This window comes from Populus trichocarpa, chromosome 18, assembly GCF_000002775.5.
Source record: "Populus trichocarpa isolate Nisqually-1 chromosome 18, P.trichocarpa_v4.1, whole genome shotgun sequence".
Lineage (NCBI taxonomy): Eukaryota > Viridiplantae > Streptophyta > Magnoliopsida > Malpighiales > Salicaceae > Populus > Populus trichocarpa.
Window position 1 is genome coordinate 6,022,705 of NC_037302.2, and position 144,179 is coordinate 6,166,883.

The 144,179-nt window shown below is 34.1% G+C and overlaps 5 protein-coding genes and 1 long non-coding RNA gene across 11 annotated transcripts; 3 read left to right on the top strand and 3 right to left on the bottom strand.

Moving 5' to 3' along the window:
• Positions 1 to 21,901: 21,901 nt before the first annotated feature.
• LOC7467937 (uncharacterized) lies at positions 21,902 to 51,509 on the top strand. The gene is made up of 4 exons (XM_052449082.1): positions 21,902 to 21,975; positions 25,148 to 25,253; positions 50,666 to 50,811; positions 51,023 to 51,509. The coding sequence occupies exons 1-4, from the start codon at positions 21,902 to 21,904 to the stop codon at positions 51,297 to 51,299; spliced, it is 603 nt and encodes a 200-aa protein (XP_052305042.1). The 3' UTR covers positions 51,300 to 51,509.
• A 303-nt stretch (positions 51,510 to 51,812) lies between these two features.
• LOC7467936 (probable protein phosphatase 2C 72) lies at positions 51,813 to 53,563 on the bottom strand. Its single transcript, XM_002324114.4, has 5 exons — positions 53,252 to 53,563; positions 52,851 to 53,165; positions 52,610 to 52,727; positions 52,275 to 52,498; positions 51,813 to 52,166 (listed from the first exon to the last, which is right to left on the bottom strand). The coding sequence occupies exons 1-5, from the start codon at positions 53,423 to 53,425 to the stop codon at positions 51,969 to 51,971; spliced, it is 1,029 nt and encodes a 342-aa protein (XP_002324150.3). The 5' UTR covers positions 53,426 to 53,563; the 3' UTR covers positions 51,813 to 51,968.
• A 19,088-nt stretch (positions 53,564 to 72,651) lies between these two features.
• LOC7463722 ((S)-coclaurine N-methyltransferase) lies at positions 72,652 to 77,165 on the top strand. 2 transcript variants are annotated; one of them, XM_024589858.2, is made up of 8 exons: positions 72,652 to 72,966; positions 73,656 to 73,764; positions 74,625 to 74,849; positions 75,739 to 75,838; positions 75,917 to 76,027; positions 76,160 to 76,243; positions 76,395 to 76,533; positions 76,675 to 76,824. In XM_024589858.2, exons 1-7 carry the CDS (start codon positions 72,780 to 72,782, stop codon positions 76,506 to 76,508), a joined length of 930 nt encoding a protein of 309 aa, XP_024445626.2. In that variant the 5' UTR covers positions 72,652 to 72,779; the 3' UTR covers positions 76,509 to 76,533; positions 76,675 to 76,824. The 2 variants fall into 2 exon arrangements, with proteins under 2 accessions (XP_024445626.2, XP_002324742.2); XM_002324706.4 differs by having other exon boundaries at positions 72,654 to 72,966; positions 76,475 to 76,533; positions 76,675 to 77,165.
• Positions 77,166 to 87,431: 10,266 nt separating this feature from the next.
• Positions 87,432 to 91,817, top strand: LOC7463721 (protein phosphatase 2C 50). 3 transcript variants are annotated; one of them, XM_024590123.2, is made up of 5 exons: positions 87,432 to 87,705; positions 87,805 to 89,084; positions 89,216 to 89,533; positions 89,649 to 89,754; positions 91,123 to 91,817. In XM_024590123.2, exons 2-5 carry the CDS (start codon positions 88,197 to 88,199, stop codon positions 91,455 to 91,457), a joined length of 1,647 nt encoding a protein of 548 aa, XP_024445891.2. In that variant the 5' UTR covers positions 87,432 to 87,705; positions 87,805 to 88,196; the 3' UTR covers positions 91,458 to 91,817. The 3 variants fall into 3 exon arrangements, with proteins under 3 accessions (XP_024445891.2, XP_024445892.2, XP_024445893.2); XM_024590124.2 differs by lacking the exon at positions 91,123 to 91,817 and adding an exon at positions 90,112 to 91,106 and having other exon boundaries at positions 87,432 to 89,084; XM_024590125.2 differs by lacking the exon at positions 91,123 to 91,817 and adding an exon at positions 90,235 to 91,106 and having other exon boundaries at positions 87,432 to 89,084.
• On the bottom strand, positions 89,770 to 90,239 carry LOC127904702 (uncharacterized). Its single transcript, XR_008058031.1, has 2 exons — positions 90,088 to 90,239; positions 89,770 to 90,041 (listed from the first exon to the last, which is right to left on the bottom strand). It is a non-coding gene; the product is annotated as an uncharacterized LOC127904702 (long non-coding RNA).
• A 32,337-nt stretch (positions 91,818 to 124,154) lies between the features above and the next one.
• LOC18107592 (protein ALP1-like) lies at positions 124,155 to 127,687 on the bottom strand. Of its 3 annotated transcripts, none has more exons than XM_024590705.2 (2): positions 126,036 to 127,687; positions 124,155 to 125,114 (listed from the first exon to the last, which is right to left on the bottom strand). In XM_024590705.2, exon 1 carries the CDS (start codon positions 127,571 to 127,573, stop codon positions 126,044 to 126,046), a length of 1,530 nt encoding a protein of 509 aa, XP_024446473.1. In that variant the 5' UTR covers positions 127,574 to 127,687; the 3' UTR covers positions 124,155 to 125,114; positions 126,036 to 126,043. The 3 variants fall into 3 exon arrangements, with proteins under 3 accessions (XP_024446473.1, XP_024446471.1, XP_024446472.1); XM_024590703.2 differs by having other exon boundaries at positions 124,155 to 125,197; XM_024590704.2 differs by lacking the exon at positions 124,155 to 125,114 and adding an exon at positions 125,228 to 125,677.
• Between the last annotated feature and the right edge of the window lie 16,492 nt (positions 127,688 to 144,179).

The following is a 144,179-nucleotide window of genomic DNA, read 5'->3' on the forward strand; positions in this document are numbered from 1 at the left end:
AAAAATCATGTGTATGTACAGGTAGTTGTGATTGTGGCTCACATCTTCCCTTGGTTTTACGTCCAAGAACGGCTTAAACGCCCTCTATGGGTCGGGGATAGGCTTCCCATCCAGTTTTCTTAAAAACTGGCAAACAGGGTCTTTTTTAGTCAGATTCCCAAGACTAAGTCGAGCATGTTCTTTATGGAATTGTGGCCATAAATCATGAATTGCACGATGCACATCTCCACTAGGGTGCGTCTCAAGAGTCAATAGAAGATTATCTAAAGACCCCTTACTCAGGCCATCCTTAATGAATTGTATTTTATCTTCACGGTTTACAGATACCATTCCTAAAGACCGACATGTCGCATTACAAGTCCATCTGGCACATCGGTGACAGACTTGCAGTCGTTTTGCACGACGTTTCTTTGCAAAAGTGCTCTTACCTGTTCCAGGCATGTATGAAATGAAAGAATTGGAGGACTCACCTGATAATCGGACCTTTGCTTCAATTAGCCAACGAATATCTTCAGGAATTCCATGGTTCATTAACAACCTCAATCTTTCACACCTAGCACGGTAAATTTTTGTAATCGCATTCTGAGGCAGAGCGGGAAAATACTTTTTCAATTTTTCAAAAGTGGTGTCCATTTTCAACTAAGAATTGGGGGAGAGATTCAAAGAAAGCAGAAAGAGAAAAGAATTGCACAAATATATACACAGATATCAGTTATCATGGGAAACTGAAAGAACCGACTTAAGAGTCACGGAGTACCGTTATCCGCCATTTGACCGGGGTGAGAGACTAGCAATACAAAAGTCACACAAAAACAATATGAGAAAAAGAATCAATCTTTATATACAGGATCACCCAATTCAATAGAGTCATTTTCAACTGAAAAATTGTCAAAATAAACTTTCAAACGATGGCCATTTACCTTGAAAACATTACCATTCTTTGGATTTTCGATATCACAGGCCCCATATGGATACACATGTTTCACAATAAAAGGACCGCTCCATCTTGATCTTAGTTTTCCAGGAAATAAATGGAGTCGAGAATTATAAAGCAAGACTTTTTGACCAACATTGAATGTTTTTCTCATTATTTTCTTGTCATGAAACTCTTTGATTCTTGCTTTATGAATTCTTGAATTGTCATATGCATCATTTCTTATTTCCTCAAGCTCATTTATTTGCAATTTTCGCAGCTGACTAGCATCATCAATGTTTGAATTGAAAGCTTTAATAGCCCAATAAGCTTTATGTTCAATTTCCACAGGCAAGTGACAAGGTTTTCCATATACTAGTCTATAAGGTGACATACCTAATGATGTTTTATATGCAGTTCGATAAGCCCAAAGTGCATCATTAAGTCTTAAAGACCAGTCTTTCCGATTAGGGTTCACCGTTTTCTCTAAGATCTGTTTGATCTCCCTATTAGCAAGTTCTACCTGTCCACTCGTCTGAGGGTGATAAGGGGTGGCAACTTTGTGTGTGATTCCATATTTCTTCATTAAAGACTCAAATGGCTTGTTGCAGAAATGTGTTCCACCATCGCTTATCATGGCTCGAGGGATTCCAAATCGACTTAAAATGTTTTCTTTCAAAAACTTTATCACTGTTTTGTGATCATTGGTTCGACTTGGAATTGCCTCTATCCATTTGGAAACATAATCTACTGCGACCAATATATACAAGAAACCAAATGATGGAGGAAATGGACCCATAAAATCTATACCCCAACATTCAAAGATCTCAATGACAAGAATAGGATTTAAAGGCATCATGTGACGTTTTGAAATAGATCCCAACTTTTGACAATTTTCACAAGTCTTGCAGAATGCATGTGAGTCTTTGAACATGGTGGGCCAGTAAAATCCACTTTGTAAGATTTTTGCAGTTGTTTTTCTTGATGAGAAATGACCCCCACATGCCTCAGAATGACAAAATTTAATGACACTACTTACCTCATTGTTAGGAATGCATCTTCGAAATATTTGATCAGGACAATATTTGAATAAATAAGGGTCATCCCAATAAAAGTTCTTCACTTCGTTCAAGAACTTTCTTTTGTCTTGGGTACTCCAATGAGCTGGCAATTGTTCTGAAACAAGAAAATTAACAATATTAGCAAACCAAGGCATTGTAGAGACAGAAAATAAAGATTCATAAGGAAAGTAGTCATCGATTGGTGTGATGTCAGATCTCGAATCGGTTGTCAATCTTGACAAATGATCTGCGATAACATTTTCGGTGCCTTTCTTGTCTTTGATTGTGATATCAAATTCTTGAAGTAACAAAATCCACCGCACCAATCTAGCCTTAGAATCTTTCTTAGAGAGAAGATATTTCAATGCTGCATGATCACTAAAAACAACAACAGGTGAGCCAACAAGATAAGATCTGAACTTGTCACATGCAAATACTACTGCAAGTAATTCTTTTTCAGTGGTAGTGTAATTCTTTTGAGCACTATTTAAAGTTTTACTTGCATAGTAAATCACATAAGGTTTCTTATCTTTTCTTTGTCCCAAGACAGCACCCACGGCATAATCACTAGCGTCACACATTATTTCAAAAGGTAGTGACCAATCAGGAGGTTGAATGACAGGAGCAGAAGTAAGCAAGCTTTTAAGTTTAACAAAGGCTTTTTCACATTGTTCGGTCCATTCAAAAACATTTTCCTTTGTTAGAAGGTTACACAATGGTTTAGATATTACACTAAAATCTTTGATGAACCTTCTGTAAAAACCAGCATGTCCTAAGAATGATCTAACATCTTTAACAGATTTTGGTGTTGGTAAGTTGGCAATTAACTCGATTTTAGACTTGTCAACCTCAATTCCTTTCGATGAAACAATGTGACCAAGTACAATGCCGTTTGTTACCATAAAGTGACATTTTTCCCAATTCAGTATAAGATTCTTCTCTTCACACCTGTTCAAAACCTTTTCCAAGTTAGTTAAACAATCATCAAATGAATCACCAAAAACAGAAAAATCATCCATAAAAATCTCAAGAAAACGTTCAACCATATCACTGAATATGCTAAGCATGCATCTTTGAAACGTGGCTGGTGCATTACATAACCCAAAAGGCATTCTTCGATATGCAAAAGTACCAACTGGACATGTGAAAGTAGTCTTCTCTTGATCTTCCAATGCAATTTCAATTTGATTGTAACCTGAATAGCCATCTAGGAAACAATAAAATTCATGACCTGCAACTCTTTCTAGGATTTGATCCATGAAAGGTAAAGGGAAATGATCTTTTCTAGTCATTGAATTCAGTTTCCTATAGTCAATGCACATGCGCCAACCAGTAATAGTCCTAGTTGGAATTAACTCATTTTTCTCATTTGTTATCACAGTGACTCCAGACTTTTTGGGTACAACTTGGGTAGGACTTACCCATTTGCTGTCAGAAATAGGATAAATGATTCCATTATCTAGAAGCTTAATGACTTCATTTTTTCACTACTTCTTTCATATTCGGATTAAGTCTTCGTTGCATTTCTCTAGATGGTTTAGCATTTTCCTCCAAATAAATCCTGTGTGTGCAAATCAAAGGACTAATTCCTTTTATGTCAGCTATGGTCCATCCTAATGCATTTTTGTGCATTTTCAGAGTCTGTAATAACTTACCTTCTTGATGTGCATTAAGTTTGGAAGAGATTATTACCGGAAAAGTTTCATTTTCTCCCAAAAATGAGTATTTGAGATTGAATGGTAATGGCTTCAAATCAGGTTTTGGTGGTTGAACACTTGAAGGTATGGACTCAATTGATTGTGGTGGCAATTCTTCAATTTGTGGTCTCCAATTACATGCCTTTGCTTCTTCCTGAAAATAAACCATTTGCAACTCGTCAGGTTCATCAATCTCAGTTTCACTAGAAGTGGTTTGAAATTGATCATGAACTAATTTTTCAATAAAGTCCACTTCCTGTAAATCATTATCATCTCCAGGTTGCTTGCAAATGTTGAAAATATTCATCTCCAATGTCATGTTTCCAAATGATAGCTTCATCAGTCCATTCCTACAATTAATCAATGCATTAGAAGTTGCAAGAAATGGACGTCCTAAAATAACAGGAATTGAATTACATGCTTCAACAGGTTGTGTATCCAAGACAATAAAATCTACAGGGTAAATGAATTTATCAACTTGTACTAACACATCCTCAATTATCCCTCTAGGCACTTTTACAGATCTATCAGCAAGTAAAAGAGTTACAGAAGTTTGTTTTAACTCACCTAGATTGAGACTTTGAAAAACCGAATATGGAAGTAAATTCACACTAGCTCCAAGATCAAGTAAAGCTCTTTCAATTTTATGTTCTCCAATAAAGCAAGAAATTGTAGGACAACCAGGGTCTTTATATTTCAAAGCATTATTGTTCTGAAGAATAGCACTTACTTGTTCGGCTAAAAATGCTTTCTTTTTCACATTCAGTTTTCTCTTCACAGTACATAGATCTTTCAAAAATTTAGCATAGGAAGGTACCTGTTTAATAGCATCCAACAAAGGTATATTGATCCTTACCTGTTTGAAAGTTTCAAGGATTTCAGAATTGTGATTGACTTTCCTTTGTTTGCTCATGGCATGAGGAAATGGAAGTGCTGGCGGAGAATCAGTCTTTTCTTTACAATGTTTAGATTCAACCCCTTCCTTACCCTCAGAGATTGACTCATCATCTTTCTCACAAGGTTCAAGAGTGGGTTTTTCAATAACCTTACCACTGCGAAGAGTGATGACTGATTTGACTTGATCCATGTGTTGGTTTCCGGAACTACTTGCATTTGCATTGTATTGCCCCTTTGGATTTTGCTGTGGTTGAGATGGAAATTTACCTTTCTCTTGAAAACTGAGAGCAGATGTGAATTTTGCAAGAGCATCTTTAAAATTTATCATGCTTTGAGCAAGTTGAGTGTTGATTGTCTCTTGCTTTTCAATGAATGCATGCAATGTTTCCTCAAGATTTCTTCTAGGAGGTGGAGCATAAGGAGGTGCATATCCATGAGAATTTTGGAAATTATGGTGTGCTTGAAATGGTGGCTGTGAAGTTTGTGCATTGTTGTTATCACTCTTCCAACTGAAATTCGGGTGATTTCTCCAACCAGGGTTGTATGTTTGCGAGTATGGGTTATGATTGGGCCTTTGGAAACTGTTTAAAGCATGGGCTTGTTCATGGAGGCATTCCTTGAAAGAAGGCAAAGTTGGACAATCATTGGTTGCATGTTCATTTGTTTCACAGATTTGACACACAATGTCTTGAATAGATTTTAATTGACCACTCTTTTTCAATTCTAGTGCCTCGACTTTTCTAGCTAAAGATGTAAACTTGGCTTGGAGGTCATGATCTTCCCTAAGGTTATATATACCTCCACTAGATGTATGAGGTTGGGTTTTACTTGGTGCCTCATAAATGCCTGTAGTGCCCCAATTTTGCGCATTTTCAGCTAGCAAGTCTAGGTACTCCATTGCTTCATTAGGGTCTTTATCTTTAAAAGTTCCATTGCACATCAATTCAACTATTTGCCTATCTTTAGGTGCTAATCCTTCATAAAATTGTGAAACCAATCTCCATGTTTCAAAACCATGATGAGGGCAAGTATTAAGCAAGTCTCGATACCTATCCCAACATTGGTAAAATGTTTCACCTGGTTTTTGAGTGAAAGTGGTGATTTGTCTTTTGAAAGAGTTGGTTCTGTGAGATGGAAAAAACTTCTTTAAAAATTGTTGTTGCATTTCATCCCAAGCACGTATGGATCCTGACCTAAGATTTTGTAGTCATGTTTTAGCTTTATCTTTTAATGAAAAAGGAAAAAGCTTTAATCTAATGGTATTCATGCTACAATTTAAGTCATTATAGGTGTTACAAACTTCTTCAAATTCTCTCAAATGCAAGTATGGATTTTCTAGATCTAAGCCATGAAAAGAAGGTAAAAGTTGAATAATGCCTGACTTAAAATTAAAATGGGATGCATCAGGAGGGAAAACTATGCATGAGGGTGCACTTGTTCTTGCGGGATTCATGTGGTCTCTAAGTGTCCTAACACGGTTATTCTCATTATTCTCATTATGAAGTGAATGGTTATCTTCTTCGGCCATATTTTCTGAAAATGATGAGGATACCCTAAAAAGTCTACCACTTAATGTACGTGACCAAACACTCATGCACGTGTAGAAAGAGAATAAAAGGAAGAAGAAAACAAAACAAAAAGAAACAAAACAAAAGAAACAAAGTTAGATACAAGAAAAGTGAAAAGAGAAAACAAAATAAATACTATAATTTGTACAAGAATTTACCTCCCCGGCAACGGCGCCAAAAACTTGACACGACCAAAAGATTGATGTCTTCTCCCAAGTGCAGGAGTGTCGAAGTAATAAATAACTCGGCAAGACCGGGGTCGAACCACAGAGAGGTTAATTGTATAAATTATAATTAATAAAACAACAACAACAACAACAACAACAACAACAATAATAGTAACAATAATAGTAATAGTAATAATAATAATACTCAATACGTGGCGTTGTTATACCTGAGAATGATCTAAAAGATTGGGTCACAGGTTTCCAGCCTATATACTGAGTTTATGAAAAGATCAAAGAGATATATTATATAATATAAACAGATTTCTGATGCGAATGAACAAGGCAAGACCAACAATGTCAGGATCCTTGATCAAACACAGAGCATACTTAACGTACATAAAATATAACAAGAATGTAAATAATAATAATAATAATAATAATATTAGTAGTAGTAGTAGTAGTAGTACTAATAATAATAAAGAAGAAGAGGAAGAAATTGATGAGAACTTTGAGATGGAAGATTAATGTAAAGATTAAACGATGATAAAAACAAATGTCAAGGTTAGAGGATCCACCAATGGTATTTCAAACAAGTATAGTATAAACTCTTATTACTCAATTTGGAAACCACACACGAAGGAGGTTCCAATCGGATGATTTGTCATTAATAGCTCATTATAAATTATTAACATGATCATATTAATTATCTTATTTACATAACACCAAACTTTTAAATATTGTCCGGAATTCATGATGTTAACTGATGTTAACAACAAATCAAGTTCCTTTCATAGCCCAGGTGTAGGTAATACCATACGGTTGGGCTATGAGAGTGCCAAGCATTTGTTGTACCAAGTGTTATACTACATAAATCTAGATTAACCATTTAACAAGCAAGGTATTAAGAATTAGTAAGATAAAAAGATAAGACATGTTAATATTAAACATTAAGATCCATGTTGAGTTTACACTATACTTGTTTTTACACCATTAGTGTAACCTTTTCACCTTGACATAATAAACTTAGCTAAACATAATGAAGAAGAGAAACATAAATAAACAAAACAAGAACATAAATAAGATACAAGTTAACTAAGAAAATGAAAGGAAATGAAAAGCATAAACAAGAAATTAATGAAAGTAAAACTTAAGAATTACAAAAAAATTATAAAGAGAGAAATAAAGAGCATGAACTTGATCTGAACAACCCCTAAATACATGGCAAATGCCTCCTTTTATAGGCCAAAATTCGGAATTATTGATTTGATGACTAATTGTTGAGTGGGTGGCCAACTTTTGACTTTGTGAAAATCCTTATCTTCTTGTCTGAATAAAACGAAAATTGTAGGAAATTGACTCAGCTTTCCAGGAAAAAAAATGGAGGTGATTTGGACTTCTATAACTCCAGATATGGGCTAAACACTGAACAGTGTTCGGGCTGCAGGACAGATTCGGACTTCTCCGTTGTTGCTTTAATTTGGACTTGAAAACGGCCTTCTTAGATCTTGATGAAAACATGAAAGTTGTAGGCCTATGTCTTACCAAATCTGTGTAAAAATTTGAGATCATTTGGACATCTAGAACTCGAGATATGACCCAATTACCGAACAGTGTTCCAGTTTGGACTGCACCAACATCTCTTTTCTAAGTTTGACCCTCTCTTTGTCCTTTCAATTTCCATATTTGAACTCATCAATCAATCCTTTGATTTATGTGATAGACCTGCATTTAAGATGAACATTTACCATATATTAAAGCATTTTATAGTATTAGACTTGTTATTATCAAACATGCTTTAGTTAAGGAGTTATTGATACTTTAAGTGCAAAATGATGATATAAAACCTTGATAAATATGCACTTTTAAGTACTAATCACACCCCCCAACCAGCTTATTACTAGTCCCTAGTAATCAAAGCGTTAAAATAGAAAAACAATTTGCAAATTTCATAAAGAAAGGCATTCATCATTCAACTTCCATTAATCTATCCAGATAAACAAACTCTCATTAAATTCATATATCTGCTCAATACCTCTTAAACAAGATATTACTAAACCTTTCTTTTGTGCTCAAAATATCAACATATAGTTATGGGGCTTTACTTGGAAGAAAAACAAATTTTTGCTCCAATGTTTAAGGTTAACTTCCTTGGGTTAGGATTATTATCTTTTTTTTTTTATATACACATATATCTTAAAACACAATGCATCTTTAACCCATGTAACGAGTTTTCAGCTAATGACTCCCAGACCAGTTGGTTTTAGGGCATTAGGTGTTGAGACACCCCTACGAGCTTAGTAACTCGGGTTGCAGATACTGATATGTAGATAGTGCAATGTTTGATTCCCTTAAGCTTTTCTCCTCAACCCATGTAACAAGCGTTGGGCCAATAGCTCCCAAGTCAGTTGACTTTAGGGTATTAAGTGTTAAAACACCCCTTCGGGCTTAATTGTTTAGGTTAGGGAGGCTACGAAACCAAACTTATCTACCTTTTTATTATCATTATTATTATTTTTTTGTTTTTTTGTATTTTTTGTTTTTTTGTAAATTATATACTATCCATTTCCCTTAGTTGTTACCTTTAACAAAAGAACATAAATAATGTAATAATCCAATGTGCAACCCACAATCATATGTTAAAGTGTGTGTGTGAAAATGAAGATTTAAAAATACTTGTTAAATGAGGATATGAGCAGAATCAAGTGCTAACAATACGGGAGTTTGTAAACCTGAATATTTCAAGAAGTATTATGATAGACCTTGTTAAGAATGTTTACTAAGATGCGTCTCAAGAGTCACTTTAACAAAAGAACTCCTTTTACTCTGCCATCCTAGTAACAACAGTTTGGCAAGTAGTTTATGAAATAGAAAACACATTTTTTTTTTTAATATATCAACTACTACCCTTTCCTCCCCATCCAAAATGAGACATTGTCCTCAATGTTGTAAGGTAGAAAGATAGAGTATAGAAGACATCACCTGAAATAGTGAACACTGACAAACCTGAAACACACTTTAAACAAATAAAAAAAAACAAAACACAATAATAAAACCAAAAGACGCAAATATTTACAAACGCAGGCTCAAATCCAATCTAATCTTTTTACGGCTCTCCTTAGTTGACCAATTTATGCGACTTATGGAAGGATTAACTACAGGAATGAAAGATTGTAGTTGGTCAATCAATTGTTCAGCAGTAGCAGCAGAGATTATGATTTGTCGTGCTGAAGATGTTAGAAATTCCTGTTCCACAGTATGATCAAGAAAAGACAACAACTTATCATAAAAACCATTAACATTTAACAAACCTATGGGTTTATGGTGAATGTGTAGTTGGGCCCAAGAGGAAATATGAAAGATCTCTTCCAATGTGCCCAGACCACCTGGTAAGGCAATGAAGGCATCAGCATGGTTAAACATTGCATTCAGTCGATCAGACATTGTGGGGACCTGTAATTCCTCTCCAATTGTTTTTCCAATGATGTCCCCTTGTGCTAAAGCTTTGGGGACTACCCCCAAAACTTGACTACCTCCTAAAAATGCAGCTATTGACACTCCCCCCATTAACCCAAGGCTGCCTCCTCCATACACTAAATGAATCTTTCGCTCAGCTAGTACCTGACCAAGATGATTTGCTGATTCTAAAAACTCTTTTTCTTTCCCAGGACTGGATCCACCGAAAACACAAATATTGTTTATGTGATTACTTGAGGAACCTGCCATTTCTACACACTTCTATATTTGATGAATGTATGGGTTGAGTAGAAATGAAGGGAAGGAAAAGAAGAATTTATAGATGAGAAATTGAAAATGCAATCATACCACCTATATGTAGGCCAGCCGTAGTCTCACTCTCTTTCTCTCTCTCTCTTTATTTATTTATTTTGAAAAATCATGTGTATGTACAGGTAGTTGTGATTGTGGCTCACATCTTCCCTTGGTTTTACGTCCAAGAACGGCTTAAACGCCCTCTATGGGTCGGGGATAGGCTTCCCATCCAGTTTTCTTAAAAACTGGCAAACAGGGTCTTTTTTAGTCAGATTCCCAAGACTAAGTCGAGCATGTTCTTTATGGAATTGTGGCCATAAATCATGAATTGCACGATGCACATCTCCACTAGGGTGCGTCTCAAGAGTCAATAGAAGATTATCTAAAGACCCCTTACTCAGGCCATCCTTAATGAATTGTATTTTATCTTCACGGTTTACAGATACCATTCCTAAAGACCGACATGTCGCATTACAAGTCCATCTGGCACATCGGTGACAGACTTGCAGTCGTTTTGCACGACGTTTCTTTGCAAAAGTGCTCTTACCTGTTCCAGGCATGTATGAAATGAAAGAATTGGAGGACTCACCTGATAATCGGACCTTTGCTTCAATTAGCCAACGAATATCTTCAGGAATTCCATGGTTCATTAACAACCTCAATCTTTCACACCTAGCACGGTAAATTTTTGTAATCGCATTCTGAGGCAGAGCGGGAAAATACTTTTTCAATTTTTCAAAAGTGGTGTCCATTTTCAACTAAGAATTGGGGGAGAGATTCAAAGAAAGCAGAAAGAGAAAAGAATTGCACAAATATATACACAGATATCAGTTATCATGGGAAACTGAAAGAACCGACTTAAGAGTCACGGAGTACCGTTATCCGCCATTTGACCGGGGTGAGAGACTAGCAATACAAAAGTCACACAAAAACAATATGAGAAAAAGAATCAATCTTTATATACAGGATCACCCAATTCAATAGAGTCATTTTCAACTGAAAAATTGTCAAAATAAACTTTCAAACGATGGCCATTTACCTTGAAAACATTACCATTCTTTGGATTTTCGATATCACAGGCCCCATATGGATACACATGTTTCACAATAAAAGGACCGCTCCATCTTGATCTTAGTTTTCCAGGAAATAAATGGAGTCGAGAATTATAAAGCAAGACTTTTTGACCAACATTGAATGTTTTTCTCATTATTTTCTTGTCATGAAACTCTTTGATTCTTGCTTTATGAATTCTTGAATTGTCATATGCATCATTTCTTATTTCCTCAAGCTCATTTATTTGCAATTTTCGCAGCTGACTAGCATCATCAATGTTTGAATTGAAAGCTTTAATAGCCCAATAAGCTTTATGTTCAATTTCCACAGGCAAGTGACAAGGTTTTCCATATACTAGTCTATAAGGTGACATACCTAATGATGTTTTATATGCAGTTCGATAAGCCCAAAGTGCATCATTAAGTCTTAAAGACCAGTCTTTCCGATTAGGGTTCACCGTTTTCTCTAAGATCTGTTTGATCTCCCTATTAGCAAGTTCTACCTGTCCACTCGTCTGAGGGTGATAAGGGGTGGCAACTTTGTGTGTGATTCCATATTTCTTCATTAAAGACTCAAATGGCTTGTTGCAGAAATGTGTTCCACCATCGCTTATCATGGCTCGAGGGATTCCAAATCGACTTAAAATGTTTTCTTTCAAAAACTTTATCACTGTTTTGTGATCATTGGTTCGACTTGGAATTGCCTCTATCCATTTGGAAACATAATCTACTGCGACCAATATATACAAGAAACCAAATGATGGAGGAAATGGACCCATAAAATCTATACCCCAACATTCAAAGATCTCAATGACAAGAATAGGATTTAAAGGCATCATGTGACGTTTTGAAATAGATCCCAACTTTTGACAATTTTCACAAGTCTTGCAGAATGCATGTGAGTCTTTGAACATGGTGGGCCAGTAAAATCCACTTTGTAAGATTTTTGCAGTTGTTTTTCTTGATGAGAAATGACCCCCACATGCCTCAGAATGACAAAATTTAATGACACTACTTACCTCATTGTTAGGAATGCATCTTCGAAATATTTGATCAGGACAATATTTGAATAAATAAGGGTCATCCCAATAAAAGTTCTTCACTTCGTTCAAGAACTTTCTTTTGTCTTGGGTACTCCAATGAGCTGGCAATTGTTCTGAAACAAGAAAATTAACAATATTAGCAAACCAAGGCATTGTAGAGACAGAAAATAAAGATTCATAAGGAAAGTAGTCATCGATTGGTGTGATGTCAGATCTCGAATCGGTTGTCAATCTTGACAAATGATCTGCGATAACATTTTCGGTGCCTTTCTTGTCTTTGATTGTGATATCAAATTCTTGAAGTAACAAAATCCACCGCACCAATCTAGCCTTAGAATCTTTCTTAGAGAGAAGATATTTCAATGCTGCATGATCACTAAAAACAACAACAGGTGAGCCAACAAGATAAGATCTGAACTTGTCACATGCAAATACTACTGCAAGTAATTCTTTTTCAGTGGTAGTGTAATTCTTTTGAGCACTATTTAAAGTTTTACTTGCATAGTAAATCACATAAGGTTTCTTATCTTTTCTTTGTCCCAAGACAGCACCCACGGCATAATCACTAGCGTCACACATTATTTCAAAAGGTAGTGACCAATCAGGAGGTTGAATGACAGGAGCAGAAGTAAGCAAGCTTTTAAGTTTAACAAAGGCTTTTTCACATTGTTCGGTCCATTCAAAAACATTTTCCTTTGTTAGAAGGTTACACAATGGTTTAGATATTACACTAAAATCTTTGATGAACCTTCTGTAAAAACCAGCATGTCCTAAGAATGATCTAACATCTTTAACAGATTTTGGTGTTGGTAAGTTGGCAATTAACTCGATTTTAGACTTGTCAACCTCAATTCCTTTCGATGAAACAATGTGACCAAGTACAATGCCGTTTGTTACCATAAAGTGACATTTTTCCCAATTCAGTATAAGATTCTTCTCTTCACACCTGTTCAAAACCTTTTCCAAGTTAGTTAAACAATCATCAAATGAATCACCAAAAACAGAAAAATCATCCATAAAAATCTCAAGAAAACGTTCAACCATATCACTGAATATGCTAAGCATGCATCTTTGAAACGTGGCTGGTGCATTACATAACCCAAAAGGCATTCTTCGATATGCAAAAGTACCAACTGGACATGTGAAAGTAGTCTTCTCTTGATCTTCCAATGCAATTTCAATTTGATTGTAACCTGAATAGCCATCTAGGAAACAATAAAATTCATGACCTGCAACTCTTTCTAGGATTTGATCCATGAAAGGTAAAGGGAAATGATCTTTTCTAGTCATTGAATTCAGTTTCCTATAGTCAATGCACATGCGCCAACCAGTAATAGTCCTAGTTGGAATTAACTCATTTTTCTCATTTGTTATCACAGTGACTCCAGACTTTTTGGGTACAACTTGGGTAGGACTTACCCATTTGCTGTCAGAAATAGGATAAATGATTCCATTATCTAGAAGCTTAATGACTTCATTTTTTCACTACTTCTTTCATATTCGGATTAAGTCTTCGTTGCATTTCTCTAGATGGTTTAGCATTTTCCTCCAAATAAATCCTGTGTGTGCAAATCAAAGGACTAATTCCTTTTATGTCAGCTATGGTCCATCCTAATGCATTTTTGTGCATTTTCAGAGTCTGTAATAACTTACCTTCTTGATGTGCATTAAGTTTGGAAGAGATTATTACCGGAAAAGTTTCATTTTCTCCCAAAAATGAGTATTTGAGATTGAATGGTAATGGCTTCAAATCAGGTTTTGGTGGTTGAACACTTGAAGGTATGGACTCAATTGATTGTGGTGGCAATTCTTCAATTTGTGGTCTCCAATTACATGCCTTTGCTTCTTCCTGAAAATAAACCATTTGCAACTCGTCAGGTTCATCAATCTCAGTTTCACTAGAAGTGGTTTGAAATTGATCATGAACTAATTTTTCAATAAAGTCCACTTCCTGTAAATCATTATCATCTCCAGGTTGCTTGCAAATGTTGAAAATATTCATCTCCAATGTCATGTTTCCAAATGATAGCTTCATCAGTCCATTCCTACAATTAATCAATGCATTAGAAGTTGCAAGAAATGGACGTCCTAAAATAACAGGAATTGAATTACATGCTTCAACAGGTTGTGTATCCAAGACAATAAAATCTACAGGGTAAATGAATTTATCAACTTGTACTAACACATCCTCAATTATCCCTCTAGGCACTTTTACAGATCTATCAGCAAGTAAAAGAGTTACAGAAGTTTGTTTTAACTCACCTAGATTGAGACTTTGAAAAACCGAATATGGAAGTAAATTCACACTAGCTCCAAGATCAAGTAAAGCTCTTTCAATTTTATGTTCTCCAATAAAGCAAGAAATTGTAGGACAACCAGGGTCTTTATATTTCAAAGCATTATTGTTCTGAAGAATAGCACTTACTTGTTCGGCTAAAAATGCTTTCTTTTTCACATTCAGTTTTCTCTTCACAGTACATAGATCTTTCAAAAATTTAGCATAGGAAGGTACCTGTTTAATAGCATCCAACAAAGGTATATTGATCCTTACCTGTTTGAAAGTTTCAAGGATTTCAGAATTGTGATTGACTTTCCTTTGTTTGCTCATGGCATGAGGAAATGGAAGTGCTGGCGGAGAATCAGTCTTTTCTTTACAATGTTTAGATTCAACCCCTTCCTTACCCTCAGAGATTGACTCATCATCTTTCTCACAAGGTTCAAGAGTGGGTTTTTCAATAACCTTACCACTGCGAAGAGTGATGACTGATTTGACTTGATCCATGTGTTGGTTTCCGGAACTACTTGCATTTGCATTGTATTGCCCCTTTGGATTTTGCTGTGGTTGAGATGGAAATTTACCTTTCTCTTGAAAACTGAGAGCAGATGTGAATTTTGCAAGAGCATCTTTAAAATTTATCATGCTTTGAGCAAGTTGAGTGTTGATTGTCTCTTGCTTTTCAATGAATGCATGCAATGTTTCCTCAAGATTTCTTCTAGGAGGTGGAGCATAAGGAGGTGCATATCCATGAGAATTTTGGAAATTATGGTGTGCTTGAAATGGTGGCTGTGAAGTTTGTGCATTGTTGTTATCACTCTTCCAACTGAAATTCGGGTGATTTCTCCAACCAGGGTTGTATGTTTGCGAGTATGGGTTATGATTGGGCCTTTGGAAACTGTTTAAAGCATGGGCTTGTTCATGGAGGCATTCCTTGAAAGAAGGCAAAGTTGGACAATCATTGGTTGCATGTTCATTTGTTTCACAGATTTGACACACAATGTCTTGAATAGATTTTAATTGACCACTCTTTTTCAATTCTAGTGCCTCGACTTTTCTAGCTAAAGATGTAAACTTGGCTTGGAGGTCATGATCTTCCCTAAGGTTATATATACCTCCACTAGATGTATGAGGTTGGGTTTTACTTGGTGCCTCATAAATGCCTGTAGTGCCCCAATTTTGCGCATTTTCAGCTAGCAAGTCTAGGTACTCCATTGCTTCATTAGGGTCTTTATCTTTAAAAGTTCCATTGCACATCAATTCAACTATTTGCCTATCTTTAGGTGCTAATCCTTCATAAAATTGTGAAACCAATCTCCATGTTTCAAAACCATGATGAGGGCAAGTATTAAGCAAGTCTCGATACCTATCCCAACATTGGTAAAATGTTTCACCTGGTTTTTGAGTGAAAGTGGTGATTTGTCTTTTGAAAGAGTTGGTTCTGTGAGATGGAAAAAACTTCTTTAAAAATTGTTGTTGCATTTCATCCCAAGCACGTATGGATCCTGACCTAAGATTTTGTAGTCATGTTTTAGCTTTATCTTTTAATGAAAAAGGAAAAAGCTTTAATCTAATGGTATTCATGCTACAATTTAAGTCATTATAGGTGTTACAAACTTCTTCAAATTCTCTCAAATGCAAGTATGGATTTTCTAGATCTAAGCCATGAAAAGAAGGTAAAAGTTGAATAATGCCTGACTTAAAATTAAAATGGGATGCATCAGGAGGGAAAACTATGCATGAGGGTGCACTTGTTCTTGCGGGATTCATGTGGTCTCTAAGTGTCCTAACACGGTTATTCTCATTATTCTCATTATGAAGTGAATGGTTATCTTCTTCGGCCATATTTTCTGAAAATGATGAGGATACCCTAAAAAGTCTACCACTTAATGTACGTGACCAAACACTCATGCACGTGTAGAAAGAGAATAAAAGGAAGAAGAAAACAAAACAAAAAGAAACAAAACAAAAGAAACAAAGTTAGATACAAGAAAAGTGAAAAGAGAAAACAAAATAAATACTATAATTTGTACAAGAATTTACCTCCCCGGCAACGGCGCCAAAAACTTGACACGACCAAAAGATTGATGTCTTCTCCCAAGTGCAGGAGTGTCGAAGTAATAAATAACTCGGCAAGACCGGGGTCGAACCACAGAGAGGTTAATTGTATAAATTATAATTAATAAAACAACAACAACAACAACAACAACAACAACAATAATAGTAACAATAATAGTAATAGTAATAATAATAATACTCAATACGTGGCGTTGTTATACCTGAGAATGATCTAAAAGATCGGGTCACAGGTTTCCAGCCTATATACTGAGTTTATGAAAAGATCAAAGAGATATATTATATAATATAAACAGATTTCTGATGCGAATGAACAAGGCAAGACCAACAATGTCAGGATCCTTGATCAAACACAGAGCATACTTAACGTACATAAAATATAACAAGAATGTAAATAATAATAATAATAATAATAATATTAGTAGTAGTAGTAGTAGTAGTACTAATAATAATAAAGAAGAAGAGGAAGAAATTGATGAGAACTTTGAGATGGAAGATTAATGTAAAGATTAAACGATGATAAAAACAAATGTCAAGGTTAGAGGATCCACCAATGGTATTTCAAACAAGTATAGTATAAACTCTTATTACTCAATTTGGAAACCACACACGAAGGAGGTTCCAATCGGATGATTTGTCATTAATAGCTCATTATAAATTATTAACATGATCATATTAATTATCTTATTTACATAACACCAAACTTTTAAATATTGTCCGGAATTCATGATGTTAACTGATGTTAACAACAAATCAAGTTCCTTTCATAGCCCAGGTGTAGGTAATACCATACGGTTGGGCTATGAGAGTGCCAAGCATTTGTTGTACCAAGTGTTATACTACATAAATCTAGATTAACCATTTAACAAGCAAGGTATTAAGAATTAGTAAGATAAAAAGATAAGACATGTTAATATTAAACATTAAGATCCATGTTGAGTTTACACTATACTTGTTTTTACACCATTAGTGTAACCTTTTCACCTTGACATAATAAACTTAGCTAAACATAATGAAGAAGAGAAACATAAATAAACAAAACAAGAACATAAATAAGATACAAGTTAACTAAGAAAATGAAAGGAAATGAAAAGCATAAACAAGAAATTAATGAAAGTAAAACTTAAGAATTACAAAAAAATTATAAAGAGAGAAATAAAGAGCATGAACTTGATCTGAACAACCCCTAAATACATGGCAAATGCCTCCTTTTATAGGCCAAAATTCGGAATTATTGATTTGATGACTAATTGTTGAGTGGGTGGCCAACTTTTGACTTTGTGAAAATCCTTATCTTCTTGTCTGAATAAAACGAAAATGCTAGCATCAGAACTGGGTCCACTTGAAAACATGAAAGTTGTAGGAAATTGACTCAGCTTTCCAGGAAAAAAAATGGAGGTGATTTGGACTTCTATAACTCCAGATATGGGCTAAACACTGAACAGTGTTCGGGCTGCAGGACAGATTCGGACTTCTCCGTTGTTGCTTTAATTTGGACTTGAAAACGGCCTTCTTAGATCTTGATGAAAACATGAAAGTTGTAGGCCTATGTCTTACCAAATCTGTGTAAAAATTTGAGATCATTTGGACATCTAGAACTCGAGATATGACCCAATTACCGAACAGTGTTCCAGTTTGGACTGCACCAACATCTCTTTTCTAAGTTTGACCCTCTTTTTGTCCTTTCAATTTCCATATTTGAACTCATCAATCAATCCTTTGATTTATGTGATAGACCTGCATTTAAGATGAACATTTACCATATATTAAAGCATTTTATAGTATTAGACTTGTTATTATCAAACATGCTTTAGTTAAGGAGTTATTGATACTTTAAGTGCAAAATGATGATATAAAACCTTGATAAATATGCACTTTTAAGTACTAATCACTAGACCCATTTCAGTCCAACCTAAAAAAAAGAAATAAATTGTTGGGCCTTTAATCGACCCAACCTAGCCGGACTAGGTTTGGGCCTCGGGCCCAACCAGCCCATTCCCTAAACTAAGGGTGTGTTTGCCTAGCACAATCTAATTCCTTTCCCTTAGTTTTTAATTTGTCTTTATTTTAATGTTTAGTCAAACAAGTCTAATAAAAAGCCAAAAAATTCTAAAAAATTTCAAGGACCATTTTGAAATCATTTGTGTTCGTCGCATATTTTTCCAATAATTTTGCCTAATATCAAGCCATAGACTTACATTGTAAGATACGGACCTGGTATTAAAATATTTGATTTTTTCTCTAAAATTTCAAAACAAATCCAAAAAAATTCAAAAAACATTCCCTCATTTCAAAACATAAAAAAATATTATGTTTTCATGCACGCGAGCAAATCCTAAAGGTTTTTTCATGCATATTTTTTTAAAAGGATAAAATCACATTTTTAATTTTTTTAAATACCAAAATTCAAGAAAAATAGTTGTTTTATATCTTTGCATGTATTTTTGGATTTAACAACAAGCTTATTAAATCTATGAGAACTTGGACTATATTTCAAAAACACCAAAAAATCAATTTATTTATTTTAATATCAAGGATTGTGAACTTATATGTAAGATACATTCCCAGTATTGAAAGAAACAAATGCAAAAATATGTTTAGACTCTATAACAGTTAGACTTGACCCATAAAGTCATGGTCCGCTCTATTAGGGTGAACCAACTTTTAACCAATTGATAGATTAATGGTTAGAAAAACACAACAATGCCTTAGTAATCAGACAAATAAACACCTTACCTTAGGTGAGGTGTACTAAGGAAGATATTGTCTTCCATATATACAATCATTCTCTTTATCCAGACTCTGAAGATTAGTTAGGGTTCATAGTGACTAAAATACTAGGTGGCAACTCTAAACACTTTAAACTGATAAAGTACAAGAACTCTTTGTTCTTTTCACCCACACTCGAGGATCTCGATTTGGAAGGATGATTGCCATGCCATCGCATACATGCAACAATATGGTAGATCTAAGTTGAGTAACTAGTGGATTCTAGGCTATTTCAAATAGAGATTCCAATAAAAAAAAACTTAATGGTTAGGGTTAGAGAGCTTAGAAAAGGGGTTAAAAGACCTTAAGAAAGATTAGGAGATCCTTGGGGTGATTAAGTAACCTTAGGATCGATTTAGGAGAAAACACATTGTAAAAGTAACATTTTATAAGAAAAGGTGTTGTAAGGGTGACATCACTAATCTCTTAAACATAATTAACCCTTTATCTGAGTCTCTTCAACCAATGCATATTTTAGGATCCCTATTTTCCTTTATTTACTAGGTGGTGACTCCTAATTCTTCATGATATAGATTTCCCCCTCAATTTCAAGGAGTTTTGGCTGACATCACGGTGTGACAGAATAATGACTCCACCGAGTACTTTAGGGTTGAGCCCAATTATTAGTGTTTATTCTCTTAATTTCTATTCTTCTGATTGCTATATTATCTGCATGTGAATTTTACTTTCTTATAAATATTTTATTTCTTTTATTTATTAAGCATTATTTATTTATGACATTTAATTGTTGCATTCACATGTATGTTATTTTTGTGAATTATTCACACACTTTACGAAAAATCTAACAAAAGCTCTGGACCTAATCTTGTCTCTTTTTTTTTTTTATGATTAGATAAGGAGATTCGATGACGAGTGTGACTTATGTCTACTGATGCTCATTCGAACTCCCGTTCAAATTGGAGCTCGCCTTATATATCGGGTATTGTTGAGCTTCTTCTATGCTTATAGTACATTAGGTTAAGAGGTCGGGTTACTTTACTGGTAATTTGGACAATTTAGGAGCCTAAAAAGTCTTTAGGTTTAGACAAGCTGAGCCAAAAACCTTTATGGGCTAGATCTTATCTTTTAGGATGAACCCTTCATAGGACACACACAATAACATGCCAAGTCATATATCTTCATCTCATAATGTGATTTTATTAGATCTTTAAGGATCCTTATAGGAAGTGTGAGATGTCAGATACATTACTATTAAGGATATAAGGACTAGTTCAGAAAATGCCAATATAATGAGGTAGAAACTCCTTTTCCCCAAATTAGTCAAAGTTCTTGTAGGTATGGAATCCTCAATGAGAACTTTTCAAAAAAAAAAAAAAATCAACCTAATCCGTCCTTATAACTTTAATAAATAACTTGCAAGCATCTTGCATCAATATGCACATTTTATTCATTTAGTGTACATTTTATTCATTTAGTATACACTTTAGTGAAGGGAGAAATATAGGTCCCTCCACTCCAAAACCAAACTACTCCTCAGGTTCTGCAATGCCTTTGGAGATTCAAAAAGGGAGATGGGAGATAAAGAAAGGATTTAACTAGGATAGAATCACGATGACTTTTTAAAATGGTACATATCTCAACTAACTGATATGCTAGAACAAACTATTTGCCCTAAAAGGATTGAGGAGAAGCCCCTCTTATATAGAAATTAATACTGTGAAACCTGCTATGAATATGTGCTCTTTTCCCTCTACACACCCTTATTAAAAAGGAATTTCATATGCTTATTAGGTTAATCAAGGTCTGCTAATATTTGCTTCTGACACCCTAGGATCATTAAAAGCTCATACAGTCATGCCTCAAAATCCATCATAAACTAATAAAAGTCAAATGCCCCAAACACCTTCACCCTCATTTTAGTCGGGATATCACGCTTTCTAAAGCTAGTAAAATCTAAGCCATAAAAGAAAATACCATGAACAATCATCTCTCTTCCCAGTTCCCATCACCAATATTTATCAACATCTTGTAAATGCTCGTCTAATAGCACCTTTACTACTTGAACCCATTAAGCCACCTTTCCCTTAATGGTATAACAAGAATGCTACATGCGAGTACCATGTAGGAGTTGTAAGACATACCATCGATCATTGTCAAAGTTTCAAGAGGCAGATTGATAAGCTAATTTATTATGGGTGGTTATCGTTTCAAGAGAAAAATAATGTATTCATCATAACCATAAAAGAACATCAATCCATTAAAGGTGAGGACTAATCTAATCCACTTTTAACTTAAACAATATGTTGAAAGCTAGATGTTGGCAGTTCTAGAAGATTTAGAGTCGTCAAGTTTGTCAAGTATACATGATTTCAATGTCAAGAAACCCACCTTAAAGTATACCACAGTAAAATGACTAAAGTTATTTGTTATAAGTAACTTTTGATCTATTATTTTCACGAGAGCCTGAAAGGACCTGCTTTTAACTAACAAATGGATTAAATGGCTTTAAAATGGAGAAGTGAGAATATTTAGCCAATATGTTTTTGAAATAATTTAGACTGAACTTAAAGGTAACCCTAACCAAGTCTAACCTTCAAAGAATAAGGATACAAAGTAATGAGTTAATCAAGGATTATGATATGAGGTTGCGTGAAATGGCAACACAAGTTTATCCTTTTTTGCTTGAAAATGAGCTCACTGCCATCTTCATTGACACTTTAGATGCCCCGTACTTTGACTATTTGATCAGTAATTTATCAACCTATTTTATGGATATGGTGACAGCAATAGAAAGATGGAGCAATAATTGGAATCGAGAAGGATTAGGAGTTTGAAAGAAAGGTTTGATGTTATATCAGCTTACAGGTTGGAAGATAGCTCTTGCACGAAAAGTATGAATCAAGATCATTCTATCTCTTGGTGTCCCATCTAGTTTCCTCAAACCACTAATCAAACTCGAATCGATGAACAGTTATACGAAAACTCATAATAGAACAAGAAAACCTTACCACCCATTCCTTTTTACCCTTGAAGGAGATCTTCAAAAGGTTGATAAATATCAGGAAGATCGCTTTTATTCCCCAAAAACCCTTCCAACCACCATACCCCAAGTGGTATCATCCTAACATAAAAATGAGTATCATGGCAGTGACACGGGACACATCATTAAAAATTATCATGCTTTTGAGAGTGAACTTCTTTAGCTTATTGAGGCTGGGTGGATTGTATTTGAAAATCAGAACATCTTTAATAACAACTGAGTAATTAAATCGATTATGAGAGTGTCGAAGGAAAAAGAAAAGTGGATGTTATAGTCAATATGCTTTGTCCTTTGAATTTTATAAATAAGGTTTTAAGAACACATTTTCCGCACTTTGTTTTTCACATGTTTTGGGAATTTCATTACTAGTTCATGAACCAATTAAAGAGTTAAAAGTCATAGTTAGGCTAATTTTATTGTTTTAAAACTTAACCCGATAAGTTGATTCGTGACTCTGTCAAAAACCCAGGTTGACCAACAACCGGGTTAGCCCAAGGAAAACTCTATCAAAATTCATTTTTTTCTTCAAAATAATACATTTTTATTTTTTATAAAATAAAAAATAAATTAAATCAGCTTAACCCATTTAACTCGTGACCAAGAACTTTTCCTTGGTCCATCTTTGAAATGGTTTAAAAACTATTCCTAATTTCATGTGCCCTTTCCAGCAACCAACGGGGCTGATTCGAGGACAGTAACTGTGCACAGAAATATCTCTCAACCGAATTAGTTGATAGGCGACATAACACGCGGACTTAAGTGATGGAGGCTGGTATGGAATCTATTAGTAGGAGACAAAATTGAATATTACAAATGCAAGTGATGTTGATGCAAAAGGAATACCTTCTTCGCACTACACTCCTTTCCATCCTTACTGTCACCTGCTTTCCTGTTTTAATGGACATCCATCTCTACAATGATGTCTTTTATTATGGAAGTTGTTTAACTTTATTTTAGGATTTCTTTTTTTGTTTGGCTCCTTGGAATTTTGATTAGACTACAAAACATCCAAGGAGGATGGAAGCCTTGTTCCATGCTTTTGAACTTTGAATCAGATTATGTATGATCAATTTTTCATGACGTCCAGTTAAGCAATTACAGAAAAGCATGGGATACATTAACATCATTAAAATGGTAGTATAGATTAAATTACCAATTGTTGTAGAGGTTGACATAAAGAGATAATATGAGAGCTGATGCATGTGAATAGCCTACATTATCTTAAACTCTCATGTAGTTTTCCTTTTTCTGTTTGTCCCACTTATAAACATCATTCCCTTATTTTTAGTTGTTGCTTTTAGAGACAAGTAATACTTGTCGTATCATCTCTAAGATTCAACGCTATAAGTTTGATTTTCAAATTGTTGGTCGCAAGGCACCATTGTCCATTTATAAAAAACAAAGGGGGGTCGTGATCAAAGCTTTTTTCTTGCTTCTTTCGTCATGGCTATGTCTCTTATAAATTATTGCAGTTGTGATACATAATTTTTTGATAATGGACATACGATTTAAAATGAAGGAATCCAATTCCACTTTTTAGAGGAGAGACATGTGAATCGATTTGAAGATTCTGATTCATTGAGGTTGATATTTCATTTTATTTTATTTTATTTCTTTCCAGAACAGGCGGTTGAGTTATCATATCACAAGTTTGTCCTATTGGTTGTAACTTATAAGAGTTTTCTCCTCTCGTACAAGCAAAGCAACATGTTAGAACATGCATCATTTTTTTCCTAAAATTTAGTTCTAGTAAAATAGTAGAAAAACTGTTGAACAGTAGTAGCAACAGACTTGAAAGCATCATGAAAATCTACTCCAGTGCTATTCACTGACCAAGGCTCAAAAGACCCAACCTGCTTAAGCAGGCACATATAACAAGTTCCAAGACCACATAATGTCATGACTTGGGTCAATCTCTTCCAGTCCTTACACCTAGCCCATTATTTTTAGACATGCAATGATGAAGCCATCAAAATTTAAAAAGTCTGAGATAACCAAAGCATATAAATATAAGTCCCCTTTCAGTTTCAGCATGACTTGTCCTATCACAGCTCTTCACTCCAACCTCCCCCCCATAAAACGCAGTAGCACTCCTCAGCTCGAACTGCGGTACAACATCTCTATCACCTGCCAAAAATTATTCAAAGGGTTAGTTTTTCTTTTGAAAAATAATTTTTTTGGTAATTTCATATTGCTTCTTATTATACGTTGTTTGTTTACCTGGTTCATTCAGTCGTTAGCATACTATTTTGAAGAAAGAATCTGATTCCTTGATCAATAGCTTATTAGCATTTTCTAATTAAGTCGTCTTGTTATGTTATAGTGTCTTTAAACACTTTACGTCTCGGATTATCCTAGTGGTAAAGGGTTTAAGTGCTATTTGTGATTAGCTGTGGTGATTAAAATATGGTATTGCAAGCATATAATCGTAGGTTATTAGGTAAACCAAAAGTCCCTTCAGTTCAGTTGGGCTCATTAAAAGTACGAGAGACTTGCTTTGCCTTGTCTTGTTTCTGTTGTGTTACTACTTTTGGTGGTCAAGAAAGAATTTGCTCCAAGTTGTTAATTTCTAGAGTTACCTGCCAAAGATAAGAGATGGATGTTAATTCATTGTTCGTTGGATGCTTCATTGGGCATGAAAGATTGCATGTTGGATCAGGATAATGTAGTTGACATGTGAGATGATCATGGTGTTGTTGTCCTCGAAATTAATTATGGCTATTATTGCGAAAACCAGCGATGATATCACAGTTTTAACATCTTTAGCCAGCAACCACAACCGTTGTGAATTGGAAACACTAGGAATTCTTACACGTTACAATTTGATATATTTCAACTGAAATGTTGTTTTGCTTTGCAGATTCATGTTAGATACATGTAGACGATTGAAAGAGAAGAAATCCTACATGTTATATACCACTGTAGGTTGTTTTGGGGTTTCTGCATTGAGTGATCTTGTGAAAGAGGTAATGTCCTTTTATTCACCTAAAAAAGATTGTTTGATTTGTATAATCAGTAAGATTGATCTCTTTTGCTCATGAAATTAATTTGTGAGCTAAATGACAATTTTTGGTTTCCTGATGATGCTTTCATGGCTAACAGAACTGTGCAGTAGATGCCATTACTGTGTATGTTGGTCTGAGTTTATATGTTTTAAGATGTCCAGTAGCCCATACCTTTGAATTTTATGTATCATGATGTTACATTTCATACTTCACCAATGAGCCGTCTTCTTTCAGCTTAGCAAATCACTTTCTGTTCAGAGTTTTTTACCTTCCCCTCACTCTTTGTCTAGGAAGTCTGTATCTTTACTTCTCTCTATACATCATATGGTGCTTTCCGATGACAATCTATCCTACCACTTATGTATGCTTCCTTTATGTTCTACATAGGGTTAATATCTTGAAACAAACCACCATTCATTTTGGTAATGGGCAACTGGGCAAGCAAGATGTACTTTCTAGGAGACAAGAAAGGTATGGATGAGGATGTACATGATTCTGGATTGGCCTAAGCCGTCAATGCTTGTCCAATCTATTTAAAGCCTTCCGTAATATCTGATGTTGTTTATTGTTTCCATACCCTTGCAAATTTTCTTTGTTGAAGCCATTTTGCCGTTTTAAATACGGTGCTCTGAGATGAGATATACCTTGGCCGAACCACTTCATCATTTTATCTATATGTAGGTTGAGATATATATTCCTTTTTTTTTTAAATTTTATTGACTTGGTATGCATTTTGAGATTGTCAATAAAATTTCAACCTCCCAAATGTTCTCTGAAAAATTAGAAAAACATTTTTCCCACTCTGGCAACGCCTTTTTCCTGCTCTCTAAACTGAGTTCCACATGTTCTTTATGTGAAGTTTTTAACAGAAACATAAGCATATTAAGTTGATTTATAGTTCTTTGATGAGTTTTTGCAACTTTGCGGTCTTAACTTATAGCGTCGTTGTTATTCTCAAGAGTATTGGTTGTTTAAGGTAATTATATGAATCTCATGATCATATGATCATGCAACTCATAATAACAAGATTGACAACGAATTATGAAAAGCTAAAATAGGTTTAATAAGAGTGTGATACAATGAAAATCTATCCCAAGGTATTAGCATTGATAAAAATCTCCACCCTATGAATACCAATTTTCAAATGAGAAGTATAAAGAAGACATCACGAAATCAATTAATTTTTTATAAGTCAATTTAGTTTGTTAGAGAACCAAAGAATACGAGAATCTCTATCACATAAACAAAATCAATTTGGCAGCAATAATATTATCAAGTCTTAATATTGTTTCCTTACAAAGAGTATTTATACTCTTGAAAATAAAATAAAAACTTAATGGTAATGGGTCAAACATGCACCAAATATAAATAAAACCTAAACTAATTAAAATAATATGTAAAAATAATAAAATAAATAAAACAAAAGTCAATTATTTTTCACCCTTTGCCGTATATGATAGTAAAAGATACTCAAGAGAAATAATTGTTAAAAAATCCTTACTGAACAAAAGTCTGATGTCTTGTAAAATAAGAATTAATTTCTAACCAATTAATTCTTCTTATTTGATATGAAATCCTTGTAAAAAAAAGTAACTCAAAGGCCACCACATAAGTTCCCAATAACATTAAGAACTCCCTGTAGTAAAATAAATCTATAACTCTTAAAAAAATAATGTTTTTTCTGTTTTCACACTTTACTAGTAGATTATAAGCCTAACTTTAAACATGTTGTTCTCTCTTATCCGGATGAATTAGTGTTCCTGCTATATATCGTTGGAAAGGTATGTCTAGTTTCCAACCAAATTGGAATCATATTCAAACTCTTTCTGTAGCTTCAGATATGACCCTGAAAGTAAACAAAAATCCAGATTAGAAAATTTGAACATTTTTAACCCAAACTTCTTGACTTAGCCTATTGAAATTCTCTTCGATCCACTACGTTTTAGGCCTTACAATAGACTCAATGGACACTCCTAATGGATCTTTTGATGTTGTAGCCAGGATCACATCATCCCTCATCTTTTAAAAAAAATTCGACCTTGAATCATTACCTACATCAAACAAAGAAAGATAATTTTTTTTGAATATAACGATAACATTATACTCACCTTGATCCACTTTGTGGGCATTGACTCCTTTAAGGAATCTGAATGAACCATCTCCTCTAAACATCAACTTTGATTTTCTGTCCAGTAAACCTCTCTTTGTGCATATGCATCCAAACTCAATCTCTTAGTTCAAAGACAATCTTTTTTTCATCTTTTGTTTGCTTTTAATGCATATTTCTCATTTTTTTTCTCAACATGTTGTCGTATCTTCTTAAACAATGCTTTCATTACATGTGCTTTTCTATTGCCATAAAGTCTAACCCTTTTATCAATAAATAAAGAAAACAAATCTAGTAGAGTTACACCATAAAATATTTTAAATGGTGAATATTTGTTTTTAGTTTAATAGATTAGCACTTAACTTTCTTTTGTAACATATTAAACAAAAAGCATAAATGCTCAATATACTTATCTAGATTCTTACTATGAATATTATCAAAGTAATTATCAATAAAACTACTTATAAATGCACGCAATATGTAATTCATCAATTTTATTAAATTACTATATGCAATATAGTAAGACTAAATAACATGACTAACTAATCAAACAATTCATATTTAGTATTAAAGTTATTTTTCCCTCCATCCCCTTCTTTTATCTTTATTGATAATAATCAATTTTCAAGTCAATCATACTAAACACATAAGATCCATATAACTCATTGAGAATATCATCAAGTCTAGGGATAGTATGTCTATACTTTACCAAACTATTGTTAATTGCACCTATTGCACCCGACATCGCTACGACTTTAAAACTTTAAGGAAAAGAATAGATATCTAGCATCTTGTTCTTATAGGGGGAAAGATTTAGTTTAAGTAGTTGTCACCTAGTATTATGGTCACCAGGAACCCTAACTAGTCAACATAGATTCTATGGTACGAGACTAATTATACAAAAGGAAAGATACTATCACCCCTTAAACATCCTACCCGAGGTAGGTTGCATCGCTGATTTTGTCTTAAATTGCTAAAGATTTGTTGTCTTATGCTACTGATGGTCTGCTTATAATATTCCTGACTCTGACGTCAGTGAATATTCAACTACAAATATTTTTAACTCTAGCGTTGGTAAATATTACGTGAAGAAAAGGTATGATATTCCTGACTTTGATGTTAATGAATATTGAGGTTCAAAATAATTTCCAATTCTAGTGTCTAATATTCCTAACTCTGACGTTAGTGAATAACAAAAGTATTCTCAATTCTGGCATTAGTGAATACGAATATTCCTGACTTTGACGTCAGTACATAAAATAAGTAAAATTTGAATTGAAAGCAAAACCTATTTTTGTATATATTTTTTTTTACAATGAGGGAGCCCTTTTTTTCATTTCAGAGAAAAAACATGTATACATTTTATACTGAATTTGTGTCTTATAGTATAAGTTTGTGGTCCAATATTAAGCAAAATTACTGAAAAAACATGCGAGGGACCCACAAATAAATTCAAAATGTCCCTGAATATTTTTAGGAATTTTTCTGAAAATTTTTTAAAGGCATGTGTGGCTAGATATCAAAATAAAAACAAGTTAAAAACTAAAAGAAAGGCATATAGGTATGTTTTCCCAAACACAACCTTAGCTTAGGGAGTTGGCTAGTTGGGCCTAATGCCTAAGACTAGCTCAGTTTGGTTGAGTTGGGCCGACTAAAGTTCCAATAATTTCTTTATTTTTTTTAGATGGGCTAGACCTAGGCCAGCTGTGTAGGCTGGGCTGAAGGTCCAGCCCAATTTACCCCACTGCTGGCAAATGCCACTAGTAGCAAGATGAGAATTAATTCATGTTTTGCATGTAATAAAAAAAAGAAAGTAAGAGGTAAGGAGCAGGGGGCTTGCCTGGCTAGGGAGTGACACTACTGATGGCGTTCTTAGTGGCTTGAGGTGGAGGTTGGTATGGCTGAGAAGGAGATCCCAGCTGCTCACGGTGCTACTGTTGTTGATCACAATGACTACTGCTCAAGTTGTTGAAATCAGTGTTGCCGCTGCTGAGAAGAGAGGGTTACTGCTGGAAGTGCAGGGTGGCTGGTGCTTTTGGTGAGAAGGAAAAGAGGTGTGACCTGTGGCCGAGATGGAGGAAATCCCTTTACTGTTGCTGGCTTGAGCTTGCTCATGGTTGCTAGAGTTGGTGCAGGAGACTGGTGAGTTAGCTTGTGTGCTAGTTCTCACGGATAAAATGGCGGGAGCTACTAGACGAGGCTGCTGGTTTGAGCTGTTGTAACGAAGGAGTAGAGAGATGGAGCAATGTCGGTTGAGATTTGAAGGAGCTGGACACGGTGGAGAAGAACTTCTCATGACTGGGCTAGGGGCATGCAATTGTTGTGGGAGGGCTGCTTAAATGGAGACCATAGTGATGCTACTAGAGCTAAAGATGATGTTGCTGCTATGGCTGATGGATGCTCACAGTGGTTAAGGAGTTGTGACTATCGGTGATGGTTGTGCTCGTGGTGAGTGACTGGGCAGCCTTGATGGTGTTCATGTTGGATGGCAGCTATGGTGCTGGTCAGAGGGATGAGAAGAGGGGCTGTTTTTTTGAGTTTCTTGAACGAGAGAAGATGATGAAGGCTAGTATTTTTTTTCTGCCGGCTTCCTCTTGTAAAGATGTGGGGTAAGTTTTATTTATTTATTTTTTTTTTTTTTATGTTCTTTGAAAGAGTGTATGAGGTGAGAGAAAAGCATGGAAAAATTGTTTTAGCCTTCTGTTTTTGGCTCCCTCTATTATTTATTGCTTAGGGTTCTATTTATTATACAGAAGTTTTAAAGTCTCAAACAAACACAAACTTTTTTTTTAATTTAAATTTGTTTAAAATTAAAATAAAATCAAAAGAACTAAAAATATTCTGATGATCTTTTTCAAAATGAAGATCAAGGGAAAAAAGAGAGGCAAAAACACACTATAGTTCTTGGTTTTTCACAAGTTGACAAATTACACCTTTAACTGAAATCAATCTCTGATATTTTAATATTTTAATTTTATCCTCTCTGAAAATTAAATTAAAAGCAAATAGGTCAACTCAAACTCTTGTAAAATTTCTATGTGATGACCATTTGCCACCCAATGGTCTTGGAATTCAAGATGCCACATATTGGGCTTGCCATAATGTGATTATACAGGGTACAATCTAGTAGGTAGGTTCTAGTCGTTAAGTGCATCAACGGGTAGGTTACTATCTAGTCTTAAAGGATCTCTCACATGCTCAATGATTGTTCTTTAAAAGGTCGATACACTACTAAAAAATGGGACTATTACCATCAGGTTTTAGCAACGAATAATTCAGTTGCTAAATTCAGTAACAGATTTGCAACGAATTATATATATATTATTTTTTTAATATTAGCAACAGGCTTAACAAAGGGAAATCCGTTGCTAAAGGCATCATAAAATTTGCAACGGACTATCTGTTGTTGATTGAAAAAATAAATATTTAAATCTTAACCTAAAACTAAAATTATACAGACCGTTGATTAGCTATTTAGCTTTGACAATCTCAACCGTTAATTAGCAATTCTAAACTTGCAATCTCTCCCCTTTAGAAATGTAAACACAACAAAGAAACAAACAACCCACTAGAAAAATAATTAACTTGCACTCTCTCTTCATCGATCTGATTTTCCTTTGTCTCTAACTTTTCTCTTCATCTTCTTCTCATTCCTAACTTGCACTTTCTCTTCATCGATCTGATTTTCCAACATCCCTAACTTTTATCTTCATCTTAACAGATTCAATCTTTCTTTGTAAACCACCAAAAACACAAACCCATGGCAACATCCCACTAGACCCATCATTATCACCATTGAACCTGATTTACCCCCTGTCTTTGTATATGAGTTGAGTTTTGCACTCTTTTCTTCAATAATTCAGGTAATTAATTTTATGATTTATTTTTTTCTCTGTTGCAATTTAACTTACACTAAAAAGTTTTTACCTAACTTTCTCAATCTCATATGTTCTTCTGTCGTGTAGATTTCATCTCGCTTGCCTAGAACTCAAGAACACAGACAACAAATTTTTTTTTATCGATACTTTGAATAATGGTTTTAGGCTATTCATTCGATAAAATAAGAGTTTATGAAATGTTTTTACCATGATCTATAACCTAATTATGCATGTTTAATTGAAAATTTATGAAAACCCTCAATTTAATTTGTGGGGTTACGGTTCATAAATTGTTTAATTATGAGTGAAAATATGATAATGTTAGTTTTTGGCATATTAAATTAGTTTTTTGGTGGATTTGTAATAACAGCTCCTCAACTTGTTTACTGGGGCGACGTTAACAATTAAAAGTAAAAAACAATGAATTATTATTACTTTATTATTATTATTATTATTATTAAATGCATAGTATATCAATATTTCTTTGGAAATAAAAAACATAAACCACATGAGTAGTTCTACTTTTAAGTTAGAGGTTTTAAGAGATAATAATTAGAGTAAATTATAATTTAGTCTATGTATTTTTTTATGATTTTATAAGTTAGTCATTATGTTTTTGAAAACCATAAGTTAGTTTCTTGTTATAAATTAAATGTTAGTTATTTTGAAATTTCTAAATGCATTTTTAATCTTTTTCAAGATTGAAATTTTTTTATTAGATCTTAGGAAAAAAATAAATTGTTATGAGAAGACAAGTGGCAAAAAAATATAAAAAATATAAGAATTTAATATTGAGTTTTTTTCAAACCAAAGAGACTAATCATTATTTCACTAAGAACATAAGGATAAAATAATAATTTACTCTAATAATTAAAAATGAAAAGGATAAATAACAATATTTTTAAATGCTTAAGCACCCAACAACTTAAACCTTATCTAGAACCAAATCACATATTAAATTTAATTCAAAGCAAATTTGGATTCAATTAATAACCTACTACAATTCTTATATTTGAAATAAATTATTAAATCATGTAATTGAATTCAATTTTAATGCTTAAAATATATGTGAAAATGAATTGAATTAGAAGTCTTAACTATTTTACTTTTAATTTAGAAATATTTTTTGTTATAAAAATTATTTTTAATTTATAGTCATTCAATCAATTATAATCCACATTTATTAAAACAAAAACTCTATTTTCCATGTATAATTGGCTTAGCAAAACCCAAAAAAGAGAGAGAGAGAGAAATAAAAAGAAAGATCAATAAAATACCAAAAAAATGAAAGAAAGAAAAAAGAAAAGGAAAAAAATAATAATATATTTTATAAGAAATAAAGATATCTCGATGAAAATTGATGCTAAGCATACAAAGATACAGTATTTCCAAGGGTTTCTGGAATAAAAGAAAGAAACACATGAAAAGAAATAAAGTTTGTGTTAATATAAATATTTTTAGTATATTGTTTTTAATATTAATTTCAAGATAGATTACTGTGGTAAATCAAAGTTAAATATTAAAGTTTGTTTATGTGGTACATATTTTATTTTAAAGGATCGTTTAAATACTAGTAGTTAAGGAAGTATGCTTATTTCTAAAATGCTTACTAGTGTTATCATGTTAATTAGATTAATATGGATGATCAATCGTGGATGTATCATCGTCTTATGGATGGTCGTCTTCATCCTGAATACATTATGGGTGTTAGAAGATTTATCAATTTTGCGTTTTCAATTGATCAAAATATATCTGGGAGAAAAATTAGATGTCCTTGTGTGAGGTGCAAAAATCAAAAGTTTTTAAAGGAAAATGATATTTGTAAGCACCTATTGACAAAATGTTTTTTACCTTGTTATGAAAATTGGACTGTACATGGAGAGTCTTATATCACATAACCGATATTGGCTAGACCTACATCGGTTGGAATTAGTCATGTTGTGAATGATGTTTGTCTAGAAAATTCATATAGGAATTTGGTTATGGATGCAATGGGGGTTGGTGATGCATACTCTAATGATAATGTGTTTAGTCCTGTGGCAGCAGAGGAACTTCCAAATCCGAAGGCAACTAATTTTTATAAACATTTGAAAGTTGCGGAGGGCCTTCGTAGGATGAGTGTACTAAGCAATTCAAATTATCTGCTTGTGTACAATTACTTAATATGAAGTCAACTTTAAATTTGACTTAGACTATCTTCAACAAACTTATTGATTTTACAAAAAGTTGCATGCCTAATGATGAAAATTTAGTATCAAATTTTTATGATGCCAAAAAATTTATGCAGCCACTTGGACTTGGTTATGAGAAATATGATGTGTGTCCTAATTATTGTATGTTGTACTATGAGGCAGATGCTTATGAAAATAAATTGTGATTTTTGTGGAAGTTCACGAAACAAACCTAGAAATCCGACTAGTAAAGGTTCCAATAAGGTAGAGAAGCAACTCCAATACTTTCCCTTGACACTAAGGCTTTAGAGACTATTCATGTCTCCATATCATGCCAAAGATATGACATGGCATCGTTTTCATAAGTCAGATAATGGGGTTATGGTGCACCCATCTGATGGGAAGGCATAGAAGGAGTTTAATCATGTCCACCTAAGCTTTGTGTTAGATCCGAGAAATATTCCGTTAGGGTTATGCATTGATGGGGTTTGTTCATTTGACATGTCTTCAAATACATACTCTTGTTGGCCAATAATTGTGACTGTTTATAATTTACCTCCGTGGAAGTGCACGACTAGACCATTCATGTTTTTGACAATGGTGATTCCTGGGCCAAAGAATCCAGGAAAAAAACTTGATGTTTTCCTAAGACCTTTGATTGACGAGTTAAATAATTTGTGGTCTGTTGGTGTTGAAACATATGATGTATATAGAAAGGAAAATTTTCAATTAAGGGCAGTTTTGATGTGGACCATTAATGACTTTCCAGCATATGGCATGTTATCGAGTTGGAGTACTCATGACAATCTGTCTTGTCCTTATTGTATGGAGCATAACAAGGCCTTTAGATTAAAAAATGGAGGGAAAACTACATTTTTTTATTGTCATCGACGATTCCTACCCTTAAACCACCCATATAGATGTCAATCAGATAAGTTTTTGAAAGGAGTAATTGAAAGGCTCCCTCCTTTACCTCGTCCATCTGGTTTGGAAATGTTAAACGAAGTGTCCAAGTTTACTGAGGGACATAATGGAAGTTCCTCACATAATGATAAAATTCCTGGCTTTGGTGTTAAACACAATTGGGAGAAGAAGAGCATTTTCTGGGAGCTTCCATATTGGCATACAAATTTGATTCGTCATAATCTTGATGTCATGCATATTGAGAAAAATTTCTTTGACAATATTTTTTATACAGTAATGGATTGTCCTAATAGAAGCAAGGATAATTTAAAGGCTAGGTTGGATATTTAGCTGTATTGTAAGAAGCTAAATTTACATTTGCAACAAGATACGAGTGGTCGGGTTTACAAACCTAAAGGCACTTATTATCTACACAAGAAACAACAACAACAAGTTTTGTCATGGATGAAGGAATTGTCATTTCCTAATGGTTATGCTTCAAACATTTCACGATGTGTGAAAGAGGCACAATGTAAGGTTTTGGGGATGAAGAGTCATGATTGTCATGTCTTCATTCAAAGACTTCTTCCAACTGTTTTCCGACCTTACTTACTTAGGCCACTATGGGAGGCATTAACTGAATTGTCCATATTTGTTCGAGATATTTGTACTACAAATTTAAATGTCCAACACATGGAGTTAATGTATATGAATATAATTGAAATAATTTACTAACTTCAAAGGATTTTTCCTCCATCATTCTTTGACTCCATGGAACACTTGACGATACATCTACCTTATAAGGTAAAAGTTGGTGGACTTGTTCAATATCGATGGATGTATCAATTTGAATGGTATGTTTTCATACTATGTTAATTTTATTCCCTTTTTATTTTAAAAAATAAACTAACTAGCATAAATGATATAGGTATATGTTTTATTTGAAGAAGAAAGTGACCAATAAAGCTAAAGTTGAGAGTTCCATATGTGAAGCATACTTGATTGATGAAATTACCAATTTTGCATTTCATTATTTTGGTGATGACGTGCAAAAAATTTGGAATCAAGTTCCACGAAATGATGATGGTGGCCTTAAAAGTCTCGATGGACATCTCTCTATTTTTTCCTATCCAGGAAAAAAATTATCCAAAAGATTTTATAGAAGACAATTGTCACATGCTGAAATGCAAATTTGCGCATAACTATGTGATATTCAATTGTTAAGAATTGAAGCCTTATTTAGAGTAAGTATGAAATATTATTTTGTACTTAATTTATAATAATTTATTATTAACTCTAACATTTTAAAATTTTAGGCAATGTCGTCAAGAGTTAAAGTCACAACAACCACATGTGCGTGATGTTGAAATTGAAAAATTATACGAAGAGATCTTTCCAAATTGGTTAAAAAATAATGTAAGTATTTTCATAAAATTAATTTATATTTTATCTCAATTAGTTTCTTTAAAAAAATTACTAATCTTTTTTAAAACAATATTTCTTATGGAGTTAATTATTATGCTAGGTGGAATACTAATCTAACGGAATTGAAAATCAACTCTTTGGACTTGCTATAGGCTCTTCAACTTCAGTGAAATGTTATAATGGGTATTATGTGAATGGTTTTAAATTTCATACTCAAAGTTATGCTCGTTTTAAAAAGATGATGAATAGTGGAGTTTGTATGAAAGGAAATTGTTATGATGATAATGAACGTGATTATTATGGAATGCTTAAAGAGGTTGTTCGACTAAAATATTTAGGGAGTAAGTGTAAGTTATTTATGTTTAAATATAATTGGTATGATACAAAACGAGGGATTAGAGTGCATCATTCGAATGGTTTGGTTGAAATCAAGCATACATCTCAACTACATGAAAATGAAGATTTTATGTTAGCGCAACAATGTCAACAAGTCTACTATACATATCCACCTGATAATAAATCCTCTAAATGATGGACGATTATTAAGACAACTACTAGAAGTCGCTATAATGTTGACATGAGTGAATTTATTGAAGATGCCAACATATTGAGATCATTTGACGTTGATCAATCGGATGAGATTTCTCAACCATGTCGTGTTCTTCCTACTCAAACACTTGATGATCCAAATATACTTCTTGAATCATCTTATTATGAAGAAATCAGTCAACATGTATTGCTTCAACTTGACGCAAATTTGGGAAAAGAAGATGAAAGGGTTGCGAAAGAAGAAGAAGCTGATGATGATGATGATGATGATGATGATGATGATGATGATGATGATGATGATGATGATGGTTGTGGTGGTGGTGATGGTGGTGACGACGACGAGATGGTTTTGTGTGATGATGACGACATGGTTAAGAGTGATGATAATAATGAGTAGCACGAGTTAATTATATTTTGTAGTATATGTAATGAATTATCTTTATTAGATGTATGGATGATTTCATATTATTTCCTCATATTACTTGACAAGTTTAGGCTTTCAATGTTATTTTTTTGTTATTTGATTCAAGTGTGTGTTATGGATCAGATTACATATATTATTTTCATTCAATTTGATTTGAATTTTGTGCTGCAGGACAAGTGATTTGTTTCAGAAACATCATCTGGTCATCTGTTTTATAAAGGAGTTCGTTAACAGTGAGCAAAGTCAATTGCAAGTGTCAGGTTCTTGACTCAAAAGACTTGTTTTTTATTATTATATTTTTTCTTTTGTTGAGAAATGAACTTGTTCTCAGTTTGGTTTGTGTCTACTTTCCTGCTTTATACGATGGTTGTAATGTAGCTCTCTTTCTTGTTTCTAGTTTGAATAAGATAGTTACCAGGATAGGAAAAGAGGGTTTGCAGCCAATATTGTTGCCACTGTTTCTTTCTGTTTGTATGTATGGGTTCTGGGTTGCAATTATAATGTGGATGCTGATTAATACCAGTGTTTCTGTTCGGTAAATTCTTGGTTGTATTTTTCATTTGAGAGCTTCTTTTGATATTTACAGATTTCTGTCACTTGCATTTTGATATTTTTTTTAACAAATACTATTTCCATGACATTAGTTTTATAACTCCCCAGTATTTTTAAGCTGATGCACTAGGATCTGCCTTCGATTTCTTATATTTATTTAACATTCCAAATACTAACATTTTGATTTCTTAAATTTATTTTACATGCCAAACTCCCCAGTATTGTTTCGTTGCTGATATATGAGCAACGAAAAATCCGTTGCTGATATATTAGCAACGGAAATATATGCAACGGGTTATTCGTTGCTGATTTGTGAGCATCGGATTCTCCATTGTTGATTGTATGCAACGGAATATCCGTTGCTGAAAAATCAGCAACGACAGATCTGCATTCGATATTTTCCGTTGCTGATTTTTTTGCTAAAAAAATTTAGCAACGAATTTTAGTTTTATTTGCAATGGATTAGTTAGTTGTTAATTACTACATTTTTTAGTAGTGATATAAGGCTTACAAAGAGTATGAAGATAAAGGTCCTGGATAATATCAGATCGGCATACCAATCACTTTCAAGTAAACAATTAAGCGAGAGTTGGATGATTTTACAAGTCTTAATTAGGCTTAATATCAAAAGAAAGCATGTTTGGCTAAATATTAAAATAAAAACAAGTTAAAAACTAAAAGAAAGACATATAGATGTGTTTGCCCAAACACAACCTCAGCCTTGGGGGGTTGGCTGGTTAGGCCCAAGACTAACCAGATCAGTTGAGTTGGGCTGACTAAAGCCCAACAGTTTCTTTATTTTTTTTACGCCACTGCTGACAAATGCCAGTAGTAGCAAGACGTGAATTAATTCACGTCTTGCATGTAATAAAATAAATAAAGTAGAAGGTAAAGAGCAGGGGGCTTGCCTGGCCAGGGAGTAACACTACTGATGGCATTCTTGGTGGCTCAAGGTGGAGGTTAGCATGGCTAAGAAGGAGATCCTAACTGCTCACGGTGCTGCTGCTGTTGATCACAGTGCTTGATGCTCAAGTTGCTGAAATCAGTGTTGCTGCTGTTGAGAAGCGAAGGTTGCTGCTAGAAGTGCAGAGGTGTAGCTGGTGCAGGCGGCTGGTGCTTTCAGTGAGGAGGAAAAGAGGTGTGACCTATGACAGAGATGGAGGAAACCTCTCTACTACTGTTGGCTTGAGCTTGCTAACAATTGTTGGAGCTGGTGCAAAGAGACTTGGTGAGTTGGCTTGTGTGCTGGTTCTCACGGCTAAAATGGGGGGAGCTACTGGATGAGGCTGCTGTCAAGAGGGAGAAGAGAGATGAAGCAGTGTCGGTTGAGATGTGGAGGAGCTGGTCACGGTGGAGAAGAACTTCTCACAATTGGACTGAGGGCGTGCAATTGTCATGGGTGCCGCTGCTTCAATTGAGACCATAGTGATGCTACTAGAGCTTAAGATGACACTGCTGGTGCATGATGACGATGTTTGAGGAGCTGGGACTATCAGTGATGGCTACGCCCATGGTGAGTGACTGGGAAGCCTTGTTATATGGCAGCTATGGTGTTGGTCAGAGGGATGAGAAAACAGGGGCTGTTTTTTAGAGTTGCTTGAACGGAAAGAGATGATGAAGGCTAGTATCTGTTTTTTTCTCTTTTGTGAGTGGCGGCTCCCTCTTGTGAAGATTGTGGCTAGTTTTTTTTTTTTCATTTAGAAGAGTGTATGAAATTATTTTAGGCTTGTTTTTCTTTTAATCAAAAAACATTATCAAACTCTGATTGTCCTAAAATTTTAACTAAAGATATAAAAAAAATATCTGAAAACTTTTGATAAAATTTTAGCTTAATTCAAGTCGGATAGAAAATTATGTTTGTTGGCGTAAAGCTACATATGAGAACAAATTAAGCTCAAATCTAAATTTGATTGTCCTATATCATCCTTAAAATCTTATAACAAAGATATAGAAACATAATAAAAGAATGAAAATTGTTAGTGTTAAAATATATTTTTTATATATAAGTAAAATCATAAGCATATCAGAAAAAATAAGCATTCTTGATCTTGCTCTATTTTGTATAGAAACTCAAATGTTTACCTATATTTTTTAGACTCTTTTCTTTTCTCATCCTTGTTTTCTTTTCTCCACTCTTGGCTCAATTGACTTTTTTTCACCCTTAGCCAAATCTTATTCTTTTCTCTTCTCTTTTATTTTTTCTTTCAAACTTACTTTATTTTCACTCTTTAAACTCATGACCTCAAATGGTTTATTGGTCTCCTTAGTTTTGCTTTCTCGTTTCAGCTTTAATTGGTCTTGTTTAAGCCTTCAAAACTTTTTTTTTACCAATTTTTACCTTCAACAACATTGCATGAAAATAGTAGTTGATAATAATTTCATATATGCATTTTGTACTAACAACTTCCGTACATATTTTTGCATGGTAACCATGATCTTACATTGTTGTATTACCATTTCATCTTAACTTTTCTTTTTAAATTTCATTTGGTCTTCATAAACTTGTTTAGGTGACAATGATTCAAGTGTGTGTGTCCTTCCATCATTATCAAGAGAATACCTATTTTTAAATCCATCATGCTTGACCTTCCTATCAAATTGTCAAGGTATCCCTAACAAGATGTGACTTGTATGCATTGAAACCACATCTCACAGAACCTCATCAATATACTTTTCAATTGAAAACGTAACCAAGACTTGTTTATTCACTTTCACCTCACCACAATCATTTAACAATTACAACCTGTTAGATCTATTATGCTTAATCATATACAAGTTCAATTTACTAACAAGGATAATAATAGCTATATTAGCCCAACTTTCATTATCTATAATCAAATTACACTCTTTATTTTGTACATGGCAACACGTATGAAAGATGTTCTCTTTCTAGCTGAAAGTTCCACCCTGGTCAAATCTAACATTCTTTTGGCTTTAATTATGCCATTTGTGTTTCATCCATAAAATCAATAAATTTAGTTTTAACATTTTCTACGGCCCTTCAGATAATGTTTTTTCTCCAATCAGCCCCCATTTCCAATCCATCCATCCCACTATTTTATTGTATCATCGAAGCCATCTCATCTTTCATATCTTTCATCACCCTAGTCAGCAACTCAAGTTGTTGGGCGAAGCTTGCATCTAAAAGGTGTTATCCGTTTTCGGTGTCGTGGAGTCGTTATTTTCAAACATCATTGAATTTGTAAAAATTGATTACTAGCAAGAAAAATATATCCTCGCAACTCTCGTGTTTCACACAATTTAAGGCTTTTCATTCAATTATTTTCACTACACCTTTTACCTCTCGGCTCACATTCTTACGGTTCTTTCAGAATTGAAAATCAACGAACTAAAGTCAATGGCTGTCATAATGCAATCCAAATATATAAAAAGTGAAACAAGAATCAATAAGATACTGAAAACAAACAAAATAAAACTAAGATTATGATCTCATAAGTAGCAAAAAGAATTCGTACGAAATATGAACGATACAAAAACTCTACATAAAACAGAAGCAAAAATGAATGAAAACACATATTTGAATCTTAAATAACCCAAACATAACATAAATAAACTGCATAGGTCAACACAAACAATTGTAAACATGTTTTTTTGTAACTTGATGCAAAATTGACTCGTTACACAATTTTAATCACCAGAATAAAAACTCAAACCAAACGATATTGGAACAACCTCAAATTTCATATGAAGTACCATTGTACCCTAATGCTAATGGGTCAGACATGAACCTAATTTAAATAAATTCCAAGCTAATTAAAATAAGGTTTATAAATAAAAAAATAAAAAAATAGACAAAAATTATTTTTCACCATTTGCCGTATATGATAGTGAAAAATACTCAAGAGAAACAATTGTTGAAAAATCCATGCTGAACAAAAAGTCTAATGCTTTGTAAAATAAGAATTAGTTTTTGATTAATTAATTCACTACCAGAAAATTAGTGAAAACCAACAGAATTACAAAAAGAATTATTTTGTCGGTAATTTTTACCGATGGATATAATTCCATCTCTAATTTTGTCGGTCTATACCGACAAAACTTTGCCGTCGGTGATATATACCGACGGACTACATACCGTCGGCAACTCGGTCGGTGTATACCGACAGAATAATTCCATCGGTATATACCGACCGAGTTGCCGACGGACTATGTAGAATTTTGAAAACAAGAAATAGTGTGATGATGTTGAATTTTTTCAGACGATTTTATCGACAGAATAACCGAAGGATTCAAACCGGGATCTCCGTACAGTGAAACCAGGATCTTCGTACAGTGACGTGGCCCCTTCACCGTCAAATGTACCGACGGGTATACTGACGACAGTAGTCCGTCGGTGATTCCATCGATAAAAGGCAATATATACACACACTCTGCCGATTCTCTCCTCCTCTATTTCTCATTTTTCTTCCCCATCCCAACTCTCCCCTCCCAAACTGCAACCAACCACCCATCCCAACTCTCCCCCTCTTCTCAACACAAGCACTCAAGTTTCTTCACAACATCCGTTAATCCGATTACTTTATTGTGGATTTTTTTCATTTTTTGTAAGTAAATTTATCATTTTTAGTTTTAACATTTAAATGTCAATTTTATTGTTTTTTATTGCTTTTGTTAGTATATGTATTTTGTTAACGTATATACTTGTTTTATTGTTATTTGTCAAAGAAACTTATAGTATGAATGTATAATTTTGTTGTTGTTATAGTTTGTTTTAGATTTTGTAAATTTTTAAAACTTTGTTTGAATTACATCGAATTAGATTTGTTGTGATGAAATAAATAATAGCTTGTTTAACGGGTCCGTTTTAATTTTTATCAATTCTATTGCGGAGTTGTGATTTTCCGTAAATTTATACATGTATAAATTTGTATGGACGTTGATAATTGATGATTGATAATGAATATTTAACATAAGTGTTTTTTTAGTTTGTTGGATAATGTCGGGATAAACCAATATTTTTGCAAATTTATTTACATAATATATTTATTAATACATGTTGTCATCATAATTTTATAAAGGTTCGATAGAAGTCATGGATGTATCGAGACTCACCTCAAGGATTGCGAAGGATGAATTATTGTAATGGGGTTCAGGGTTTTATTAATTTTGCAACATCTATTCCAAAGAATTTTACTGATGGCGGTATTAGGTGTCCATGCAGGAAGTGTAAAAATAGAAAGTTTATGCATCAAGATGTTGTAACGATGCATCTTCTAACCAAAGGGTTCATGGAGGATTACCTGTGTTGGTATGCATACGGAGAACTATTTGTTCCTAATGAGAGCATGGTAGAAAGGGGGCTGGGTCAACTTTTAGTGCTAGCAATGTCCATGAAGTTGTAAATGACAACAGTAATCCTTACAGGAATATGGTTATGGATGCAATGAGAATGAATCAAGGTAATGTCAGTCAATGTCCAATCATAGAAGAAGAACCTAATGAAGATGCAACAAGGTTTTTTTATCAGTTGAAAGATTCTGACGAACCATTATGAGATGGGTGCACGAACCACAGTAAATTATCGGTCGTAGCACAGGTGTTCACCATCAAGTCAGATCACGGGTTGAGTGAGGTCAATTATGACAAAATTATGGAATGGACGAGAAGCATTTTACCTGAAGGGAATAAGCTTAAAGAGAACTTTTATGCTGCTAAGTCCATGATGAAACCCCTTGGTTTAGGATACCAGAAAATTGACATGTGCCCTAACTTCTGCATGATTTACTACCTTGAAAATGCTGAGCTAACCGAGTGCATGACATGTGGGCATTCCCGTTACAAACCCAGAACTGGCAGGGGAAAGACTCTCGTGGCATATAAAAAACTTAGATACATCCCAATCACACCTAGACGGTAGAGGTTATTCATGTCACCAAGAACTGTTAAGCACATGACATGACACCAATCACATAATACGGTTGATGGAGTGATGGTGCATCCTTTTAACGGCGAAGCATAGAAACACTTTAACAGTGTGCATCCTCACTTTTCAGTTGAATCAAGGAACGTGCATCTTGGGTTGTGTACAGACAGATTCAACTCATTTGGGTCATTTGCTGCTCTTTATTCTTGTTGGTCGGTCATGCTGACGGTTTATAACTTGCCACTAGGGATATGTATGAGGCCGGAGTTCATGTTTTTATCTATGGTCATACCAGGTCCGAGCAGTTTGGGCCGGAATATAGATGTTTGTCTTCGACCATTGATTGATGAGTTGACATCGTTGTGGTCCTCCAGAGCTTTGACTTATGATATATCGAGAAAATAAAATTTTGTTATGAGAGCGGCTTTGATGTGGATTATCAATGATTTCCCAGCTTATGGAATGGTTTCTGGTTGGAGCACGCATGAAAAACTAGCATGTCCATACTGTATGGAAAACAACAAGGCATTCACGCTAACAAACGGAGGTAAAGCTTTTTTTTTTTTCTGTCACCCTCGTTTCTTACCACCTAATCACAGGTACAGAAAAAACAAAAATGATTTCTTTGTTGGTAGAGTTGAAAAGGATGTTGCACCCCCGCGTCTTTCTGGTGTAGAATTGCATGATGTTGTATCAGAGTACGGTGACATTGTGTTTGGTCTCCAATCAGGCAAGCAGAAGTTTCCTAGTTTTGGTTTGACCCATAATTGGGTAAAGCGATGTATCTTTTGGAAGCTTCCTTATTGGAAGACCAATCTCCTCCGCCATAACCTTGATGTCATACATATTGAAAAGAACGTGTTTGAGAACATTTTCAACACCGTCATGGATGTGAAGAGAAAGACAAAGGACAACATCAAGGCTAGATTGGATTTAGCGTTGTTCTGTAACCGTAAAAATATGGAGTTGATTTATGATGGGTCACAGGTCGCAAAACCAAGAGCAAGCTTCGTGTTAGAGAAAAACACACAACTACTGGTCTACAAATGGCTTAAGAGTCTGTGTTTTCCCGATGGACATGCCTCGAACATATCAAGGCTGGTTAATATAGAGGAATGCATATTATATGAAATGAAGAGTCATGACTATCACGTGTTTATGCAAACACTCATTCCATTAGCTTTTCGTGATTTGTTGCTAAAGGGGATATCAGATGCACTCACGGAGATCAGTCATTTTTTTAGAGATATATGCTCTGGCAAGTTGAATGTTGATCACATTGAAAGGCTTGAAATGAATATCGTCGAGACAATATGCAAACTTGAGATGATATTCCCTCCATCATTTTTTGACTCAATGGAGCATCTACTCGTACATTTACTGTATGAGGTAAAAGTTAGGGGACTGATCCAGTATAGATGGATGTATCCATTCGAGAGGTTAGATATTACAGTTGCAATGTAATTCATAATTAAAAGTTTTTTCATTGTTTTTTTAATTGATAATTTTTGTTTAATTCTATATATGCAGGTACTTGTTCAATCTTAAAAAAAGGTTAAGAACAAGGTGCATGTTAAGGCTTTAATATATGAGGCCTATATTGTTGAGGAGATCTCAACATTTATCTCGTACTATTTCGAACCTCATTTTAGAACGAGAATTAACCGTGTTTCACGGCATGATGATGAAGGTGAAGTGCCTTCAAGTGGGAACTTGTCAATATTCTCCAATCCTGGACGACCCACACCTAAAAATGTCGTAAGGGGAAAATATTTGACTGAAATAAAGTTCAGACAAGCACACAATTATGTTCTATTTAACTGTGATGAGCTAAGACCTTTTATTAAGTAAGTAGATGTACTACTTAAACTTTGTCAAGAGTATTGTACTATTTATATATTGTGATATCATAAACTCATATAATTTGGAACAACCTTGTAAGCAACATCGACAATATTTACTGTTTAATAACTCACAGCTGACCGAATCTCAAATCTTTCAATTACAAGATGAACGATTTGCCACGTGGTTTAGAACACATGTAAGTTCTATCACAAACTCATTATCTCTTGCAAGGTAACTGTACGTCAATATTACAGAATGTCCGTTAAATGATTATTGTTGTATTTGATATACAAGGTTTATCAAATGGGAAGTAGTGTTGCTATTTCATTGTCTTTACTAAGCCTGGGCCCTGAAAGAAAAGTCAAGTGCTATAACGGGTATTTTGTCAATGGATATATGTTTCATACTGAAGAATACGGGCATGGAAGAAAGACATACAACAACGGTGTTTGTATTAAGGGATCGACTTCTAGTGAGTTTGAAGTTGACTACTGTGGAAAATTAGAAGAGGTCGTCGAATTGCAATATCATAGCGAGCAGAAAGACTCTTTTTATTCAAATGCTATTGGTATGACACAACTGATAGAGGAATCAGAGTAGATCCTCACTATGGTCTCGTTGAAATCAACTCAAAAGCTAGACTCTGCAACATAAATGATGTCTTTGTTTTCGCAAAGCAATGCCAACAACTTTATTACACATACACCCCTTCCTTTAGAAAGGACCGATCAAGAGTTGATTGGTTATCCGTTTTAAAAACAAAACTCAGGGGTCGTGTCGAGGTTGTTCAGGATGAGAACAAAGACACAAGTGTGATAGATGAAGTCTTTCAAGCTAGTGAGTTGGTTGAACCATACCGAGTTACTCCTTCGATTGACTTAGAAGAAAATTTAAATTTTCGTGTTTTCGATGATAGATTGTTGATGTTGACACAAAAGAGTTGAATGTTGTTTTGAGCTCTAGTGGACTAGAGAATGTTGATGAAGAAGATGATAACCACATTGAAAAGTGTGATGAAGCTGATAACAATTCAATTGAGGACGAAGATGAAAATTCTGACTAAATATGATTAGAACATGAAAGTGTAAAGCCTTTTTGGATGTAATATTATGGGTGATATTTTGGAACATGAAATATTTCTTTTATAATTATTTGTTGTTGTTATTGTGTTGTGCGGTAAGTTTGCAATTTAAGCGTTTGTGTAGGAGGAAAAAAGGCAATACAAACAAAACATATGAAAGTATGACACAAATACCGACGTCCATACCGACGACTAAACGTTCGTCGGTATTTTACCGATGGAATCACCGACGGACATTTGCAATTCCAATGTGCGCATGCTTTGACACCTAGATACCGACGGACTTGCCAACGGACATCGAAAATTCTGGAGGGATTTCTAAATTTTTTGGTGTGAAATTCAAAATATATCGACCGAATTTAATGCCAGTGCCAAAAAAAATATTATTTTAAGTTCCGTCGGTAAATCCGTCGGTAAAATTGCAGTATAAAACCGACCCCCCCTCCGTGGTTCATCTTTTCTCAGCTCCTCTCATTCGTCTTCTCTTATCCTCTGCTTCCTCAAACAGTTTTGTTATTGTTTTGATTGTAGATTTCAACATATTAAAATGTACTATTCTCCTTTCTTTATCTTTGTATTTGTTTACTTTTGTTTTAGTTATGATTATTTTTGTTGTGTTTTTTGTTTGTGTATTGTTTGTAGATAAAATCTTTAAATCAACACACTATTAAGATAAACATTTTTCATTGCTAAAGTCTTTAGTTTTTTCTTTTTATTTGTTCAATTTATTTTATTGTTTGTATTGCCATAATAATTGGAAATTTTGTTAAATTTGAATTGTTATTGTTGAATTTACCTTTAAAATGTTAATTGAAATATATAATTAAATTTAATTATTTTATCTTAATTTTATTATATTATTGCTTGTTATGTTTTTTATTATTTCGATTAATTTTAATTGTTATTTATGAATTCGTATAGATGTTAGTTGAAAATATATAGATGTTGAATTTCTATAGATGTTAGGTTGTATAAATTTGTGTAAATTTGTGTAGATGTGTAGAATGAAAATTTAATTATTTTATTGTTTGTATTGTAATAATTATTTGAAAATTTTGTTGAATTTTAATTGTTATGGTTGAATTTACCATGGAAATGGTAATTGGAAATGAAGAATTAAATTTAATTATTTTAACTCAATTTTATTCTATTATTGCTTGTTATGTTTTTTTTATTATTTCCATTAATTTTAATTGTCATTTATGTATTTCTATAGATGTTAGTTGAAAATATATAGATGTTAAATTTCTATAGATGTTAGGTTGTATATAAGATTTTCCAATGGAGTCAATTGGTTTGTGGTTATTGTAAATATTTGCAGGTTTGAAAACTGTGGGTAGTCTCCAGTATATGGGAGGTGTTGCCGAGTTCTTTTTTAAATAATCAAATTTAATTATGTAATTATTCGTATAAATTTATGTAGATGCGTAGAATGAAATCCACAGCACGTCGTCAGCAGATGGTTGCAGCTAGTTCTTCTAGCAGCGATGATGGTGCTGATCACGAAGAGGCATCTACGCCAACTTGTGATGCTGCCTCTTCTAGCGCAGTTTCACAGCACAGAGGCGGTGTGCCTTTACAGTGGGGTCAATTTACCTGCAAGTACCAGGCACAATGGAAGGATAACCTTCCAATGTCAGTTTGTTTAGGTTTTAGTTTTTTTTTTATACTTATAACATAATTTATGAACAACTAATTAATATTTTATTAATTTTATTTAATTTCAGGTTCACAAACATTGAGGCTGCCCGGAAAATAACATCGGCGTTTAAATCGTCGATGGAGATTTCATTGTTTTAATGGAGTCAGTTTCCAAACATCTTGAGTGGAGACCTAATATCGATGCATGGTTTCGATGATTTCAGGTAGGTGTTAACTTCTAATTTCCAGCTTATTTTTAATAAATTATTTTTATAATTTTATATCTTGTACTATTTCTATTTTAAATGAATTATTTATACACAACACAAATTTGAGTGGGATAGCGCGAACAACAATGTTGTGAGGAGGGTATGGGAGAATCACGCGACAACTAGGTAACATCGAAAATAATATAATTTTTTGTTTTATAATTTTATGTTCTAAATTCTAATTTGTTACTATGGAAGTAGGTTGCGTGATTTTTGGTATGACACAAAAAAAAAAGCAAAAAGATATGCGAGAGATAACAGTCTAGAAGGCTGGAATGAGGTGGTGGTTTGGCGGGAGTTCAAACCGCCATTCATCTCGGGGGATATATGGATGCAATATATTGAGCACGTGATGTCTGATCGGTTCGCACGATGCTCACAGTCCGGTGCCGACAACCGGAACCGGCAAATTCATGGTTTGGTGACCATACACACTGGCGGCTCCGTTCCATTTAGTGCACATGCGAAGCGGATGGTAAGATTAATTTAAATGAAATATATCGTTAATTAATTTTTTGTTGCTTATAAATATATTTAACTTGCAACCTTTTTTTTCCTTACAGGCTACGTCTCTTAGACGTGAGCCGAGCCCAATGGAGCTGTTTGTAGAGACACATGTGCGGAGTCAAGACCGTCAAAAGGTGGTGCAATAGTTTGTGGACAACCGTGCTCAACACTTCGTAGTATGTTCGTTCAATAATTTTATTTCGTAAGTTATTATTTTCTTGAATTGAATATGATGATTTAAAAAAAAATTCAGGAGACCTATAATAGCCGGTTGAGGGAGAGATATAGGGACGATCCTTCGACCCATCCGGATTTTGATCCGGATTTGTGGATGGAGGTAGGATCGTCTGGTGGACCCGATAAAAATCGGGTCTACGGGTTCTCCAACACTACGGCTGAAAACTTGCGGATGGCCCGTAGTGTTTCAACCGTTGGGAGCTCTTCATCAGTATCGAGCACTCAGTCTGAGGAGTTCATGGCCTTGAAACAACAATATGAACGACTCTCGATGAATTATGATCAGTTCCGTCAAATGGTCATGCACATTAGATCAAGGATGAGTGATGATACATGTGCAGCCCCCTTTTGGTCGTACGGTCCTGGGAACAACTAACCTCCTCCTCCTCCTCCTTTTCATGCAGCTCCGCCGTTATTCTAATTTAATATTGTTTTGAAACACAATAAATTTGTAATGAATATTTAGATGAATATTATTTAACATTATTTTTATATTTTTAACGTTTAATACAATTTTATTTGGTTAATTAGTTTTTTTTTACTATTAATCAATATAATATTTGAAAAAAAAATATTTATTCTAAATAATTTTTTTAAAATATTTTTAAATAAATGTCGACGAACTTCCAGACGGAATTTGTCTGTCGGTATTAGACAGAGAGTTGAAAAAAATTTACGGTCCATGCCACAATCACCGACGGCCAGTCCGTTGGTGATTTACCGTTGACATTGCCAACAACCTATATTCGTCGGTATTTTATAGAGAATTCTGAAATATTTACGGCCCATGCCACCATCACCAACGGACTGGTCGTCGATGATTTACCGTTGGAAATACAGACGGAATACGTCCGTCGGTAAAGTTCTAGCGCGAGAATTTTTTTTTGCGCGCTTTCCCCGTCTGTAAGACCGTCAATGTTTGTTTTTTTTTTTTTTTGCCGACAGACTTACCGACGGAAATGGGAATTACCGACGATCAATATTCCAACAAACATATTCTATCGGAACAAATTTTACCGACGAATTATGTGTCTTACACCGACGGAATTATTCTGTCGATAAAACTGCTTAATGGTGTAGTGATTCTTCTTGTTTGATATGAAATTCTTGTAAAATAAACAACCCAAAGGCTGCCACATAAGTTTCCAAAGCATTAATGACTTCTTGTAGTGAATGAAATCCATAATTTTTAAGAAAATAATGTCTTTTTCATTTTCGTATTTTACTGACAAATTCTAAGTTCAACTTTAAACATGTTGTTCTCTCTTGTCTGGATGAATTAGCGAGCCTACCATATATTGTCGGAAAGGTAAAAATGTCTAGTTTCTAACCAAATTAAAATCGCATCCAAACTCCTCCTTTAGTTTCAAATATGATCTGAAAAGTAAACAAAAGTTTAAAGAGACACATTTAAACATTTTTAACCCAAACTTTTTAACTTAGATCATTGAACTCCTCGTAGATCTATTTAAACATTTTTAACCCAAACTTCTTAACTTAGATCATTGAACTCCTTCATAGATCCACTTTCTTTTAGGTCGTAGAATAGACCAATGAATACTCCTAATGTATCCTTTGATATTGTAGCCAAAACTGCTTTAGGTAGTTACTATGCTGGTGACCAGCTGTTTGGTTGTTGGCAAACAATAATTCCTTAATTTACTTATTTTGATAGTTATTTTTTTTTCTGCTAGTTTCTTGCTTTGCATTCTTGATGGTAATTTACAACACCATTTCTGTTCTTGTGCTACCTTTTATGTTGTATATTGAAAGCATATTTTTTGCTTTACTGCCACTCCTTTTTCTCTTCCCAATCCTTTTTGCAAGTGTTTGCTATGTTTCTGTTTGTTCCATTTAGATCTTTTTTTTTGGGATATGCATGCTATAATGGAAGTTTCAGGTGGATGCAATCCAGTCTTGTGGAGGACAGATGACAGCTGATGGAAGACGTTTTCGAACAGGTGGTGGGATATTATTGAATACCATGAAAACAAGAGAACCGGTGGCCTATATAGAGATAATGAAAAGAGCAAAGGAATTTGAGCGGTGAGTGTGTGAATGCATCTGATTAATGAACTATTGTTTTGTTCCAGCAAGTAAGCAAAATTTGGGATCATGCCTTAGTGTGAACACAACCATGTATAAATTACATCCTTTGTCACTGTATCTGAGCCACTTCAATGCATGTTACTGATCTTTGTATCATACTGTGCCTCCGCTTGTGTTACATTCCATCTTCTTTTTGAATGCTAACAATCTGCATATCTGATCCTCTCTTGCAGAAGCAATTCAGGAAACAAAATGTTTGGCGAGAACCGGAGCAAAACAATGAGGGTTCCTCTCAAAGGTCTGACTTCGCTTTCATTGATGAGGCGCCAGCCAGTGTACCTGATGGTTCTCAAAATGAGCTTGCATCTCAATATCAGCACGAACAGTCTAGTGCTGATGAGAAACGCAAATCTGTGCATGAGTGGATCAGGGTACCTGTTTCATACGACGACTTGCTTGGAGATGATCTGAAAAATGAAGCATGATTTCTGAACGCAGGGACCAACCTTGGCAGCAATTTTGCACTCGGCTGTGTGGGGATACAAAAATACCCTTTACGACTTTGACAGGATCGTTTTCTAGTTTTTGAAAGGAAAGTTTGCATAGGCTGTCCGTTTTTAACTTGCAACTGTGTACTTCTTGAACATAGAATGTCCTCTCTTCTTCCTCAATTTAAAAAGAACTATTTAATCTTATTGTTATGGATGCATTTCCTTTTGCCTTTCATTCTTTAAATAGTAAAGGTACCAACTTATGTCTGAAATCTAAATGAGCATGCCTCGGATGAAAAAACAGATTATATACGGTCTTGAACCCATTATGAGACTATACGGACGGAGAAATTCTGGTTCACATAATAAAGCGTTAGGATGAGATTGGTCGGCATGCGATTTTCGAGTTTTTTGGGGATTACTTCAACTTAAATCGTTGGATGCTTTAATACTCGGTTCTCAAAGTGTTCACTGTTGTTTTGTTGATTATTGTAAAATCTCTCTGCATTTTCAACGATTCTTGTGCCCACTGCATACTATATACTCGGTTCTCAAGGTTTCTCAATGAGAAATCTGAAAATAGCTGACAGTATTACAACATTATGAACATAAGCTGCACTAAAAAGGAAAGAGGGGCAGTGCTCAACTATTACAAGACATTGGCTAAAAGATGAAGTCAGACTGCTGTTTTCTCTTTTCTAGGAAGAGGCAAACCACCGTGCAGTCATCCACTTTCGAAGAAGTAAACTTCCTTTTCCATGCAGCTGTAGCAGCCTCCACCACTGACTTTGCTGCAGCCAGTTCACTATCTGCTGTCGAAATTATGGATACCACTTCTTTGTTGCTAAGCACATCCCACACCTAAGAATCAGGAGGCAAGACGCAAATCAGTACTTATTACTTCACCTTTGAAAAAAAAAAAAAAAACAAAGATTCCACCAACATCTTTGTGTTGAGTCAGTTGCTTACCCCGTCTGATGCAAGGACAACGAACTGGTCCTTGGAAGTTACTCTGTGATAAGAGATGTCTGGTAATGAAATTATGCCATGATTTTTTAGTATAAAGTCTCCAAAAGCTCGAGACATGGCTAAGCCTGGAGAATCTTCATGAGGTAGCCAGACTCGATGGATGTGTGGCTCTTCCTTTAGTGCAAGTACTCTGCCATTACATTTCCTTATTCTTTCTGCTTCGCCTGGATTATAAGAGGATCCAATTTAAAAAATGAGCGAGAGGATAAGTTTGCATAGGATCATGAAAAATTGTTGTAATTCTGCCTTTTACTTGAGAAGAAAGGATGCCTTACCTGGCACTCCAGGCTTCAAATCTGTAGTTAATTGAACAGGCATGATTCCATTCTGATCATTGATTCTGCCCAACACTGCTCTTGAGTCTCCGAGATTTGCTATAATAAGATCATCACCCTGTTTTCATTTTTCCAAATAAAAAACATAAGAATGAGAAAATAAATAAATAAACACCATTCCTTTACACGTGACCAAAATAGGGATTTGTTTGCTCAAACCAAAACCAGCATGCTTTCTTACCTGCCTTAAAACAACCACTGCAGTGGCTCCACTGCAAGAGCAGTCTAGACTTCCTTGAAGCTTGATCTCCTTGTCCATCTCCTTGAAGGCACTAATACAAGCCTCTTTCCATTTATGGAAACCCTCACTTGGTGCTAAACCATCATCTGCTTTCTCATTGTTGTGATCTCTAACAGTCTTCATCTTTGCTGAAGCATTCTTTTGATTTAGCAAGAGCGATGGCAACGTATTTCTCACGATCTTGCTCACTATGTGACCATTCTTTCCATGCCCATCAAAAACTCCACAGAAAGCTCCATGTTCCATTCCATAGCCCTTTAAATAGAAAAGGTTTCAATCAGCAACGGAAGTTCTAAAAACAAAAGGTGAAATCTAGTGAAGGATAAGTAGCATCAACCAACCTGGTGAAGAACAGCAGCGTCTTGATTTACTCCTTTGCTACCTTCTTTAGAGTAAAGAGAACCAAGCTTCTCAATTCCGTGAGAAACAATAGTTTCTTGGACATGCATGACATTTTCAAGGCCATCATCTGCCTGGTGTATCTCTGAAGATGCAGAGGATATGCAGATTCCCATTTTTCAACTTGTACAGGTTTTCTAATTTCTCTACCAACTTATTGCAAGTCCAATGACCTATGAATATAATGAAATAGTTTCCTTAATCATGAAATTAAGGACCCCAAGAATGGGCATGTTAGCTGAATAATAATTATTATTTATAAAGCTTAGAGTGGCTCCCAGCGAGCTGAAAGCACAAGCTGCTTCAATAATTCACTGTTTTTTTAATTGTTGGGTGTTATTTTAGACTACCCCAAGATTCACTTAAAGGGGCATGCATGTGAGGTGTATCTTGTGAGCTTAGTATCTTAACACCCACTATTTCCTGTATGAAACTATTCTTTAATGTGTAACCAAATGGTGATTCTGAAAAAAGAAAGAAAAAAAAGAGAGATGAAATATCCATCCCAATGGAACTTCAAATCATGTTTTAGTAAACAACTAGTTAATTTATTGTCCACACTAGTGCTGCGGTTCTCTATGTATATAGAACCAACTGAGTGTAAAGAAATAATATCTAAATTATCGGAAATTTTTTAGCTTCATGAAAAAAATCATGGTATAACAATTAAAACTTGAAAAATTTTGATCCCATTATTTATTTAGCCTGAGTTTTAAATTGAATTGTGTTGGAATTATTACAACATGACCTTATTTACTAGGTAGGTTTAAAGAAAAAAAATCAACTTAATACTGAATGATAAAATTAAATAAAAATTTCATATTAAATAATAGAATTAAAAAAATAATTTGATAAAAAAGAGGTCCAAAAACCCAAAGAAATTAAGAACAAAAACTTATATTAAAGGCTAGAATTGAAAAAGAAAAGGATAAAAAAAAGGGGCCAAAAAACTTTGATTATATGATAAAAAAATAATTAATTTTTTATTAACCTAATATTTTATCTTTAAAAACTCATATTAAAGGATAAAATTGAAAAAAAAAACAAAAAATAAAAAAAAATAGAAGAACCCAAAGAAAATAAAAAATCATATTAAATGATGAAACTAGAAAAAAAACAAAAGATCATAAAAAAAGAGCCAAAAAAATTTTATTATATGATAAAAAAACACTGAATACTGAAAGATAAAATTAAATAAAATCTCATATTAAAATATTGAATCGGAAAAAAAAAACTAAAAGATAAAATTAAAAAGAGACTAAAAAACTCAAATAACCAATAAAAAATCATGTAATTGTAAAAAAAAGCTGAAGCATGTCTATTTTTATTTTATTTTTTTGAAAAAAAAATACAAAAATGGCAGATTGTTTGTTATCAATGGAATTTAAACAATCTTGCTTTCAATATGGATCGAATCTATGACTTCATCTTAATTAAACCATGTATATTAATAACTAAACTAGGACACATATTTATTAACCAAGCAATTAAGATAATATATTAACATGTTTCACTTGTTTATGGAATGAAAATAATTTTACTCTATATATGTACACATCAAACATGCAACCTTATCTTAAGTCACGCATATATATTTACCATTGAGCTATAATTAATATACATGTGGTAACAAAACAATTAAAATTATATATTAATTTGTAAACCTCACTTCATTTTTTGTTTATATATATATATATATCTTCAAATCATTTCGGAAAGTTAGGATAAGATTAAATAAATTTACCATGTGAATTTTTAATCTGGGGGGTGGCAAAATATGTCTGGAATGTGGAGTTATTAGAAAAAAATGGCAATATATTAGAATAAAGACTAAAAAAGAATAAAAAACAACATCATCACAAGAAAGTTGGAATCCATCCATGCTCTTAACTGGTGCCGTCCTTGAGCTCATCTTAGCACGTTGTCCATCCAAATTCCAAGGGGCAAAAAGAAAAAAAAAAAAAGAAAAAGAGAAAAAAGAGGTTGAGTTATGATCCCTGGCCAAAGCAAGAGTTGAAAAAACAGATAGTTGAGTTGATGCCCTTTTTTAAAAGGAGAGGATAGCTTGGATCCATGCCGCTTGGAATTAGTTACAAACAAATCATATGATAGTTAGACAAATTCATCAAACGATGCAAACCATAGTATTAAAATACGATCCAAACCCGGCTGATTTAAGGCTGTAACTGGACCGGGTTGAAGAAAACACAGAGAAAGAAAAAACTCTGTGTGACCCGACGGGTTGACCCTGCAACCTGATTGACCTGGCAAGATCCGGTCAAAAACTCAATTGCAACCCATTGATTTTTGTTTTTTTACTAAAATGATATTATTTTAAATTTTTTAATAAAAATATTAACCTGAAAAATCCAATAACTAAATTAAAAACTAAAATCCAGACCTTCAACCGAACCAGGAATAAAAACTATGATGCAAACAGTCTAAATCATAGGTTTTTTTTAGAGGAATTGTGTTTTTTAATACCTAGAAACAAGCGTCATGCCGGCTAATCAAACAATCATGACCGTACAAGCTGTGGTCTTCCATAAAAAAATAAATTGGTGGTGTTAACCGTTACGATAATCCACGTTGGCAGGTATAATTTTAGTTTAATTGTGGGTTCTACTCCCAATAATGTGGGTTTTTTTTTTTCTTTTTCTTTTTCAATGTCGTGCCGTTGGCCAACCAATATTTAACTCTACCGTCATTGGAAGCTTGAAAAATATCATATGCTTTTAGAACCTTGATCAAAGAAAAGGTTTGTGGAGGAAATTCCTAGATTATGAAATCCTAACATGATTAATAAGATTGTATTTTTTATAGTAATATTAATAATTATGAATGAATTTAAGTTCTAGACTTTTTAAAATTTATTTATGAATATTTGATAAAAATAAAATATAAATATTTTCTTATTTTTTCATTGTTATTTTTTATATAATTTTATTAAATTAATTATTATTTTGTTTTTTATACATTTTTTAAAAAATTATCAAGTCATGATTTTTTTTTATTAAAACTTGTTTTTTTTTCAAATTAAAGTATGTTTTTATTTAAAAACCAATGATATAAAAATATATTTGTTGGAACAAACAAATTACATGAATAAAGAAAGGGGTTTTTTATTAAAGAAATATATTTTTTTCTCCTTAATTTAATTTATTGAAAGTTTTTTTATTAATATTTATTTTAATTAACTTTATTTTTTATTTTTAAAACCATGTTGCTAATAAAAAAGACATGTTATTTTAAAATAAAAAAATACATGGGTAAAAATGAGATTTTTTACAAAAAAAAATATTTTTTCTATAGAATTTAAATAATTATATATTTTACTCTTTATGCTACTAATATATTTTGAGATAGCAACAAATGTTTTTTTAAGAAACCCTAGATGCAAACTACTAAGCTCTAGATATGAAATAATAAAAAACTAAATCAAAGACAACAAAACCAAAGGAAGCCAAAACTAAGAAGAAGAAAATAAAGAATATAACCTGATTTTTAGAGCCTAACTCTGATACCAACTAATGCAAACATCTTGATCACATGGTCAAGCAACCCCCAACAAAGTAGATAACAACCCAAAAAGTTGAAAATCCAGTTTGATAGAATCTTGACCTAAAGGTAACCTTATACCTAAGAACCAAAGGTATTGGAAAAAGATTTGGCCCAGAGATAATCTTGTATATAAAAACTCTAAGTATGCAAATGATGTCACAAAACCAGTTAATTTTCGATAAGTCAGTGTACGATATTTGTCCCTATAAAGAAATGTTGTTTTTCCACAAACAAACAAACAAAAAAACTCACGTTTATTCTTAAACTTGCTGCCAAATTTGCAGAAAAAAAAACATAATATAGTCTCCTCTAACTAACCCTAATGGACCCCTTTTAGGTTGCAAGCTAATGGGCCTAAACTAGTAATCAACTAACACAAGTCCAATAATGAAATAAACTCTTAAACAATGTCTAATGGGCCACAACAAAACCAAATTAAAAAAATAATTATTCAATATTAAATAAATAAAACAAGATAATAAAAACAAAGACTTCATACCAAAATTCCTCCATATAACCTTAATCTCCAATTTTCGCACATTCTTGGCAGATTTTGAGTCCTGACTTCAAACATGTTGTTCTCTCTTGTCTAGATGAATTACCAGGCCTATCATATATGGTTGAGAATATTAAGATGTCTAGTTTCTAGCCCAACTTGAATCACAACAGCATTCAACTTGTAGCTCCAAATATGTCTCAAACAGTACACAAAGGTCTATTCTGGCATATTTGACAAGATTTGTTAGTAACTTTGACCCTTTGGAATAATATTTTTCCAAACTCCATTAGACTTGAAAATTTTTCAAAATATAGTTTCATGTGTTTAGTATTTTCTTGTAGAATTTCAACTCGTTCTGATGTACACTTTGAGATATATGAGTAATCTCGCAAAACTTGTCAGTAGATATTTTAAAGCCAAATTTGGACTTGACTTTGTTTGTATCAGTTCAGGTGTGATGAACTGTGTTACACATCTACTGTTGGATAGGGCATGATCTTGGTGGAATACAGTGCGATCGAAGAGACCTGTAGGAACATAGACATGGACTGAATTTAGAATACAGTTTGAAAATTATTTTTACTCATCATATCATTGTGGAGTGAAAAAGTAGGAGTTTCTGGCCTTGATTCAAAAAGGCTTATCGGTGCTTGATTATGAGAGGAGGTTTCATTCTCTCCATGTTTGCTTCACATTATGTACCTACTAAGCAACACATGATTGAAAGCTTGCGAGATGGATCATAATAGGAATTAAGGCAAGGGCTAATTACTTTTAAGTTTGATACAACTAGAGAACTTGTTAAGGCGGAAGAGGCCTTAGAGGAATGTATGAGAGAGGGCCAGCAGGGTCAGTTTAGGTTTTGAAAATGAAAGGATGTAGATTACCCTTTGGGTATACCCTTTTTTTCGAAGAAGGGCAAGGGATAGTTTAGTAAGTCTAAAAAAGAGGGAGGAGTGACAATTGAATCTACTTAGAGTCCCGATGTAGGGTCAATTGGATGGCAATCAAACCCTAATGGTAGTTCTATTAGAGGAGCTGAGGAGCGAAAGATGATTATCTATCTATAGTGTGTCTAATATGGATAGAAACATTCGGGGGACTGTTTTGCATCACCAAAACGGTGCTATATTTTTAGAGGAGAGCAAGGATGGTGGGACTGCTCATATTTAGGCTGAGGGTGCTACTATTATAGGAGTTAGGGATATTTTCAAAGAAACCACCCTTGGAGTACTAAGTTTATTTAGAGTCAGTAACAATTAATGATTGTTGTCATAACTTAATTTTTACCCTTTTTTCTTACTTTTTTTTAAATCCAAAAATAGAAAAAAAACAACAGAAAACACAAAAACTATATTTTTGATGTATTTGCATCGTTTTTATCCTTTTCAACATCTTTTCAAAATAATTAAAAATTTACTTTCAACGCGTTTAGTTTTTCACGCGCTCATTTCAAAATCATTGATTTATTTTTCTCATCGAGTCAATATTAACGTTGTCTTTTTCAAAAAAATCAAAAACAAAAAAAACTTTAGACAGGGGGACCAAAAGTGCAAAAAAAGAAAATAAAGGACTAAATTGATTTTGGATTGCTTGGTCACCAAGTTTGCTTGAGGACCAAACAATTAGGAGGAAAAAGAAAAAATATTTTGCTATAAATAATGTGGGAATCTCACACACAAAGGAGAAATGAGAGCATTAGCCCAAAAGAAGAAGAAGAAGAAGCATTATACCTCACATTCTCTCTTACACACTAGCAAACCCTAGACCCATCTTTATAACAACCAATCGTCACTCACAAAAGAGATTTTTTAGACAAATTGCTAAAATATTGTGAAGTTTGGGACAAAATTGCTTATTATTGTGCATAATGTTTGAACTGTTTGGACATTATTAATTTGGTTTGATGTGTGTTTTTGATCTTGAAATGAGTTGATAATTTGTGTTGATTGTGGGTTTTATTTTTAAGGTTGGTTGCTATTTGAACATTAAATGTTTGATTTGGGGATTGTGTTCAAATTTATGTTGATTTGAGTTTTGATTTTGATTCATGTGTTGTAGTTCAATTTTTAGATTTTTCCTAAAATGATCGTTTTCTTTTAAAATCTGAAAAATAAAATAAAAAAGACTAGCAACTTGGCAAGAGTAGACTGAGAATGGTTTCAAATGTATGGAGGAACCAAGCTAGAGTTTTAGACAAAATTGGGATCCCAATTGTACCCCATTATACCAAAAACTAAAAATACAATGCAGATTCAAGGTCATATTAAATGATTATTGGACGACTTTGCATAAAAATTAAGTCTGAAGACTTAGTTAGATTTTTAATAGGTCAATTTGATTTAATCATAGGCCTAATTAAAGGTGTAATTAAGTTTAAGAATTAATTTGAACCAAAGTAAAAGATTTAATTAGGTGCAAGAACTTAATTAAATTTTTAAGAAGTCAATTTGATTTAATCATAGGCCTAATTAAAGGTTTAATTAAGTTTAAGAATTAATTTGGGTCAAATTAAAAGATTTAATTGGGTGCAAGAACTTAATTATATTTTTAATAGGTTAAACTAATTTTATTAGGGACTTAATTGGTGAAAATTAAGTTTGAAAGCTATTTGAGCTTAATTGAGAAGATTGAATTACTAATTTTATTAGGGATTTAATTGGTGAAAATTAAGTTTGAAAGCTTGATTTGAGCTTAATTGAGAAGATTGAATTTTAAATGACCAAATTTAAATTTTCCAAACACAATTGGGTGAAATCAGGAACAAATTTGAAAGAAATCAAAGTTCAGGGGTCTATTAAGGGTCAAATTGAAGAAATTCAAAACCAATGACCTTTTTGCAAAAGGTACACTAATTCAGGGGCCAAATTCAGTTGAAAACAAGGGTGAAATTGAAGAAATTAGAAGTTTGAAAGTCAATTGAGGATAAAATTGGAAATATCCAAGACTAAGGACCAAGATAAAAAAATGCGCTGAAATCAGGGGTTGCTTTTGAAACTTGACGAGGGTGAAATTGAATTGATTCTTAGAATCAAAATTGAACTAAGGACCTAATTGAATAAATCAAAAGGTTGAGGGCTGAAATTGAAAGAGGAGTTTTAAACCTAATTTAAACCTAAAGAGCTAAAACAATGTCATTTCATTTAAATGTAATGGCACGTTTTGTATAAAACACTAAAAAAAAAAGAGAAACGATGTCATTTTGAAGGACATTGTTCATTGTCTTGTACCTAAAACAAGTAGAGACAATTTGCTTAGAAAGGGGTTATAGGCGCCATTTTTCCTCTCCAGTGTAATCCCAATTACCACAAAAGCTTCCTCTCGCTGATCTTTTTATGAAGGAGGATCCCACCAACCTTATTTCAGTCCTGCCCCTTCTTTGATATGTCTGCAAAGCTAGTCCAAAAACCTTTGCATAACCAACCTTCCCAACAGTTCTTTGGGTTCTAGTTTTTTGCATCAAGGGCTAAGAAGGTTTGAGAGGGATGAATGGCTATGATGCATCTCCACATGATGTCCCTCACCCCCTATAAATACCAACTCTATGGTAGCTATGAAAAAAAAAAAGTGAAGAAAAACACCCCCTCTGCCCTATTGGAACATTGTCCAGCAACCAACAAACCCCTCTTCTCTGGATAGCACCATCACGATTCACCACTCTCAAGAACCTTTGTTGTGAGATGCCAGTAACAGCACCACCACTAGCACCCTTCTCATGACCAAGTAAGCTTCCTCTTCTTCTCTTGATTCTTTACTTGCATGTTATACATGCTAGTAACGTGAAGATTAATTCACATTATTGGCATGTAAAGAGAAAACCACCACTGGGTCGGCCTAGTGGTGGAAAAAGATGGGTTGGACCAAGCTCAACCCGTATAAAAAATAGGCTTATTTGGCCCAATAAAACAAGTTGGGTTGGGCTTAAGCTGAACCCGTACTCGTGGGCTTGGACATTAAGCCCAATAGGCCCAGCCCATGTGGTTGGGCCAAACCCAATCTAGACATAAAAGCATGTTTGGCATGACTTATTTTTTCTTAAGAAATAAGACCTTGTTCGGTCCTTAAAGCCTTTTTTTGCCAAACATGACCTTAAAGGCATTTTTAATGCCTTTGACTTTAGGCTAAGGGTGTGTTTGACAAACATGCCCTAAGCCTTTTCCCTTTAGCTTTAATTTGTCTTTATTTGCGTGTCTAGCCAAATTGGTCTTTAAAATTTTTTAAAATAATTTGAAAAATTCAGGGACCATTTTGAAATGGGTCCCTTGCATGTTTTTCAATAGTTCTTGCTTAATATCAAACAGACTTACACTGTAAGATACAAAACTGATATTAAAAATACTTAATTTTCAAAAATTCAAAAACAAAATTTCCTTTATTTATGAAAAACTTAAAAATATTTTTTTTAGAACTTCATTTAATATCGGACTATAGAATTACACTGTAAGATACAGATACGGTATTAAACAAACTCGGTTTTCTCTGAAATTTCAAAACAAAATCCAAAATAAATTTTTTTCTCATTTCAAAAACACAAAAAAATATGTTGTTTCCATGCATGTTGGCAAATCCTAAAGGTTTTTCATGCATATCTTCTAAAAAGATAAAATCATATTTTCATCATGTTTTAAAAATACAAAATGGATATCGTAACCAGTTTATGATTATTAATTAGGGTTTGACTAAAATATCAAAAATCTCAAAACAATTAATTTGTTTAATTAATATTTGGAGGTATAATTTGTTTAATTTTACCCTTAGGAATTAATGATACAAAAATAAAAATAAACGCGATGCTAGAATTTAGGTTTTTGAACGATTAGGATTTAACCTGATAAGGTAGAGACTTCCTCACGAAGGGAGATATGCCTTGAATCATAGATGATACCAATAAATAGAAACACAACTTGGGATAACAATTAATCAACAATGTAGCTTATCTTAGGTAGGATGTACTGGGGTTGATGTGTCTTCCCCTTGCACAACTAGTTCTCTTACCTAGACTCTCGTAGACCATAGGTTTCTTAGTGACCATGATACTAGGTAGCGACTCCCTCTAATCATAACTTTATGATTAAACCCAAAACAACCTTCGATTTCAAGAGGTAGCTCCATCATTCGACGACTTGCATGTTGCAACATCAAGGATTATGTTTGAATTTCATGTTTGCTTGCTATTGAGTTAAGTTTGATTGATAAATGATTTGTTTTTTTAATTGGTATCTTGTTCGATTTAAAACACATTATTGAGTTTTGCCAAACGTGGCTTTAGTTAAATTTTTAAATGTACAGAAGATCATTTTGCAATTAATTTTGAGATCCCCACTTTTTTTTACCCTCAAAATTTAATAATTGAAATTGAGACCTATATGCGAGGTGTTTTTTTATATTAAATAAATCGACTCTCTTCCACAAGAAAACAATAAAATCTTTCTTATAAAAACATAAAAAATAATAAAAAATACAATTTTATTTCAAATTGCATATAGCCAAAATTATATTTGCATAATTTAGCATACTAAAAATCATAAAAAAAATTATCTTTATATTTTGCATGTATATTGGATTAATAACTAGTTTATTAAAGCCATGAGAACTTGGTCTACATTTCAAAAAATACTAAAAATCTATTTTGTTTCTTTTACTATACAGGACTATGAACTTATATGTAAGATGTACTTTCGATATTAAATAAAAAAACACTATCTTTTATTTTTCACGTTTTGACTTTTGATTGATTAGGTTTTAACCTGATAAGATATGGACCTCCTTATCGAGGACTTTTCTTAAACTTTAGACATACCAACGATCAGAAAACATAACGATTAGACCTAGCTTTTTCAAGGCCAAAATTGATGGACTTTGTTTTTTACTAGGTTTGAGTATTTATAATTGCATTCTATTTATTAACAAGGCACAATCCACATAGGATAACATAAATCAACATTCTCATAAAATAGATTCTCAATACACATGCCCAAAATATTATATTTTCATACTCATAGGTTTACATTACATCATATTGACATACTCATAAATTCACATTTCTGTTCTAGTCGCATTATCATCACGAGTTCATACAAGAGTGCCGAACAACAAGTTACATAACTAGTACTTTCATTATCCTGACCTTATGTAATTTCACAACATGACATCCTTATAAGATGAATACCGCATACGTATATTCATACACATCATATCAACATGATCTCACATTCACATATGTGTTCCATTTCAATTTTTTTTCATTACAATCTCTACAAAAGGGGTCGGATGACTAATTGAGCGATTAACATGTCTATTCATACATAACTCATATCACCCATAACATACGAATATATAGTTCTTTTCAAGATGTGTGTGCCGCGAAATAGATTTCCTTATGCACCATGTTGGTATGATGTCCCTGTTATAGCACAAGATAATTTCAAGCATTATAGGTAATTTAAAAACATAATAAAGTAACATTAATGTTACATTTCATTCATGGACCAAAAGAGCATAATTCTTTCATTTCTCATTACTTATGTAAATACCACCATTAATAATTCGTCAATTACAGAGGCTAATTACAATACTCAAACCCGGTCATTCATCTCGAATACCGTTAACCGAACTAACATTATTCCCTCCTTAAAGCACAATAATCGTAGTTCTCTCATATAGTTGGTATGTACAAAACATAGTATACATGAATGCATCAATTCTTGAAACTAACTCATAACTCTCAAATCCTACTATCCACTTAGGACACTATTAGTCGAACATAATCATTTATTCATCATGGTCATCCACTTAGGATGCCATTAGCCGAAACTAATCATTTATTCATCGCGGTTATCCACTTAGGATGCCATTAGCCGAAGCTAATCATTAACCAATCAAATGTTCTAGAGGCGGTTTATGAAATCACTATAACATGATAATATCCTTTGAAATGCTCATTCAAATGATTCATAACAATCTGACATTCACTATAACATAATAGTAGACCCTTCGTAATACTCGTACAGACGTTCTGTAATAGTTTAACATTCAATAAACACAATAATAGATCATTTGTAATACACAAGCAAACATTCTATAACAGTTTAGCATTCAACATAACACAATAGTAGACCCTTCATATTACTTATCCAACCATTCATGACAGTTAATGTTCAATACAATACAACAATAGATCCCTCTTAATACTCACATAACCATTCATGACAATTAACATTCAAGTATATAACAACGGTAGATCTTTCATAATACTCACACAACCATTCGTGACAATTAACACTCAGTATAATCCAACAGTAGATCCTTCGTAATACTCATACAACCATTCGTCACAATTACATTCAATATAATACAACGGTAGATCTTTCATAATACTCACACAACCGTTCGTGACAATTAACATTCAATATAATACAACGGTAGATCTTTCGTAATACTCACACAACCATTCGTGACAATTACATTCAATATAATTCAACAGTAGATCCTTCGTAATACTTATACAACCATTCGTCAAAATTACATTCAATATAATAAAACGGTAAATCCTTTGTAATACTCATACAACTATTCATCATAATTACATTCAATAAAATACAACAGTAGATCCTTCATAATACTCATACAACCATTCGTCACAATTACATTCAATATAATACAACGATAAATCCTTCGTAATACTTATACAACCATTCATCACAATTACATTCAATAAAACACAATAGTAGATCCTTCATAATACTCATACAACCATTCGTCAGCAGCCCAAATTCATAACAACCCAATCAACATCTTATAGTCGGTTTAATATTCATCACAACACAATAATAGACCCACATCAAACAGGTCATTTCAAAACATTAACATTGTCATCATCGTTTCAACATTCATCAAGAACTCGATCGACATTTCATAATTGTTTCGACAATCATCAAGAATTCAATCAAACACTTCATTGTCATTTCATCATTCAACAAGGATTTAATAATATATCATCATATGTAAATCATTTCAAAACATAAACATCATATGAGAAAAAGGTGGAAACCACCTACCTGTTCCACCTGTGGGTTGTCCTTGTCCTGACGAAGATCCAATCTTGGCCGCACCTCCTAAGACATCAATGGCTAAAAATCAGTACATTCGTATTTAATAATCACCCAACTCGTCACCATGCACATTTTAAATATATACAAGTTCATATTCCAGTGTTCTGTATATCATGATCACACAGTGCACCCATTTTAACCATTGGTGTAATTCTGATATGTAAAACTGCTGCAAAACTTGTCAACAAAAACTGGTGACGCAAATTCATCAGTGGCAGATTTGCTGAATGCAGAATCATCAACGACTAAATCGCTGGTGTCACCCTAATTTGATAGCAAAACTGATTCGCTGCAGACAACACGATTTCGGCAGCAAAAACTTATTCACTGCAATTCGGCAGCAGAAACTGAGTCGCTGCAATTCGGCAGCAAAAACCAATTTGTTGTGGACAATGCAATTTGACAGCGAAAACAGATTAGTTGCTGACATCCTAATTTGGCAGCGAACTATCTCACTATAATTCGGAAGCAAAAACTGATTCACTGCGAACAACACTAATTCGCTGCAGACAACATAATTTTTAGTAGCGAATATTAATTCGTTGTAGTCACAATTTTATCAGTGAATGCTGATTCGCTGTAGACAACACAATCTCAGCAGCGACTGCTGTTTCACTGCAGACAACGCAATTTCGGTAGTGACTGCTGTTTCACTGCAGACAACATAAATTTTCGAAAGCGAACACTTGGTCGCTGCAAACAACATAAATTTTGGTAGCGAATGTTGACTCGCTGTAGACCACACAATTTCAACAGGCTTTCGCTGTAGACAACACAATTTTAGAAGTGAATGTTGATTTGCTGTCAATAACACAATTTCAGCAGCGAATACTAATTCACTACAAACTACACAATTTCAGCAATGAATGCTGATTCGCTGCAGACAACACCATTTTGGTAGTGAATGTTGATTCGCTGCAGGCAACACCATTCGGTAGTGAAACCTGATTCGTTGTAGACACCACCATTCGGCAGCAAAAACTAATTTGCTGTAGACAACATAATTCAGCAGCGAAATTGATTCGCTGTCGACAACACAATTTGATAGCGAAAACTAATTCACTGCCAACACCACAATTCGTTCTTTGGATCTAGCAGAATCATACAATTTTAGCATGAACACATTTGGAAATTCAATTCCAGCACATACTTTGTCATTAGATGTCTGTTTCAACTGTAACATGCTTTCAAGGTTACAAACACACTTTTTTTTGCACTTAACATCGACCAGCACATTTTCATACAAGTTCTTCAACCACATATGCAGAATTCATGACATTAACACATTTATAATTCTGTTTCGGTTTCACTTAATTAAGCAATTTTAACAATATCATCATCTTTGCATTTCATCCCTTTAATCTATGTTCTGTCCAGCCCTCATCATGGCCGACCTCCTCTCTAAGTTTTTTGCATTCAAAATTATACATTTCCTCTGTTAAATGTTCTGGAATTAGGTTCCCTATTCAGCCCCATTTTGCGTCTCTCATTCTTGTCTAGTTTTCCTTAATAGTTGGTATGAGAATCTTAGGCTATTTACTTTATGTTTTCTTCTCCCTTTCAATCCTAAGGCCCTAAGAACAAGTGGAGGAGTAGTATGGTTCATACCTCATGAATTTAACAAGTTCAATGCAAGTTGTGGTGGCCTGCTCTCCCTCTCCTTTTTGGTTTTCTTCTTTCCTTCTCTTGTTGTCCAGCCGACCTCTAGGCTCCTCTTTCTCCTAGGTTTTTGGTTTTGTCTACTTCTCCTTACTCACTTCTCACTCCACGCTAAGGGAAAGTGGCATGCAGGCTGATTGGGTTCGGTTTTCTGCTTGGAGAAGGGATGTGTGTGCTGCAGTCATAACTGCTGCCGATTCTGGAGGAAGGTTTAGGCTCCAGCTTCCACCATGTTTTCGATCACTTCTCCTTCCCTCTAGCTCTCTTCTCACGCAGCACCCTAGGAGATCTGCATGTAGCTGGTCGGTTTCAGCCTTCTCTTTGGGAAGAGAGAGAGGGTCTGCTACATGCAACTGACCGGTTTTGCTTTGGGAAAAAGGGAGAGGGCCTTCTGCCTAGGGCTGCTGACCGTCCATTTAGGGAAGAGGAAAGGTCACCCTCCCTCTCTCCTTGCATTTATACCCCCTCTTAAATTAGAGGGGGGTGTTTGGGTGCTGGATATCTTTGGTTTATATCCCTCTTTTGAGTTATCCTACTCTGGTTCCTATTCCAATTCTCCCATAGGATAGGCCAGTCCAACACTAATTTTTGTTAGGTTTTATAATGTTGCTGCTGATTTAGAAGTCGGCAACAAAAACCATGTCGCTGTTGATTGAGAGATCGACAGCCAAAAACTATGTCGCTGCCTATTCAGAAATCGGCAGCCAAAAACTGCATTGCTGTTGATTCAGAAATTGTCAGCAAAAACTGTTCCGCTGCCGATCTAGAAATCGGAAACCAAAACTATGTCGCTGTTGATTCAGAAACCGGCAATCAAAAACTGTGTCGCTGCCGATTGAGAAATAGACAGCAAAGACTGTGCCGCTGCTGATCTAGAAATCAGCGACCAAAAATTGTGCCGCTGCCAATCCAGTAATCAGTAGCCAAGTACTGTGCCGCTGCCGATCTAGAAATCGACAGCAAACTATGCCGCTGTCGATCCAGAAATTGGTAGCGACAGTGAAGTCGTTTTGGCTTAGCTCCTTTTTTTTTTGTTGGGTGTTTACACTTAGTTTATATTAGACAGGTAAACAATGCATCCTACCTTAGGTAAGATGGACTAGGGGTGAAACCAATACACTTTCTTTTATTTTCATGTTTTGACTTTTGAATGATTATGTTTTAACCTGATAAGATAAGGACTTCCTTATCGAAGAAGACTTTTCTTAAACCTTAAATGGATTAATGATTAGAAAACATAACAATACCTTAGTTTATATTAGACAATTATACAATGCATCTTACCTTAGGTAATGTGTACTAGGTGTCCTTCCTAAACACAATCAGTCCTCTTATCCAGACTCTGAAACCAATTAGAGTTTCCAGTGACCAAAATACTAGGTAGTAACTCTATTTTTTTTTAATATATAAAGATCAGGAATTCCTTGTTCTTTTCACCCATAACCACAAAGATCCTGGTCTGGGACGATGTTCGTCGCGACGCTGCACACATGTGACAGAATGGTGACTCCACTAAGGACTTCGCTAACTAAGCTTTGTTGTTTGTCTAATTGATGTGTTTTATATTTGTTAGTCTGTACTTTTTTAACATGCATCCTTTTATGCTTTAAATTATTTATTGTTTATTGGTTTGTATATTTTTATTATCAGCATGCATACTTTTTATGCTTTTGCGTATGCATTTGTATATTGAATATAGATTAATGCCTCATGCATCACTTGCTTTAATCTTTTTTTGAGAGCACACACAAGCTTCCAGGTTAGGTGGGGGATTGATGGTCTTCCCTATAACTATTGGTCAGGGTTTAGATGCGTGAAACACCCAACTCATATCCGAGTGTTTGCTCGGTAATGGTGGACATATATGCCTTAACCATTCCTCGTAACACCCTCATATTGTCTTTATGAAAACTGTCACTGGGCAAATCCAAGACCATTTGAGACCAAGTAGAAAACCTACTCATGTCCACTTAATGAATATAACATATTCTTAAGACATAATGTGCCACTTGTAAATTGCATCAAGTAAAGCCTGACATGTAGCATCCTGAATTCCAAGACTTTGAGGTGGCAAATGATCATCATATAGATTCTACAAGAGTCTGATTTATTACAAATTGGACTGAGATGAATATGAATTCCCTTGTTGGTGTAGTAAAACACCAGATGACGACCATTGTCACCCTTTAAAGGACGAACCTGTATTCAATTTACCTTTTTCACATGCATGTCATATTTATTAGCTTTACAACAATGCATGTCTTTCATTTGCAGAAGAAATATAGGCCCACCCCTAAACACCAACCCTTACCAAGATTTACAAGAAGCAAATAAGAGAGTTCAGCCTAAACAAAAAAAAAAGATAATTTCCTGAGAAAGGAGATGGCTCAATTAATTGATCTAATAATACAAACCATTTGTTCCATAAGGAAACCCCATACATGGAAACCAATAATGAGATGTATAATGACATATAAATATTTCAATGATTCATGAAAAACTGTTTATTCATTGATTAGTGATATCATTTATCATTTCAACAATTAAAGACCACCTCATCTAAGCCCCATTTTCTAATTAAAGCTTCAGTCTCCAAGTCTTCAAGTGCCTTCACCTTCTTTCTTCTACATAGCAATTGACTTGCCCTCTGATGCTCCTGTTCAGCAACCCTGAATAACCAAAGACAAATCAAGATCCCCAGAAAGCTCCTCATTACTAGATCCAGCCTGATGAGCAAAGAGGCCAGATTCTTCGTGCTCTTTGTTTCTATCCAAGTCTATAATGAAGCTCCCAGTAGCTATGGCTTCTTTCTTAAACTGTCTTAACAAGCACTCTCTAGGAGACTCAGGTTCACTATCTGAACTCAGACCCAAATGGACTATGATCAATTCCCAGCACATTTAAAAAATTACTTGCGACAGATGTGGTAACTTCATCCAAGCTGAGCGATTTCGTTGCCACTTTATTAGCCTTGTAACTTGATTTAGTTTCCACGAGTTTTCATTCTCTAGAAACTATCTCACAGCAAGCTGGCTTCCAACTTTTTATTTCAAATTCTAAAATGAGCAGGTTATTAAAGGCTGATTCCAGATCTTCAATGGTTGAGCCTTTCCAGCATACACTATTCTCTTCATTTTTGCAGTCATCCATCAAAACCTCATCTACAAATCCAAGAAAAATATTTCCCTCTGAAAGAAACTATGTCTCCTCATCAAGGGCTATATCATCATCCTTGATTATTTCATCCACATTAATAGTTTCAATTGCAGAACCATCACTAGTCTGAATAGCATCTTGTTCTGATTCCATTTGTTCCATTTCAGACATTTCTATCCCCTGCTCCACAACAGAAAACTTAATATTATCATACTCAAACTCCAAGTGAAACTTTGGTTTGAGTTGCTGTATATGGTCAGATAATGTGTCAAGTTCTTCTGAATTGTGCCAGTTCACCTCAACGAGTTTTTCATATAGAAAATATATTGACTTGGAGAGTTTCAATCCCAAATTTGGTGAAACATCATGAAAACTCTTCGCGTCAACAGATTGAGAAGAGAGAGGAGGCTGACAATTTAAATCACTAGGAACACTCTCAATTCGCCAAAGCATCCCATGACTGTTAGTTTGCCAAAACGTGGGATCCAGAAGTACTTTTACAAATTAAAAAGTTAAATGAGAATGAAATTAAAAAAAAAATATTTTATAAATTATCTCAAATAAAATAAATAATAATAAAAATAATAGAGATCAAATCTAAAAAATAAAAAAAATTAAAAGATGAAGAAATTAAAATAATAATAAGTAGCATTTCATAAATTATTTCAAATAAAATAAGTAACAATCAAAAGAATGAGGACCAAATTTAATAGATAAAAAATTTCAATTAAAAATGATACGGGAAAAGCAAATAACAATTATAAAAATGAGGACCAAAATTAATATAAAAATTAAATTCTAAGGGATGAAATTGAAAAACAAATATTCAAAACAAAATGTATATAGCAATCAAAAGTTTAAGGACCAAATTTGATATAATCAGCAAATAATATGACATTTCTAAATTTTTCACAACTTCCGGAAAGTGTTTTCCGCCCAAAATAAAAGGAAAACACTTTCCTAGAAACCAAACTAAATTTTCCTTTGACTGAAAAGTGTTTTTCGTTGACCAACTTTCTTAATGGCAAACAAACACAGGAAAGTTTGGAAAGTGGTTTCCCGGAAACCACGAAACAAACAAGGGCTAAATCTAAAAGGCGGTCTTTGGTGATTTTTTTATTTTACTGTGGACTTTTCATATTAGTATAGAAATTATTATAGTAATTATTTTTTAAAATAATTTTTATTTAAAAATATATTAAAATAATATTTTTTTTATTTTTTAAAAATTATTTTGATATTAATACATCAAAACAATTTGAAAACATAAAAAAAATTAATTTGAAATAAATAAAAAATAAATAAAATTTAATTTTTTTAAAATATTTTTGAAATTCAAAAACAAACGGTTGGAGCTCATGTTGAATCAATATTTTATCAAATTTTAATTTTTTTCTTTAAATTAATTTTTTAAAAATATTTTAAAATTATTTTAATGTAATAATATTAAAAAAAAAATTAAAATAAAAAAATATTATTTTAATATATTTTCAATTAAAAACACTTTAAAAATCAAAATCTATAACACCAAAACAATTACTTCATCATTCCCTGCAAAAATATCCAGGTTAAAGATAATATAGTTGGTCTGAATTAGCGCAGTTTCAAAAAGTTATTTTTAAAAGAAGTCGAAAAAAAACATTTATATATAAAAATCAACCTAGTGATTTAAATCTAATTATTATTTAGATTAAACTGTTTAATTTGAAGTTGAATTTTTTTAAACTCGACTCAAATCAAGATTATGATTATGTTGATGAAATATTTGAATTTTGAATTAGAAAAGAGGAAATAAAATTATGTTTCTCCATCCAATTTACAAGATAATCACACTTCAAATCTTTTAGTTTGTAATGTCAACTACACTTGATCTTCGATAGGGTAATCCAACCGTCAAATCTAGTAATCAAATTGGGTAGGTGGGAAGGTTTGGCATGCATTATCTAAAATTCAAAGCAAATTTTGAATTGAGATTGTTTTTAATTTGAATTAATGTATAATTGATCCTAATCATAAATACCAAATTTGAATCAATTCTCAAATCTAAGAACTTTGTAGTCAAAATAAATTTAATACAGTCTTTTAACTTTGTATTGTTGGAATATCAACTCAATCTGTGATTCTTTGTAAACAAAAAATGGTTTTAAATGGAGTGAAAATAGTAAATAATAATCGTTTTAACGTCATTATTTCTTCTCCATCAAACTAAACCTAATTTAAATAAATCCCATCTAATCAAATTAGTTTCTACTTTACCCACATTAAAAAGGGACTTGAATGAAAAGAAGGTAAAAGCCAGGGGTCAAAGTAGAAAACGTTTGTAACTTAAAAATCAATCAAGCCCATTATACGGAACTCCACATGGAGCTCAGTGAGTTCATCAAGGATAAGATCACAGAATCCAATCTAGAGGGTGCGGCTCTCTATCTGTGTTGGCCAAGAGGTATTTAGCTAGCTTGTAGCTGTAGTAGATTTCTACTTGAAATGGAGAGATTAATGCAGGTGCCTTATGAAGCAACGGTGAAGGTGATGTTAGCATCTCTGGAAAGAAATTTGCTACCAGATGCGGTGATCAGGAGGCTCACTCGCATGCTCTCGGCAGACCGTCTTCGTTCTTGCTACAAGACATCCTCTGAACTCCAGCTAGCTGACCTTCTCCAATTCGTTCATTGTAAGTTTTTCTAACCTCATTTATATGTTTGCATTCATCATTCATGTCTCTACATGTCGAGATAGAAAAAAACTACGCGAAACAAAACGTCTTCAAATTAGAACTTAAAGGCAATTATGAGTTTGGGGTGATTCACAGGCGGCAACAAGTCATTGCTAAAAGCCATTAACGACAACGGCCAGGCTAAAACGACACATCCTTTGGTTTCAGAGAATTTATTTTCTCCTCGTTAAGAATTTATTTTTTTGGTGGTTGCAAATAAGAATTATTTTTTTAAGTTGGAGTTGGCTATTTTCAACGTTTTTAATAGTGCTGATTACTTGATTATGATGTGGGATTTGGACATGGTGCCGTGGGTTGTGTTGGGAATTGGAATCAAGTTACCTATTGGGACCCTTTTAGTTATAAATTCCAAGAACTTGAAAATTTCTGGAATTTGAATAAACAAGAAGGAATCAAATAAGAAATTAAATCCCAGTATAAATAGCCCAGTTTGGAATTAGAGGTGAAAAGAAAAACAATAAAAGGAAGTCATGAACTTTGAAGTAAAAGAACAATTTGTTCGAAGCCAAGGAATGAATTCGTTTAAAAGTAATTTAGAAATTAGAAATTGAATTATTATTATTATTATTTTCTCTTTTTATCTGTCCTGATGTGTGAAATGGTTATGTTTGTGCCTATGTTTGCAGCTCTAAAAGAAATGCCTATAGCTATCAAGACTGATAAGCCAAAAACTCAACATTATGAATTACCAACCTCTTTCTTTAAGCTGGTCCTCGGGAAAAATCTCAAATACAGGTATGTTCATGCATCATGATTGGAATGGAATTTGTTTTTCATAGAAGTGTCATCAGTAAGAAATAGATCTTTGACATTTGCGGCTTTAAATTATATAGTATGTACTGTGATGCATGCAACAATTTGTCAATTTTCCCCGGAGGAAGGGGTTGAATGAAGTTAGTACAAACTCAAGCAGGAATACAGGTCTGCTACAAGTTCAAGAATTACATACCAAAACTAACCAAAAATTAAGGGTGAGCATCTATTCGAATGATCTGGTTTGAACCAAAAAGCTCAATCGAATTGATTTCTTTTTCTCAAAGTTTTAATCCAAACCAAAATGAATAAAAGAATAAACTGATTGGTTGGGATTGGTTCGGTTCAGTTCGGTTTTATATTTATTAAAACCAAATGAACTATTTTTAACAGGTTTGAATCTAATAACTTTTTAGTTCGATTTGGTTTTTTCAATTTGATTTGATTTGTGTTTTTAGATTAGTTATTCACTTTCTCTCATTTTCTTTTTCATTCTTCATTTTTTTCTTCTCAATTTTTCAATATTTTTCGCTTTCCTCTCTCGCGCATCATCTTGTCTTTTTTTATATTTTTTCGACTCGCACTTGATATTTTGTCCTTTTTTTTTTATCTACCTTCTCGAAACCAAAAGTTAGGGAAATAGCTAAATTTTGAAAAATTGGAGACGTTTAATGAAAAATGCTTTTTTTTGTTTGTATTTTTTGAGAAATGTTTGAAAAATTGAGGGTAAAAAACAATCCAGTGATCAACATTTCTGCTTTAATCATTTCAAATTAGTGTGTAGAAGGCCATCAATTTTGATATTTTATGAGCTGATATGGTTTGTATTTGAACTAGTGCAGCTGTTGTTATTTTTCTGATAAATCGAACACCTTGGAAGATGCTGAGAAAGCAATGTTGGAGCTGTACTGCGAAAGGTCACAGTTAAAAGATGGACACACTGTCCTTGACGTTGGATGTGGCTGGGGGTCGCTCTCTTTATACATTGCCCAAAAGTACAGTAACTGTAAAATTACTGGGATTTGCAATTCAACAACACAGAAAGTACACATTGATGAGCAGTGCCGGTATGCTCCCTGATATATTGGCACGTGTTTATAGGGTCTGACTTTGGATTCAGACTTCTATTCTTGTCTGATTGATAGCAATATTGCCCATTTTAGTGTGTTTGGTATTGCGATAACTGTTGTGGTTGTGATTTAAAAAAAATTATTTTATAAAAAGTATTTTTAATTGAGGTTGGTTTAAAAAAATAGATGTTTGGTTAAAACTGTGGTTGAAATTGAGTTTGAACAAAAAGTAGTTTAATGTGTTTGGTTAATAATGCTTTTGAAATTGAAGTTATAAAATAATTTTAAAAAATATATATTAATATTGATGGTTTTTAATTTAAATATTGTAGATTTAACTATTGTTATTACATCATGAAATAAATAATACTTTATATAAAATATTTTTTATTGTTCTATTAAACTATCTACAATTCCATCACGTATGAAATACATCCGACAATGGGTCATTGAATAATGTTAAATACTAGTTTTTTGAATAAAACACAATTAAAAAATAAAAAATATTTTTTATTTTTTATTTTACTGGATCGGACCTGATTCAATGCATTTAAAGTTTTGAACCGGAACTACACTGTGTGCTACACTGTTCATGCTAATTATTTAGCATGAACAGTGTATACTACACTGCATGCACAGTGTATGCTACACTGTTCATGCTAATTAATTGGCGTGAGCAGTGTATGCTACACTGTTCATGCTAATTAATTAGCATGAACAGTGCGGAAGAAGCAGCATTTTTGCTGCTTCTTCTTTTCCTGTGTCTCGAACGTAAATTTACGTACACAGTAAACTGTGTTTTTTTGTTAACCAAACAGGTTGCATTTGCGTTAACAAACGGACTCTTTTATATTTTATAGTTGTATTCTCGGTTTCATTTCTTTAGGGATCTTCAGCTGCAGAATGTGGAGATCATTGTTGCAGACATTAGCACATTTGAAATGCAGGCATCCTATGACCGTATATACTCCATTGAAATGTTTGAGGTGGGTGCATTTCATGCTACATTAGGGATGTGAAGGTCAAAGTTGACTTGGTTTAAAATTGAATTTGTCCTTTCGCAGCATATGAAGAATTATGGAGATCTTCTTAACAAGATATCCAAGTGGATGAAACAAGATGGCCTTCATTTTGTTCATTATTTCTGTCACAAGCAATTTGCTTACCACTTTGAGGTAGAGCTGCTCAAAATTTGTTGAGTGGAATTTCATTCATATTATTGTTTTAAATTAGCTATTCTTAAGCATCTCTTCATTGAGAAGCTGCAGATTTTGAATAAACTTACATTCCAACCTCTTTCTATTCAGGATGTTAATGAAGATGACTGGATTACTAGGTATTTCTTCACAGGAGGTACAATGCCTTCTGCAAATCTGTTACTTTATTTCCAGGTGAGCACTGCAATCTCATTGTCAAATACATGCTTTACTTTCCAAGCATACCAGGCTCTAGATTCAAATCTCAATCCAAGCTTCTGGTGATGTGCCAAATGATTAGAAATACAATATTAAATCATGAAATTGACATGTATAAGCATATCAGAACACGAGAGAATTCCAAACGCTGCATGAGTTTCATTTGCTCACTTATCGAAGGCTCCCTTCTAAAAACTCTCTGCGCAGGATGATGTTTCCATTGTTGATCATTGGCTTGTGAATGGGAAACATTATTCACAGACAAGGTAAGGATGAAAAACTCCACACTTATGACAGCAATAATGTTCTTGGTTAAGAAACTTTGTTTAAAGTTCAAAACTTTCCAAATCAATTACTCGGTTGTTGCAATGGATCATCTCATTTTTTTTTACATTGAAATCTCTCAGTGAGGAGTGGCTCAAAAGAATGGACCGGAACCTAGCTGCCATTAAGCCAATAATGGAGTCAACCTATGGTAAAGATCAAGCTGTTAAGTGGACTGTTTACTGGAGAACATTCTTCATTGCTGTTGCAGAACTCTTTGGATACAACAATGGAGAAGAGTGGATGGTTGCACATTTCCTTTTTAATAAAAAATGAAGTATTCCAATCTCCTTTTCAGCAGAAGATAAGACTATGTTGGAAGAGGTGGTGCTGTACATCTCTTTTTCCAAGTCAATAAGGCCTTAATGATAAGGGTTGAAGTGAATCTGTCGACTGAATAACCACCATTTTGAATGTGTATTCCGTTGTCAGTTGAATAACTGTGTTCTTATATCTCAAACACAGTTGTAAATTGGGTTGTCCCGGAACCAATTTCTCAGATTCTGTTTTTATCAAACAGGCGAGCCATGCTCCAAGTTTCTCATTTAATTCAAAATTTCCTTCTTTGATTTCAGTTTTCATTGCTACATTAGGAATTGCTTGTTGCATGCTATTGATACAACCATATTATTTGATAGTTTTATCAATATTTATATTGTATTTTGCCTATGTTTTATATATAAAATATCTTGATATTCGTTGTTTTATGTTTTAAAGGCACTTTTGAATGTAAGATTCAAAAAGAAAGTAAATTGAAGATAATTAACAGATTTGACCTCTGATCGATGTTTTGTGTAGAGCTTGAGCTCTAGCGGTCGAAATGAAATGATTCCAGTGGCATCAGAAAGCTAACACTCATACCTTTCTATACATATATGGCAAGAAAAATAAAAAGAGAAAGAACATGGAAATAGCAACCTTCAAAGACAAATCTCGTATTCTGCCAATGATGACCTTCAACTGTTCCAACTTGAATATCTTGAGCTAGAGAAGTCTATTTGATGCAAACTCAATTTTGTTGGATTCATGACTCGAAGATCTATCAGCCTACCAAATTGCAATAGAAAAGGAGCTTATGTGAGATATATATGATTTTTCTATGATGACACATGAATTTAGCCAAGCTAGATAAACACAGTCAATTTTCCCACAAATTTAGCCAAGCTCTGTAATTAATTAAGAGAATCGGATATTCAATATAAGTGAATAAATAAGCCAACAAATTTAAGATAGCTCAAATTACAAGATGGGCTATATTCTTATGTACAGGCACAAAAGAATAATATTAATGTTAATTCTTGGTCAACAAGTGCAAAAATATACAGGAACAATGATATTCAATGGTTAAAAAAAGTATGTAGAGGCTTATTAACTAGATTGAGATGGGAATATGCTAGAAATTATTGATGCTGATGTGGCACTAACAAGTCAATACTGGATGACTTGGTGTTAGCGTGTCAATACTAGATAATGTGGCGTTAATGTGTCAACAACGATGGATGCTACTCACTATTGCTCAATCGAAGGAGAAATGGATGAGAATCCATGGTATCATGATATCAAACAATTTATCCAACACCAAAAGTATCCCACGGGGGCATCCAATACAAATATGAAAACCCTACAAAGGTTAGCTATTGACTATTACCTCGATGCAGAAGTGTTATACAAGAGGTCGTCCAATGGAACATTGTTGAGATGTTTGGATGGGATAAAAGCAAAAAACAGCGCTTCAGAAAGTTCAGGCTATGAAAAAAAAAGGATTCATAAAGCTCAAATAATGTTTTAAGGTTTTAAAAACTTTAGATCATTGTTAGTTGCTTGACTTACTATGTCTTTCAAACTTTTTTTTTTTTGCCATTTTTATTGTTCTAAAGAGGTATCCTTATTTGCTTTGATTTTTCATCTTCTTTATTATTTATTTACGCATACCCCTCAACATTTGAGTTTTTTAGGCTCTTTTAGTTTTTGATTTTTTATGGAATTTCCTCAATCTTTGATATATGAACTTCCACATGCCCCCTGGTGTGGGGGGGTGATCCTAGTCAAGATTTGTAACATTCTCTTATCTGGGATAAAACACCTGTCACATATCAAATGGAAAACAGGGTAAATAATTTTTTTATATATATATACAGTTTTCTTATAAAAGTCTACCAAAATTTTTACTGAAATTTTGGCAGAGTCTCCACTATACCGGGAGGTCCAAAGTTATCAACATATAACCTGTTTACACCTAATATCCCACATCTCATAACTCAATTATGACCCAATCATCTTGGGTCTCAATTTCACAAACATCATCATCATCTCAACCACAATATTTATAACATACATTGAACAACAAATATCATTATAGAAGGATAAACGAGATAAACACGCATACATGGAACATGGTTATATGAATTTCTCTTAGTCTGGAACCTTTGAATAAAACTAGCATTGTAATACAACTTGCGGATCGTAGTTTTGTTTACCCACTTGGTGTGATAGAAGATGTCTTAGTCAAGATTAATAGTTTGGATATTCCATACAACTTTTATATTCTTGATATGGAACATGATTCTTGTGATTCATCAAACAACACTCTTATATTGTTTGGGAGACCATTCTTGAAAACTGCCAATACAAAGATTGATTGTGGTAAAGATACTTTATCTATGGAGGTAGGAGATGAAAAAATTTAATTTAATTTTCATGATGCAATGAAATATCCTTACAACAATGTTTATTTTATCACATGTTATGACCAAGTTGATAAATGTGTGCAACAAGTTTTTGATTATGATTGTGAGAATGGATTAAATGTGGCTTTGAGTTATGACTATGATTTTACCGAGATAGAAGAGATGGAGAGGCATATATGTGTTCCCTAAAACGTGCACAAATCATCATTGGCTTTGCAACCTTTGTAAACTGTCCCCCATGATGCAGGAGTCATTTACCCCATCACAAATAGTGAATGGGTGGTGCCTATCCATTTGGTGCCTAAAAAGACTGGAATCACGTTGGAAGAGATACAGAATGATGCTTATGAGAATGCAAGGATTTACAAAGAAAAGACTAAGGGTCTTCATGAACGAATGATTACAAGAAAAGAGTTTAATGTTGGAGACAAAGTCATTCTTTATCATTCGCGTTTGAAACTTTTTCCTGGAAAGTTACTCTTTCGTTGGATTGGACACTTTGTTGTTTCTAATGTTTTTCTTTATGGTGTAGTTGAAATTACAAGTTTAGAAACAAACAAAGTGCTCAAGGTCAATGTGCATCGCTTGAAACCTTTTTATGAAGGTTGGACAATAGAACTCACTACTTCTATGGAGTTAGCTGAACCAATTTATGAAGAAGGAGCATGCCACATGTCAAGCCAATGACATAAAATAAAAGCGTTTACTGGGAGGCAACCTAACATAAAAAGAAAAAAATTCAAATTTGCTTTTTTTTTCCTTATCTTTTTTTTCACATTTTACTTTATTTTTATCATTCTCTTATATTCCTTTTATATTATTTCAACATTGAGGACAATGTTATGTTTAAAGTGTGGGGGTATTAAGAGAATTTTGGTTTTCTTTGTTATTTAAAAAAAAATCTATGTTTGATCTTTTTGAACTCCCATTGGTTTATGAGAATATGAGTATTATGTATGAGAATTAATTAAGATAGATGAAGATATAAATAGAATGAATGAGTGTGCATGCAAGTTTTAACATTTAATTGGTTTAGGGATTGACTTTGAGAATATGTCATGTTGACTTTATAATGTTATACCAATGCAAGCTTTTGAGCCTTCAACATTATATTCTTTTATTGTGCATTTTTCAATGATATGTATCTCTAGAACTTCCTTCATATCTTGTTGAGATTATATTCGCATTACATGTATACATGAAGAGGATAAAGGCATTAGGAATTTTAACCACTTGAGCCAAAAAATCAATCTAAAGCATATTATTCTTAATGAGCCCCTTTTGAGTTTGTTTATCTTTTCTTTGCTTTATCCATGTGCAAGCCTTAACTTTTTATATGTTTTTCTTTTCCCCTGGCCAAGGATTAGTAGAGCATATACTTGTGATATCTCATGGAATTTTGGTTGGAAATTACGTGAAAAGAAAGAAGAAGTGATGCTTGATGAAAAGATGGGCAAAGTTGCCAACGGTGAAAAACAAAAAGAAAAAAGAAAAAAAAAGTGTTCCTTTATGTTCTTAAGATTTTATGTTGAAAGAGCTTGAAATCAAAAGAAGTTAAGCATTGGTGATTAAAGATGGAAAATTTATGTACTTTGATGAAATATCTTGTTTGAAATATCATTTTTCAAAATGCTCTACTTTCTTTGGTTTGAATCTTTTCTTTTACTCTCTTTTACCTCACCTTAACCTTAGCCCCATTACAACTGGAAAATAAGACCTTTCGATTCATGCATTACTTGTAATATGTTAGTAATGGAGATGAGATTGAAGAGCAAGCTTATGATAGAACATATTCATTGATTGAATTTGAGAGATTTAAACACATAAGCCCTAAACACATGAGTGTTGAGTGTATATCAATGAGAGGACCTATCACTTTGGCATGACATAGATTTCATTTAAATCCCGATGATTAATTGAGTTTTGAAATTTGCATATAAATAAATTCATGAAAATTAATACTCTTTATCCTTCTTTATTGTATTCTTATTTATAATGCATATATTCTTGGATATTGATGGGAGATTAGGAGATTAGTCATAGTGATTTGATTTAATTTAATTTCAATTTGATTTTACCTATCCTTTCTCGAGAACGAGCAAGAGCTAAATGTGGGGGTAATTGATGCAACCATATTATTTGATAGTTTCACCCACATTTAACTGGTGTTTTGCCTATGTTTTATATATAAAATGCCTTGATATTCTTTGTTTTATGTTTTGAAGGTATTTTTGGATGAAAGATGCAAAAATGAGTACATTGGAGGTAATTAGCAAATTTGACCTTCAGTCGATGTTTTGTGCAGAGCGTGAGCTCTAGAGGCAAGAAAATAAAATAAGGAAGAGCATGGAAATTGCAGCCTTCAAAGTCAAATCTCGCAATCTGCCATTGTTGATCTTTGGCCATTCTGACTTGAATATCTGGAGCTACAGAAGTCCAATTGATGCAAAATCCATTGTGTTGGATGCCTGACTCAAAGGCCTATCAACGCTCCCAATTTCAGCTAAAAACGATGTCATATGAGGGAGATATAATTTTTCAAAGATGACAACTGAATTCTGCCAGCAAATAGGTTTCGTGAAGAAACGGGTCCAAATTACGTTTCGAAACATCTAAACCGACATCTAAGTTTTTATTTCAGAAATTTAGCTCCTCTAAGTCAAAGCTTGAAGATTTCATGCAAGGCTATTTCTTATTTTTTAGGAAAATAGTTATTGAAGTACTTAAATGTAAACTGTCTACTTAAGAGATGACTATTTTGTAAAATAGAGACTAAGGTTTCCTAGGATATAAAAAGAATGAGAGAAGAGAAGGGGGAAGCCAGCCAAGAAAAGAAAAACGCCCCCTTCCTCTAAGAAACCCAAAATCATGCATTCCTCCTTCTTTTTCATTAGTTGTTCAACAAACATGCAAGGCTAAACTCGTTTTCTTGGTTGCAAGTACACGGAAACCTTTGGATTTCAAGAACTGTGAGATCCATTTTACCTTTTCTTGTCAGTTTATATGATGAATATGTTTGTTCTCCTATGCTTATTTTTCCTATGATTGTTTATTTTAATTGCTAGAGCGGACTCTAAGTTATTATTGAAGATAATCTATTGCTAAGTTTGATATCAAAACCAGAGTTGTGGTATATGAACTTGTGAAGCAACTGAGTTTAATAATTGTGGTGGATCTACGTTATTAATTTTAGAGAGAACATTCAATCAAATCAAACATAGACTGCAGACAGTTATGTTTTCTTGATTAATCAATTTATCTAGTTCTTAAGGCTACCATTGAATTAAATTACTAGTGCAGACACTGTAGTTGTTTGATGGTTAGGGTTAGTTATACGATGGATCCGTTAATTAACCAATGTTAAGAAGAGATAAAATATTCATAATATAAATTGATGTCTCTTTTCCATGATCAGTTCTGATTTTTGTTGGTGGACGTTTATTTGTGACCAAGGTTTGTTCTCTTGATAATTTTCTGATTTTATGTAATTTTGCTTGATAGTTTTCTATTTTCTTTTGCTTTAGCCTAGATAACGTCCAAACCTTCCCAAATTGCATATTATCTAGCATAAAAATCTGACTTGAACCTTCCTCATGGGATCGACCCCTTGCTTGCTCTATACTATCTTGTGTGTTGTGTTTTAAGTTAGGATAATTAATTTGTGCGACCGCGACATCGCAACAAATTCATTTCTACTTTGGTCGAACCTGCCCAAAGGAACGAAGGGTTCCTCTTCCTTATAAGTGATGCATTTTTTTCTTCTAATTAGCAACCACATTATAACAACACATCTCAAATAATTAATCAAGGAAATCATAAGTTCTCCTCCTATCCTTTCTTCCTCTCTAATGGCCGGTCACCTTGCATCTGTTCTCTCTCTCTCTCTCTCTCTCTCTTTTCTTTTTTTTCATTGCACCTCTCCACATTTAAGACCATTTCTATCTCTAATATATGCATCAAGAATACTAAACCCATATAAGGAATTTTGTAACTTGATTGAGTAAGCTTTTCGGGGATTTGAATTATATGTTTCAGACATTTTAAATCCTTCAGGGATTTCATATAAACATCATTATCAATTGACCCATATAAATAGGATGTGACTACATTCATTAGACACATATCTAGCATTTCATGAATTGTCAAGCTAATGAGATATCGAAATGTAATTGCATAAACTACAGGAGAATATGTTTTATCATAATCAATGCCAGGTCTTTATGAAAACTCTTGTGCCACAAGACGTGCTTTATATCTTACGATTTCATTTTTCTCATTTCGTTTTCGCACAAATACCCATCTGTATCTGATTGGCTTTACACCTTTAGGTGTCTGGACTACAGGTCCAAAAACTTCATGTTTTGCAAGTGAATTTAATTATGTTTGGATTTCTTCTTTCCATTTTAGCCAATCATTTTTTCATCGATATTCTTTGATAGATTTAGGCTCAAGATCCTTATTTTCATTAATGATATCAAGCGATATATTATATGAAAAGATATTGTTGATAATTATTTCATTTTGATTCCATCTTTTTTTTTTTGTAGAGACATAACTTATCGAGATCTCCTCATTTTTACTGTTTTCAGGTGCCTGAACCTCTTTTAGGGTTTTATGATCAGTTATGTCTATCTCCTCACGAAAATTTTCTTTCTCAATAATGCCAATTTGATTATTTGCTCCTTTTCTTTTCCGAGGATTTTTGTCTTTTGAACCAATTGGTCTATCACGCTTCTAGCATGCCATAAACTCATTTGCTATAATTTTAGTGGATTGTCCTGCTGGGACTTCAATCCGGGCTGGAGTATTTACAGCTGGTATATGAGATTTGGTTATTCTTTTTGAGTCAGTGAATGCATTCGGTAGTTGATTTACAATGTCTTGAAAATGAAGTATCTTTTGAACTTCTTGTTCACATTGTTTTGTACGATGATCAAAATTCAATAATGACAATGCATTTCATGTAATATCTTTATCCAGCTATTTAAATTCTCCCCCTGATGCTGGAAACATAGTCTCATCAAAATAACAATCGGCAAATTGTGTCATAAATGAATAACTTGTTAAGAGCTCAAGATATTTAATTATTGATGGGGACTCAAACCCAATATATATTCTCAACCTCCTTTGAGGACCCATCTTTGTACGTTATGTAGATAAATTAGAACATATACTGCACAACCAAATATTCTTAGATGAGAAATGTTTGACTCATTACCAAAAACCAATTGTAATGGGGAGCATTTGTGATACGCTGTTGGCCTAATGCGTATAACTGTTGTTGCATGTAAAACAACGTGTTCCCAAGCAGAGATAAGAAGTTTTGTTCTTATGAGTAACGGTCTTGCAATAATTGGAGATGTTTAATAAGTGATTTAACAAGATCATTCTGAGTATGAACATGGGTAACAAGATGTTCAATGTTTATCCCAAGTGAAATGCAATAATCATTAAATGCTTGGGATGTGAATTCATCAGTATTGTCAAGATGAATACTCTTGATTATATAATTTGGAAATTGTGCTCGTAATCTAATAATTTGAGCAAGTAAACTTTCAAACACCAAATTACGAGTATTTTTTGGTTATTTGGTTCGTTGAACTTCTAATTCATTATTGCATTGACTTCGATTGTACTAATACTTGTGTAGTGCAAACCTGAAGATAAAACGAGTAATTTTTTCAATATTTGTTTTTCAGTAGAGACATTTGATAAGATGTAAAGATATTCTATATCATTGTCATTAGCAATCTCAATATGGTACCCGTGAAGTCGTATATCTTTGAAACTTAGTAGATTTCTCCTTGATTTAGTAGAGAACAAAGCATTATTAATAATAAATCTTGTTCTATTAGGAAGCGTTATATTAGCTCTTCTAGAGCTTTCAATCAAGTCTATTGAACCTGATATTGTATTCACTTTTACTTTCATCATTCTTATATTTGAAAAATATTGCTTATGCCTAAGAATGGTATGTGTCGTTGCACTATCTGCTAAGCATATATCTCAATAACTGATATTGGGATTATTTAGAACATGATGTGAATCCATATTTTCTTCATGAAAAGAAATAAATATATAATAAGTTCATAATAAGACATAATTATTATAACACAATCTTTTTCATTAAATAAGCCAACATGAAAGGAAGAAAACAAAACACATTGAAATATACTAGCATAAAGGAAACACACTGAAAAGATAAACATAATTTTGAATTATGACATTGTTATATTAACTAATTATTATCATTACAAAAAATATTAACTTTCCCATTAGTTTGCTCAAAATAATTTGCAATGTCAAGGTGTGTCATATCTAAAGGATAAATATCATCATTACCTTGTTATGGGTGAGAAAAATGTATTTCTATGTTCTTTTCCTTTCCTTTTAATGAAGACTGATATAAATCCACAAGATGTTTGGCCATATGACAGGTACGAGACCAATGTCCTTTCATTCCACATCGATAACATGCATTTTCTATCTTCTTGGTATCTCTGCTATGTATATTCTTCTCATTTTCTTGTTTCTCTGTGAGGGTTTGTAAGAATTTGATGAATTACGACCATTATAGTTGCGGTAGTTCAACCGTCTTCTCCCATCGATAACATGCATTTTCTATCTTCTTGGTATCTCCGCTATGTATATTCTTCTCATTTTCTTGTTTCTCCTCATTCTGTGAGGGTTTGTAAGAATTTGATGAATTACGACCATTATAGTTGCGGTAATTCAATCGTCTTCTCCCATGGTCACGTCCTCAACCTCTATTACGACCACGACCATAATTATAATTATATCTCGTAAAATTCACTTCAGGGAATGAAGCTGAACCAGTTGGTCGTGATTCATGATTTTTTATTAAAAGCTCATTATTCTGTTCAGCCATAAGGAGACATGAAATTAGTTTAGAATATTTCTTAAAACCTCGTTTTCTATATTGTTGTTGCAGGAGCATATTCGAGGCATGAAAAACAGAGAATGTTTTTTTTCTAACATATCATCATCGGTGACATTGTCTCCACACAATTTCAATTTAGAACTGATATTAAACATTGTAGAATTTTATTCACTTACTGATTTAAAATCCTGCAATCATTAATGTATCCAATCATAATGAGATTTTAGGAGAATAAATGTCTTTTGATGGTCATACTTTTCTTTCAAATTTTGCCAAAGAATAAAAGGATCTTTGATTGTGAGATACTCTATCTTTAACTCCTCATAAAGATGACGACGTAAGAAAATCATGGCTTTTACCTTGTTTTAACTAGATGCTTCATTATCATCTATAATGGTGTCTTTAAGACCTATGACATTAGGTGAATTTCAACATCAAGGATCCATGACAAATGATTTTGTCTGTAATATCAAGTGCCACGAACTCAAGTTTGGCAATGTTTGTCATTGTTACTTCTACTTCTTATTAATAAACCAAATATAATTATCTGCTTCATCATGAAAGCGAGGAGAAATTTGTGCTTCTATTTCTTGTTAAATATAATTGTCTGCTTCAAGATGAAAGCAGGGAGCAATTTATACCGATAATGTATATAAAACTATATTTCAAGAAGCATAAAATAATAAAATAATATAATTAATAAAGAATAAATAGAATATATAAGAACAACAAAGATTAGGGGATGAAGAAAGAACACTTTTATTTCATATGAATTTATAGTTATATATGTGTATCATATTCTATCAACAATGCTCATATATATATATATATATATATATACATATATACATATACACGCATACTTGTAAGTTTAAACGTTATAAGAAAATATAGATTTAAATGAATTCAAAAAGATTCAAATAAACTTAATAATGATAAATAAACATAATAATAAAGGGGTCTATAAAGCACCTAGATATTGTAGTTTATTTTAGTATTTTAAAAGAATATTTTTAAAAAATTAATTTTTTAATTCTAAATTATTTTTTTATTGATATTTAGAACTTACTATAAAGAGTCAAGAAAGCGGGTCTTTTTTACTGCTGATCATATTTTCTCATCTATTTTTTTTTTTATTTTAAATGGTAAGCCAGCACCACTCTCTATATCTTGTTTCTGTATTTTTTTTCATGGTTCTTGGTTATGAAGAGACGTTGTGAAAAGCAAAAGCCTTAGACACAATTAGGTGTAGTGTCTCTTTTCTTTTCTTTTTTTTGTTGTTTTTTTGTTGTAACTTCTCTTTCTTGCTTTCAAGTTTAATTTTTGCAATTATTAGAGAGAGAAAGAGAGCTATTTTACAAGAGGCTGTGATGGGTTGCCTTGGATCCAGGGAACTCTTTAGTAAATATGTGAAAAGGGTGCTATCTTTTTTAGGGTTCTCTTGTGATTCTTGGGACTTTTAAGTTTTCTCGGGTTCTTTTTCATGACCCCCTTTTGTTTCTCTTTCTTGGGTTTAAAGATCAGGGGTTGGTTTCCAATTTCGTGTTTTTTTCTTTTTTTTGAAATTCTGTTCTATTTTTTTGTGGATTTAAAGTTGCTGTCTTGTTGTTTCTCTCTCATTGTAGTTGATGGAGGTAAATGGAGAAGATTCCATTTAAGAAGTTAATGAGGCCTTAAACAGGTCTAGCCTATCTATTTAGAGTCTGTAAGCTTCCACAAATGGAAATTTGGATCCATTCTCGTTGACCAGATCTGACTAACATTTCACTTTTAAGAACTTTTAGCTCACCCATATCTTTGCATCCACTGGATTGGCCTCCTGATTTTGTTAGAGTATTAAACTTTGATTTACCTTTTCCTAAAAGGCATGGAAAATGGTCTGTCAAAACCTGTTGTTCACATTCCAAAATCATTCTTGATGAGTGAAGGGTTGATAATTTTAGTTGAATAATGAGAGGCTGTGTGATCTTGGAGGGGTTAGAGGGTAACTTTTTGTACTGTCCAGATAGTGATTTTGATGGAGGAGATGTACCGGGCGGTTGCAGTGCCATTTAGAGTAGGTAATTCAGTCTGTGAGAGTCCGTCCTTAGATACCCATATGGATATCACAAGACTTTTAATGGCAGACACAGCTAGCTTATTATCTGATACTGTAACTAAGGTTTCTACTGTGGGGAATAAGGATTGTAATTGTTGTGATTTAGATGATGAAGTTAAAGATACAGCAGTGCAAGCTCCTAAAGAGGACAAGGGAGGAGGAGGAGGCCCTTTGTTGGATATGATCTCTGAAAATGAAAGAAATTGGGTTGTTGGTGATGATGTGATAACACGGGATAGCGAGGAGGACGATTCTTTGTCGTTGGAGGGTGATCCAATTCTTGATTGTTCTTGTTCTCTGTCAGTGGCCAGTGAGACAAGTAGCTTATGTGGAGAGGATTTCTTGAGTTTTGAGGCCACCTTTGAGGTAGGAACACCAAGTTCTGTAGATATTGAAAAGAGTGCTGGTGGTGTTGATATTATTCCCAAGACAGCAGATTTGGGGGATTTGAATGTTGACGCCATCGTTAGCGATCCCCTTTCTGTGGCAGGAATTGTTGAGGAAGAGGTTGGAGATGGATCTGATGCAAAGACATCCGCTGTGGTACCTAAGTTGACTCTGGAAAGAGGGGCCAGTGGTACAATCTCAAGAAGTGTTTTTGAAGTGGACTACATACCCCTTTGGGGATTTACGTCTGTGTGTGGAAGGAGACCAGAGATGGAAGATGCAGTTGCTGCTGTGCCTTATTTTTTGAAAATTCATATTCAAATGCTGATTGGAGACCGATTACTTGATGGCATGAGCAATTGTTTACCGCTCCAGACTGCTCATTTCTTTGGAGTTTATGATGGTCATGGAGGCTCACAGGTAACTTATCCTTGTGCTCTTTATCCTTATTATTTATTTATGTTTCTCTGGCTTTCTTCCTATTGTCAGATCATGTTGCTGTTTCCTTTATAGAGGTGATTAGCTTACATTCCGCTGGCTTTCTTTTTTAGGTGGCAAATTATTGCCGTGATCGTTTCCATTCTGCTTTGTCTGAGGAGATAGAATTTGTTAAAAATGGCCTGATTGATGGAAGTATTAAGGATGGTTGCCAGGAGCAGTGGAAAAAAGCTTTCACCAGTTGTTTTCTTAAGGTAGATGCTGAAGTCGGAGGAAAGGGTAGTGCTGAACCAGTTGCTCCAGAAACTGTTGGTTCTACTGCTGTTGTGGCCACTATTTGTTCATCCCACATCATAGTAGCAAACTGTGGAGACTCACGAGCAGTTCTTTGTCGTGGGAAAGAACCAGTGGCATTATCAGTGGATCATAAAGTAAGAGCCTTTAGAACTGTAGGCTTGGATCTTAAAATCTTTTAATAATAATAATAATAAAAGACTGGGAAGCTGATTCTTGTTCTTTCGATTCTCTCGTTAAATCTTATCTTAGCCTAACCGAGAAGATGAGTATGCAAGGATAGAAGCCGCTGGAGGCAAGGTCATACAGTGGAATGGGCATCGTGTCTTTGGTGTTCTAGCTATGTCAAGATCTATTGGTATGTTCTTCTCACCCTCATTTTTATCTGTTTCTTCCTTATCTTATTCAAACATGTTAACAGCACTGTTGTCATCTGGATTCTTTTGCATCTAAGTTACTGTCATTCTCCTATTGGCTAATCTTGAAGGTAAGGATAAAATGACAACATTCACTTTCATAAAGGACTCCATGGGCATCCAATGACTATTCGACCTTAGCTGTGTTTTCCCTCGTCATTGATTGTCACCTGTGACTATTTAGAGATGCATCTTTGTAATTGTAAGAGACATGTCAAGTCTGTACTTACTAAAATAAATCCAGGAATTTTAAGTTTCTGATCATGATCAGAAACTTAAAATTCCTGGACTAATTTTAGGTGTTGGAACCTCCAGAGAACATGTCCAAGTCTCAAAGAATTGCCTTGTCCATGTCATACTACCAACGAGATGCTTGGACATTCTTGGTGATCAGAAACTCAAAATTCCTGGATTAATTTTAGGTGTTGGAACCTCCGGAGAATATGTCCAAGTCTCAAAGAATTTCCTTGTCCTTGTCATCAAAGACAAGTAAATAGACATCCTTGGTGGTTTTAATGCTAGGATAAACAAGTGATTCCATCGATGCCTGCTTCAGAATTTTTCAATGTGGAAGTTTTCTTTTCCTACTTTGTTCATTTTTTTGGATGGTGAGTTCTTTGATGTTAAGGTATATGTCTCACAACATTTCTAAACAAGTAAATTGCATCCATAATAACTTTGGGCAACTCATGCTTGTGAAATTTGACTGTTATTCTGGTATGAAACCATCTTTTATGTTTTCAGCCTTAGATGATGATGCTTGTGCACATAAATCTCAAGCCTTGCATGATATGAAATTCTTACATGTCTGGTGAAAGTCTATTGACTAGTGTTTATTCAACCTTGATTAAACTTTTTTGAGGATGTCTCTTTAATGTGCAATTGCAATGTTGATGATATGAAGTAGAACTTCTTGAAGGGAAATTTATCCATTGAAGTGTCGCATACATCTGCCTTCTCATTAAAGTTGCATTTTAGCCATGTCAATCAATCCTTGGAAAAACTCTCCAAATGTTAAACGAAGTCCTACTGCATTGTGGAGGATTGATTGTTGTGATTTTCCTTTGTATGTATTACATGACATTTTGTATTTGTGAAGAATAAAATATCCTTTGAGTGATATATCTGAGATGGATTCAGTTGCTAGTTTGTGTGAAAATCATCTAAAGGTGTTGCTGCATTCACTCATTTGTTGGTTGGTTCAAGGACTCATGATTATGGGTGTAATAATTTATTAGCCTCTTTCCTTACGAAAATAAATGGATCACATAACTTTAAAACTTTACATCATTCTTGCTTTTGAGTGGCAGGTGATAGATATTTAAAACCGTGGATTATTCCAGAACCTGAAGTGATGTTCATTCCTAGGGCAAAAGAAGATGAGTGCCTCATTCTGGCTAGTGATGGTTTGTGGGATGTCATGTCAAATGAAGAAGCATGTGATCTGGCTCGCAAACGAATACTTGTCTGGCACAAAAAGAATGGTGTCACACTTTCCTCCTCAAGGGGCGGGGGAATTGATCCTGCAGCTCAAGCAGCAGCTGAGTACCTCTCAAACCGTGCCCTTCAAAAAGGAAGCAAGGACAACATCACTGTAATTGTGGTGGATCTGAAGGCGCAGAGGAAGTTCAAAACCAAAACATGACTGATTCTTTTGGCAGCTCAACTTGTAGACTTAATCTGGTACAATATATGTTGCCCATCTGTTTTTCACCTGGGCTTTATGACTAAATGGAAGTAGATGCCTGTATGTATTGGTAGAATGCTTGCCATCCTAGAACTCTTCTTTCTCTTGAAGAGTTGCCATACACTTCCTAGGCTTGGCTATGTAAATCCTAGCCGTTTGTTGTAGGATAGGAGATCACAACGGTTCCATCTTTGAAATTATGGGCAATTGTATTCGTTATGCCTCCGAGCTTGAATAAAAAAAAAGCAGCTCTATGAGGTATTACTTCCTATTTTTCTAAGCAAGTGCTTCTTATAAAGGAATTGGATAAACTGTGGAGATGACTTGTCAGTTGTGATGATGCCATTATCTCACTTTCTGGAGCATATTCATGTAGGCATTGATGGAACTTTATGGTTATCCTAATTATTATAGTAGTGCCAGTGATGCAAAAATGGCAGAGCAGGGTCGAAGAAGGCAAGAAGCGTTAGTTACTGGGTGACATTATTTTCCCAGAAGTTTCAGGTCATTGGCAATGGTTTAGGGCAACGCTGCAGGTAATGCTGCTTGATGCTGTTCTCTGTTATGGTTATCTAATACCCGAATGTATCATGCAACGTGTTAGTAGCATTGGAGGAGGTAGATGCATGGCAGCTATTTTTGTCAGGTTACAGTTATGTATGCAAAATGCTAGAGTGATGCAGAAAGTAACACAACAAATCAAAAGAAAAGAAAAAACAAAGGTGTCGAGGACAAAGGGCTTGGGATCAACAAACATGTGATTTAAAAGTTTGATGCTACACTGCTGCCTAAATCCTCCCTAATCATCAATCAATTTTTGTACTTGATGAAAAGCAAAGTTCCCTTGTTTTACTTTCCCACAATAAGGAAATTTCCCAACTGTGGATTTGCAGCTACATTATAACATCAAGAACAAAAATTATACCACCATTACAATTTACAAACAATTCAAAAAAGGGCATAAACTAAACATTATCATTCGATGTAAGATCTTGTTTTACTCTTACACACACACACCTCAAACAAGTCATCCTCGTCACAATTAGTACATTAAAAAAAAAAGAAGCACTTTCTTCCAGTCTCCTTGGAGATTCCACTTCTGGATGATGGGGTGGAGGAAAAAAAAAGTATTCCAATGTGATCCTGAATGTAGCTTGCAACACCAAAAATCACTCACGAAAAGAAGCCAACATATATATTAGCCACGATATTTAAATTATAAGCCCCCCAATGGGTTTCTAATTTCACTAACCTTGCAAGACTCATCCCAACATGGACATAACATCTTCTGACGCGAGCTGCCTCAAACTCTATATTTCGTGTTGGGTTGGGAGATAACGGCCTTACTTACTTGACCCAATAACAATCTCAAAGAACATGAACCGCTTATTGTCTCTTCTCAGCTCCCTATCTTCAAGTAGGGGTGTTTATCGACGGAAGCCAGGGTATGTATGTATATTCCAGCTGTTTATCGCAAGGATAGGAGACGATACAGATTCATGCTTTTGTCATGAAGAGGGCACTACGGGTTACTAACTTCCTATAATTTTAAGCACGCAGTTCCTTTTTTTGGGTTTTTATCACAGTGGAAAAAAATTTGGTGAAGTAACCAATGAAATGAATATTTAAAGAAATAATACAGTTTAACAAGTTACAGATAGCGTCTGCAACTCACGAGTTATAAATGCCATATACGATTTTTATTTTGCGATTGCTATTTGCAACACGCAAGTCGCAGATAACATCTGTGATTTTATACAAAATTAAAATCTAGAGCTCTTTTCTTTTCTTTTCTCTTCTTATTTCCCCCTCTCCCCCCACAATTAGTCGCCCTTGGGTTAGGTGATTATGTAAGAAAACAAATGTCGATACATGAAATTGTTAATATGAAATCTTAGTTGGGTATGACATTTGCTCCATATTGCAATGGAGAATCCAAACCAAGTGAAGATGAAATGACCATCACATTAATAGAGTTAAGGTTGAGGAGGAAGATCATGATGCTAAGTTAGTTAAGCCTGTTGATAAATCCATGGGTCATTTTGCTCCTAAATTTGAGGTTATGAGTGGGGATGACCAATATAGATGCAATGAGGGGCTTATAGTCATAGGTATTTGGGCTTATCAGTTGATGAGTTAAAGGTTGAAAAAAGATTCAGAGACAAGTTGTTACGATGTTGCGGTCATACAAACTAATTACCCTAGCTTAAATAAACAAGATAGTATAGAACAAGTAAGGGGTCGATCCCACGAGGAAGGTTTAGCTCAGATTTTTATGCTACAAGATATGCAATGGGGGGATTTTGAGTTTATCTAGGCTATAGCAGAATAAAACAATCAAGCTCAATTAAATAAATCAGAAAACTATCAAGAGAACAAACCTTGGTTTCAAGTAGACATCTACCTACAAAATCAGAACCGATCATTGAAATGAAACATCAATTTATATTCTGAACCTTTATCTTTTCTTAACATTGGTTAGTTAATAGAATCACTATATAACTAACCCTAACCAACAAACATTCACAGTGTATGCACTAGTAATTTAATTCAATGGCAGCCTTAAGAATTAGATAAATTGATTAATCTAGACAACTTAACTGTCTGCAGTTCATGTTTGATTTATTCGAATGTTCTCCCTAAAATTAATAATATAGATCCGCCATAATTATTAAACTCAGTTGCTTCACAAGTTTATATACCTCAACTCCGGTTTTGATATCAAACTTAGCAATAAATTATTCACAATAATAGCTTAGAGTCTGCTCTAGCAATTAAAATAAACAATCATAAGAAAACAAACATATTCATCATATAAACTGAAAAGAAAATTTAAAATAAATCTCATAGTTCTTGAAATTCGAAAGTTTCTGTGTCCTTGCAACAAAGAAAAAGAGCTTAGTCTTGCATGTCTAATCATCAAACAACTAATCAAAAGGAAAGAAGAATGCATGATTTCGGGTTATTGGAAGAAAATGTGTGTTTTTCTTCTTTTCTAGTCGCCCCCCCTTTTCCTTTCTCTCTTTCTTTTTATTTGATATGAAACCTTAATCCCTCTTTCCTACAAAATAGTCCTTACCTAAGTAGACAATTTATATTTAATAGTTCAATAACTATTTTTCTAAAAAAGAAGAAATAGCCTTGCATAAAATCCTCAATCTTTGACTTCGGACTTAGAAGAGTTAAATTGCCAAAATAAAGTCTTGGATGTCGGTTTGGATGCTTTGGAAAGTAATTTGGATTTATTTCTTCACAAAACCTATCTCTTGGCAGAATTCATGTGTCATTTTTATAAAAATCATATCTCTCTCATATAAGCTCATTTTCTGCTAAAATTTGGTAGGCTGATAGGTCTTTGAGTCAAGAATTCAAAAACATTAAGATTGCATCAAATGAACTTCTCTAGCTCAATATATTCAAGTTAGAATAACCGAAGGTCAACACTAGCAGAATGCGAGATTTGTCTTTGAAGGTTGTGATTTCCATGCTCTTTTTTTTCTTTCTTGCCATATATTTATAGAAAGGTATGGATGTTAGCTTTCTAATGTCACTGAAATAACTTCATTTCAACTTCTAGAGCTCAAGCTCTGCATAAAATATCGATCGGAGGTCAAATCTACCAATTATCTCCAAATTACTTCTTTTTGAATTTTACATCCAAAAGTGCTTTCAAAACATAAAATAAAAAATATCAAGACATTTTATATATAAAACATAGGCAAAATAGCAGGTAAATGTGGGTAAAACTATCAAATAATAAGGTTGCATCAAATACCCCTATACTTAGCTCTTGCTTGTCCTCGAGAAAGGAGAGATGAAATCAAACTTAAATTAAATAAGTAAAATAACTATGACTAATCTCTTAATCTCCCATCAATGTCCAATTGTACATGCATTATAAACAAGAATACAATCAAGAAGGATAAAAAAACATAAATTTTCATGAATTTATTTACATGCGAACTTCAAAACTCAATTAATCATTGGGATTTAAATGAAATCTATGCCATGCCAAAGTGATAAGTCCTCTCATTGATATACACTCCAACACTCATGTGTTTAGGGTTTATGTTAAATCTCTCAAATTCAATCATTGAGTATGTTCTACCGTAAGCTTGCTCTTCAATCTTATCTCCATTACTAAAATATTACAAGCAATGCATGAATCAAAAAGTCTTTCTTTTTTGTTATAATGGGGTTAAGGTTAAGGTGAGGTAAAAGAAGAGAAAATAAATGCTAAAACCAAAGGAAGTAAAACATTCTATAGAAAATGATTTTTGAAATAAGATATCTCATCAAGACACAAATTTTCCATCTTTAAGCACCAATACTTGACTTCTTTTGATTTCAAGCTCTATCAACATAAAATTTTAAGAACACAGTGGAACACTTTTCTTTTCTATTCTTTTTATTTTCTTTTTTCTTTTCATTTTTTTTTCACCTTTGGCAACTTTGTCCATTTTTTTTTATCAAGCATCACTTTTTTTTTCTTTTTTTTTTGGTAATTTCCAACCATAATCCATGATATATCAACAAGTATATGCTCTACTAATCCTTAGACAGGGGAAAAGGAAAACATATAAAAAGTTAACGCTTACATATGGGTAAAGCAAAGAAAAGATAAACAAGCTCAAAAGGGCTCACTAAGGATAATATGCTTTAGGTTGGCTTTTTTGCTCAAATGGTTAAAATTCTTAATGCCTTTATCATCTTCATGTACACATGTAATGTGAATGTAATCTCAACAAGATATGAAGCAAGTTCTAGAGATACATATCATTGAAAGAATGCACAATTAAAAAATATAATGTTGAAGGCTTAAAAGCTTGTATTGGTATAACACTATAAAGTTAATATGATATATTTTCAAAGTCAATCCCTAGACTATTAAACTTTAAAACTTGCATGAACACTCATTCATTCAATTTATATTTTCATCTATCTACCTAACTTAATTCTCATACATAATACTCATATTCTCATAAACCAATAGGAGTTCAAAAGATAAAACTTAGACTTTTTTTTTTTGAAAAACAACAAAGAAAATCAAAATTTTCTCAATACCCTCCCACTTTAAACACAACAGTGTCCTCAATGTTGAAATAAAACAAAATGAATACAGGAGAATGACAAAAATAAAGTAAAATACGAAAAATAAAAGATAAGAGAAAAAGAAAGCAAATCTGATTTTTTTTGTTGGGTTTCCTTCCAGTAAGCACTTTTATTTTATGTCATTGGCTCACCATGTTGCATGCTTATTCTTTATATATTGGTTCAGCTAACTCCACAGAAGCGGTGATTTTTGTTGTCCAACCTTCACAGAAAGGTTTCAAACGATGCCCATTGACCTTGAGCACTTTGTTTATTTCTAAACTTATAATTTCAACTGCACCATAAGAAAAAATATTAGAAACAACAAAAGGTCCAATCCAACGAGAGCGCAACTTTCCAGGAAAGAGTTCCAAACGTGAATGATAAAGAAGGACTTTGTCTCCAACATGAAACTCCTTTATTGTAATCATTAGGTCATGAAGACTCTTGGTATTTTCTTTGTAAATCCTTGCATTCTTATAGGCATCATTGCGTATCTTGTCTAACTCTTGTAATTGCAACTTTCTTGCAATCCCAACAGCATCATAATCCAAGTTTCATTATTTAATGCCCAACATCATCATAATCCAAGTTTCATTGTTTAATGCCCAAAAAGCTTTGTGTTCAAGCTTCACCGGTAGATGATATGCTTTTCCATAAATCATCCTATAAGGTAACATTCCTATAAGTGATTTGTAAGTAGTCCGATAAGCCCAAAGTCCATTACCAAGTCATAGACTCCAATCTCGCCGATTCGTTTGCACTGTTTTCTAAAAAATGGACTTGATTTCTCGATTTGAAATTTCAACTTGGCCATTCGTTTGAGGGTGGTAAGCTATGGAAGTCCGGTGAGTCACATGATATTTGCGGAGTAATGCTTCCATTGAACAGTTGCAAAAATGAGTGTCATGATCGCTAATGATAGCTTTGGGGATTCCAAACCTATCAAATATGTGAGTCTTTACAAAATCTAAAACAACCTTTGCATCATTAGTTCATGTGGCTTTCACCTCAATCTATTTGGACATATAATCAACAACAAGAATGATATAAAGATTACCAAAAGAAAAAGGGAATGGACCCATAAAATCAATAACCCAAACATAAAAAATTTCACTTACAAGAATATTCGTTAAAGGCATTTGATTTTTATGAGTGATATTACCTGTTCTTTGGTATTTTTCACATGAATTGCAAAAGTGATATGCATTCTTAAAAATAGAACGCCAATAAAGACCAATTTCAAGTACCTTGTAGGCCGTTTTTTTTGCTCCAAAATGCCCACCACAAGAATAAGAATGATAAAAAGTGAGAATGGAATGAAATTCATCTTATGGTACACATCTCCTAACTGTTTGACTCACATAAAATTTCCACAGATAAGAAGTGTCCAAAAAATAATATTTAGCATCAGCTAATAACTTGTCTTTTTGGGATATAGACAAACCTGAAGGGAATTCTTTGGTGACTAAATAGTTCACCAAATCAGCATACCATGGTCTTGTAGAGAAATTTAACACATACAACTGCTCCTCAGGGAATGTCTCTCTTATTGTTTTGGTTTGTATATCCTCAGTCCTCAGTCGGCTTAAGTGATCAGTCACATGGTTTTTGACACCTTTTTTTTTCTTTGATCTCAAGATCAAATTCTTGTAAAAGCAAGATCCACCTAATCAATCTTGGTTTGTTCTCCTTTTTCTTTAAAAGATACCTTAAAGCTGCATGGTCAGTAAAAACAACGACTTTTGTACCAAGTAGATATGACCTGAATTTTTCAAGAGCAAACACCACTGCAAAAAGTTCCTTTTTAGTTGTATGGTAATTGCATTGCGCTCCATCCAACATACAGGACGCATGTACGATATCATACAAATTCTTCCCTATTCTTTGCCTAAGTACAGCCCCAACCGCATAGTCACTCGCATCACACATTATCTCGAAAGGCTCATCCTAGTTTGATGATTGGATGATAGGGGCAGATACGACACACCTCTTAAGCTCATCATAGGCATTTTTACATGCTTGATCAAACACAAAATCCACTTCTTTGGCTAATAAATTGCACAAGGGTGATGTAATCTTTGAGAAATCTTTGATAAAGCGTTGATATAAACCTGTCAGGCGTTCAAGCATTTGGTCCATGAATGGTAATGGGAAATGATCTTTGCGTGTAGAAAGATTAAGCTTTCTATAATCAACACACATTCTCCAACCACTCAAGATGCGAGTAGAAATGAGTTCATCCTTTTTGTTCTTTACCAACATGATTCCGATCTTTTTGGGCACCACATGGATAGGCGCCACCCATTTACTGTCTGTGATGGGGTAAATGACTCTTGCATCTAATAATTTCAAAATTTCAGCTTTCACTACCTTCATCACAGGCGAATTCAACCTTCTTCGTATTTCCCTTGTTGGTTTCGCATTGTCCTCCAATAGTATGTGATGCATACACATTGAGGGACTAATACCCTTGATATCGGCTAAAGTCCATCCAATGATCGTTTTGTGATCGCACAACTTCACAAGTTTTTCCTCTTGTGCATTTTTCAAACCTTTTGCTATGATAACGGGAAGCGTATTGTTGTCGTCAATGAATACATACTTCAAATTATCGGGCAAAGGTTTCAATTCTAACTCGGGGGCCTATAAAATAGATGGAAAAAACTTTTTATGTGAAAGTACTAAATCAACAAAGACATTACCATAGGGGACGATTTATAAAGCTTGCAAAGCCAATGCTGATTTGTGAACATTTAGGGGAACACATATGTGCCTATCCATCTCTTCTATCTCAGTAAAATCATAGCCATAGCTCAAAGCCACGCTTAATTCGTCCTCACAATCAAAATCAAAAACTTGTTGCACACACTTATCAACTTGGTCATAGCATATGATAGAATAAACATTGTTGTAAGGATATTTCATTGCATCATGAAAATTAAATTCAATCTTTTCATCTCTTACTTCCATGGACAAAGTATCCTTACCACAATCAATTTTTGTATTAACAGTTTTCAAGAATGGTCTCCCAAATAGTATAGGAGTGTTGTTTGATGAATCACAAGAATATAAAAGTCACATGGAATAACCAAACTATCAATCTTGACTAGGACATCTTCTATTACACCAAGTGGATAAACAAAACTACAATCCGCAAGTTGTATTACAATGCTAGTTTTAATCAAAGGCTCAAGACTAAGAGAATCATAAACATGTTTAGGCATAATACTAATGGATGCACCTAAATCACATAAGGCACTTTTAAAATTAGCATTACCAATAACACATGTGATAGTAAACACACCTGGGTCTTTTTGCTTCAAAAGCAAATTCTTTTGAACAACAGCAGATACAACTTCACTCATACTTACCATTTCGTAACCTTTTAGCTTGAAAGCTCTCTTGGTAGCACACAACTCCTTCAAGAATTTGGCATACTTGGGAATTTGTATGATAGCATCAATCAAAGGAATGTTGATTTCCAATTTCTTGAAGACCTCTAAAATTTCTTTTTCTTTGTCCTCTTTCTTTGACCTAGAAGAACTCACAAGAAAGGGGGGGATTTTCTTAAATTGGAATTCATTGAGTTAGGACTTACCTTTGGAGTATTGGTCGTTGTTTTAGTTTGTGGAGGAGTAAGGTGTTTCTTCTTTATACTCAGTTCGGTTTCTATCTCCTCTTCTTCCTCCATCTCAATCTGTTTTGACCTTTGCTCTTCAAGTTCTTTCCCACTTTGCAGCGTGATCGCACTAACATTCTCTTTTGGATTCAATGCTTGGGAGGGCAATTTTCCATTCATTTGTGCTTCCAATTTCCCTACACTTGAAGCTACTTACCCCATTTGCTTCTTTAAGTTATGAATGCTTGACCTTGTTTTCTGTTGAAAAGACATGACATTTTGTTGCAAGGTCACTGTGTTAGAAGCCAAGGTTTTTGTCATCTCACGAAGATCATCACTTGATGACCCTATAATATTGGAATTTGTGAATGCAGGGGGCTGTCTCGCTTGATAATTCTGTTGGGGCTGAAATCAAGGTTGTCAAAAACGCATTTTTGACATGACATGAAAAATATAATATAAACTCGGATTGTAAAATTGTAAGGAAATGTTTTTCCCATACATAATTCAAGAACCTTAAAATACAAGATTCAAATAAAAATTCATACATAGTTCAAACACCTACAAATACATGATTGAAATAAAAATAAATACATAGTTTAAGTAACTTAAAAATACAATACAATTACTTATGTCCATAAATTTTCATTAACTAACAATTAACAAACTTAAAATAAATAATATGTTGGTGTGTCATGTAAACTAAAACTAGTTTCATTGCCTTCATCTTTCTCGGTATTCCTCAAACATTCATCAATATCATTACTTTCTGGAGGATTATTAGCTTGCCAGTGGCAGGTACAAGTTAGCATAAATGCTTATCCAAATGTTTGATTACTAAGAAAAATCTTGTGACCAAATGCACCAAAGAAGAAAAAAGAATGAATGAAGGATGCCTTTATGTTTATGCTTGTTGGTATACGAAAAAGCTTTAGAAGGTGTTTGTTTTCGCAGTAGCTTTAGCTTTTAAAGCCAACCGCGTAAACATCATGTTTGGTAACAAAAAAAAACTTAACTGTTTGTGTGGGACCCATGTATTTTGGGTTGAAACTGCCGGTTCCACAAAGCACCTGAGAGCTGTTTCTTCTTGCGTCTGCCAAGTGAATAATTCACCTTCACCTGCTTCTTCTTGCGTCTGCCAGGTGAATAATTCACCTGGGCACTGTTCATGTGAACAATATCTTCACTGGATCGCGTCCGACTCGGTAAAAATTTTTTATTTTTTTAAAATTTTATTTTACTCGAAAAACTAGTGTTTAATATTATTTAATAATACTACATAAATTAGAAGAACATCGCATGATGACGTAGCATTTGTGGAATTTAATCGCAATTCCAATTTTGTTTCTGATGATATTTTACTTGATTTTGTTACACGCTTAAAAAACCATGGAAACTATAGTCCTTATCAAAAGAATTTCATACATGATGAAATTGTAGATAAGTTAATGGAATTTGATATAAAGTATTATTTATTTAATGATGTAATAATGGTAGTTAAATTTACAATATTTAAATTAAAAACCATCAATATTAATATATATCTTTTTTTTAATTATTTTATAACCTCAATTTGAAAAGCATGTTTAACCAACACATTAAACTACTTTTTATTCAACCTCAATTTCAACCACGGTTTTAACTAAACATATATAAATATCAAACCAACCTCAACCAAAAGTACTTTTTATAAAACAACTTTTTTCAAACCACAACCACAATACCAAACACATTAACTGAAACTGACTAAGCATGACATGTCCACATCAACATTGTCAAAAATTATAGGGGCAATTAATTTATAATATTATACACCAAACGTTTTTGCTAGCAGAGAGGCAGGTGCTTCACATGCATATAATTCCATGTCCAGGTCAAGCCAACATGATCGGTGAATTCATTAACTAATTCAAGCCTAACACATATTGACCAGACTTAACCCAGAACATAACGAGGAGTGCAAATTAAAGAGAAAACACAGAAAAAAACCCATCCATGACAAACAAACCTTGTCTGTCTGTGGCTAAAAAGCTCCAATTTGTACTTCTCATGGCAGACCATCTATACAATGCTAAAGTGTGTAGTTGATTAATGGTCAATCTTCTGAACATGTTGCAGGAATGATTAGAAACAACAACTTTGAACGTACATACCATACAACAAAATGCAAGAAATGTGAGATATTTATTGTCTAACCTATTACTCGTATGAAAACTATAGACTCCATTGTTCCTCACTCACCATCGCCCTGCAATCACGACAAAGTCAAGATTCGGACAGCAACACCCTTCGAGCAAGATGAGCTTTTTCCAGTTGTTTAGTTTGGTAATTTTTTTGTCTTATGCAAATTTAAGTTTTGCTTGATGATTTGAAATAAGAAAAATTACATTACTTCTCTGTTTTTACACTCTCTGTTCTCTCACAATTTACATTCCACAATCCACAATCTATAAATTGAGTAACACCTTCTCCTAAAAAAATCATCAGCAAGTTTCCAAATAGCCTAAACCAAGAACAGCTTCACAGATCTATAGCAACTCTATCAACTATTGAAATTTTAATTGATTTAAATCAACCCAGTTTTTTACTGGAACGAAGTAGAATTATTGGAACGATTAACAAAGGAAAAGACTTGCAAAGAAGTGGAATTACTGGAATGAATGACACGATCAAAGAGTTGATGTCTTATCCCAAGTGCAGGAGTGTCAAAGTAATAAAAACCTGGTAAGACCGGGGTCGAACCATAGGGAGGTGAACTATATAAATTATAAATAACAACAACAACAACAACAACAACAACAACAACGATGATGATGACGATGATGGTGATGATGAGTTAAAGAGGACTTTGAGATGTAAGATAAATGTGAAGATTAAACAATGATAAAAACAAATGTCAAGGTTAGAGGATCCACTAATAGTATTAGAGATAAGTAAAGTATAAACTCTTTATAAATTATCAACATGATCATATTAATCATCTTATTTACGTAACACCATACTTATAAATTTTATCAGGTATTCATGATGCTAACTTATGTTGACAACAAATCAAATTCCTCTCATAACAACAATTCGGCCGAAGACTATGAAGGATCAAGTATTTGATGTACCAAGTGTTATACAACACAAATCTAGATTAACCATTTAACAAGCAAGGTATTAAGAATTAATAAGATAAAAATGATAAGACATGTTAATAGCAAACTTTCTTGGATATAAACACTAAAATCCATGTTGAGTTTATATTATACATATTCTAACACCATTAGTGAAACCTTTTCACCTTGACATAATTAACTTAGCTAGACATTATGAAGAAAAACATAAATAAACAATATAAGAACATAAACATAATATAAGTTAACTAAGTATAGTAAAGGAAATGAAAAGCATAAACAAGAGATTAATGAAAGCAAAACTTAAGCATTACAAAAATATAAAGAGAGAGCAAGAAGATGATCTTGATCTAAGAACCAAGATTCCTAAATGAATGACAAATGCCTCCTTTTATAGGCTAAAATTCAGAACTATTCATTTGGTAATTGATTATTGATGTAGTGGCCAACTATTCATTAAGTGGACTTGGTGGACAGCAGCACTCAAGCATTTTGGATGGATGAAATGACATTGATTCAATCAGAATTTAGCAAAGTGTTCCTCATGAAAGTTGTTGGAAATCATCTTATCTTTCCACACATAACATTTCAGAGCATTTGGATGACTAGAGCTCGAGATATGGCTAAACTACTAAGTAGTGCTTCTGGTGGACGTGGTGGATAGCCCTTAAGCTCTTGTCTGGATGAAATGTCATTGCTAACATCAATATTTGAGAAGGTTGTCTTCATGAAAGTTGTTGGAAATTATCATATACTTCCACCCACCAAATTTTATGTCATTTGGCCTTCTAGAACTCCAGCTATGGGTAAAAGTCTAAGCAGTGTTTGGGCTAGATTGCAAAACAGATTCTGACTTCTTTTTTGTGGCCAAACTTGGAATTTGAAAATGGTAGATTTGGGTCTTCCAATATTCATGAACATTGTAGGCCTATTTCTTAGCTTTCTATCCATATAAATCAAACTGAAATCCAAGCTCTGCAGCTCCAGATATGACCCAATAACTAAACAGTGTTCCAATTTTGAATTGAATCGGTATCTCCTTTCTAAACTTAGCCTTTTCTTTGTCCTTTCACTTTCAATAGTTAATCACATCAAGCAATCTTTTGAATTGTGAGATATGCCTGCATTTAAAATGAGCATTTACCATAAATTAAAGCTATCTTATATTATCAGACTTGTTATTATAAAACATGCTCTAGTTAAGGAGTTATTGATACTTCAAGTGCAAAATAAAGATATAAAACCTTGATAAAAAAGACACTTTTAAGTACTAATCAACGAACTCAACAAAGGATCAAACTCAAGCAATTAAAAGTAATTGTCTATGATGATTGGTGACCATCTCTGTGTCACACACTCAAGTAAGGAGAGAAAAGAAGGAGAAAGCAAGGAATGAGACAAAGAACAACCGGGGCTAAAAATCCCTTTCCAACAAGAAAAATTCAATATAAGCAATTAAGTATTACCTGTTAATGAATAGTGATTTAGTGAAGACTAAAAAGGATGTTGTTGATGATGGGAAAAAAAAAGGAAAGCACTGTTGATGAAGAGTGAAGACTGAAGAGAAAGTTGTTGAAGTGTTGATGACGGGAAAAAAAAGAGACTGAGAGAAAACGATTAGGGTAAATGGTGTATGTGGTGTGTACTGTGTAGTAGTTGTAGCTAATGCTGATGTGGAGGACTGGAAGCCTATATATGTTTTTTTTGTTGAAATTGTAAAAACGGTTCTAAACTTGTGATTTCACCCGATTTTACTGATTTCACCCGATTTTAACCTAATTTTACCCATTTTCGAGGTTTTAAGCGATTCAACTCGTGAGTTTAACAACCTTGGCTGAAATCCATGGGGATGGAACTGTCAACCTTGATTGCCTTGTTGAGGTAGGTTCCCATAGCGTAAGTTGAGATGATCTCTCAATCCGGAATTGTATGTGTTGGAAAAGGGATCATACTTACGCTGAGGTTGTCCATTAAATGCTCCATCAACTGCATTAGCTTGTTCAATGTAATCTTCTTGCATTGTTGGGCACATATCCGAAGCATGTCCTTGTAAGGAGCATATGCTACAAACTTTCACCTACTGTACATTTCCACAAGCCAAAGAACACACAAGAGAAGTAAGATCATTAACTTTATTCTCAAGGTTAGAAATACTTACCTCATTTACTCGTTTGCTTGGGAAGTCTCCACGCATGCCAAATTATTTTGAGTTGCCTGCCATATTTGCGATCAATAGGCATGCAACCTCGGGAATCTTAACTACCAATGCCCCTCCACTTGCCGTATCAATGATACTGCGGCCAGTAGGCATCAGTCCTTCATAAAAATATTGAATGAGTAGTTGATCGAGTATCTGATGATGAGGGTATTGAATGTACAGTTGTTCAAATCTTTCCCAATACTCGGAGAGTGTCTCCTCATGAGATTGCCGAATCCCACATATTTCTTTCCTTATGTTGGCAATTCGAGATGCTGGGAAATACTTTTCAAGAAAAATCTTCTTCATGCCATTCCAAGTTCCAATGGAACCTGGGAGAATAGAGAAAAGTCATGCCTTTACTGCCCCTTTTAAAGAGAAAGGGAAAGCTTTCAACTTAACTTGTTCTTCATCAACTCCGTTCAAATTCATGCCAACACAAACCATATGAAACTTCTTGAGATGAGTATGAGGGTCTTATCCGGCAAGTCCGTTGAATATTGGCAATAAGTGTATAAAACCAGACTTGAGCTCGAAGTTGTCATTGTTGTCGATGTTTATGCACAATGGTTGATTCTCCATATTAGGAGCAGCAAGCTCCTTGAGTGTCTGTTGTTGTGCAACAACCATGGTGTTGACGCGAGCTTTCTTTCGTAATCTGCGTGAAGTGTTTTCTATTTCGAGATTGACCTGCACTTGACTCTGGTTAGTAAAACGGGTTACAAGCATATATCGTCAAGAAAACTAAAAAAAAATCAACCACACAAGAGATTGAAAGTAGTGCAAATTGAATGAAAATCCTACGCTAGAACACAAAAATTGCCTAAAAACCCTATAAAACAACAGAATTTGGCCTCGATAGGGTGGGGCTAGTGGCCTTTCAGTCCTGTTCAAAACGTCGTTTTCCTTCAGGAAACAAAAGGACGGGATCAAATTCCACCAAAAAATCAGTTTTGAACAGTACCAGTAATGTACTGTACAGTACCGCCGCAAGAAAAAAAAATGTTTCTCTTTTTTTTTCAACAAAATAAATAACAATCACAACACAAGAATGAACTAAAAATCACTTCCCCGGTAATGGAGCTAAAATTTGTTGCGATGTCGCGGTCGCATAAATTAATTACCCTAGCTTAAATAAACAAGGTAGTATAGAGCAAGCAAGGGGTTGATCTCACGAGAAAGTTTTAGTTCGGATTTTTATGCTATATGATATGCAATTGGGGGGTTGTGAAGTTATCTATGCTATACTATAGTAAACAAAAGAAACAATCAATGTTAAATCAAAGAAAACTAAAATTTATCAAGAAAACAAACCTTGATCACAAGTAAACGTCCACCTATAGAAATCCAAACTGATCATGGAAATGAAATGTCAATTTATACTCTGAATATTTATCTTTTCTTATGTTAATTAGTTAACAGATCCGTTGTATAACTAATCCTAACCATTAAACAACCACAATGTCTGCACTGGTAATTTAATTCAATAACAGCCTTAAGAACTAGATAAATTGATTAATTTAGACAACATAATTATCTGCAGTTCATGTTTGATTTGTTCGAATGTTCTCCCTAAGATTAATAACATAGATCCGCCACAATTATTAAACTCAGTTGCTTCACAAGTTTATATACCTCAACTCCGGTTTTGATATGAAACTTAGTAATAGATTTTTCACAATAATAACTTAGAGTCTACTCTAGCAATTAAAATATACAATCATAGAAAAACAAACATATTCATCATATAAACTGAAAAGAAAAGGTAAAATAAATCTCATAGTTCTTGAAATTCAAAGGTTTAGTGTCCTTGCAACCAAGAACAAGGGTTTAGCCTTGCATGTCTATTGGACAACTAATCAAAAAGAAAGAAGAAAGCATGATTTTGGGTTTTTTCGAGGAAAGGGGCGTTTTTCTTCTCTTGGTTGGCCACCCTCTCTTTCCTTTCTCTCTTTCTTTTTATATCCTAGGAAACCTTAATCTCTTTTCTACAAAATAGTCCTTTCTTAAGTAGACAATTTATACTTAAGTGTTTCAATAACTATTTTCCTAAAAAAAAGAGAAATAGGCTTGCATAAATCTTCAAGCTTTGAATTTTGACTTAGAGGAGCTAAATTGCTGAACTAAAGACTTGGATGTTGGTTTGGATGCTTTGAGAAGTATTTTGGACTTGTTCCTTCACAAAACCTATCTGCTGGCAGAATTCATATGTCATCTTAGAAAATTTATATATCTCTCACATGAGCTCTTTTTCTGCTAAATTTGGTATAAAAGGGTTTAGCCTTGCATGTCTATTGGACAACTAATCAAAAAGAAAGAAGAAAGCATGATTTTGGGTTTCTTCGAGGAAAGGGGCGTTTTTCTTCTCTTGGTTGGCCACCCTCTCTTTCCTTTCTCTCTTTCTTTTTATATCCTAGGAAACCTTAATCTCTTTTCTACAAAATAGTCCTTTCTTAAGTAGACAATTTATACTTAAGTGTTTCAATAACTATTTTCCTAAAAAAAAGAGAAATAGGCTTGCATAAATCTTCAAGCTTTGAATTTTGACTTAGAGGAGCTAAATTGCTGAACTAAAGACTTGGATGTTGGTTTGGATGCTTTGAGAAGTATTTTGGACTTGTTCCTTCACAAAACCTATCTGCTGGCAGAATTCATATGTCATCTTAGAAAATTTATATATCTCTCACATGAGCTCTTTTTCTGCTAAATTTGGTATAAAAGGGTTTAGCCTTGCATGTCTATTGGACAACTAATCAAAAAGAAAGAAGAAAGCATGATTTTGGGTTTCTTCGAGGAAAGGGGCGTTTTTCTTCTCTTGGGTGGCCACCCTCTCTTTCCTTTCTCTCTTTCTTTTTATATCCTAGGAAACCTTAATCTCTTTTCTACAAAATAGTCCTTTCTTAAGTAGACAATTTATACTTAAGTGTTTCAATAACTATTTTCCTAAAAAAAAGAGAAATAGGCTTGCATAAATCTTCAAGCTTTGAATTTTGACTTAGAGGAGCTAAATTGCTGAAATAAAGACTTGGATGTTGGTTTGGATGCTTTGAGAAGTATTTTGGACTTGTTCCTTCACAAAACCTATCTGCTGGCAGAATTCATATGTCATCTTAGAAAATTTATATATCTCTCACATGAGCTTTTTTTCTGCTAAATTTGGTATGGTGATAGGTCTTTGATTCAGGAATTCAAAAAAATTGAGTTTGCATCAAATGGACTTCTGTAGCTCAAGATATTCAAGTCGGAATGGACAAAGGTCAACACTAGCAGAATGTGAGATTTGTCTTTGAATGTTATGATTTCCATGTGCTTTTTTTTTCTTGCCATATATATATAGAAAGGTATGGATGTTAGATTTTTAATGCCACTAGAATCACTTCGTTTTGACCTATAGAGCTCAAGCTCTGCATAAAACATCGACTGAAGGTCAAATTTGCCAATTATCTCCAATTTACTTCTTTTTGAAACTTTCATCCGAAAGTGCCTTCAAAATATAAAATAAAGAATATCAAGACATTTTATGTATAAAACATAGGCGAAACACTAGGTAAATATGGGTTAATTATCAAATTCCAACTTGATAGTTGCATCAGGTGGACATGTATTCTTATTCTATCCACTTCTCCCTTTTTTTGTTCCATTGGAACTCCTTTTCTTTCAACTACTAAAACTATTTCTTCATCCAATTCCAACTTCGATTCAAGATTTCATAAAATCGCACATATCATATTTTATATGTTAGTAGTACTTCCATCGCTTGGCAATTCACATAAAAGACCATTCACCTTAAACACATATACATTCGGGATTCTATCCGAAATAACAATATTATTACGCAAACTTTCATTCTTTCATATAATATTTAACATTTGCTAATTTACATTTCACTTTAATAACTTATTAAATCATGAAATTTAACTAAGAAGCATAGGTGCAGATCACCTAAATGGAATAGAAGTTCTACTCGTGTTTCTGTATTGCTGCTGTTGCACTACACCTGTGATCCCTCCTGTAATCATAGACATATCTCATAAATTATCCTCATTCAAGGATACATTTCATAATAACCTTATTAACAGTCAATCTATGTCTTTCTTTCAATTATTCATTTCTTTATATTTTACATTTTTCTCAATTCTCACATTAATATCGTCATTCTTTGTCCGACCATAATTATCATTACAACTTCCATTTCAAACATGGTTTGTTTCTCTTAGAAGCTAAGATGTAATATCACATGTTTCCCGGAGGGAAAGGACCTAATTTTTGTTTTCACCCTTAACACGTCTTGATAGTCACTTTTGCGACTTTCCGAATCTGCCAGCAGAGGTTGTATTCTGATATCTTCTTAGATGTTTGACTATATCTAAAGTTTTAGAACTACATTTCAAGCGAGGTTGGTCTCGTTGGAAAGCTAAGACACGAGACTACAAGTTCACTGAAGGGAGGAGAACCCAGTTCTTCCTCCAAGACACTCGAAATTACTCGTCAAAGAATCAAACCTATTGTTGTATAGGGTCTATCATGACTCAGTCTCGGTTGGTGACTCATAACTAGAGTTATATAGCTCCGAAATGTGTAAGATCAATTTTCTTAGTTAGTCAACATCCAATACTATAATTTCTATGGGAAACCTGAACCTAATTCCCTCAGCTCCCTACCTGAATTCTCTTCGAAAGTCAGGAGACGAATCTGTCCAGATTAGTCAACCTTCCCATTCACACACAACATCCACAATTCAACTTTCCCTCTTTTATCTCAACCCCTAGCCATATCACATACCATATAAGATGCCAAAATACCTTTTAAGAGCCATTTTACTCTATTTATTACAATCTTCCCTCTTAACGTCAAAATAGAATATTTTCATCGATTTACTAACTTTCTGAACAATGTTCTTCTAAATACAATCCCTGCTATTTCAACATGTATCTTTCCTTATTTCGACACAATTAAACACACGTTATCAAGCTAAATATGTCGAATTAAACATCCCTCCTTTGATACATAATTAGTCGAAAGCATGATCTTAAGGAACTAAGAGTTCCCTCATTCCTCTCATGCTAATTTCATTTAATTCACATGACACGACCAAAAGATTGATGTCTTCTCCCAAGTGCAGGAGTGTCGAAGTAATAAATAACCCGGCAAGACCGGGGTCGAACCACAGGGAGGTTAATTGTATAAATTATAAATAACAATAACAACAACAACAACAATAGTAATAATAAAGAGAGCTTTGAGATGGAAGATCAATATGAGAATTAAACAATGATAAAAACAGATGTCAAGGTTAGAGGATCCACTAATGGTATTTCAAACAAGTATAGTATAAACTCTTTTTATTACTCAACTGGAAACCACACACAAAGGAGGTTCCAATCGGATTATAAATTGTTAACATGATTACATTAGTTATCTTATTCGAATAATGCTAATACTTGTAAATGTTGTCAGGCATTCATGATTATAACTTATGTTAACAACAAATCAAGTTCCTTTCATAGCTCAGGTGTCGGTTATACCATACAGTATGGGCTATGAAAGTGCCAAGTATTTGTTGTACCAAGTGTTATACAACATAAATCTAGATTAACCATTTAACAAGCAAAGTATTAAAAGTGAACAAGATAACAAATATAAAGCATGTTAGTATCCAACATTAAGGTCCATGTTAAGTTTATATTATACTTATTCTTACACCATTAGTGTACCCTTTTCACCTTGACATAATTAACTTAGCAACACATAATGAAAGAAAGAAACATAAATAAACAAGGAAAGGAAATGAAAAGCATAAGCAAGAAATTAATATAAGCAAAACTTAAGCATTACAAAATATAAAGAGAGAGCAAGAGCATGATCTTGATCTGAATACCAAGATGCCTAAATACATGGCAAATGCCTCCTTTTATAGGCCAAAATTCAGAACTATTGATTTGTTGACTAATTGATGAATGGGTGGCCACATCTTGACTTGGTGACAATTCTTATCTTCTTGTCTGCCAACAACGTCATTGATAACATCATAATTTGAACAGACTTCAATCATGAAAGTTCTAGGAAATTGTCTCATCTTTCCAGGGTAAAAATTTGAGATCATTTGGACTTCTAGAACTCGAGATATGGGCTGAACACTGAATAGTATCTGGGATGCAGGACAGATTCGGACTTCTTCATTGTTGCTACAATTTGGACTTGAAAAAAGGACTTGTTAAATCTTGTACTCCTAATGAAAGTTGTAGGCCTATGTCTTATCTTTCCATCCATATAAGGCAGACCTAAATTCGAGATCTACAACTCCAGATATGACCCGATTACCGAACAGTGTTCCAGTTTGGACTGCACCAACATCTCTTTTCTAAGTTTGGCCATCTTTCTGTCCTTTCAATTTCAGTACTTCAACTCATCAATCAATTCTTTCATTTATGTGATAGGCCTGCATTTAAGATGAACATTTACCATAAATTAAAGGTATCTTATATTATTAGATATGTTAGTATAAAACATGCTTTAGTTAAGGAGTTATTGATACTTCAAGTGCAAAATGATGATATAGAACCTTGATAAAAATGCACTTTTAAGTACTAATCACACCCCCCAACCAGCTTATTACTAGTCCCTAGTAATCAAAGCGTTAAAATAGAGAAACAATTTGCAAATTCCACAAAGCAAGGCATTCATCATTCAACTTCCATTAATCTATCCAGATAAACAAACTCTCATTAAATTTTATATATCTGCTCAATATCTCTTAAACAAAATATTAATAAAACTTCCTTGTTATGTGCTTAATGTACGAAAACATAGATGATGGGGCTTTTATTGGAAGAAAACAATATTCTGTTCTAATGTTTAAGGTTAACTTCCTTGGGTTGAGATTATTTTATTTTATTATTTGTTTCTCTTTTTTTTTCTCTTTTTATATATATATATATATATAAAACTTAAAACACAATGCATCTTTAACCCATGTAACGAGCTTTCGGCTAATGACTCCCAGACCAGTTGATCTTAGGGCATTAGGTGTTGAGACACCCCTACGAGCTTAGTAACTCGGGTTGCAGATACTGATACGTAGATAGTGCAATGTTTGATTCCCTTAAGCTTTTCTCTTTAACCCATGTAACAAGCTTTGGGCCAATAGCTCCCAAGTTAGTTGAGTTTAGGGTATTAGGTGTTAAAACACCCCTTCGGGCTTAATTGCTTAAGTTAGGGAGGCTACGAAACCAAACTTATCTACGTTTTTATTATCATCATTTTTTTATTTCTTTTTTCTTTTTTTTTCTCTTTTTTTTTGAAAATTATATACTATCCCTATCCCTTAGTTGTTACCTTTAACAAAAGAACATAAATAATGTAATAATCCAATATGCAACCCACAATCATATGTTACAGTGTGTGTGTGTGAAAATGAAGGTTTAAGAATACTTGTTAAATGAGTATATGAGCAAAATCAAGTGATAATAATGCGAGAGTTTGTAAACCTGAATATTTCAAGAAGTATTCTAATAGGCCTTGTTATGAAAATTACAAATAACCATTAGAAAATGTTTACTAAGATGTGTCTCAAGAGTTACTAAAATTCCTCCTTACTCTGCCATCCTAGTAATAACAGTTTTGTCAAATGACTTTAATAATAGCAAAAACAGTTAGTAAGTTAGTTTTTTTTTTTTTAATGTCAACTACTACCCTCTCCCCCCAACCAGAACAAGACATTGTCCTCAATGTCATAAGATAGAAAGATAGAGTATAGAAGACATCACCTGAAACAACGAACACTAACAAACCTGAAACACACTTAAACAAATATAAGAAATAACAACACAAAATAATATGCTATTAATAAAACCAAAAGACACAAGGATTCACAAATGAAGGCTCAAATCCAATCTAAGCTTTTTACGGCTTTCCTTAGTTGACCAATTTATGCGACTCATGGAAGGATCAATTACAGGGGTGAAAGATTGTAGTTGGTCGATCAATTGTTCAGCAGTAGCAGCAGAGATTATGATTTGTCGTGCCGAAGATGTTAGAAATTCCTGTTCCACAGCTTGATCAAGAAAAGACAACAAATTATCATAAAAACCATTAACATTGAGCAAACCTATAGGTTTATGGTAAATGTGCAGTTGGGCCCAAGAGGAAATATGAAAGATCTCTTCCAATGTGCCCAGACCACCTGGTAAGGCAATGAAGGCATCAGCATGGTTAAACATTGTATTCATTCGATCAAACATTGTGGAGACGTGTAGTTCCTCTCCAATTGTTCTTCCAATGATGTCCCCTTTTGCTAAAGCTTTGGGGACGACCCCCAAAACTTGACTACCTCCTAAAAATATAGTTATTGCCACACCCCCCATTAACCCAAGGCTGCCTCCTCCATACACCAAATGAATCTTTCTCTCAGCTAATACCTGACCAAGATGATTTGCTGATTCTAAAAACTCTTTTTCTTTCCCAGGACTGGATCCACCGAAAACACAAATATTTCTGATGTGATGACTTGAGGAACCTGTCATTTCTACACACTTCTATATTTGTTAAATGTATGGGTTGAGTAGAAATGAGGGGAAGGAAGAGAAGATTTTATAGATGAGAAATTGAAGATGCAATCATACCACCTATATGTAGGCCAGCTGGAGTCTCACACACACACACTCTCTCTCTCTTTATTTATTTATTTATTTTGAAAAAGCATGTGTATGTACAGGTAGTTGTGATTGTGGCTCACATCTTCCCTTGGTTTTACGTCCAAGAACGGCTTAAACACCCTCTATGGGTCGGGGATAGGCTTCCCATCCAGTTTTCTTAAAAACTGGCAAACAAGGTCTTTTTTAGTCAGATTCCCAAGACTAAGTCGATCATGTTCTTTATGAAAATGGGGCCATAAATCATGAATTACATGATGCACATCTCCACTAGGATGCGTCTCAAGGGTCAATAGAAGATTATCTAAAGACCCCTTACTCAGGCCATCCTTAATGAATTGTATTTTATCTTCACGGTTTATATATATCATTCCTAAAGAACGACATGTTGCATTACAAGTCCATCTGGCACATCTGAGACAGACTTTCAGTCGTTTTGCACGACGTTTCTTTGCAAAAGTGCGTTTACCTGTTCCAGGCATGTATGAGATGAAAGAATTGGAGGACTCACCTGATAATCGGACCTTTGCTTCAATCAGCCAACGAATATCTTCAGGAATTCCATGATTCATTAACAACCTCAATCTTGCACACCTAGCACGGTAAATTTTTGTAATCGCATTCTGAGACAGAGCGGGAAAGTACTTTTTCAATTTTTCAAGAGTGGTGTCCATTTTCAAATGAGAATTGGAGAAGAGAGTCAAAGAAGGGAGAAAGAGCAAAGAATTGCACAAATATACAAATATCAGTTATTATGGGAAACTAAAAGAACCGACTGAAGTCACGGAGTACCGTTATCCGCCATTTGACCGGGGTGAGAGAGACTAACAAAACAAAATTCACACCAAAAAGAAACACAAAACAATGTGAGAAAAACAAAATAATCAACCTTTATCTATAGGATCATTCAAACCAATGGATTCATTTTCACTAGGAAAATTATCAAAGTAAGCTTTCAAACGATGTCCATTTCCCTTAGAAACATTGTCATTCTTTGGATTCTCAATATCACAAGCCCCATATGGATACACATGTTTCACAATAAAAGGACCGCTCCATCTTGATCTTAGCTTTCCAGGAAATAAATGGAGTCGAGAATTATAAAGCAAAACTTTTTGACCAGTATCAACTTTTTGACAATTTTCACAAGTTTTGCAGAATGCATGTGTGTCCTTGAACATGGTGGGCCAATAAAATCCATTTTGTAAAATTTTCGTAGCTGTCTTTTTTGACGAGAAATGACTCCCACATGCTTCAGAATGACAAAGTTTAATGACATTACTTACCTCATTGTCAGGAATGCACCTTCGAAATATTTGATCAGGACAATATTCGAATAAGTAAGGGTCATCCCAATAAAATTTATTCACTTCGTTCAAAAACTTACCTTTGTCTTCGGTACTCCAATGAGTTGGCAAATCTCCTGTAGCAAGAAAATTGATATTTTTAGCAAACCAAGGCATTGAACTAAGAGAAAGTAAGGATTCATCAGAAAAGTAATCATCGATTGGTGTGATGTCGGATGTCGAATCTGTTGTCACTTTTGACAAAAGATCCGCATCAACATTTTCGGTGTCTTTTTCATCCGTGATTTCTTCCTGAGAATAAATCATTTGCAAATCTTCAGATTCATCCAATTCAATTTTACTCAAAGTAGATTCAAGTTGATCATAAACTAATTCTTCAATAGAATCTACTTCTTGTAAATCATTATCATCTCCAGGTTGCTTGCAAATGTTGAAAATATTCATCTCCAATGTCATGTTTCCAAAAGATAGCTTCATCAGTCCATTCCTACAATTAATCAACGCATTAGAAGTTGCAAGAAACGGACGTCCTAAAATAACAGGAAATGAATTACATGCTTCAATAGGTTGTGTATCCAAGACAATAAAATCCACAGGGTAAATGAATTTATCGACTTGTACTAACACATCTTCAATTATTCCTCTAGACACTTTTACAGATCTATCGGCAAGTAAAAAAGTTACAGAAGTTGGTTTTAACTCACCTAGATTGAGACTTTGAAAAACTGAATATGGAAGTAAATTCACACTAGCCCCAAGATCAAGTAAAGCTCTTTCAATTTTATGTTCTCCAATAAAGCATGAAATTGTAGGACAACCAGGGTCTTTATATTTCAAAGCATTATTGTTCTGAAGAATGACACTTACTTGTTCGGCTAAAAAGGCTTTCTTTTTCACATTCAATTTTCTCTTCACAGTGCACAGATCTTTCAAAAATTTAGCATAAGAAGGAACCTGTTTAATAGCATCCAACAAAGGTATATTGATCCTTACCTGTTTGAAAGTTTCAAAGATTTCAGAGTTGTGATTAACTTTTCTTTGTTTGGTCATGGCATGAGGAAATGGAAGTGTTGGCGGGGAATCAGTCTTTTCTTTGTAATGATCAGATTCAACCCCTTCCTTACCCTCAAAGATTGACTCATCATCATTCTCACAAGGTTCAAGAATGAGTTTTTCAATAACCTTACCACTGTGAAGAGTGATGACTGATTTTACGTGATCCATGTGTTGGCTTCCCGAACTACTTGCATTCGCATTGTATTGCCCCTTGGGATTTGTTGTGGTTGAGATGGAAACTTACCTTTCTCTTGAAAACTAAGAGCAGATGTCAATTTTGCAAGAGTATCTTTAAAATCTGTCATGCTTTGAGCAAGTTGAGTGTTGATCGTCTCTTGCTTTTCAATAAATGCATGCAATGTTTCCTCAAGATTTCTTCTAGGAGGTGGGGCATAAGGAGGTGTATATCCATGAGAATTTTGGAAGTTATGGTGTGCTTGAAACGGTGGCTGTGAAGTTTGTGCATTATTATTATCACTCTTCCAATTGAAATTTGGGTGATTTCTCCAACCAGGGTTGTATGTTTGCGAGTATGGGTTATGATTGGGCCTTTGGAAACTGTTTAGAGCATGGGCTTGTTGATGGAGACATTCCTTAAAAGAGGGCAAAGTTGGACAGTCATTGGTTGAATGTTCATTGGTTTCACAGATTTGACACACAATGTCTTGAACAGATTTTAGTTGACCACTCTTTTTTAATTCTAGTGCCTCGACTTTTCTAGCTAAAGATGCAAACTTGGCTTGGAGGTCATGATCTTCCCTAAGGTTGTACATACCTCCACTAGATGTATGAGGTTGAGTTTTACTTGGTGCCTCATAAGTTCTTGTAGTGTCCCAATTTTGCGCATTTTCAGCTAGCAAGTCCAGGTATTCCATCGCTTCATTAGGGTCTTTATCATCAAAAGTTCCATTGCACATCAATTCAACCATTTGCCTATCTCTAGGAGTTAACCCTTCATAAAAATGTGAAACCAATCTCCATGTTTCAAAACCATGATGAGGGCAAGTATTAAGCAAGTCTCGATATCTATCCCAACATTGGTTCTCCTAGTTTTTGAGTAAAAGTGATGATTTGTTTTTTGAAAGAGTTTGTTCTGTGGGACGGAAAAAACTTCTTTAAAAATTGTTGTTGCATTTCATCCCAAGCACGAATAGATCCTGGTCTCAAATTTTGTAGCCATGTTTTAGCTTTATCTTTTAATGAAAAAGGAAAAAGCTTTAACCTAATGGTGTTCATGCTACAATTTGAGTCATTATAGGTGTTACAGACCTCCTCAAATTCCCTTAAATGCAAGTATGGATTTTCTAAATCTAAACCATGAAAAAAAGGTAAAAGTTGAATAATGCCTGGCTTAAAATTAAAATGAGATGCATCAGGTGGAAATACTATGCATGAGGGTGCACTTGTTCTTGTGGGATTCATGTGGTCTCTAACTGTTCTAACCCGAATATTCTCATTATTCTCATTATGAAGCGATTGGTTATCTTCTTCGGCCATATTTTCTGAAAATGATAAGGATACCCTACAAAGTCTACCACTTAATGTATGTGACCAAACTCTCATGCACGTGTAAAAAGAGAATAAAAAGAAGAAGAAAACAAAACAAAACAAAAAAAATAAACAAAGTTAGATACAAGAAAAGTGAAAAGAGAGAATAAAATAAATACTATAATTTGTACAAGAATTTACCTCCCCGGCAACGGCGCCAAAAACTTGACACGACCAAAAGATTGATGTCTTCTCCCAAGTGCAGGAGAGTCGAAGTAATAAATAACCCGGCAAGACCGGGGTCGAACCACAGGGAGGTTAATTGTATAAATTATAAATAACAATAACAACAACAACAACAATAGTAATAATAAAGAGAGCTTTGAGATGGAAGATCAATATGAGAATTAAACAATGATAAAAACAGATGTCAATGTTAGAGGATCCACTAATGGTATTTCAAACAAGCATAATATAAACTCTTTTTATTACTCAACTGGAAACCACACACAAAGGAGGTTCCAATCGGATTATAAATTGTTAACATGATTACATTAGTTATCTTATTCGAATAATGCTAATACTTGTAAATGTTGTCAGGCATTCATGATTATAACTTATGTTAACAACAAATCAAGTTCCTTTCATAGCTCAGGTGTCGGTTATACCATACAGTATGGGCTATGAAAGTGCCAAGTATTTGTTGTACCAAGTGTTATACAACATAAATCTAGATTAACCATTTAACAAGCAAAGTATTAAAAGTGAACAAGATAACAAATATAAAGCATGTTAGTATCCAACATTAAGGTCCATGTTAAGTTTATATTATACTTATTCTTACACCATTAGTGTACCCTTTTCACCTTGACATAATTAACTTAGCAACACATAATGAAAGAAAGAAACATAAATAAACAAGGAAAGGAAATGAAAAGCATAAGCAAGAAATTAATATAAGCAAAACTTAAGCATTACAAAATATAAAGAGAGAGCAAGAGCATGATCTTGATCTGAATACCAAGATGCCTAAATACATGGCAAATGCCTCCTTTTATAGGCCAAAATTCAGAACTATTGATTTGTTGACTAATTGATGAATGGGTGGCCACATCTTGACTTGGTGACAATTCTTATCTTCTTGTCTGCCAACAACGTCATTGATAACGTCATAATTTGAACAGACTTCAATCATGAAATTTCTAGGAAATTGTCTCATCTTTCCAGGGTAAAAATTTGAGATCATTTGGACTTCTAGAACTCGAGATATGGGCTGAACACTGAATAGTGTCTGGGATTCAGGACAGATTCGGACTTCTTCATTGTTGCTACAATTTGGACTTGAAAACGGCCTTGTTAAATCTTGGACTCCTCATGAAAGTTGTAGGCCTATGTCTTAGATTTCCATCCATATAAGGCAGACCTAAATCCGAGATCTACAACTCCAGATATGACCCGATTACCGAACAGTGTTCCAGTTTGGACTGCACCAACATCTCTTTTCTAAGTTTGGCCATCTTTCTGTCCTTTCAATTTCAGTACTTCAACTCATCAATCAATTCTTTCATTTATGTGATAGGCCTGCATTTAAGATGAACATTTACCATAAATTAAAGGTATCTTATATTATTAGATATGTTAGTATAAAACATGCTTTAGTTAAGGAGTTATTGATACTTCAAGTGCAAAATGATGATATAGAACCTTGATAGAAATGCACTTTTAAGTACTAATCATCACACATACACATTCACTTCACAAATAACCTATTATAATATATTCAATAAGTAAAAACCATAATTCTCCCTTTTTTTCTTCATATGGCCGACCACCCCTTACTTAATTACTTATACACTTTCTTTGATAAATCATCATGATTTCATGCCCCCAGTCACACACAATACATGAATTAACTTAATTTTAACAATTAATACATTTCCTCCAATTCAAGTCTAAGAACCCTAATCTAAAATTCAACATTAAGGCATCAATTCGTAATCGAATTTAAAACGACTTATAGGACCATGTTTAGAACTCCTTACCTGGTAAGAATCAAGGTCTCGATCTTCAACCAGTCAAAAATTTTTGACTCCCCCTTTTCTAATGGCAACTGGCCCTCCCTCCTCTCTCCTTGTTTAATTTTTCTTGTTAATCCCTTGCCCATAAGTGTTTATTCTACCTATAAACCCTTAATCTTGGATGGGTTCTTGGAATTTTGGTGTTTCTTTCTTGATTTGGTAAGTGTTTATTCTACCTATAAACCCTTAATCTTGGATGGGTTCTTGGAATTTTGGTGTTTCTTTCTTGATTTGGCAAGAACAAAAATCAAAACTCCCTCCCTCTCTTTTAAATTGTTGTTGTCGGTTTTGAATGGGTAAAGGAGAGGGGTATTTATACCCCATACTTTTTCTTATTTGCACTTAGGCCCTATTCCTTTAAGTGTATTATTTTTGTCTCCACAACATTTCATTTTAAAATGAAGTTATACCTCTTTACATTTCTTATAGTTTCACCCCTCAACTTTTAGTTTAGTTCATTTTTTTTAATTTAGTCTAATCCTTAATATTTTCTGGTTAAATTTATAATATCTCGAAATATTTTGTTTGGAAATTTATATCCAACAATTTCCAAATTCCCATTTTATTTAATTCAGTATATGAATTTCTTCACTTTTATTTTTTATTTATTTAGTTTGCGATTTACACAACATTTATTCCCCGGGGTTTACAATAACCGTGTCGCTACTGATTCAGAAATCGACAACGATGGTGGGGTCGTTTTACTTTTACCTTTTTTTTTTGTTGGGTGTTTACACTTTTGGCCTCTAAGACGTGTCTTCCTTATCCCTACAGACTACATTATTGATGGTGAATATGATTGTGGCTAAAGAAACTACAAAATAACATTAAAACTTAAAAAATGCATTGATTTTCAATACCAAAAGCTACCAACTCAAAACAAATTTATTTTTTTTTTACAAAATGAGCTTCAAAATCTGACCATTATCACTTCAAAAGGCCAGACCACCTACCCAAAAACAGAAGCTACCTTTTCATTAACAGAAAGTGTCCCTACTTCTTTGTTACCACTTTTGGCATCCATAAAATCCAATCAAGCATGTAATGCAATATGTAAAACCAATCAAAAACATATCAACATATTCACAATTTTGCATCCAACACAAAAGATCAATCCAGCAGGCCTCATGGACTCCACCTTCAAGGTTGGAAAGTGCATACCTTGTTAGCTTAGAAACCTTCAAATCTGCTCCTTTATCTTCAGACCTTCCTAGACGAAACTAAAGCCTCCAAGTTCTTTTGGATCATGTTACTTGCCCCTTAGCAAGAGTTTTTTTCTTTCTACCTTTTACCTTTTCTCCTCTATTTTTCTCCTCTATTTTTCTCCTCCTCTAAGTGTTCCTCGGTCCCTTCTTTTATAGACAAATTTAAGTCTTCTAGATGGTTTGTTAGGGTTCTAACAAACTAAAATCTAACTGGTTTTGCCATGGAGCCAATGGTTTTGGGTTTAGGTGGTTTTGTAGGAAGCTAGGGGACCAAGGTAAGGTGTTTTTCTGCCTTTAGATCTAGAGAGAAAGATTTTAAACCCTTGATGTAAACCTTCTGAAGGTTTCTAAGTGGGAGCATACGAAAAAGTTAAGCGTCCTTCTGCAAATGAGTTCCTGTCGAGGCTGACTAGGTTGGCCATTTTCATGGCTTCGCTGGAGCAACTTTGATGCCAGCGTTGCCTGAGACCACCTAGACTTGGTAGAAAGGGTACATGCCTTTCGATCAGACTCATTCTTGCTTGATTTGGAGGTCTGTAGCTCCACATTCAAATATTTAAAAGTGCCCGCTCAAATAACATAATGATTGAAACTGTGATATTGGCTTACTAGGGCCAAGATGTTGTGGAGATCAATGGAGAATATAGGATGTAAATGTTTGATTTTAAATACATGAGGTTGTAGTGTTTCTCAATTGAATGGTGGTGGTTGCAGCCTTTGGGGTGGTCGGAAACATCATATTTATTCGCCTGAAAGTGCTCTCTCAATCAGGAAAAAAACTAAAGAAGATGAAGAAGAAGAAGAAGAAGAAGAAGAAGAAGAAGCATAGTACCTTGAACGACACCGTTTTAACTAATTCCTATAGATTAGGGTTTTTTTTATTTGGGATTTGCCAATTTTCAATTTGATTCTTATTCTTCTAATTTCATTCTATTTTACCCTTAATTTCCCTCTTTCTTTCTAATTTCATGCAATTGTGTCCTTGCCAAATTTGCTTATCTAAGGGTGAGCAAAAAAACTAAAAAACCGATTAAATCGAGAAAACAAAAAAAAAACCGAAAAAACCGAACCGTGAAAAAAACATATTAGAATTTTTAAAAAACCGACTAGTTCGATTTGGTTTTGGTTTTATAAGCCTGAAATAAAAAAAACCGAACCGAAACCGTTCGGTTTGAACATGTTTTTGTTCTAAAATAACTGAATCAAAACCGGTCGGTTTGAACCGGTTTCGGGTTTTTTTAAAAAAAAAACCAGTTTGATTACTTTTTTTTTTATAAAAACGAATCGAATAAAAAATGATCACCCTTATACTTATCACCCCAATTTTGAGCGTCTTTTACAAGTTGATCACTAGTCTCTGATTTGTTCAATTAGATCCCCAAATGACCATTAAACTTTTAATTTTTTCAATTTGACCCCTGATTTCTCCTAATTTCAATCGCTGAAGTCGCGCGTGTTTTGCAAGTTGCTACTTTGTTCACAAAAAGTTCAATTAAGTCCCTATTTGCTCACCAGACTTTGAATTTTATGCAATTAAGCCCCTGATTTGACTAATTAAACTTTCCAAGCTTCCAATTGAGTCCTTAAACTTCAATTGTTTCAATTGACATCAAAATTGACTTTCAAAAGTTGACTTCCCTTGCGATTAAACCTTTAATTAATTAATTAAACCTTTTAAAATTTCAATTGACTCTTTAAACACCTAAAAAAAACATTTTTACTAATGAGCTCTGTCAGTTAAAACCTTGGATTGCCATTTTGGCCTACCAACTTCACTTGACATTCTTGTTTTCTATCATTGGGTTTGGGCATTCCTTTTTAGACTTATTTCAGGTGTATTTTCTTACATTTATTTTATTTTTATTTATTTTATTATAAAATGGGTAGCAACTCCTAGACTAGGAAAGGAGTCGGGTCAGGAGGTCTTAATAATGAATCGTTATGCCGGGTTTAATAATAATATCAAATAGTTTTCTATAATCTAGATATTTTTTGTCATGTTTAAGAAAAATCTTGATATCATCCGCAATGTAGCGTATGTATGTAAACTAGTATTTATTCAAAAAAATAATGTAAATTTAGGCAGCCTCAAGTTTTCTTCTACCCTTTTCTTTGAGGTTTTGTTTTTTCTTCTACCCTTTTCTTTGAGGTTTTGTTTTTAACTGCTAATGAGATTGTAGCTCGTTGCTATTCTTGCAACCTAAGTATGTGTTTGATAATGCAATACATTATTATTTTCAAAAGTACTTTTCAATTGCAAATAATTAAAATAAAAAAAATAGTTTTTATTTTTTTATGAGTATCTAAATAAATCAATAATATGTTTTTTATACAAAAATAAAAAGCAGTTTAAAAAGGAAGTACAGCTACAAAAACAAAAGTAGGAAATTTTGGTAAACTTTGAATAAAAGGAGGGGAAAAATGAAGGGTCCATTTCCACCCGTTTGGATTCTTAAATGATACGTTAACAAACTCATCAAATATTCAGAGCACCGGTTCAACGATGCTGTCACGAATTTCTTAGGTAATCACGGGAATATGTACATAGTAATGGAACAGTTCCCGTCGCTATAAAACCTGGGAGAAAATTTCTTTTTATGTCCCATGTGAATACCACACAATTTGAGTTTTTGCCAAGACATGATTTTTGCAAATACACATGGGTAGGAATCCAATCATTATTACAAGATAAGGTAGAATCGGAATCCACCAAACCAATCAGACAAGCATCTCTTCCATATTTTACATTAGTAGTTTATAGTTTATAGTATCAACTAGTTAAAATATATAAAACAAAGCTATTCTCTTCCTCCAAATCCAAATACATCATAATCTTTCACCTTTTCTTTAGCACTAAATATTTCAGTTGAATATCTCCCTCCAATTGGAAATATAACTATAATCTACTGGATATGCTCAGCATTGCCAAGTCCAATCTTCCAGGTCTGCTGACCAACTCAGAGGTTGATTACCAATTTTATAACTCATCAAGTCAATAAACTATAACAACTTTTGTCATCCAAGACCCTGAATCCTTCTCATCCGTTCACACATAGTATACTAAGTTTTGTGATGTCAAATCAATTGAAATATATGATTATGACTTGCCTATATTACCTACAATCGAATGAAATTAGCTTGAAGGATCATAACAATATCGAGATAAATAAACTTCAGGCAGAAACCATAGTTCCAAACAGCTCCAAGCCTGTCCTTGACTTGAAAATATGCACAGATCGATCCTTACATGGCTAATCAACAGCAAGTGTACAAGCTGTTATCATATTACTAGACAAGAACTAAGATACGAAATAAATTGGAACTCCAAAACTTGAATGATCTATGATACAAAGCATGACGACAAAAAAAGATAACCAGAGTAACCCACTGTTATCAAAACTCAAAAGCTAAAATGAAAATTGGCATCTTGTGAGCTGTACCTTAACCTAATAACACCAGAAGTTAGAATGGGAGGGTATCAGCATGCACAAGTTCCAAGGAACCAGACTTGATTAAACTACTCTACAACCCTCTGGATTCCATTGGCATTTCATGAAGGATTGAAGTTTTGTATGCAAGTTCTGCAGTTACATAGTCGCATTTTGAAATTGAACTGGGTTAAGGAAAGGGAGTTTTGCTAGAGCCTAGACGTGCCTTTGGGACAGCAAAAGGCAGCCTGATCTCTTGTGGAAAGCCAATGCCCATGGGACTGGGGTGCGAGCTAATTAGCAGCAAGTTCCCAGCTAGCCAGTATCAAAGCAGCTTTGTTTCTAACAAGACGTAAATTATGTTTCCCCAGCTCTGATTTCATTGGAAAAAGTGAGCTGTTGGTTAATAAAATGATGGCCCTCCACTCTCTAGAAAATGTGAATCACCAAATGGAGCTATGCCATGCGAGGAAAAAAAACCATGGAATAGAAAATGATCAACTATACAATCCAACTTCGTGATTCAATACCAAGTCTCAAAGATACCAGCTTATGTACAGGAGGATTTAGCAAAAGAATTAGCATCATTGTTTACATCCCTTTCAGTATAAAATTGCTTGAAGTCCAAAAGGAAAACTTCAAGAATTGTACAAGTGCTTTATGAAATCACTTGTAACAGACATTTTAAGTATAAAATGTGCTTATTCTAGGATGTAAAGATTAAAGATTTCAGCGGGCATCTTGCAGAATCTAAGTTACATAATAACAAACCCGTTATACACTATATAAATGCTTGAAATTCTACAAAGGAAAGAAAAGGGTATCACAATAAAACTTTGTAGAAGATAAATAGAAAAGCATAAAATTTCTACCTAGATTTCATAAAGAGAATTCCATTATCACCATTTTCCAAGAAATCCTTATCCTTCCATGAAGCTGGGGGATCATAAACAAAGCAACAGAGAGGGTCATGAAACATATTTTCTTAAGAATTGACAATAAGATTCACAGCAAGGGTGTGTTAAAAGAATAGCCACTGCTTAATTTCATTCATATTTTATTTTCAATTCAAGTATGGAAACTAAATTACAGAATGTCACTCTGATCTATCATCTATGTCTATAACTTAAACCTATAAACGGGTATCATCGTCTAAATTTGTGGAAGCAGAATAGAAACCTTTGATATAGCCCCTCCCACAAATTGCGATGAATAAAAATGCTGCAAAGGTGTAATTATACAATACAACTACAACAGAGAAAAAGGAATTAAAATATGCAGGAACAAAATGCACCTCGTTAGCTATAGAAAACTGGTGCCCGCATGGCAATGGTGCAGAAGATTATGAGCAATAGCATCCCTAGCCTTCATTGAACTTGCTGATCTCAAAGCAACCTCAGGTACCATCTCATCATCAACAAGTTCCATCCTCAGCTCTGGATCCATTTCCTCATTTTGCATTTCACAAATATTATGCAACACACAGCATGCCCCGAGAACCACCGGCAAGTCTTGTAGTTTCACCTCTGTTCTTTTCTGCAAGCAACTCCACCTCCCTTTCAACCTTGCAAAGGCATCCTTAGCAACCGATTGAATCTCCCCAATCTTCTCATTAAAAGCATGCTGAGTCCATGTCAAATTCTGCTGTGTATACGGCACCAAAACCCAATCCATTAATGGGTAACCTGAAGTCCCAACAAGCCAAACATCCTTCAAAAGGCCTCCATTAGCCCTTTGGAATAAAGCAGACTTTTCCAACACCTGATCATCAGGCATTGAACCAGGCCAACCAATACACACATCAGTAAACACCCCTTTTGGATCAACAACGCCTTGAACAGTAATTGAGTAGGATGTTTTCTGATTCCTCTCTGTATGCCTCTTATTAAAATAAGCGGCAACACTAATCTTTGGAGCTATGATAGATATATGAGTAGTATACATAGACCCCACAACATTAGGTATCCCAGAAATAGATTCAAATTCATTTTTTGTCTTCCTCAAATTATCCTCATCAGGCCATTGCAAATACTTAGGCATTAAAACATTCCTTATAGCTGAACATACTTCAAGAACTAATTTATGGCAAGTAGAAATACCTAAACCAAACCTCTTTGACACAAGTCTAAGAGGTTCACCAGTAGCCAATCTCCAAATACAAACAGCAACTCTTTGCCTAACAGGAATAGCATTACGCAAAGTAGTATCTTCTTTAGCTATAACTGAATTTAACTCCTCACATATCGAGTCAAAAGTAGACTTACTCATTCTAAAAGCTTTCTTGAATTCTTCCTCTGGATAATCTGATCTATTACAATCGTCCCACCATTCTTTATCTCTATCTTTCACCCACAAACGTCTTTGTTGACCACCAGCACCACCACCGTGCTTTGCGTCTTTAATTCCTTTCATAGCAGCAACCCCATTAGAGGCAGCAGAAACAGCAGCAGCACCAGCTACTGCCCTTGACTTCTTGCGCTTGTTTCTTTCTGTTTCTTGAATTTCTACGTGGTCATCTTGAATATTGCCGTAGTATTCAACCATTGTTTTAATCCTTTTCTTGTGGTTTGCCTCGAACAATATTTTCTCTTCATTTGAAGCATGGTTTTGCTCTTCTTGATCACTCTTCTCTTGTTGTTCTAGCAATATCAATGATGTGATGAAACCCTTTAAGGTTTTCTTCTTCTTTCTGCTGCCATCTTGCCCAAATGAATTGCTGGCATCACTATCATTTTCTTCTTGCTTGTCATCTTTTCTTTGCCTTTTCTTGGATTTGCTGATATTATTAGTTTCATTCATTTGGTGGAGTGGAGATTGAAGCAAGGTGAACATATGAAAAAGGAAAAAGAGTTGAAACAAGAGGCACAGAATTAAGGAAAATCCTCTATTGATGTTGGCTTTTTAAGAAAGTGTGAACACACTACAGGATAGAAGAGGTTTGAGCCTTGCCTTTTACGTGTACGATTGAATTTTTTATATATATAGATTTTATATTATAATGATTGATTTTTAAAGTATATTTTTATAAATATATTAATATAATGTTTTTTATTTTTTAAAATTTATTTTTAATATATTAAAAAATAAATTTTTATGGTTTGGACCATACTTAAAAAAAATATATAATCTTAATCATAACTTACCCATCAAATAAATATCCGAAAACACCTTAATATAAGAACTGGTTTTCATCCAAAGGAACAAGAATCAATCAACGCATATATACTACTACAAAATTGACCACACCTAGATTGTTAATCAACACGATACATATTTAGGGTACGGATAAGAATTATCCTTATGAATCTGATTTAGGTCATTTGTTTTTAGCCTCTAGCTAGACCCATTTTTCCTTCTTATTGAAGGACTAATTGAGTAATGGTAGATATCAAGGAGTCTCTCTCATGAATATAAACATTCATTTTAAATTTATGTATATATTTATGAATTATTTGTTAAATTAGGTTGTGATAGATGGTAAAGCCATGATTGGTGCGCCATTGATCATCATCTGTCAAGAAAGAAAAAAAAAACGTGGGCCGAGTGTGAACACGGCTTTGCGGAGGTACTTAAAAAAAAATGTTAGACTTTGTGACATGTTGGGTGTGGGGAGGTGGCGGCAGGTGTGAGACTGTGACTTTAGGATTACGCGGTTTCCTTTGGATTCTGGCTACTTTGCCGAAGCTCTGGAAGGAATGCTGCTGATGTGGCTGGGTCTTATCGATTGCCATTATCAAAATAACAACCCCCGAAAAGAAGAATAAATAAATAAATAAAAAACTGCATATGGAGCTGAACCAATCGATTAACATTGAATTTGCATACTAGCAGTAACTTCAAATGGGACCTTGATCCTGCTGACAGAGAAGTGGTCCCCTCTCTCTCTCTCTAACAGGGCAAAGGGTTGCTAAGTGTTTGGGGACCTTGGCGAAAGCAAATTTGTCAACTACTTCTGTGAATTTTTCTTATGATGATGTCTAGATGCCCTTCAAACTAATGTGCTTGCTTCTGCAGGAGCAATTTTCTTCCTTTTTTTATCCTTCTTTAAATTGTTGATAGTGATTGTTGTTTTGCTTGGGTTAAAACATCCGATTTGTAGGGGGGAAAAAGAAAAGAAGTTGAGGAGAATCTTCAATACTAAAACTGGAATAAACAAAATTGACGAAACCTAAAAAAAAAAAATTATTGTACAAAACATTATTTATTGAAATAGTTCAATGATAAAATTGTTCTTAAACTATGGAAACTTTAAACAGCATATGATGGGTTTTTAACATGATACAATTATCATTTCCAAGTCTACCCATTATGGAATTGTCTTTTTTACTTTTCTACACACTAAAATTATTTAGTTATCCCTAAAATAAAATAAAAAATAAACTTATATTCAAGGACTTTTTAGTCTTTTTAAATTTTCTTAACATAATAAAATAACTTAATTACTCTTAAATCCAAAATTTGCTAAATTATTTTCATCATTTTTTTTAATGTCAAGTTAGCTCGAGGGAAATTTTTTAATAAATGTTTAATATTTAAAAAAAAAACTTCGATGGAGCGGTGTTGGAAAGATCTCGACGCCTTCTCTACACGACACGTGCGTCAAACGCATCCCTAGTTTAGCGGAGACTACCATTTCTTTCTTTCCTTCTCTCTCTCTACCTCAAATTTTGCTCCAACCTCTTCAGAATTTCAAACCATCCCCTTTAATTTTTCACTTAACATTTGGTCACTATCCTTTCGATCACTATTTCTTTTATTTTGAATAATTTTTCAATTTCACCCCTTTTATTTTTTATTATTCAAATTTGATTTTTATTTTTTTATTGCTATTTGTTTTGTTTGGGATCATTTTTAAAATTTTTTATTATTATTATTTCATCTTCCTTGGGTATTTTTCATATCAAATTTGATCTTTATTCTTTTGATTGTTATTTTTTTTTACTTTGGCAAGTTTTTTAAATTGATATTTTTTTTTCACAATGTCATCTTTCAATATTAAATTTGATGCAAACCTCATGATCATGTGGTCATGCAACCCACAATCAAGATTGTGATCTAATCCTAAAAAGCCGAAAGAGATCTAATAGAAGTGTGACACAATAGAAACATGTCCCAAGACACCGACACTATTGGAATGAAGTTGAATCACGTCACGAAGCCAGTTATTCTTTAATAAATCAAATTAAGTTCGTTCAAGAACAAAAAAAAATACAAGAATCTCTCTCGCATGTTAAACTGAAAAGTTCATAAGTATTATTCTTCAAAAGTGCTGAAATTTAGGCTTTACATGTGTTTAAATAGTTCTGAGAAATTAACCATAATGGATCTACCCTTGTGGGATAAATTATTCCACTTATAAAAATTGACTCAAAATATTTACTAGTAAGCTCAAACTCTAATCAAAACAAGTCTTGGATCCTAGTAGAAAACAAAGTATTAATTAAACTTAAACAAACCTTGGGTTGTAGCTAACAAAATAAAAATAAAGCTTATAAGTCTAAGTCTTGTTCTGTCGTGAGAAGAGAAGAAGAAAAGAAAGCATTGTAGGTCTAATACAATACTTATTTATAGCCTATAATGTTGCTCAATAATTATAAAAACTAAAAGAGAAGTTGCCGCCCCTTTGATTTCCAAGTTAGAATAGGATTTTGATCTAAGCCTTGTATTTATCCTTCTTTTGGAAGGAAAACGATGTTGCCTTTAATGCTCTTCTTTTTCGCCTCTTGGTATCCTTCCAATATTATGAAACACAATTAAATTGTTGAATTATTCTCCTTGCACAACAAGGAAACTTTTTCTCCACATGTGTTTTTTAAGTCAAGTTGGATTCCTTTGTTTTCTTTGTTGTGTTTTCTAGGACCTGACAAGAAAATAAAATAAAAATAATAAATTATAATATTTAAAGGAAATAATTAATGTTTGTTGTGATGTCGCAGTCGCACAAATTAATTACTCTAGCTTAAATAAACAAGATAATATAGAGCAAGCAAGGGGTTGACCCCACGAGGAAGATTTAGTTCAAATTTTTATGTTATATGATATGCAATTGAGGGGGTTGTGAAGTTATCTATGCTATGCTATAGTAAATAGAAAGAAACAATCAATGCTAAATCAAAGAAAACCGAAATTTATCAAGAAAACAAACCTTGGTCGCAAGTAAACGTCCACCTACAGAAATCAGAACTGATCATGGAAACGAAATGTCAATTTATACTCTGAATATTTATCCTTTTTTTACGTTAATTAGTTAACAAATCCGCTTTATAACTATTCCTAACCATCAAACAATCAATGTGTCCGCACTAGTAATTTAATTCAATGGCAGCCTTAAAAACTAGATAAATTGATTAATCTAGACAACATAACTGTCCGTAATTCATGTTTAATTTGTTCAAATGTTCTCCCTAAGATTAATAACATAGATCCGCCATAATTATTAAACTCAGTTGTTTCACAAGTTTGTATACCACAACTCCGGTTTTGATATCAAATTTAGCAATAGATTATTTACAATAATAACATAAAGTCCGCTCTAACAATTAAAATAAACAATCATAGGAAATAAGCATAGGAGAACAAACATATTCATTCATCATATAAACTGAAAAGAAAAGGTAAAATAAATCTCATAGTTCTTGAAATCCGAAAGTTTCTATGTCCTTGCAACCAAGAAAAAGAGTTTAGCATTGCATGTCTATTGAACAACTAATCAAAAAGAAAGAAGAATGCATGAATTTGGGTTTTTGGAGGAAAGGGGTGTTTTTCTTCTCTTTCTGGTCGTCACCTATTTCCTTTCTCTCTTTCTTTTTTATATCCTAGGAAACCCTAATCCATTTTCTACAAAATAGTCCTTTCCTAAGTAAACAATTTACATTTAAGTATTTCAATAAATATTTTTCTAAAAAAGAAGAAATAGCTCTGCATAAAATCTTCAAGCTTTGAATTTTGATTTAAAGGAGCTAAATTACTGAAATAAAGACTTGGATGTTGGTTTGGTTGATTTGAGAAGTACTTTGGACTTGTTTCTTCACAAAACCTGTCTACTGGCAGAATTCATGTGTCATCTTAGAAAAATCATATCTCTCTCATATGAGATCCTTTTCTACTGAAATTTGGTATGATGATAGGTCTTCGAGTTAGGAATCCAAAAAAATGGAGTTTGCATTAAATGAACTTCTTTAGCTCAAGATATTTAAGTTGGAATGGCTGAAGGTCAACACTAGCAGAATGCGAGATTTGATTTTGAAGGCTACGATTTCCATGATCTTTTTTTTTTCTTGCCATATATGTATATAAAGGTATAGATGTTAGTGGTATCACTTCGTTTCGACCTCTAGAGCTTAAGCTCTGTACAAAACATCAATCGGAGGTCAAATCTGCCAATTATCTTCAATTTACTTCCTTTTGAATCTTACATCTAAAAGTGCATTCAAAACATAAAACAAAGAATATCAAGACATTTTATATATAAAACACAGGTAAACTACTAGGTAAATGTGGGTAAAACTCTCAAATAATATGGTTGCATCAATGTTTCAACATATCATAGGAAATCCAAAATTAGTTAAGAATCCACAAAACACATGAAAACATCACAAAACAAGATTAGCCGAAACTGATACAAAATTGGCAGCCTTGGTGCCAAAACTTCTCATAGGCCAAATAAGGGTGGATCGGGTCCCTCTTGTACATGTATTAAATGCACTAAGACTTCCTCTTGATGCTCCAAAGGATCCTAAAGTTCAGCCTTGGTTGAAACTTGCACAACCAATCCATTCAATGCTTCTTTCAATGCCTTCACTTTGGACCTTGTGATAGGCCCATTTGAAACGTGTAATGGGTCCTTAGTGTTCGTGGGCTAATCCAAATCAAAATTGATTGGTAATTAAGTTTCTTAATTGAACTCGAGTCCAAGATTTCATAGGTTGTGACTTTTAGAGATTAAACCAAGTTTAGAAGGTCCGCACGCTAGTTTGCTAGGTTTTTTATTTTTCATTATTTAAGCAATTTTTTTCATCCTTCAACATTTATTCAATTGAAAATTAAGTTCTTTTTTTTCTTTATTTGCTTTCTATAGAAGTTTTTTGTTAGTCTTGAAAATGACCCTAGTTATCTAAGGTCTTTTTATTTGTCATTTTTTATTGGGTTTTTTTTTCCAATCTTTTAAATTGATATTTTTTTTTCCATTCTATCCTTTAATATTTGAAATAATGTTTTTCAAAAATTATAAATTTAGAATTCTTTTTTTAATTTTATCCCCCCTTAATTGTTCTTTAATTTTTCAAATTTAGTCTTTATTCTTTTGATCGCTAATTTTTTTTTTGAGATAAATTTTTTAATTTATTTTTTTTACAATTTCATCATTCTTAATTTTTTTTTCCTCTTAAATCTGATTCCTATTCTTTTTATTACTATTTTTATTTGCTTTGATAAATTTTTTAAATTGGTATTTTTTTTCAATTCCATCATTCGATATTAGGTTAGTTAGGAATTGAGTTTCTTGATCGAACCTAGGTCTATGATTTCACAGGCTTTGGGTTTTAGAGATTAACCCAGGTTTCGGAATTTCGCCCGAGTTTGGTTTTTTTTTTCCTTTCTTTAAGCTTATGTTTTTTTTAAGTTTCATCATTCAACATTAATTCAATTAGAGACCACGCTCTATTATTTTTATTTATTTTCTTTATGTAGGATTTTTCATTGATTTTGAAAATTATCCGGGTTTTTTCGAGTCTTTTTATTTGTTGTTCTTAGTTGGATTTACTTTGGCCAATCAATATTAAATTGATTGTGAATTGAGCTTTTTTATTTAGCTCATGTCTAGGATTTAATGGGTTAAAAGTTTGAGACCTTAACCTAGGTTTAAAAGGTTCGTCCAAGTTTGCTTGGTTTATTTTTTCCCTTTTTTAAGCTGATGCTTTTTCAATTTCATCATTTAGAATTTATACTATTAGCAATTAGGCTCTGTTTTTTTTATCTACCTTTTACATGATTTTTTTTTTATGAATTTTCAAAATAACTCAGGTTTTCTTGGGTCTTTTTATTTCTCATTTTCTTATTTACTTTGACAAGTTTTCTAAATTGATTTTCTTTCTGATTTCATCCTATCACAGGGCGACGTTAGACAGTGCGCTAAATGCCTCCTGAGAGGTGTTGGAGAAAAAAAGGGTTTCAGGTATAAGCATAAAATTATGATTATAAGATTCAGGAGTTGCCACCTAGTATTATGGTTATTAGGAAACTTATGGTCTGCGAGAGTCTGGGTAAGAGATTGATTGTGTAAGGGAAAGATGCATCACCCCTAATACACCCTACCTAAGGTAAGTTGCATTGTTGTTTGATTGTTTTCTTATGTCAAGTTTCTATTCATTGGTCTCGTCTAAGGTTCAAGACAAATCTCTTTTCGTGAGAGAATCTCTACCTTATTTGGTGAAATCCTAGTCATTCTAAAGTCCAAATTATAGCATTGCATTTATTGTTTTGTATCTTTAATACTTGAGGGTATACTTTACTGTGTAGTTTTACATCCCCAAATATTAAAATCTACATTTAAACCATAATATAAAATGAACAAAATGACTAGTGAAGGGTTTTTGATATTTTGGTCAAATCCTAATGGATAATCATAAACTAGTTACGATATTCATTTTTTCATTTCAAAACATGAGAAAGATGCATTTTTGTTTTTTTTTTTATTAAAAGGTATGCTTAAAAAACTTTTAGGATTTGACTGTATATATTGAAACAAAATATTTTTTTTCTTTTTTGTTTTTTTTAAAGGGGAAATTCATTTAAGATTTTTTTTATTTAAAAAGAAATTAGAAAAGTTTAGTAGAAAATTGAGTATTTTAATATCAGATCTGTATCTTACAATGTAAATATACAACTTGATATTATACAAAATTATTGGAAAAACATGCGAGGAAATCACAAATTTTTTGGAAATAACCTTTGGAAAATTTTTGGATTTTTTTATATTATTATTATTATTATTATAAATTGGGTTGGACCTGTTCTAGCTATTAGGGCTGGGCCAAAATAGGTCCAACCCGACTCAATCGGGTTGGGCCGACTAGCAGCCCAACAGACCCTTTTTTTAGGTGGGTTGAACCCGGCCCAGCTACTGAAATGGGTTCAGCCCGGGCCCTCATGGTTATTGGCTCGACCTACCAGCAATGTTAATTATAATTTGTCCCCTGCATGCAGAACCAATTCTCGTTCTCCTTGCAGGAGTCAAACCTGCAAGAGAATAACAAGAAAGGGAAGAAAAGACAAAGGGATTACCCAACATGGAGGGAGTGGCCAACTAGTCTTGTTGTCGACCATTAGTTCACACAAATTTTTACAGGAGTTTTCGAAGACTGTTTTCCTTGAAGTACCTATGGAATCACTACTCGTTGAAGAGGAGGTCTGGTCGTGCTAGACTGAAATAATAGCTCAAAAGGGCTAAAAATTTTGATCCGACCGTTGGATCGCACTCAAATTTTTACAGGATTTTTCGAAGGTCGTTTTCCTTGGTGTACCTATGGAATCGCTACTCATTGAAAAGGAGGTCTGGTCGCGCTAGACCGTAAGAACAACTCAAAAGGGCTATAAATTTTGATCCAACCTTTGGATTGTACTCAAAGTCTTTCACGAGTTTCCGGAGGCTATTTTCCTTGGAGTACCTATGGAATTGCTCCTCGTTGAAGAGGAGGTGTGGTCGCGCCAGACCGGAAGAACAAATAAAAAAGGTCATAACTTTTGATCCGACCGTTGGATCGCGCTCAAATTTTTACAGGACCTTGCAGAGGCTGTTTTCCTTGGAGTAACTATGAAATCGCTACTTGTTGAAAAGGAGGTGTAGTCGCGCCAAATCGTAAGAACTGCTAAAAAGGGCCATAACTTTTGATCCGACAGTAGGATCGTGCTAAAATTTTTACAGGAATTTTTTAAGGTTGTTTTCCTTAGAGAACCTATGGAATCCCTACTCGTTGAAAAGAAGGTGTGGCCGCACCAGACGTGAATAACAGCTCAAAATGACCATAACTTTTGATCCGACCATTGGATCGCATTAACATTTTTTAGGAGTTTTCGAAGGCCATTTTCCTTCGAGTAGCTATGGAATCACAACTTGTTCAGAGGAGGTCCAGTAGCGCCAGACCAGAATAACGGCTCAAAAGGGCAAGAACTTTTGATCTGACCGTTGCATCGTGCATAATATTTATTGGAGCTTTCGGAGGTCGTTTCTCTTGGAGTACCTATAGAATCGCTACTCGTTAAAGAGGAGGTCTGGTCGCGCCAGACCGGAATAATGGCTTGAAAAGGCCATAACTTTTGATTTGACCATTAGATCACGTTCAAAGTTTTACAGGAGTTTCCAGAGGGCGTTTTCGTTAAGTATCTATGCAATCATTGCTCGTTGAAGAGGCGGTCTGGTCGCATCACACCAGAATAACAACTCTAAAGGGCTATAACTTTTGATCCGACCGTTGGATCGCGCTCAAATTTTTACAGGAGTTTTCGAAGGCCGTTTTCCTCATAGTACCTTCGGAATCCCTACTCCTTGAAGAGGAGGTCTTGTCACGCCAGACCGGAATAACGACTCACAGGGCCCACGACTTCTAATCCGACCGTTGGATCGCGCTCAAAGTTTTGCAGGAGTTTTTATAGCCCGTTTTACTTGGAGAACCTATGGAATCCCAACTCGTTGAAGAGGAGGTCTCGTCGCGCCATACCTGAATAATAGCTCAAAAGAGCAATAACTTTTGATCCAACGGTTGGATCTTGCTCCAATGTTTACAGGAGTTTCCGGAGGCTGTTTTTGCTTATAATAGATATGCAATCGCTACTCGTTGAAGAGGATGTTTGGTCGCACCAGACCTGAAAAACAACTTAAAAGGGCCATAACTTTTGATCGGACCGTTGTATCGCGCTTAAATTTTTACAGGCGTTTCCAGAGGGTGTTTTCCGTGGAGTAGCTATGGAATCGCTACTTGGTGAAGATGAGGTGTGGTTGCGCCAGACCGGAATAACAGCTCAAAAGGGCCCTAACTTTTAATCAGACCGTTGTATCGTGTTCAAATTTTCATAGGAGTTTCCAGAGGCTGTTTTCCTTGGAGACCTTATGGAATTCCTACTTGTTGAAGAGGAGGTCTAGTCGTGCCAAAACAAAAAAAGGGATCGAAATGGACATAACTTTTGATATGATCATTGGATCACCGTCAGATTTTTACAGGAGTTTTCGGAGGTCGTTTTTCTTGGAGTAGTTATGGAATCGCTATTTGGTGAAGATGAGGTGTGGTAGCGCCAAACTGGAAGAACGGCTTAAAAGAGCCATAACTTTTGATCTATCTATTGTATCGTGCTTAAATATTTTCACGAGTTTCTAGAGGCCATTTTCCTTGGAGTACCTATGGAATCGCTACTTGTTGAAGACGAGGTATGGTCGAGCCTGACCAAATTAATAGCTCAAAACCACCATACCTTTTGATCCGACCGTTGGATCGTGGTCAAAGTTTTATAGGAATTTCCAGAGGTCGTTTTCCATAGAGTATCTACGAAATCGCTACTTGGTGAAGATGAGATGTGGTCGCGCCAGACCGGAAGAACGACTTAAAAGGGCCTTAACTTTTTGATCCGATCATTGGATCGTGCTCAATGTTTTACAGGAGTTTCCGCAGGCCATTTTCCTTGGATTACCTATGGAATCGCTAATCGTTGAAGAAGTCTTGTCGCGCCAGACCAGAATAACAGATGAAAAGGGCCGTAACTTTTGATCCGACCATTCGATCGTGCTCAAATTTTTACAGGAGTTTCCGGAGGCCGTTTTCCTTGTAGGACTTATGAAATCCCTACTCGTTGAAGAAGAGGTCTTGTCGCGCCAGACCGGAATAAGAGTTGAAAAGGGCCATAACTTTTGACCCGACCGTTGGATCGTGCTTAATTTTTTACAAGAGTTTCCAGAGGGCGTTTTCCTTGTAGTACCTATGGAATCCCTACTTGTTGAAGAGGGGGTCTTGTTGCACGAGACCGCAATAACAGCTGAAAAGGGCCATAACTTTTGATCCGACCGTTGGATCGCGGTCAAATTTTTACAGGAGTTTCCAGAGGCTGTTTTTCATCTTAGACCTATGGAATCCCCGCTCGTTGAAGACGAGGTCTTGTCCCTCCAGACCAGAATAACAGCTAAAAAGGGCTATAACTTTTGATCCGACCATTGGATCGCGCTCATTTATTTACAATAGTTTCTAGAGGCCCTTTTCCTTGTAGTATCTATGGAATCCTACTCGTTGAAGAGGAGGTCTTGTCGCGCCAGACTGGAATAACAGCTGTAAAGGGCCATAACTTTTGTTCCGATCGTTGGATCGCGCTCAAAGTTTTACAGTAGTTTCCGGAGGCTCTTTTCCTTGGAGTACCTATGAACCCCTACTCATTGACGAGGAGGTCTTGTCGCGCCAGACCGGAATAACAGCTGAAAAAGGCCATAACTTTTGATCCGACCGTTGGAACGCGCTCAAATGTTTACACGAGTTTCCGGAGGTTGTTTTCCTTGTAGTACCAATGGAATCACTACTCATTGATTAGGAGGTCTTGTCGCGCAGACCAGAATAACAACTGAAAAGGGCCATAACTTTTGGTCTGGTCGTTGGATCGCGCTCACATTTTTACAAGAGTTTCTAGAGGCTGTTTTCCTTGTAGTACCTATGGAATCCCAACTCGTTGAAGAGGAGGTCTTGTCGCGCGAGAACAAAATATCAGCTTAAAAGGGGCATAACTTTTGATCTGACCGTTGGATCGCGCTCAAGGTTTTACAGTAGTTTCTAGAGGCTGTTTTCCTTGTAGTACCTATGAAATCACTCCTCGTTGAAGAGAAGGTATTGTCGCGCCAGACTGGAATAACAGCTGAAAAGTGCTATAACTTTTGCTTTGGCTGTTGGATCGCGCTCACATTTTAAAGGGGTTTCTAGAGGCTGTTTTCCTTGTAGGACCTATGGAATCCCTGCTCGTTAAAGAGGATGTCTTGTCGTGCCAGACCGGAATAACAACTAAAAATGGCCATAACTTTTGATCCGGCCGTTGGATCGCCCTCAAGTTTTTACAGTAGTTTCCGGAGTCCGTTTTCCATGTACTACCTATGGAATCCCTACTCGTTGAAGAGGAGGTCTCGTCGCGTCAGACCAGAATAACAGCTGTAAAAGGTCATAACTTTTTATCCGACCTTTGGATCCACTACTCGAAAACCAGTAAAAACCAACGGAATAACTGACAGAATTTTTTCATCGGTAATTTTTATCGAGGGAAATAATTATGTCTCCAAATCTGTCGGTATATACCGATGGTATTATTCCATCGGTGATACGGTCAGTATATACCGACGGAAGTATGATGTCGGTAGATACCGACCGGATCGCCGACGACCTATACAATTTGTTTGGAAAGTTGCAACGGTGTGGTGATGTGGATTTTTGTAAGACGATTTTACCGATGGAATGACCGACGGATTTAAACCGAGATAGTCGTACAATGATGTGGCACTTTCGTGGATTTTTTCAGACGATTTTACCGACGGAATGACCGACGGATTCAAACCGAGATAGCTGTACAGTGACGTGGCACTTTCACCATCGAAATCACCGATGGAATCACCGACAGAATGTATCCGTCGCTGATTCCATCTGTAAAAGCCATTATATACCCACTATGCCGACAATACTCTCTTCCTCTGTTTCTCCTTCTTCTTCCCCTTCTTCTTTCCCATACTACCTCTCCCCTCCCAAACTGCAGCCAACCACCCATCCCAACTCTCCACTCTTCTCAACACAAGCACTCAAGTTTCTTATACTTTTGTACGTGGTCACAATATCCGTTCTTGTGGATTTTATCATTTTTTGTAAGTAAATCTATCCTTTTTAGTTTTAACATTTAAATGTGAATTTTATTGTTTTTTTAGTATATGTATTTTGTTAACGTATGTACTTGTTTGATTGTTATTTGTCAAAGAAACTTGTAGTATGAATGTATAATTTTGTAGTTCTTATAGTTTGTTTTAGATTTTGTCAAATTATATTTGTTTGTAAATTGTTGAAATTTTGTTTGAATTACACCGAATTAAATGTGTTGTGATGAAATAAATAATAGCTTGTTTAACAGGTCTGTTTTAATTGTTTATCAATTCTATTGCGAAGTTGTGATTTCCGTAAATTTATATATATATAAATTTGTATGTATGAACGTTGATAATTGATAATGAATATTTAACATAAGTGTTTTTTTAGTTTGTTGGATAATGTTGGGGAAAACCAATATTTTTGTTATGTTTTATAGAGGTCAATAGAAGTCATGAATGATTGTTCATGGATGTATCGGGACTCACCCCAAGGATTGCGGAGGATGGATTATTGTAACGGTGTTCAGGGTTTTATTAATTTCACAACATCTATTCCGAGGAATTTTACTGATGGCGGTATTAAGTGTCCATGCAGGAAGTGTAAAAATTTAAAGTTTCTGCATCAAGATGTTGTAACGATGCATCTTCTAACCAAAGGGTTCATGGAGGATTACCTGTGTTGGTCTGCACACGGAGAACTATTTGTTTCTGATGAGATAATGAAAGAACAAGTGGTTGGGTCAACTTCTAGTGCTAGCAACATGCATGAAGTTGAAAATGAGAACAGGAATCCTTACATGAATATGGTTATGGATGCAATGAGAATGAGTGAAGGTAATGTCAGGGAATGTCCAATCATAAAAGAAGAACCTAATGCAGATGCAACAAGGTTTTTTGATCTGTTGAAAGATTCTGACGAACCATTATAGGATGGCTGCACGAACCACAGTAAATTATCAGCCGTAGCACAGGTGTTCACCATCAAGTCAGATCACTGGTTGAGTGAGGCCGGTTATGACAATATTATCGAATGAGCGAGAAGCATTTTACCTGAAGGGAACAGGCTGAAAGAGAACTTCTATACTGCCAAGTCCATGATGAAACCCCTCGGTTTAGGATACCAGAAAATTGATATATGCCCCAACTTCTACATGTTATGCTACCTTGAAAATGCTGAGCTGACCGAGTGCATGACATGTGGGCATTCCCGTTACAAACCCAGAACTGGTAGAGGGAAGACTCTCGTGACATATAAAAAATTTAGATACTTCCCAATCACACCTAGACTGCATAGATTATTCATGTCACCAAGGACTGCTGATCACATGACATGGCACCAATCACATCATGCAGTTGATGGAGTGATGGTGCATCCTTCTGACGGTGAAGCCTGAAAACACTTTAACAGTGTGCATCCTCACTTTTCAGCTGAATCAAGGAACGTGCGTCTTGGGTTGTGTACAAACGGATTCAACCCATTCGGGTCATTTGCTTCTCCTTATTCTTATTGGCTGGTCATACTGACGGTTTATAACTTGCCACCGGGGATGTGTATGAGGCCGAAGTTCATGTTTTTATCTATGGTCATACTAGGTCCGAGCAGTCCGGGGCGGAATATAGATGTTTGTCTTTGTCCATTGATTGATGAGTTGACGCAGTTGTGGTCCTCTGGAGCTTTGACTTATGACATCTCGAGGAAACAGAATTTTGTTATGAAAGCGGCTTTGATGTGGACTATTAATGATTTCCCAGCTTATGGAATGGTTTCTGGTTGGAGCACGCATGGAAAGCTAGCATGTCCATACTGTATGGAGAACAACAAGGCATTCACGCTAACAAACGGGGGTAAAGCTTCTTTTTTTTACTGTCACCGTCATTTCTTGCCACCGAATCACAGGTACAGAAAGAACAAAAATGATTTCTTTGTTGGCAGAGTTGAAAAGGATGTTGCACCCCTGCGTCTTTCCAGTGAAGAATTGTTTGATGTTGTGTCAGAGTACGGTGACATTGTGTTTGGTCGCCAATCAGGTAAGCAAAGGTTTCCTGGTTTTGGTTTGACCCATAATTGGGTAAAGCGAAGTATCTTTTGGAAGCTTTCTTATTGGAAGACCAATCTTCTCTACCATAACCTTGACGTCATGCACATTGAAAAGAACGTGTTTGAGAACATTTTCAACACCGTCATGGATGTGAAGGGGGAAGACAAAGGATAACATTAAGGCTAGATTGGATGTAGCGGTGTTCTGTAACCATAAAAATATGGAGTTGGTTTGTGATGGGTCACGGGTCGCAAAACCAAGAGCAAGCTTCGTGTTAGAGAAAAATGCGCAACTACTAGTCTACAAATGACTTAAGAGTCTGTGTTTCCCCGATGGACATGCCTCGAACATATCAAGGCTGGTTAATACGGAGGAATGCAGATTATATGGAATGAAGAGTCATGACTGCCATGTGTTTATACAAACACTCATCCCATTAGCTTTTCATGATTTGTTGCCAAAGGGGATATGAGATGCACTAACGGAGATCAGTCATTTCTTCAGAGATATATGCTCCAGCAAGTTGAATGTTGATCACATTTAAAGGCTTAAAACGAATATCGTCGAGACAATATGCAAACTTGAGATGATATTCCCTCCATTATTTTTTGACTCAATGGAGTATCTACCCGTACATCTACCGTTTGAGGTAAAAGTTGGAGGACCGGTCCAGTATAGATGGATGTATCCATTCGAGAGGTTAGATATTACAGGAGCTATGTAATTCATAATTAAATGTTTTTTTTAATTGATAATTTTTTATTATATATATATATATATATATATATATATATATATATATATATATGCAGGTACTTGTTCAATCTTAAAAAAAGGGTTAAGAACAAGGCGCATGTTGAGGCATCAATATGTGAGGCCTATATTGTTGAGGAGATCTCAACATTTATCTCATACTATTTCGAACCTCATTTGAGAACGAGGATCAACCGTGTTCCACGGCATGATGATGGTGGTGAAGTGCCTTCAAATGAGAACTTGTCAATATTCTCCAATCCTGGACGACCCACACCTAAAAATGTCGTGAGGGGAAGATATTTGTCTGAAATAGAGTTCAGACAAGCACACAATTATGTCTTATTTAACTGTGAAGAGTTGAGACTTTTTATTAAGTAAGTAGATGTTCAACTTAAACTTTGACAAGAGTGTACTATTTATGTTTTGTGATACCATCAACTCATATAATTTGGAAGAACCTTGCAGGCAACATTGACGATACTTACTGTCCAATAACTCACAGCTGACCGAATCCCAGATCTTTCAATTACAAGATGAACAATTTGCCACATGGTTTAGAACACATGTAAGTCCTGTCACAAACTCATTATCTCTTGCAATGTAATTAATTGTACGTCAATATTACATAATATCTGTTTATTGATTATTGTTGTATTTAATTTACAAGGTTTATCAAATAGGAGGTAGTGCTGTTATTTCACTGTCTTTACTAATCCTATGCCTTGAAAGAAAAGTCAAGTGCTATAACGAGTATTTTGTCAATGGATATGTCTTTCGTACTGAAGAATACGAGTATGGAAGAAAGACATAGAACATCGGTGTTTATATTAAGGGATCGACTTCTAGTGAGTTTGAAGTTGACTACTACAGTAGATTGGAAGAGGTCATCAAACTGCAATATCATAGCGAGCAAAATAGAGTGTTTTTATTCAAATGCTATTGGTATGACACAACTAACAGAGGAATCAGAGTAGATCCTCACCATGGTCTCGTTAAAATCAACTCAAAAGCTAGATACCGCAAAGTAAACGACGTCTTTGTTTTTGCAAAGCAATGCCAACAAGTTTATTACACATACACCCCTTCCTTTAGAAAGGACCGATCAAGAGTTGATTGGTTATCCGTTTTAAAAACAAAACCCAAGGGTCGTGTTGAGGTTGTTCAGGATGAGAACGAAGACACAAGTGTGATAGATAAAGTCTTTCAAGCTAGTGAGTTGGTTGAACCATACCGAGTTGCTCCTTCGATTGACTTAGAAGAAAATTCAAATTTTCATGTTTTCAACGATAGTCTTGTTGATGTTGACGCAGAGGAGTTGAACGTTGTTTTGATCTCTACTAGTGGAAAAGAAAATGTTGTTGAAGAAGATGATAACCACATTAAAGAGTGCGTGAAGCTGATGAAAACAATTCAATTGAGGACGAAGATGAAAATTCTGACTAACTAAACATGTTATAAAGCCTTATTTTTATAATGTAATATTTTGGAACATGAAATATTTATTATTCTTTAATTGTCAGCTCTTTTCTCTTGTTATTGTGTTGTGTGTGCTGTAAGTTTGCAATTCAAGATTTTGTGAAGGGGATAGACAAAAAAATAAGAAATATTGACGGTTTCACCGACGGCTACACCGACGGACTATAACCCATCGGTATTTCACATGGAGTTGAAAAAAGTTTACGGGATTGTGCCACATTCACCGACGGCCATACCGACGGACTAAAACCTGTCGATATTTCACAGAGAGTTGAAAAATATTTACGGTATTGTGCCATAA

What these genes read in the sequence shown, in the direction of transcription:
- LOC7467937 (XM_052449082.1), top strand. Translation starts at nt 21,902, where the DNA reads ATGGCAACACAAGTTTATCCTTTTTTGCTTGAAAATGAGCTCACTGCC. An exon ending in ATTGACACTTTAGATGCCCC is followed by an intron (nt 21,976 to 25,147) that starts GTACTTTGACTA and finishes TTTGCTTTGCAG; the next exon opens with ATTCATGTTAGATACATGTA. An exon ending in TGAGTGATCTTGTGAAAGAG is followed by an intron (nt 25,254 to 50,665) that starts GTAATGTCCTTT and finishes TGGAAGTTTCAG; the next exon opens with GTGGATGCAATCCAGTCTTG.
- LOC7467936 (XM_002324114.4), bottom strand. Translation starts at nt 53,425, where the DNA reads ATGGGAATCTGCATATCCTCTGCATCTTCAGAGATACACCAGGCAGAT. An exon ending in ACGCTGCTGTTCTTCACCAG is followed by an intron (nt 53,166 to 53,251) that starts GTTGGTTGATGC and finishes TTCTATTTAAAG; the next exon opens with GGCTATGGAATGGAACATGG. An exon ending in TTTGAAGCCTGGAGTGCCAG is followed by an intron (nt 52,499 to 52,609) that starts GTAAGGCATCCT and finishes CTTATAATCCAG; the next exon opens with GCGAAGCAGAAAGAATAAGG.
- LOC7463722 (XM_002324706.4), top strand. Translation starts at nt 72,780, where the DNA reads ATGGAGAGATTAATGCAGGTGCCTTATGAAGCAACGGTGAAGGTGATG. An exon ending in CCTTCTCCAATTCGTTCATT is followed by an intron (nt 72,967 to 73,655) that starts GTAAGTTTTTCT and finishes CTATGTTTGCAG; the next exon opens with CTCTAAAAGAAATGCCTATA. An exon ending in ATCTGTTACTTTATTTCCAG is followed by an intron (nt 76,244 to 76,474) that starts GTGAGCACTGCA and finishes CTCTCTGCGCAG; the next exon opens with GATGATGTTTCCATTGTTGA.
- LOC7463721 (XM_024590123.2), top strand. Translation starts at nt 88,197, where the DNA reads ATGGAGGAGATGTACCGGGCGGTTGCAGTGCCATTTAGAGTAGGTAAT. An exon ending in ATGGTCATGGAGGCTCACAG is followed by an intron (nt 89,085 to 89,215) that starts GTAACTTATCCT and finishes TTTCTTTTTTAG; the next exon opens with GTGGCAAATTATTGCCGTGA. An exon ending in AGCTATGTCAAGATCTATTG is followed by an intron (nt 89,755 to 91,122) that starts GTATGTTCTTCT and finishes TTTGAGTGGCAG; the next exon opens with GTGATAGATATTTAAAACCG.
- LOC18107592 (XM_024590705.2), bottom strand. Translation starts at nt 127,573, where the DNA reads ATGTTCACCTTGCTTCAATCTCCACTCCACCAAATGAATGAAACTAAT.